This window comes from Quercus lobata, chromosome 11 (genome assembly GCF_001633185.2).
Source record: "Quercus lobata isolate SW786 chromosome 11, ValleyOak3.0 Primary Assembly, whole genome shotgun sequence".
In the NCBI taxonomy this organism is placed as follows: domain Eukaryota; kingdom Viridiplantae; phylum Streptophyta; class Magnoliopsida; order Fagales; family Fagaceae; genus Quercus; species Quercus lobata.
This window is the reverse complement of record NC_044914.1, coordinates 39,776,952-39,921,130: the sequence shown is the minus strand read 5'-3', so window position 1 is coordinate 39,921,130 and position 144,179 is coordinate 39,776,952. Positions and strand designations below refer to the sequence as shown.

Here is a 144,179-nt window from a genome sequence, read left to right as displayed (position 1 = left end):
TTATTTCACTTTTTCCACATCTTGCTTTAATAGCATCTAATAGCATGAGTAGCAAAAAAAAATGATGCAAATGGTGACTACATGCTAAAGCAATTATCTATCACTTACAACTTGTCATTTCAACAAGTTGTGAAAAAAGTTGTATCTAGAACAAAGTTGTTCCACAAATTATAGTGCTCTAAAGAGTCTTCCAAAAGTTAAAAATTTTAATCCAAAAATGCTAGAGACATAAAAAAGTCCAAAACTTTTGACATGTGGCGAGTTGTGAGTAGTGGAAGTATGCACCTACCATTTTACCTATGTCACTCACAATTCACTAAGCATCAAATTGCAGCAAAAGTTTTTTTTTTTTTTTTTTTTTTTTTTTTTTTTTGTGTCCGTAGCATTGCTCATTTTATTTTTGAAATAGAAACATTCCATTCAATTAATTAGAAAAATTAGCATCTTGATACAAAGCTTCCCTAGCTATTGGAGGTAAATCTTCCATCCAATACATATCCTCACTAATATTCCTTGCAAATTGAGCTAAAACATGAGCCAACCTTCCCCCCCCCCCCCCTCCTCCTAGTACATTCAATACTTACCCTTTGCAAATTTCTAATTAAGTGCTGAATATCACCTATCACATTCCCAAGAATGGACTAATCATGATCCTTCAGAGCTGAAATAGCTTTCATTGCAGAGCTATTATCCCCTTCAATGACTAATTCAAAGAAGCTAGCATCCACGGCAAACCCGATGGCCTTTCCACATGCAAGTAATTCGGCCTCCTCATTGCACAACACCTTGGGTCCCTTGGCTACCATAACCTCTCCTTTTTCATTTCATATGACTACTCCAAATCCTGAACTGTTTAGGCCCAAAAACAAAGCTGCATCAAAGTTGAGCTTGAAGACTGACTGTGGAGGAGGCTGCCAAGTATCCCAATTTTTCTGCATCTCAGGTTTAGCTCCCATCTGATCAGTTGCATCCCGATACTCCTCAAGATAATCCCTTGCACGATTGTTCAACCAACCTAGATCATGAAACTTGCCTCCATGCACAACTCAGTATCAATCAGGCTTGGACTAACACTACCTCCAATTCTTGTGACTCAACCCAATCCAACAAGTACTCCATTAAATGAAGCATATTAGTCATACCTAAAACTCCTTTCTGCAGAATCTTCAAGCTTCCAGCCCAAACATCCTAAGCTGCATCACATTCCCAATGAACATGGATAGCAGATTCCGGAAATCTCATACATATTGGACACACCGCATCATCAATTATTCTTCTCTTCGTCAAATTCAGCTTTGTTGGCAAAATATCATTGCAAGCTTGCAACCCAAACACTTTAATTTTATTTGGAATTCGAAGCTTCCAAAGTGCAGTCCAAATCCTCTTCCCAACACAGCCCCTTGAGTGCTCGGCCATATTTCCTCCTCTCATTACTTCCTTTGCCACCTTTTATGCTGACTTAACTGTAAACAGTCCCTTCTTGTGATACAACCAGATCATAAGGTCTTCCACATATCTTCATCTTAGCTGGATTCTGCAAATAACCTTGGCATCCTCTTTCTCAAACATGTCCATGATAAATTCAGACCCCCATGCATGAAATTCTTGATCAATCAATTTAGCAACAATCACCTCTCTAGCTTCATCCTTGACTAGATGCATAGGCACATTTGTTGGATAATTCGGTATCCATTTATCCCCTATAACCCGAATTGAATGTCCACTCCCAACTCTCCAACAACACCTAGACTTCAAAATAGGTAAAGCTACCACAATGCTCTTCCATGTAAAGGAACAATTTGGGGACTCCTTGGCATCAAATAAATGATATCTTGGAAAATATCTTGCTTCAAGGCAATGATATACTAAAGAATTATTGTCACGCAGCAACCTCCACCCTTGTTTACCTAGCATAGCTAAATTAAATGCCCTTAGATCCCTAAAACCCATTCCTCTATCCTTCTTAGAGAGTGTCAACTTTTCCCACCTTTGCCAATGAATTTTCCGTTCATTCCCCCACTTGACCCCACCAAAACTTAGCACACATCACTTCTAGTTCATCACAGAGTTTCATAAGGAGTTGAAATACACTCATGGTGTAAGTAGGAATAGACTGAGCAACCGCTTTAATTAGTATTTCCTTACCAGCCTTAGACAACATCTTCCCTTTCCAATCCTGCAATTTTTTCCATATTCTGTCCTTCAAGTAGGAAAAAGTGTGATATTTAGTTCTCCCTAATCTCCCGTACCTTAGACTTAATTAAAGTTATAAAAAATCATACATAAAATTAGTTACCATTTCTTATCGGCTCTCACCTATCATAATTTTCATGTGTGTTGTTTTATGCATACTATATTACATAAACTCTCAAGTCACAAGATTATTAAAAAAAAAAAAAAAAAAAAAAAAAAAAAAAAAAAAAAAATACATAAACTCTCAATATTCTAAAACTAATTACATAAAATCTCAAGATTCTAAAACTAATTTCTTAGGACCTATCGATCAAACACTGATATCTAATTTTTCAATGATTTAAACCAAGTTTAAACTTACAGAATTATAAAATTCTCAAGAATAAAAAAATCTTCAATCAAACAAGCTCTAAACCTAAGCAGTGATTAGTAATAAGTAGGAAATATGATGCTATATGACTATCAATAATTATAGGGGCACACCAAATTTTAAAACATGCTAATAGTGTCAAGTTTAATTTGTGTATAATAAAAATAATGTCAATGGTGGACTGTATAAAAGTGTTGTTGTTTTAGTCACAACTTGACACCCAAACATGTAAAAATGAGTTACCCCAAAATGTAAAGAATCTCTCTCTCAAAGATTGATAACTTTATTTTTTGGGGTAGAAATATCACCACAAGGAAAAAACTAGGAGAAATCAGTAGAAAATGGACTGCAACATTTAACCTTAACGTCAAAGGAATAGAAAGAAGTCTCTCTCTTTCTCTCTCTCATGTTTTTTGGTAGCAACTAACAAACATGATATGTTTTAAGAGAATATAGTAACCGTAGGTGAATAGTATGAAGAAGGAAAAAAAAAAAAAACCAAGAAAAAGAACTTAGGAATTTATTTTTATTTTTTTGTGAGTAAATGCGCAACTCTTGGGATGTTTTGGCACCATGTTGTTGTGGTGAGTCAAAAAACAGTAAAACCAAGTAGAACAAAATTTAGCTACAAAATTAGTTGTAGCATAAGGCTACAACCTTATTCAATAAAATAAATATGACAACATATTTTGAAAATCTGACCATTAAATTGCATGTTCTATATGCTCTTAATACACATGTCAAATTTTATGTCAATTGGATATTATTTACTATATGATCTATAAGCTTTTCTTTTCCTGTATAAATCACAGATTCGCAAATTAATTCATCTCCCCAACCCAAAGCAACACTCCACAGGCCAACGCAGTGGCAGAGCTAGAATTTCAAGTCAAGAGGGGCAAAATTAAAAAACGAGATTGAAGGTAAAATTAGTCTAAGATATATTAATCGATACTAAATACACACAATTTAAACATGTAATTTGAATCTTTAAAATAAATTGGAAGAATAAAGCAATGTAAAAATATTGAGAATATTGCAATATTCTTATGAAGTTCTATTCAGCTATATGCAACTCAATGCCATGAATGTTTCTAAAAGTTCATGTAGACATTTTTACATTTTTAAGTTGTTAAAATTCAAGAACTCAAGAACTCAAGTTTGATATTAAAAATGTTGATAACTAGAGAAAAAAATTGGAAGTAGGAAACCAACAGGTGAGGTGCTAAAGTAGGTGCATTACACATAAACATAGGTTTTTTCTTTCTTAAAAAAAAAAAAAAAAGTTTTTTTTCTTTCAAGGTCCAATTCAGTATATATATATATATATATATATATATATATTTCAGCCGTAGTTGGCAAAGTAGTGTGCAAAAAAAAAAGAAATGTACTATTTTTGGGATATATATATATATATATATATATATTTCAGCCGTAGTTGGCAAAGTAGTGTGCAAAAAAAAAAGAAATGTACTATTGGTGGGATCCATTATGCAATAAAAGTGTTGCCGTGTGAATGTAAAATGGATCCGGTTAACGTGTGCCCTAGGGCACAATTAAATATTTTATTTTTGGAAACATTTTCTCGGGAATTAAAAAAGCTGTCATTACTTTTTCAATTTTCAAGAAATTTTTTTCTAAACATGAAAATTAATGTGTGTCCTGAGGGCACATATTAATAAAATCCATGTAAAATTGTCTTCTTGTTAACAAGCTAATAAATATAAATAACAATAAAAAGTAGATTGTCCTTTGTGTCAACTGTCACGTGGAAATTTTTACTATGTTAGAATTTTTGAGAAGGTCAGGGAGGGCAATGGCCCCACATCACTCCGCCCCTGGGCAAACGACACTAATCACTCATCAGCAACAAGAACCTTAAAATTGTCAAATAATTTTTTTTTTAATAAAAAAACATTTTCAAGCGCGCCTTAGATTTAAAATCTTTAATTAGTTATAAATATAAATTAAACAAAGACCTGAGTTCTCAACTAATGTGAATTCAAATGTGGGGAAGGTCGACCACCAAAGACGCGTTGACGTCATTGACCATGACTTTTTAAATTTTATTTTATTTTACTTTCATTATAGCCTTGTGCCTAATGAGTTCTTTTTTTTTTTTTTTTGGTGAACATGCCTAATGAGTTCATATATTTGCATTTCAATTTTTCAAATGTGGCGGCTAGGTGTTCATATATGAAGACCTTGACTTGCAAGTTGCAAACTATAATTATTTTTAAATTAATCTATTTTGTCTATCGTAAAATTAAGAAAGAAAAAATTGAACACCAAAATAATAGTATATGTGCGAGTTTTAGATTTTACTGAGTATTTTGAGAAAATCTCTTAACCACAATTGGAGTACATTTAAACATTATTTTTGTTAAATATTCTAAAAATGATGTTTTTGTGTTTGGAAAGAAAGGGAAGAATAAGGATTAAACTGATCAACAAAGACAGAGAATTACATAGAAAACCCCATGAATCAGGGATGAAAAACCATGATAGGAGTAAGGATTTTATACCCTTATCCATATAAGGATGTTGTATTCCTTCTCAAAAATCGACATTACGCTCTATCTATTGTACATCTAGTGTTTTTATTTTCATCTTCTTCCTCCTATCCTTTCTATCTCATTCTTCTGTATTTTTTGATACCTAAGATCATTAGGGTCTGTTTGGATTGAATTTATTGTTGCTGAAATTGAAAACTGAAAACTGAAAACACTGTAGCAAAATAATTTTTAAATGTGTAAATAGTACCGTGGGACCCATTTTTAATATTTTTTAATGAATAAAGTGGTTGTGGGTCCCATAAACAGTACTGCTATAGTACCGCTACAGTGTTGTTTGTCCCCCTTTTCTGCAAAACGCGTGAAATGTAAAAAAAAAAAAAAAAAAAAAAAAAAAAAAAAAAAAGGTGTGAAAACGCAGACGCAGCAAAGTTAAGTGCTATCCAAACGAGCACTTAGTGTACATTGTGCTTTTATAGTACAAGGAATGTTTTCTAGTATACAAAGACATGTGGCAGCTATCTATTAGTGCCTACAAACCCTAAAGACAACTAGCTTACAGTATGTATCTTATTGTTGGATGAGAGAAAAGCTTGCTGCATGAAGGGTGCGTGCTAGATGGACAATGTTGGATGCTACGATGAGGGAGGCAAGATTAAGGTTGTTCACGGGTCGGGCTAGGTCAGTTTTAGACCCAACCCAAACCCAACCCTCCAATGTTAGGTGGAAGGAAGAGGGACCCTAAACCGACCGTTGACATTAATTGGTCGAGTCGGTTTTGGGTTCGGGTGGTGCTCGGGTCTATTCGATTCGTGGAGAACATCGTGGAAGCTTGCAAATGTCATCGAAATTTGCAAAAAAAATCACCGAAATCTACACAACCATCGCTGAAATCTGCAAAAACTCACTAGATCTGCATTGAAATTGCCAAAATCTGCACCAAGATTACTGAAAATCTACTGGGATTTGGCCGAATTTGGCTACATCTAACCAAATATAGTCGAGATCTCATTGGATCTCCTTGGATTTGAGCTTGATCTTGCTGGAGTTGGCCAAATTTGAATATAACATCTGTCGGGTTAGATGGCTCAGGTTTTGGAGAAGAAAATCGGCCACTCGACCTGCTGGCGTAAGGTCTTGGGCACAGAAACCAAACATCGATCGATGGGAACGTCAATTCAGGCTAAAATCGAGTAGGAATCGAGCAGTCTGGTCAGTCTGGCAGGTGTGGGTCGAGTCTAGACACCCCTAGGCAAGATCGTGAGACTTGTCTCTTGCGTCATCCTAGGGGAGCACTACACATGTCCTATTTTGTTGCCCAACGAGGAGGTTGGTGCAACACCAAAATAGGGAAGGACTAGTACCTCTCTTATGGTAGTGCATGGTGACTAGCATAGTGTATTAGGTTGTGTCACTCTTTCCTCCAGTTCCTTGTAGCTATGGAGCTCACGCTTTGGAGATACAAAAGGCGTAACTCCCTTCACCCAGACTTGTTGCTTCTGTAGCTCAATGACACTCACATGTAAGGCCATGATGTAATCTTCATGGACAAACCCTCACACTTATCTTTTTGGGCTCGATGATTGTACAAAGAGTAATGTTAAGGATAATAAAAAATTGCAACAATTTCACAACATTCCTAAATTAACATGCTAACTCACACATGAGCGGATGAGCCAATCACAATCTCCAATTTAAATCGTTTTAATGATGTAGCATACTAATTTAACAATGTTTTGAAATTCTTATGGCCTTTTGTTGTCTCCATATCATTACTCCAAAAAATCCTTAAATGACAAACATTAGGCGATAAAATGGGTGATGAAAGTGTTTTTCGCCTAATGTAATTGTCGACAAAATAATAAAGAGCTATAGCTACAAAACATTTCGTCACCACATATCTTATTTGTTGTAGTGCAAGTTATACACAAAACATGTCCTAGGTTTTATTTTTGCAATATCCGTTGACAATGTAATATGAAAAGGGTTTATAAAATATTGCTCAAGTATTGAAGATCATATTGTGTTGAAGTAGTTCAAAGAAATGCAATGCATGTAACCTCCATTGACATTTTTTCGAGTTTTAGTTAATCGAGATGCGCTGCTCGCTTATGTTCACACACTCATACATATGATATTCACAATTTTATATGGTGATTTACATAGTTTAAATCACAAAAAGCTGATGTACACATTTGAAGATAAGTGAATGTGCACAAAGATATTATGTCTAAAACGTAAAAGGTGGATATGTATGAAAGATGAGAATTAAGTTGAATGAGAGAATCATTACCCTAACTTGTAATATCTTTCTCATTACTATATATCTTTGCTTCTATAAACTATTGATTCACTAGTTTATCCCCCCATTCAAACCCAAAGTTACATTCCTCTTTGTGCATCTTTCTAAATACACAAGTCAAGGTCAAAGAACCTTTGACTAGCCATTTAAAGCCAAGATTAGTTACTTCGATGGAACCTTCCAAGAGTTTGAGGCACCAAATCAAGGCCGGAAACATCCTCTCACAGAACCCATTTGGCTGCATCCTCCATGGCTCAAAATCCATCTATTAATGAACATCAACTCCAATGTGCCCCTCATCCCCCAAAACAAACATCTACAATGCTATTCATAGTCACGTGCTCTAATCCTCTAAGCTATAGGCCTCACCCTAGACAAATTGGCGTAAGTGTTCATGTTCACACACAATGTGGGAGTTGCCCCCACCAGGTAGGCAGCCATAAGTCATAACGCACTCTACACAACAAATCCACATCAAAGTTGACTTATTCGCTCAGCCAATCATCGAAATATGTACGAGATACCATAAGAGCCCAATATCTTAGTACCACCTGTACATTTTTAGACCCCTTAAAACAAAAATTGTTTAACCTAGTTATTTAGCCAAGCGATTACTTAGATAAATTATTTAGATTTAGGTTAACACAAGAAAATTATATCATGTAAATAATGCGGAAATATAAACAACACACGAAATGATAACCTAGGAAAATCAAACCAGTAAAAAAGCTGGGGAGGATTTAACCTAGCTATCCTCAAGGCAAAACAAATCCACTATGAAAAAATTGAAGTTTGTACAATAGAACTTAGATCATTAACATCCTATTGCTATCTCGAGTAGAAAACTTACTACCACGACCATGTGACAGTTCCGAGTCCACAAACTACTTTTTTCTTTGATCCATAGCAACCACAAGTACTCCCACTTGTGACTTTGAGACTCCACTCAAAGGTTTCAGATCTTCTTTAAGTTCTTTATGCAGCAACTGAAATGATCACCAAGTTTTTGACATGAATCTTAATCTTGATAACCCTAAATGTGTATGAAGGTAAACACCTCTAGATCTCACAAGAGATTCAACACACAGCACATCAAAGACTTCTAAAACGTAGCTAGAGTTTTTCCTTTTATACTTGGAGTAAAACATAAAACCCTACATGTCACATGGGCTTGGGCTTTGGAAATTCTAGAGAAAAAACAATCTGCACGAGATTTGATCGATTGAGTCTAATTTTCGATCGATCCAAACTTGCAAATTTAGTCCTATAAATCCTATAATCACTCAATTCCAATCTTACAAATAAACACACTTTGAGCAGCCTAAATCTAGACTCTAATTTTTTTATCAGGGTCTGCCAACACATTAAAAATTGAAGTTCTAATACATTTAGTTCCTAAAGTCTTAGAACCTAACAAACTCCCCCTTTGGAAATCCGTGACAAAACACATCACAAAAATAAAATGCTCAAAGTTACAAATAGCCCATTTAAATTTAAAATGCCTAAATACAATTCAACCTAACTACTATCCATCAATTGCCAGTGTAGACAGCAGCCATGATTGAATTAACCTGTATATTCCTGAAACACTCAATAAACACATAAACGCATGTGTGGAAAATACAAGTAAACCAAAATAAATTCTTAATTTCACAAAATATAAAATAAAAGACATATATCATGAATAACCTCATAATATAAATCAATAACCAATGTAGCATATGTGAAACAAGAAACAATAAAAGAAATAAAACATAAAACATAGTGTCCTTAACAAACACATATACAACCCATAAAGAGAAGAAATACATCAAGAAGCTCCTAAATACAATCTATGCCCCAAAACAAAAATAAACTCCCCTTATCAACATGCATCTATACTCCCCCTTAGTGTGACAAATTGCCAAAGGGCAATCAAGATTCATCATCAAAAGGTGGAGGTGGAGTAGAATGTCTAACACCCGCCAAATCAACTCGTAAAGCCTGAAGCTCAGCAAGCACATCCACCAAAATCTATCCATGCGCCACTTGAACAGTCATGACAATGTCCAGCATACTCCGTAAAGAAGCATCGCTCGATGAAGAAGGTGGAGGATCAACAGCAGTGGTAGGATCGACATACTCCTCAACAGTGGGGTCACCAGATGTAGGAGGCCTAGATGCACCTGTAGAAGACTCGACTCTAAGGCGTTTAGCTAACTTTCATCTCAGCTGCTCTTGGCCTAAGAAAGGTGGCAACTTTGGGAGCTATGATATGTACGTGCTCAGATGCAGGAAAATCCTCTAAACCTAAATGCAACAGAATTCTATGAATAAAAACCGGAAAGAAAAGTCCATGAGATTTTGCACTACTCCTCTAAACCTTAACAAGAGATTGAATGAAAAGAGTAGGAAAACTCATAGGAGCATCGGTAACAAAAGCATACAAAAATGCACATCTCTCAATAGGAATGGCAAGCAAATGAGAGATAAGACAAATAGAATGACAAGAAATCCCAAAAAAAAACAAATAATTGAGCTCAGTAAGCTTATGGGAAGTGATATGAGGATCAGTATCCCAACTAATGGAAGTACCGGTAATGTAAGACATAATGTCATTAAGAGAAGGGATCTCAGTGTATGGGTACACAGGCTGCTGTACCAAAGGTACTCCAAGAGTAGAGGCCACTACAGAAGGAGTAATGACATACTCTTCACCCCTTATCTAATTTTTCACAGACTGAGTGTTGGAATCACCGGAGTGGACAGAGAAGTTCGAATAGAATTCTCTAATCAATGCAGCCGGAGGAGGATGCTCAACCTCTACAAGTGGTAACCAGCCCCTACGCTCAAAGTTCCTACATGTCTCTAAATCTAACTCATCTAAAATGACCTTACACTCAGCCCATACCAACCTAAATATGTTAAGCTTCTCATAGGTTTCTTGGTTTTTCTCGATTTCGAACCTATCACTCTAAAAAACATGGGTAGAGGAGGAGGAGGTTTTCTTAGCTCTAGTCTTCCTAAACAAGATGTTAAGAGTTGGAAAGAAAAGACAGAAACAAAGAAAAAGAAAAGACAGAAACAAAGAAAAAGAAAAACACAAGGGCAGACTGCATTAAAAAGTGTTAGAGCACAAAAATAACAATAAATAACAATCTATATGATGCATGTAATGAATGCACATATGATGCATGCTCTAATACATTGAAATTTGTTCAATTTTACTTTAGAAACCATTAATTGACTTGAAACAGAGTTTTAATTTAAAAACCCCAAATTTTGAAAAACCCAATTCCAAAAATTAAACTAAATTAATCAATAAATCATTATACTAGTTAGGAAACATCATATAATGAGTTAATAAATCAGTTTCACAAGTCAATTTCAATAATTTCAACCCAATTGAACAAAATCCCCAATTTCACAAAGTTTCGAGCCCTAGAATTTCAAAATTTTCCCAAATCATAAAATTGATCTAATTATTGCATGAGGAACATGATTATATCAACTAAAAACAAAAACCTATTTATCAAATGTGAACAAAAACAACCCAAAAATCAAAAACCCCAAAAATCATTAGTTCAAAAATTTCAAAGAAAATGCATGAAAAATGTAATTTTAACGAAAAAGAAAGGGTAAAAAGGACTTACTAGTACTTGAAGACAAAAACCCTTGAAAGATTTTAGGAGAAAACGACAAAAAATTGTTTAGATTGGATTGGTCGAAGAGAAACAACAAGAAAAGTGTTTGAAAAGATATGAAAACTATTAAGAACACGTGAGAAACTTCTTTTTAAAACACTCACTGACTGATTTTTGATCAGTCAAAAATTAGATTTGATTGATGGAAAATTAAATTCGATCAATCAAGCACCAATTGAGCCAAGCAAATTCAAACCAAATTTTTATCACATTTTCGATCAGTTGAGTAATAGATTTGTTTGATCGAAAATCTAGAAAACTCAAATTTTTTAAAAACAGAGCAATTTTATGCAAAAACTCCTCAAATCACATTATATCATGAATGAAATACATGAGTATGAGATTAAAAAATTTTCATAAACACATAAAATTAACCCAGATCTTTCAAAAACAATTTTTTCAATCAATTTGTTTTCAAAAATTAAACATTAAACACATTTTGCATTAAAATCAAGGAACATATAATCTTGGATGACCAAAACAAATTCACACATAATATCATGTACTAAGTTTAGCAAAGAATAACTTGTGTAGTGTGTGCAACTAGTCATAGCTGGAGATATATGTGAGGTGATAAGTAGATAGTAATCAAACACATTTTCTACAAAATTCATCACATAAGTTTGAAAGAGACTATCACCTAAGGAGTTACATCATATAACTCTCACATCTCATAGAAAACAAAATTGTAATCATGTAAGTTTATTTTGATTTTGCCCAATAATGTACACACCAATTTTATTTCATTTGGAAATTATTAGATTAACCAAATAACATATACACCAATTTTATTTTATTGTGTCATCTTTATTATAACCCAATAATGTACACACTAATTTTAGTTTTAATCCGATACTACACCTTATGTTCTTTTTTTAAGTTAGTTAGTTAGTTTTCCTCCTCCTCTGTTTCTATATATGTTAGTGTAGAAGCTTGTACAGAATTCATTCAATACAATTCTTTCTTCTAGAATTTTCTCTGTTTTCCAATACTAATGTCTGAACTTCCAAGTCTTCTAAATTATCAATGGCACGCTCTATGTCCCAAACATTTTCACACTTTTCTTCTACTCCTATGGCTTTTGCAAATCCTACGAGCTCTGAATACTGACGATGGCTATGTCTTAGGCTCTTAGCCTCAGCTGTTTGATACTTGTTACCACCATATTGCGTAATTTAAGCTTTACATCATTTGGAGCTTCTACGTCTAGAGGAAGACATAGAAGATTATGTTCATGCGAAAAAGTAGATTTCCATGTTGTTGGTAATTAGTTGAATAGGCTAGCATGACTGTTAGTATCAGTGTTGCAAGGTTTGCTGCTTGTTTTGTATTGTGTTGATGACGTCCGTACCCTTACGTAATTATTTGTTTGATTAAATAAATTGTTGGTATTCAAAAGAGAGAGTATGTTTCTTTGTACACTTGCATGAGCTTAGAGATTCTCAGAAGGGTGCGACTTTAAGGTTTGATTCTACATGTAAAATTATGTTGTTGATCTATAAGTACTCGTGTATCACTTGTTTACGCTAGTGTATTCCCAATCCATTTGATTTTATTCAGATTGGGCAGTTTAGAATTTGAAAAATGTTAGGACCATGTAAATATACATAACTTTTGTCATAATTCGTTATGTGGTGAGTTGTGAGTAATTGATGTATGGACTCTCATGAACTTCCCACCACAACTTTACTACTCACAACTGATCACTTGACAAATTGTAATGAAAATTACATAAGTTTATGTGGTAATAGCATTGTTCTTAGAATTTATATCATGGCCTGCGGGGTGCGTCTTTTGTGTTGTTCTTGCAAAAAGATAGAAGTCCTTTTTGTTATATGGGCTCAAAAAGTATTTTTTGTAAAACTATAGTCACTTCTGCAACAATATATTAGGCTAAGTGCATGGTTTTAGGAATGAAGATTCAAGCAAGGCAATCTTTGAATTAAATCCTTCTGACCTATCCTTTATTATCAAGTTTGAATTGAATTTGGCCTATGATTCAGATTTACAAGTGAGAAAAAATCTCTATCATAATGTAGACATGTTGCAAGAAAGAGGTTTTATTGTGAGAAATAGATCTCATGAAGTAGAGGTAATTCATGAATTATGCAAATCGGTCCAAGGAGATGCCTCTTTAGTCGTACCATGGTTCAATTTTAGATGACCTTTTTTTTTTTTTTTTTGGGAGTAAATTTTTTTAGATGACTTTGATTTGTTAATAGGGCTAAAATATTATTTTCAGTCTTAAACTTTGCATTAAATTGGTATTCATATCTAAACTTAATTATTTGTTGTCCCTAAAGTTTTACAAATGTTTCAGTTTATGTCCCTTTGGTCACTGCCATTGAGAATAATAGTTGACATGCATATGAATGATAAAAAATAATACTTTTATTAAGAATGAGGCCACATTCCTAAAAATCACAGAGATTTATAACAATAACACGTTACAAAACAACAAGCACATAGCTACCAACGTCAAATCTCAAAAACCTTTTTTTTTTTTTTTTTGGTTATTAATTATGAATGAGTTATTCAACAATCTATTTGAGTTGATCTAAAGTTTCCAATTTTTATCACGGTATGTGGAGTGTTGGGTTTTGTTTTTGTTTTTTGTTCTTTTCCCAGCCAAAAACAAAATTGTCTATTTTAGGTGGGCTCAAAAGAGTGCCATGCAAAAAAAAAACCGTTGTCTTTTGAATTTTCTATATAAAGATATTTTGTTCCAATTTAATTAGTATACTTTAGATTCTCAAACCCAAAAAAAAAAAAAAAAAAAAAAAAAAAACACTTTAGGCTTCTGATTATTACACATCTATTAAAAAAAATTGCGATCATGGGTATTTTCTATAAAACAGGTTTTGTTTCATTTTAAGTATTACACTTTCACATTACTATTTCACATTTCTCATCTCTACTATTTCACATTACTTTTTTCACATCCACTTTTATGTGTTAAAATATAGAAATTTTCACATAATTGAAGATATGTATATAAAATAGTTGATGTAAATTAGTGTGAAAGAATATTACTTAACCTTATAGTTTATATTATTTTCACCAATTACAGTTTGTACACACACAAAATTACAATGTCACACATATTTTATTTTCCTTGTAAAATAATCACTTTGATTTAAAATATATATTAAAAAAAAAAAAAAAACACATGTGATTGATTGATTATAAAATGAAGCATTGAGGCCGGGACAAAGGATTCGGATTTGCCAAAGGAAGGAAAGATGTTTATATGAAAATTGTTAGATTGACAGACTTGTGATCATTTTATGGTAAAGTTTAAAGTTTGACTAGGATTGGAACTTGGACCTAAGTGGGTAGATAATTGAGGGGTTGTGAGGACTGGGCCAAAGATTTGATGTTTTTGGGCCTTGAATATTTTCGCACTTCTAGTCCAAGACGAACGAGTTTCTCCACCATGGCATTTTGTGAATATTTCCAATTGATTAAGCAAACAAAAGAAACCTTAAAATCCAAAACAATTAGGTTGGCCATTGAGATTTGTTTTGTTTTTTCCTTTAGTTATTTCTGCGTGCATGTATGACCTTGGTATCTTTCTGCGTCAAGGTAACATGTCAAACCTACCATGGTCAGGACCATAGTCCAGGACCCAAAAAGGGATCATTGGACCTTAATTCAGCTCTGGGCTTTCAAGCAAAACAAAATTCAACATGCATGAGAAAAAATGATACTTTTTAATTTTATTAAGAATGAGGCCACACTCCTAAAAATCACAGAGATTTATAACAATACTACGTTACAAAAAAAAGAAGCGCATAGCTACCAACATCAAATCTCAAAAACCTTTTTTTTTTTTTTTTTTGGTTTTTAATTATGAATGAGTTATTCAACAATCTATTTGAGTTGACCTAAAATTTCCAATTTTTATCACGATATGTGGAGTGCTGGGTTTTTTTTTTTGCTCTTTTCCCAGCCAAAAACAAAATTGTCTTTTTTAGGTGGGCTCAATAGAGTGCCATGCCAAAAAAAAAAAAAAACTGTTGTCTTTTGAATTTTCTATATAAAGATATTTTGTTCCAATTTAATTATTATACTTTAGATTCTCAACAAAAATAAATAAATAAATAAATTATGACACTTTAGGGTTTTGATTCTTACACATCTATTAAAAAAAACTGCGATCTTGGGTAATTTCTATAAAATAGGTTTTGTTTCATTTTGAGTATTACACTTTCACATTACTATTTCTCATTTCTCATGTCTACTATTTCACATTACTTTTTTCACATCTCCCTTTATGTGTTAAAATGTAGAAATTTTCACATCAATTGAAGATGTGTATATAAAATAGTTGATGTAAATTAGTGCGAAAGAATATTATTTAACCCTACAATTTATATTATTTTCACCAATTACAGTTTGTACACACAAAAAATTACAATGTCACCCATATTTTATTTTTCTTATAAAATAATCACTTTCATTTAAAAAAAAAAAAAAAAAAAAAAAAAAAAAAAATGATTGATTATAAAATGAAGCATAGAGACTGGGACAATTCAGATTTGCCAAAGGAATGAAAGATGTGTATATGGTAATTGTTAGATTGACAGACTTGTAACCATTTTATGGTAAAGCTTGAAGTTTGACTAGAATTGGAACTTGGGCCTAAGTGGGTAGATAATTGAGGGGTTGTGAGGACTGGGCTAAAGATTTGGTGCTTTTGGGCCATGAAAATTTTCACACTTCTAGTTCGAGAGGAACAAGTTTCTCCACCATGGCATTTTGTGAATTTTGCCAATTGATTAAGCAAAGAAACGAAACCTTAGGGCCCATTTGATACGTGTGTTTAAACAACAATTTTTAATTTTTTTGAAAATATGTTTGGATAAAAAAGTATAGAAATACGTGTAATATTGTTTAAAAACTAAAAACATATGTTTGAACTCGCGTACTAAATGGGCCTTAAAATCCAAAACAATTAGGTCGGCCCATTGGGATTTGTTTTGTTTTTTCCTTTAGTTATTTCTGTGTGCATGTGTGACCTTGGTACCTTTCTACGTCAAGGCAACATGCCAAACCTACCATGGTCAGGACCATAGTCCAGGGCCCAAAAAGGGATCATTGGGCCTTAATCCATCTCTGGGCTTTCAAGCATAAAAATATTCAGGGAAAGTCACCTTATGATTGTTATAAAAATTAAAAAGGAGCTTTATTCTTAGAATTCATAATAGGTGACTTCAAATTGCTGCTCATGTACAAAATACTGTGAGACTTGGAATAATTTGACTAAAAGAGTGACTACAAATGAAAGGCTATGAGATTTGTTCGTTTTTGTTGGTGAGCGTGAACCTGAACTTTATTTAGTCCAGTATGCACAAGCCCTAACATAGCTCTCTTTTACGCCCAATCCTAGCCCAAATTGGCTTTACCAATATCACAAAATCCAGCAACTGCCTATTACAATCTTACATAAATCTTCACCCACTCTCTTAGAATATTCTTTTTACCTTACAAAAAATACAGAATCTTTTGCATCCAAAAAGAAAACCCCACAATACGTGATAAAAATTGGCCAATTTACATGAACACAAATGGTTTGTTCATACACATAATCACTGATATAAATGACACATTAATTAAGACTTAAGCCACACACTTTAGAAAATTAAAGAGTTTTACAAGTTAATTAACACATTACAAAACAAGAAGCAGAGCTGCCAATCTCACATCTCAAACATTTTTTCTTTTTTCTTTTTTGGGATGAATGAGACTAAATTTTATTCAACATAACAACGCCACAATACAAACCATACAATACACACACAAGATGAAGCCATAGGGAAACACATGCAGTCTTCAATTCTCAGCTCCAACAGTCACCAATTTATTTTATTAAGAGAGTCCATTGCACTAATCTGAAAATGTTGGAGAAAAAGGGTGAGCTAACAGCTGAATAAGAGACTACATCACATGATATTGTCAAGTGAAAATGCACAATATAATAGACAACGTATTAAATTTTACAAAATATTTATCAATAGTATGAAAGTAATTCAATAGAAACAGTAAAACCTGTTTTGAACGTACACACTTAACAATAAAGTTGTTTTTCACATTCAATTTGTCAATAGCAATAAACAATAAGTAGTACATAAAATATCAGCCATCAAAGACATCCTTAACAGTCTGCAGTGAATCACATTTGAAACAATAACCTCAAGGAGGTAAGATATAGCAATAACGCAAAAGAGCAAACAATAACAATGGTTTTAAAGGGCAAACAATAACAATGCACCACACCACACCACAATAAACAATATTTTATCCAAAGACTAACTCTTAGCCTTGTGTTGGCAAAAATTATAGTCTAGCCAATTATTAAAAAATGTTTTCTTTTTCTTTAACAATATCATAAAATATTTTATATATATATATGTGTGTGTGTGTGTGAGTGATAAAATAGATAACCATGTATAGAAAGAAATTTTACATAAAAGGTTCACTATTTAGCAAAGCTTCTTTCCAATTATACATATATAATATAAAATCTTGAGAGGAATCATTATCTAAAGGCCACTTTACTTCAAATTGACAAACAATTTCTGTGTCAAAAGCCCCAAACAATATCAACTAGAACCTAATACAGGATTAATGACTCAATAAATATAAACATGCCAATAGCTAATTATATCTAAGAGAATACAAGGCAATAAGAACAAGATAATGATTTAACTATTGATACGCACTTGGTTCAAAACTTAAAATTTTGTGCTTAACTTTTTAAACCCATTAAGGCAGCCCTCAAAATTATAACATGGTAGTACCTGAATTTCATACCATGATTATCAAAACTCAACCATATCGATCACCTTGTTGTCCAAATTGAGTATGATCTAGTTTTCCCACAATTAGGTTAATTGATATTCATAATTCCTAAGTGATTTATTTATTTATTGGTAATTAAGCTTGTAAGAACCAAGTATAAGACCTATGGGCCTTGGATTACTTTGGGCTCACAATCTATTTGTCGTGGGTTTGAAGATTTCCTACTATGGGTCGTTCTCGGCAGAGAGACTCAAAGCAACGCCCAGTTGATATTCACTCCTTCACTCTTTTCCCTCAAATTCTCTGAACCCCATCTTCTCCCAACTTTCTTCTATTTATAGCCAAGGTTAGTGGGGAGGTTATGATTACAGCCACCGTTAGTGCTACTGAAGGTCCAATGTTTTCTGATTAAAGTGGATGTTCAGGTGGGAGGGCGGTGCGGCATTTATGATCTTGGAACTTGGTTCCACCTTGCCCGATTATGTTCGGCAATTCAGTTTCCTGTGCAAATCGTACCTTCCCGGGAAAGGTTTATATACATAACCGGGAACCTTTGACCGACCACTACTTGGACCCCAATATCTTACACTTGTTTGTTCATCAAGGAAGCTTTAAGAAGGGAGCAGGAGAACTGGACCTTTTTGATGGGCCTGTGCCTAAGGCCGACATAGGACTGGGCCTAGGGCCTGTATGGGCCTGTGCTCAAGGACGGCATGAGGCCGGGCCCGGGGTCTGTGTGGGCCTGGGATCTAGGTACCGTACAATAGCCCCCCCTTGATTCATACTCGGTCGCCGAGAAGAATCAAGGAGCTATCTGGGCCTTTTGACCTCGGGGATATTCTAGCCTGGGACTTCTGACTGTCTCTTCTCATTAATATTCACCTCAAAAGACGCGCCGTTTCGCGGCGCCAGGCGCAGTCGTCATCATTGCCTGACGGTTCGTGAACCGAGGCGGCGTGCGAATCAGTTACGCTTGGCATTCGCTGGGTTGCTTGTACACTGTGCCCATTTATTGCTTGATTAGGCGTTTCTTCTTCCCCCATCTCTTTCTGGTTCTATAAATAGTCCCCCTCTGAACACTATTTTATTTTTCCTTTGCCTCTGATCTTTAGTGCTTACTCTCTGCCGACCACATTTCTGTGCGCTTGCCTGCTCAAAGTTCTTTTCCTCCTCAGAACCCAAAGTAAGTTTTTCTTCCCTTTCCTGTTCCTTCAGCTTTATTTCTTTGAGTTCACTTTCGTAGTTTTTAGGCGTTAGATATGGGTTACTCTTACCTCCTAGAATCCCCTGCTGCCTTGGCCACCTTCAGGAGTAAATTTAACATTCCCAACGACGTGGATGTGGCCTACTGCCAAGAGAGTGATATTGAACTCCACCGAGGACGGGGTACAGCCTTCTTTCCTTTGATGTCCATTTTAGAAGGTGGGGTCAAGTTCCCCGTAGATCCCCTCCTGATAAACGCACTCACTTACTATGGGCTGTGCCCCGACCAGCTTCCCCCCAACTTTTATCGGGTAGTTAGTTGTGTCAGTAAGCTGAACCATACCTTTAACTTACAGTTAGACCACCACGATATTAACCAAATGTATAGGCTCTGTGGGAGCAAGGCCACCAATTATTACCTAAAGACAAGAGATGCTCGGGTACGGCTGATATCATGCCTACCTGATTCGAACAGGAACTCCGCCGGGGAGTTCGTTAGGGTGCGCGGCAATTGGTTTGCCGGGGATATCCCTTGCCCCCTTACAAAGCGTGAAGTGGGTTCGTACCATCCCCTTCGTACAATTGCTTTCTTCCCCCCGTACAATCTTCATTATAAGAGACTAATATGTCACCTGTTCTTTTGCAGACGGCAAAGTGTTTGTGCAGGATCTCAGACCCGTCCACGCCAAGGATTTAAACTTCGTCCTCCGTTCCGAGATATACGTGCATTGGGACGGGCAACTACGGGCTTCTCACCTGATCCTCGGAGTGGAACCTGTTTATTCCACCTGGCAGCCTTTCAAGCAGGCACTGTTGGTTGACAGCCCCCTGCTATCGTATATAGACGTCCGGTACGTGAACTTTTTGCCGCCGACGCTTACAACCGGGGAAGCGAGAGAATTTGGTCCGCGGTTTACTTGCGCGGACGAGCTAGCCCCTTTGCGAGACGAATCCGCAGAGCGAGCATCCCGGCGCCTCAGGGAGTTAGCCCACGAACCCATACAGCAGGAAGAACAAGCGCAAGAGCAGCCCATTCCCGAGAACCCAGACGCTGTGCCTCAACAACAAGCGATAGAAGCGGCTGCCCTGCTAGCTGAAGCTATTCGGTCTAGCGGAGAGATGGTATCGAGGAAGGTGATGTCAATAGAACGGTTCGTGCCCGGTGCTCGGCAACAAAATCAGCCCCCGTCTTCTCAGGGCCGGGGACAAGCGCTCAGCCCCCACCCTCCACGCAGGCCGGTCGTGCCCGAAAGAAGCAAAAAGTCACCGATCAACCTACCATTGTCTCAGGAGATGCCGCCGTCCAGACCCCTCCCCGACCAACTGGTGGAATCGTTATCCGCGAGCCGCCAACCGAAGCCGGTACGGGAGGTGCGTCCTCCTCCCAAGTGGCTCCAGCATGGGAGCCAAAGCTCCTTCTGGACGGCAAGCCATTGCCCTCAACCGCCTGTATTCGGATGTGGGATAAGGGTGAGGGCGGCCGTATTGCCCAGACTTTGGCTGAAGCTCTCCAACTTCCGGAGGATGTGCATGCGTTTGAGGATGGGTCCGAGGAGTCTGTGGGCCGCCGGTTGGAGTGGCACGCCATTGCGGTAGCTCTTTTGTCTATCTACTTCTTCATATAGAATTCCTTTTGTTTCTTTTCTAACCTTTGTGCTTGCTAGGCCGCTCAAATGGCCCACATTGTGGCTGCCAGAGCACGGGAGCTTGCCGAGGATAACGAGCGCGAGAAGGAGGCGTGGGAGTCGGCGGTTAAATCGGCCAAGGAGAAGCAGAAGGCTGCTGAGTCTGCTGAGAAAAAGGCGGCTGCCGCGGAGAAGAACCGGGCATTGGGCGAGAAAAGGTATGCGGAGCTCCTGAATCAGCAGAACGAGACGGAGGTCAAGCTAGCCAAAGCCATCAGCCTTAATACCTCCAACGCCGAGGAGATTGCGGATCTTCGGGCAGGCCTGGCGGCCGCGGAGCAAAAATGGTATGATGTCGGTTTTGCTGATGCCGAAAATTCCGCTGAGCCGGTGGTGGCTTGGGCTCGGCATATGGGTTTCGAGGCCGGTTGGTTTGCCGCTCTCCAAGCACTAGGAGTTCCCGAGGACTCACAACTGAGAGACCCCGGCCAAATTCCATTCCCGAGCCCTGCTCCTGCTGCCCAAGATGCCCCGGCTGCTATTGATGAAGAGGAGACGGCAAGTATGAGGGAGCTGGTCGAACAAATTGATGCTCACGCCGAGCCCGAGGAAATGGAAGTCACTAGTGTCCCGACTCTGCAGGAGATTCTCGGTGGGGATCCGCCTCTCCAACTGACTGTCCAGCAGGAAGTGACACCGCCAACTCAACCTCCCAGCTAATTTCATTTTTCTTATTATTTTTATTTTGTCAGTTTTATTTGCCTATGTCACCGGGATGTGGTGACCGAACAATTGCCTTATTTTGCTGGTTTTATTTGCCCACGTCACCGAGATGTGGTGACCGAACAATTGTCCTTATTTGCTTAATTAATAGTCCGTTTTCTTTTTCCGCTTCAATTTGTTGAACGAATTTATATCTATTTATGTGTTTTGTTTAAGTCACCCCAGTGCTATGGCCGCTTATTAGAACGGTACCCCCGGAAACCTGTTTGCGCGGTGCTTTGTGTAATTTTGGGAGCACTAATTGATTTAGCATTTGTAAGAAGGTTAGATTTTCATTAGGCATTGGTTTTAACCCAGAATCAAGTTTTCGTCCTTGAAGTATTCGCTTGTTAGGTTTCTACCTGTTCGGAGACTTGAGTTTAACCGAAAATCAGGTTTTTGTCCTTAAGGATTTATTTGTAAGGTTTCCACCTGCTCGGCGATATTGACCGAGCCGAGGGCCAGGTTTCTGTCCTTAGAGATTAGTTGGTAAGGTTTTCACCTGCTCGGCGATATTGATCGAGCCGAGGGCCAGGTTTCTGCCCTTAGAGATTTGTTGGTAAGGTTTTCACCTGCTCGGCGATATTGATCGAACGGAGGGCCAGGTTTCTGCCCTTAGAGGTTTGTTGGTAAGGTTTTCACCTGCTCGGCGATATTGATCGAGCCGAGGGCCAGGTTTCTGCCCTTAGAGATTTGTTGGTAAGGTTTTCACCTGCTCGGCGATATTGATCGAGCCGAGGGCCAGGTTTCTGTCCTTAGAGATTTGTTGGTAAGGTTTTCACCTGCTCGGCGATATTGATCGAGCCGAGGGCCAGGTTTCTGTCCTTAGAGATTTGTTGGTAAGGTTTTCACCTGCTCGGCGATATTGATCGAGCCGAGGGCCAGGTTTCTGTCCTTAGAGATTTGTTAGTAATTTTCTTGGTGGGTGGCTACAGAATCAAAAACAGCATATACAAAAGGATTCATCATGCTTTTAATTTCAATGGAATACAAGTTCTGGCTTACACCGATGATTATGCGTAGAATTTCTTCAGGTTGTTAGCGTTCCATGGTCGGGGGAGCGGCCTCTCGTCAAGGTCTTCCAAGTAATAAGCCCCCGCACCCGCAATGGCTGTGACTCTGTATGGTCCTTCCCAACTCTGAGCGAGCTTCCCTGCAGCCATGTCCCGCATGTTCCCTACTACCCGTCTTAAAACTAGTTCCCCGGCACTAAATTCCCTGCTTTTCACGTTTCGGTTGTACCTTTGGGCCAGCTTCTGCTGATACTCGGCAAGACGTACGGTCGCGGCCTCCCTGCATTCTTCTAGCCAATCCAAGTGTTCCACCATAAGGTCGGCGTTCTGTATGGGGTCAAACCCGGCAACCCGTGCACTGCATAAGCTCACCTCGGTTGGTATTACTGCTTCTGAGCCGTATGTCAGGGAAAATGGGGTTTCACCCGTGGATCTCCTGGGGGTCGTACGATAGGCCCACAATACACTGGGTAGCTCTTCCGCCCATCTTCCCTTCGCTCCGTCCAACCTTCTCTTGAGCCCGTTCAAAATAGTCTTGTTTACCGCTTCAGCTTGGCCGTTGCTTTGTGGGTACGCCGGGGTTGAATACTTGTTCTTGATGCCAAGCTTACTACAAAAGCCCCGGAAAGCATTGCTGTCGAACTGCAACCCATTGTCCGTCACCAGCGAATTTGGCACCCCAAACCGTGTAACTATGTTTTTCCATACAAACTTTTTCACGTCCGAATCCCGGATATTAGCCAAGGCTTCAGCTTCAGCCCACTTTGTGAAGTAGTCTACAGCCACCAATACAAAACGGCGGTTCCCCGTTGCCCGGGGGAATGGCCCGAGGATGTCAAGCCCCCATTGTGCAAATGGCCACGGGCTGCTGACAGGATTTAGCTGTCTTGCAGGCTGATGGATCATTGGGGCGTGCTTTTGACACTGTTCGCAACTTCGAACGTACTCGGCGGCATCCTTCTGCATCTGTGGCCACCAAAACCCCTGTGTCATTGCTCTGTGTGCTAAAGATCGCCCCCCGGCATGCCCGCCACACACTCCCTCATGCAGCTCGGTCAGGAGTTCTTTGACTCTTTCTGGATGTAGGCACAAGAGGTAGGGGCCTGCGAAGGATCTTCGGTACAGTTTTCGGTCTGAAGACAGCCAGTATCTGGGAGCCATTCGTTGAATCTTGTTGGCCTCGGCCTCATTCTCCTGAACTTTATCTTCCGCAAGGAAGTCTATGATCGGCTTCATCCAACTTTGACCAGCCACCGCCACCTGCGCGATCTCTACTCCGGCTTGATCGGGAGCATTCTTCACATGGACGCTTGGCTCCCTTACAAGTTCTACCGTGATGAGCCTCGGCGTATCCTCGGTAGTCGATGAGGCTAACGTGGCAAGAGAGTCAGCGTGCTTATTTTGTGACCGGGCTACCTGGGATATCTTTACCGTCCCAAACTGACCGATAATCTGCTTTGCCGTATTGAGATAAGCTTTCATTCTGGGGTCCCGAGCTTCGAAGTCCCCAGTGATCTGATAAACAACCAGTCGAGAGTCAGAGTAGATCTCTACGTCCTTTGCGCCCAGATGTAATACTGCCCTTAACCCGGCCAGCATGGCTTCGTATTCGGCTTCGTTGTTCGAGGCTTTGAACCCCAACCTGAGGGAGTGTTCCAGTCGTATACCCTCAGGGGTGATTATGACTATACCAGCCCCGGCCCCCATAGCATTCGATGCGCCGTCCACAAATAACCTCCACGGGCGAATCCCCGCACTACAGATTATCTTGCCTTCTTCCTTGGGTGTAAACTCTGCGATGAAGTCAGCCAGAACCTGTCCCTTCACTGAGCTTCTAGGTCGGTATCTTATGTCAAACGATCCCAACCGAGTCCCCCATTTGGCAATCCGCCCTGTGAAGTCTGATCTCTTCAATAGTGACTGCAACGGATACTCGGTGAGGACGAACACTGTGTGTGCCTGGAAATAATGTGGCAACTTTCTCGTGGCGTGCACCAGGGCCAAAACTAACTTCTCGAGAGGCAGGTACCTTGTCTCGGCATCGACCAAGGTTTTGCTCACGTAATACACCGGCATCTGCACTCCTCGGTCTCTTAGCAACACAGCACTTACTGCATGGTCGGTGACAGCGAGATACATAAACAGATCCTCACCGGGCTCCGGGGCCGTCAACCTCGGCGCCTTTGCCAAATACTCCTTTAGCTCTCGAAAGGCTTCATCGCAGCTCTCGTCCCATCGAAACCCCTTCCACTTTTTCAGAAGCTGATAAAAAGGCCGGCAACGGTCGGCAGACTTGGAGATGAATCTGTTCAGGGCCGCTAACATTCCAGTGAGCACTTGCACCTCTTTGGGATTGCTTGGTGGTTTGAGGCGGTTCACGGCTTCTATCTAGTCGGGGTTAGCTTCTATTCCCCGAGTAGAGATCAGATATCCCAGGAACTTACCAGCCCCCACTCCGAAAGTGCACTTCTCGGCATTCAAGCGCAATTTGTGCCGACGTAGTATCTCAAACACTCCCCGGAGATCTTCGGTATGCTGCGACTCAATTCTGCTTTTCACCACCATATCATCGATATAAACTTCAACCGTGCATCCAATTTCCTCTCGGAACATTCTCGTCATCATTCGCTGATACGTAGCCCCGGCGTTCTTTAATCCGAACGGCATGACCTCGTAGTGATAATTTGCATTCGGGGAGATAAATGCTGTCTTTTCTCGGTCTTCGGGCGCCAAGGCAATCTGGTGGTAGCCCTGGAAGGCATCTAGGAAGCTCATTCTCGGGTGCCCGTACGTCGCATCTACTAGCTGGTCAATCTTGGGCATCGGGAATGGGTCCTTGGGACATGCCTTGTTCAAGTCTGTGAAATCCACACAAACTCTCCATTTCCCGTTCTTCTTCTTCACCACGACAGTGTTTGCCAACCACTTCGGGAAGAATATCTCCTTTATGGCTCCGGCATCCTTCAGCCGCTGTACCTCCAGGTTTACTGCATCGGCGTGTTCCCTCGACGCTCTTCTCGGTTTCTGCTTCTTTGGGGGGAATAACGGATCCACGTTGAGTTTGTGGACAATGAACTCGGGATCTACGCCGGGCACTTCATACAGGCTCCATGCGAAAACATCCACGTTCTGCAATAGGAACAGCAACATATCTACCCTTTCCCGGTCGTTCATGCTTGTACCTATCTGGAAATACTTGTCAGCATCTGGGAGAATTCTTACCTTCAGCACCTCCTCGGCAACGTCTGCCCCAGCTTCCCCCTGGGGTTTCTGTAATTGCTATGGATTTTCTTTCTCGTTCTCCTCAGTTTGACCGAGCTGTTCCTTCTCCCACCGGACTGCGGCGACAAGGCACTGCCTCGCCACCTGTTGATTCCCCCTTACCACGGCAACTCCATTCTCAGTAGGAAATTTCACTTTCACATGAAGGGTGGACGGGACAGCGCCCATGGCGTGAATCCACGGCCTTCCCAGGATTGCAGTGTACGGTGCGAATGATCGGACTACTATAAATGTAACTATGACTGCCTTGCCTTCCATGTCCACTGGGAGAGAGATTTGCCCCTCGGGAATTACAACCCTCCCATCAAAAGAGACCAACGGCGTGTCATACTTTGCCAAATCCTGGGTCTTTAACCCTAACCCTTCAAAGAGATCCGGGTACATGACGTCGGCTCCGCTTCCTTGATCAATCATTACCCTCTTCACCAGGAATCCGCCTATCCGGGCATTCACCACCAAAGCATCGTCGTGGGGTTGGACCGTCCCCTCGAAATCGTCTTCTCCGAACGAGATGGTCAGCCGTCCAACTTTCTTTTTCTTCTTGGATGATTCTCCTTCCGCGCAGACCACTGTCAGTATCCTTTTTGCCGCTGCTGCCCTTTTTGGTGCGGCATGGATGACTTCGATTACCCCCAGGGGTGGTGGAAGAGGATTCCTTTTCTGTTGGGCGCCCTGCCCGGTCTCTCGTTCAACGGAATCTGCTACAAACTCTTTCAAGTACCCGGCCCTTGCTAGCTGTCCGAGATGATCTTTTAATACCCGGCACTGTTCGGTTGTATGCCCCTTGTCTCTGTGATAGGTGCAGTATAGGTTTTGGTTCCTCCGAGATGGGTCGCCCCCCATTTTGTTCGGCCACCTGAAGAATGGCTCGTTTTTGATCCGTTCCAGGATCTTGTGCACTGGCTCTTTAAACACTACATTGACCCCGTCGATCTGCATCTCTGGTCCCTGCATTCTGAAGTCTCGTTTCGGTTTTGCCGGCAAAACGCTTTGCCGAGATCTCCCCACTAAAGGAGCTTTCCCCCTGCTTTGCAGCCGATCATCTTCCAAGCGTTTGTACTCCTCTATGCGTCTCATCAGTTGCCTCATATCCTCGGGGGGTCTTCTCGTCAGTGACTCCCGTAATTCAGAATCCTCAGGGAGCCCCATTCTGAAGGTGCTTGCCGCAATTTTCTCGTTTCCTCCACCAATCTCGTTGTAGAGTTCCCAGTATCGGCTGGCATAACTCCGGAGGGTTTCCCCGACCCTCATCTTCATGGAGAGTAGTGCGTCGACCGGCTGTTGCACCCGGCTACATGTCACGAACCTGCTGTCGAATTCTTGAATCAGCTCGGCAAAGCTGTGTATGGAACCCTTCCGCAACCCATTGAACCATCTCAGTGCAGTGGAACCGAGACTAGAGGGGAAAACTTTACACATCAATGCATCGTTGTGCGCATGCAAAGACATCATGTGGATGTAATGGCTAACATGCTCCACGGGGTCTGTCCTTCCCTCATACGAATTGAATGGTGGTCGTGTGAATCTGCTCGGCATCGGGGCCCGTTCAATTTCTTCGGAAAATGGCGACCGGGCAGCCATCCGCAAAGCCCGGCTCATTGCGTCCATGGAGGCATTGTGATGCAGTCGTTCCTCCGGTGATTCTGATCCTTGGCGATCATAACCGTGCGACCGTGAACAGTTCCGCCGATGGCGTGGTTCCCGTGATTGCCGGCGCGACTCTTGGGAGCGCGACCGGTCTCGGGATCGATGCGTACTAGACCGGCTGGAGGCCTCGCCCTGGTTCCTCCTTTGCTGGGAGTTGCGATTCATTTCATCTCGCCGACCCCTTGCTTCCAGCTCTAAGTCCATTACCAGTCTGCGTAACCGTTCCAGCTCTCGGTCCCTTTCGTCATGCTGCCGGTGCGCCGAGACGTCCGGATCCGTCCAATGTGTCTGAGCCGACCCTTCTCCTTGTCCGGACCCTTCCTCCCTTCTTGAGTGCTCCCTATCTTCCCGTCGTTTTTGCCTTCTCTCCCTCCATGTTGACCCCCGAGAAGATCCCATGGAGCCGCTTGGTGCACGCTCTCCTGAACGCTCCTCAGACATCCCTGTCGTTTGAGTCTCAGTCGAACCACAGCTTTGTAGGAGAGCCCCACGGTGGGCGCCAATTGTAAGAACCAAGTATAAGACCTATGGGCCTTGGATTACTTTGGGCTCACAATCTATTTGTAGTGGGTTTGAAGATTTCCTACTATGGGTCGTTCTCGGCAGAGAGACTCAAAGCAACGCCCAGTTGATATTCACTCCTTCACTCTTTTCCCTCAAATTCTCTGAACCCCATCTTCTCCCAACTTTCTTCTATTTATAGCCAAGGTTAGTGGGGAGGTTATGATTACAGCCACCGTTAGTGCTACTGAAGGTCCAATGTTTTTTGATTAAAGTGGATGTTCAGGTGGGAGGGCGGTGCGGCATTTATGATCTTGGAACTTGGTTCCACCTTGCCCGATTATGTTCGGCAATTCAGTTTCCTGTGCAAATCGTACCTTCCCGGGAAAGGTTTATATACATAACCGGGAACCTTTGACCGACCACTACTTGGACCCCAATATCTTACACTTGTTTGTTCATCAAGGAAGCTTTAAGAAGGGAGCAGGAGAACTGGACCTTTTTGATGGGCCTGTGCCTAAGGCCGACATAGGACTGGGCCTAGGGCCTGTGTGGGCCTGGGATCTAGGTACCGTACAAAGCTTATATTTATTCAAACAAAACAAAGAACATAGGGAAAACCCCCAAACCAAAGAAGAGAAGATACCAGCATAGGGAATCTCCCTGCTACATCAACCAAATTACAAATCTAACTACAAAACCAAAAGAAGCCAAAGCCAGTAGCAAAGAAAAATTGCACTAACAACTAAACAACACATCTATACAGATGGACATCAAAATAAAACTTTGACAAAACACAACAGCATAGGGGTTCTGGGATCAAATTAAAATATCATTTCAATCAATCCCCAAATTACAATAGATAGGAGTATTTGAAAAAACTTGGTTTGAAACCCCAGCCTAGTTTTGATATCCTTAATGATCGATGCTTCTCCTGAGCTGCACTTTAGTACAAATTTTATCTTTATGAACCATGGCATTCCTTTGTGGCTAAATGTGGTAAACTGTTGACCACTAAGCAAGTTTGCAGCCTATTACTCTTAGCCCCTTCCCTTTTAACTCTCTAGCCCCCTAGTAATCAAGTTCTCCCGCACAAACTGAGGATTTGAAACTAGACACAATTTCATCATTTCATCCTAAACTCTTCAAGTGAAAGAACATTTAAAGAAGAGAGATGATCTCTACTTTCAAGACAATTTCTACAAAAAAAAATACACATAATCTATCACCCAAATACCCTACCTAACCATTCTATCTTGTGTGGAGAGTTTGTTATTTACAGCTAACCAATCAATAAACTAATGCTTTAGGATAGTTAAATGAAACCAAAAAAATTCCTAAGCTATTTACATCATGACCTTCATAAATTTATTGCCTAAACCATCAAATATTAGTCATGAAAAACATCATAGGTCTCAAAATAAAGTTCTTGCAAATTTGGATTAATTACTCCAAAATCTTTTTAACAATGTTTTCCGTACTTGAAAGTTTTTAAGTCTAAAATCAAACACTAGTGAACCCAATCAATCTGGCCTAACATAATTAATTTACTTACCACTTTGGCTATAAAATTAAAAGTATTAGAAATTTCCAAAAATTATGATTTTCTCTAGGTTGTAAGTTCTACATGTTACCTAAATTCGCTTCGAATTTCAAGTCAAAATTCCATTCCAATCTCAAGTCATGCTAAAATCAACTCAGTATACCCAAATGCCAAATCTATCAGAAACAAGGTTACAGCAACTATTCAAAATTTCGTAAAATTTATTTGAAGTTGTCCAATGTAGAAAATTCACTCCTAACTCCTAATTCCTTAATATTTCATGATTTAAGCTCCCAAATCAATTGCCCAATTATCCAATTAAAATTGGGCGTTTGTTACTTATAATCCCAAATTCTATCACAATTTCAAGATATCCCTTAAGTGATCTACAACAATAGCATATAATAATAAATCCATTAAATTTTTATTTAAAGATCAAAGATCAATTTTTACCCTGAAACTTGGAGAGACTAGAACCTAGGGAGAATTTTCTTTGAATTCCGGAGAGATAATTGGAGGACATCAATTTTAATGAGGTTGAGGAGTTGCTAGGTCCGGCAGCTAAAAGATGAGGAAGATTAAAGCTTAAATAAAATAAAAAATAAAAAACTTTTTGAAACCTTTGGAGGAAAATGAAACTAAAAAGAAGAGAGCGTGCATATCTCTAATTACATAACTCCTTGGGATGAATAAGAATAAATTTTACTCAAAATAACATGACAACCGAAACACAAACCATACAATACAACAAACCAGATGAAGTCACTAGAAATCACATAGCACAACAAAGGTCCAATTTGACAAGATCCGGAATAAAGCCCATTTTTGGGCCCATAGTACTACTAGCACTAAAACACTACTTAAGTCCAGTGTCCACAATCCTAGCCCAAATTTAATTCAGCCTTAATAGGATGACAAAGTTCAGCAGGCAGCAACTACCTTACAATCCTACATAAATCTTCACCCTTAAAAATATTCTTTTGGGTTCCAGTTTACATAAAGAAAAACAAAAATATTTTGCAAGATTAATAATTAAAAGGAAAAACCCATAATCGAGAATTTCAACTTATGATGTCCGCTCCTAATGATAGCTCTTTATCATCAGATCAAAATATTAATAAGTTTTTGGTTTAGGCGGGAATCGAATCCCAAATCTCTTATATAACAATCAGAGATTTTATTAGTTGAGCCAACTAGAACCCACTGACACGCAACAAATATATAATAAAAAGTAAAAACAATACTTTTATTAAGAATTAAGCCACACACTCAAGAAGATCACCGAGTTTTACAACTAAAAACATTATAAAACAAGAGGTGAAGAGGGTGTTTGGTCATTGATTTCAAAACATATTGTTCAGTGTTTAAACACTGAACAATATTGTTCAAAAACAAAAAAAATATGTTTGGTAAACCATTTTGGAACAGGGCTGTTTGAAAAATATTGCTCAAAACATATGTTTAAAACAATAGTTTTTGAAATCACCTTCAGGTTGATTTTGAACAACAAAAACTATTGCTGAGTGGCAGTTTTGTAATTAAGTTGAACAATATTAAGGCCCACCAGTCAGCTTTTTGAAATAATGCTCTCACGCCCACAGACACAACCGGCAGCATTTAAAAAATATTTTATATTTATTTTGTACTTTACTGATTTAAAAAATATTTATTTTGTACTTTGTTCAACTTTTTTTTATCATCTAACACACACATACCAAACACATATTTTATGTTTTTGAACACTAAAACATGTTATTTAAACCATGATACCAAACACATTTTTTTGTTTTATAAATACTAAAAACATGTATTTCAATAACACTTTTTAAACTACAATTTTCACATCTTTTTAAACAATAATTTTTGAACTCTATAACCAAACGGGCCCGAAGTCACCAACCTCACATCTTAATATTCATTTTTCTTTTTTCCTTTTTTGGGGGATGTGGATGAATGAGATTAAATTTTAATCAGCATAAAGACCACAACACAAAACATAAAAATGCACACCCCAAATGAAGCCATAAAGAAACACAGTGCATAAGAGGGCCGGCTGTGAAGATCAGGAACAAAGCCCATTTTTGGGCCCATAGTACTACCTGGATAGTATAATAGGCCCCAAGAGTGGGATTAAGCCTGATACTCTAACATTAGGAAAACTTGGCCCTCATGTGTCAAAAGACTCAAAACTCAAAATACCTCAGAGTCACCATGCTACCTTATTGAACTAACCCTTAAAAAAAGAAAAGGAAAAAAAAAAAAAAGTAGCGTGGAGTTCTAAAGTAATATAGTAAAGAGAGTACTTTTGGCATGAACGCCACTTCCTGCAGATGTAGAAGCTTCAACAGAGGCTATAATAGAGTTTTCATCAGTATTCTGAAGTTCGATACCCATTTGGTTGTTGGTAGTGCCGTCTCGGCCGGTGACGTTGCTGAAAGCCACAGTTTGGCCGCCACTGCTTCTGAAATAACTTATACACTCGCGGAGTTTAGCAATGAGTTTAAGAATGAGGATCAGGAGTTTCACGATGTCCATAACGTCTTTAATGCTTAAATGCAACCTGTTGCAAAAAGAAAGTACATCAATATTATAGAATAAGAACTCTGTACACACTCACACACACACAAATAAATTTAGCTAGATAGTGTTACCCAGCCATAAAATGAGACAAAAAAGACGATTGCCTAGAATTGTCAAGGGTAGGAACTGGGAAGATCGTGAGATGTCTGTGCAAAAAGTGTGTGGAAGGGTTTACAAAAGGGCAATTATACCTGGTATGTATATATATATATATATATATATATATTACTCCTCTCTAGAATATGAGTCTCAACACCCCCTTTTTCCTGTCGGGGTGGGCCTACCGAAAAGCAGAAACTCACAAAAAGACATTCAAATGATGTAATACCAAAGCCGCAAATATTCCGTTGGCCATCGATTACTTCAAAAAGGGTTGCTGATGGAAAATATACTCTGCAGTCTCACAAAAGGGTTGCAGATGGAAAATATACTCGGCAGTCTCACATTTGAATGTCTTTTTGTGAGTTTCTCCTTTTCGGTAGGCCCACCCCCCTGACAGGAGGGAGAAAGATGGGTCGGCGATTTGTGCAAAAACTTCCATTTTTTGTGTGGTGGGCCTATTAAAAAAGAGAAGCTCACGATTTGTGCAAAAAAACTTCAATTTTTTGCACAAATCGTTAATTTTATATTTTATATACTCAATTTTCCAAATATTGATATTTTATACTAAATTTTATTAAAATATTATTTTATTATTATTATTTTTAATTTTTTCTCTTTCTTCACGTATAATCATTATCCACTCTTTTTCTTTATAATACAAAATAAATAATGTCAATGAAAATATACATACTTATTGTAGAAAATTTATAAATTTACATAATTATATATATTAATATATAATCTACACCTTTTTCAATTATACACGGATGCAAGGATGGAGCTACATAAGGACTAGGAGGGGAATGGCCCCCCTACTTTTAAAAAAAAATAATATTAATAGGTACTAATTTTAACAATTTTATTTAATAAAATTAAACTTTTCCCTCCCTTAACAATGTCATAAATTCTTTTAAGAGTAATGTTATCGCACAAATTTTTTTATAACATTTTTACAAACTATTGAGGTAGCAAATTCTTATTAGTTTGTACATTTGCATCACTTTTTTACTTACCAATAACCACTTATCATATTAGCAATTTATAAAAAATTTGTAATTTTAGCATTTTCTACCTTTTAGAGACCATAAAAAATTAATAGATTAAACAATTTGAATGACAGGTACTACACAGCTTTCAACAATGAAATTAATCAGCAAACAATGGAAAATCCTTCAAAGAAAAGCCCCAAGCAAGGTGCTTCCACATGGCAAATTCTCAACCAGGGAGCAGGGCACCACAAGCGAAAAGTGAAAAGAGGTGGCATAGCTTACTTGGCAAAAGATAGGGAGGGAAAGGAAGTATTTAAAGGATGCTATTCAATTGCAGAAACGAAGGGTAAGGGTTGGTTAGAGAGAATGAAAAAGTAGAGTGATGAAAAATGGTGGGAAAATAGGAAAATTTTTAATTTTTTTATGAAAATTGTTTATTTTTTTGTAAGGTTGTTGTACTTGTACCAGCTTTATTTGATTATTAGGACGAACAAAAAGGGGAAAAAAAAAGTTTAAATCTGACAAAATTGATTTATATAGAGGGGGGGGGGGGGGGGCACTTTACTGTAGCTTGTAGGTGAACGTTATACATATTTACATATGACAGGTACAAAATAAAAAATCACTAAAACCAATTTTCCCACATGCTTTCACGACTTTCTCAATGGTCCAGATTTCTATCAATAATTCCACTCCCAATAAGCCTATTAGCTCAAGTCAACAACTCTCAATTACTGCCACCGCGCCTTCATTTTTTTAATCTCAGGTCTCTCCCTCTCTTTTATCTTTTTGTCCGTGTTACTCACACTCTTCCTTCTTAGACTTCTAGTCAATACGGTTCTGCCATTTGGTTCCTCTTACTAGTCTCCATCATTACCTCACTTTTTTCCTTTTCAAATATCACCTCCTCTTCGGTTTGCACTCATTGAAATTTTCTATATTTGTTAACCAAACTAGCTGAGAAACGCACACACGCTTTCAACTAGAGAGAAAGAGAGAGACTAGCTAGCTAGAGATGGCAAGGGAGATGCAGAAAAACGGCATTGGAGGTATAAAAATTTTCAGTTGCTATTTTAGCAACCAAGACATAAAAATATTGATATTTTTTCTACTCTGATACTTTAAAAGGAAGAAATATAATTTTTTATATTATTATTATTATTTTTTTTTTTTTTGGAGAAAGAAGATAGCTAATATTATTAGCCAGAATCAGCGAAAAGAACAGAATAAAGGTGGGGAGGGGCATCCTCCATCCATACAGACAAACCTCTGACATGTCTAGCTAGGTTATGAGTAACCTTATTACCACTCCTAAAAGTATGAGAAAAAGAAATTCATTCGTTTGTGGTTAAGGTGGATTTAGCCAAAGAGATAATGTGACCGAATGAAGAGAGAGAATCTTCTGTAGCCATAAAGGTTTTGATCACCACATCCGAATCTCCTTCAAGGATGAAAGGTCTGATGCCAAGCTCCTGAGCAAATGAGATTTCCCTAGCAGCAGCCATGGCTTCGACGATATCGGGAGAGATAGGAAGTGGGGCTTGTTCTGAGAGGGAAGCCATGACATTCCCTTGCCAGTTTCGGATTACTACACCCAGTCCTGCCTTGCCCAGCTCAAGAAATATTGCCCCATCAAAATTAACTTTGAAACAGTCCATGGGAGGTGGAGACCACTGAGCTTGAGCCCGTACATGTCCAACGACACCTTGCAGCGATGGGAGTGAGATATTGTGTAGTTTGAAGTCCGACAAGGTTTGTGAAGCTTGTGGGACCACCTGAGAAGTGGGGAAGTCCAGATGCCTTGTTTTGATCTGATTTCTACGATACCACAGTGTCCACACCACCATGACCATCAGCTCCATGTTTTTATCCTCCGAAAAACTAAACTCCATCAGTTCCCGGAATGAAGTGAAGCTACACACTTGCCGAAACTCGCAACCCGGAATGGCTTCCCAAACTTCAGAGATTTTTGGGCACTCCCATAAAGCATGATAAGTTGTCTCAGGGGCTGAAAGACAGTGCTCGCAAACATCATCCGTAAGAATTTTCCGCTTCTGTAAGTTCCTTTTGATTGGTATCGCATCGCAACATGCACACCAAAGGAAGTTTCAGACTTTATTAGGGACAGGTAGACTCCAAATTCTCTTCCAAATATCCTCATGTTGATGCTGGTTGTCCTGCAAAGATGGGGGAGTGGCTTCCATAGCGAGAAACCTTGAGCCCGATTTCACCGAGTAAGCACCTGTGGAGTTAAAAGGCCATATAACCTTGTCCTATACAGGAATTGGACTTAAAGGTATACGAAGTATAAGGTCAACCTCAGTATGGTGAAATAAGCCACGTAGGAGGTTTGTATCGCATCTTCTTGTAACCGGGTTGATAAGCTCCGAAACCTTGGCTTCTTCAAAACCGGGTACAACATGTGATTTAATTCTAGGGCAGTCTAGAGATGGCAGCCAGGCATCATTCCAAACGCTAATTGATTCTCCACATCCAACCCTCCATCTAGCCCCTCTCAAGAGTACATCCCTACCTTGAAGTATACTCCTCCATGCATGCGAGCCGGACATAGAATCTGTGGCTTCCATTATAGTGCAATCCAAAAAGAACTTTGGTTTGAAAACTTTATAAAACAAAGAATTTTTATTGTGCAACAGCCTCCAGGCTTGTTTGGCCAATAATGCATCATTAAAATTTGCTAGATCCTTAAAGCCCATACCACCTTCATTCTTGGGTTGGCAGAGAGTATCCCATTTGACCCAATGAATCTTCCTCCACTCTCCATTCTGACCCCACCAAAATCTTCGGATAAGACTTTCAATTTCTAAGCACATACCCAATGGGAGTTTTAAACAACTCATTGTGTTTTTTATATTATTTGACGGTGTAGTTTATATTATTTTAATAAGTTGTGTGTAAAAATAAAAATTAGAATATTGGGTGAGTTGTAAAATAAGATGGTAAAATAGATAAAATATGTTTTGAAGTTGTATATATTTCTTAACAATCCCGGATGCTAATGCTTATGTGGGTCGGGGTGGAAAAAATTAAAATCTTAAACTATTTAGGGTTTGTTTGAATACTGCTAATTTGCTGAAAATTGAAAACTTATTACTAAAAACACTGTACATACCCAATGGGAGTTTTAAACAACTCATTGTGTTTTTTATATTATTTGACGGTGTAGTTTATATTATTTTAATAAGTTGTGTGTAAAAATAAAAATTAGAATATTGGGTGAGTTGTAAAATAAGATGGTAAAATAGATAAAATATGTTTTGAAGTTGTATATATTTCTTAACAATCCCGGATGCTAATGCTTATGTGGGTCGGGGTGGAAAAAATTAAAATCTTAAACTATTTAGGGTTTGTTTGAATACTGCTAATTTGCTGAAAATTGAAAACTTATTACTAAAAACACTATAGCAAAATAATTTTTAAAGGTGTGAATAGTGCTGTAGGACCCAGAAATGCATGGGTAAGCGCATTTTTCAACTCTTGATGGTCCATGAACAGTACCCATGAGACCCCACTAAAAAAACGTAAAACGCACGGATTGGGCAAAACGCCCAATCCAAACGCATACTTAGGGAAATTAATTATCATTAATGAATTAGCAAATTTACAACAACTTTTTATTATTATTGCAATTTAGGGTTTAAATTGGGTGAGATTTCTCTTGTTGGAGATGATAAAAGAAAATTATTAAAATTATTTTGAATTTTATTATAAATATTTACAAAATAATGTGTTAATAAATGCGATTAGTTAGCATCAAAAACCTTCTTCTTCTTTTTTTCTTTTGTTATTGGTGATTCACCATTTTTTTTTTTTTTTTTAAAGAAGGTGATTGCCCATTTGTAAGTTTTATATATTCAATTTTTTTTTTTTTTCTGATACTAATTTTTTGTTTTTTCTACTTTTGGGATTTTGGCTTTAGGTGTTCTTAGATGAGAGGAGGAACATTGTGCTGTAATGAGAGAGAGGAGGAAGACGTTGATATGTAGAATACTTTAGTTCAATACTGGGTGGTAGGTGGATCTGGGCGATGGAAAGCCGCTATGATCTGTGCTATGATTCTCCACCCAAATTCTCTCTATGGTTCCACTCGGGTCTCTCGGGTTTGAGACTTTTAAGGGGACATTTGGTTCGCTGTAATGTGCCCTTAATGTGATGCACATTACGATGATATGACACTAAGGTTTTTGGTTAATTTGAATTTTTCTAACATTATCATAATTTAAAAATTACAAAATATATCACATCATCTTAATCTCATCACCTTCTTAAATAATGTAATGCTGTATTATTGTATTGAGATTATATTAATGTAATAGTACAATAACGTAATATTATGACGTAATATAACATCATGGCGAGCCAAACACCCCATAAGTGGTGGAGAAGATGAAGAGTTGGATGGAGAAGATGAATTTGGGTGGAGAATATGAGTTGATGTTTAAACAATGATCAGCAAAAAACTAAAAGAGGTTTTTTTTTTTTTTTTTTTTTTTTTTTTTTTTTTTTTAAATTTAATTTCTTCAAATATGAGTGAGAGAATTTACATAATCTGTTGGAGAGGTTCGTAGGCCTTGGGCTGACAAATATATTATAACTTTGGCTAAAGTTACCGGACAATAGAATTGGAGACAAAAAAGAGGATCGCCAAGAATTGTGAGCATTTGTGATTCAATTGGATGAGCAGTTAAATTATAAAAGGAACTCAACTGATTGGCACAACTCAAGCATTTCCAACCCGCAATTATCGAATTAATAAAAAACTATATAAAACATAAAACAAAAACTCAAAAATAGTTGGCAGTGCACTGTGCACGTCCAATAGTTCTAAAAATCCATTCCACAACTTCTAATTATTAAAAAATATGAAAAAAGACACGGGACTGTATGCAAAACTGTGAATAGTGTGATGAATCAGTTTTGGCTACTAGAACGAAAGATATATGGTAGACTGGTAGTTGTTGGATTGAGAGTCTTGTGACCATTTTATGGTTTAAAGCTTGAAGTTTGATTAGGCTTGGAACTTGGGCCTAAATGGGTAGATAATTGAGGGATTGTGAGAACTGAGCTAAAGATCCAATGCTTTCCGCCTTGAAATTTTTGACATTTTGTGAAAATTGCCGATTGATTAAAGCAAAGAAATGAAACCTTAAAATCCAAAACAATTAGGTTGTCCCATTGGGGTTAGAATTGGTGGTGGTGGTGGTGGTGGTGGTGGTGGTGGTGGTGTTTTTAGTTATTTCTGCGTGCATGTGTGGCCTTGGTACCTCTCTGTGTCAAGGCAGTGCACTGTGCACGTCTAATGGTTCTAAAAATCCATTCCACAACTTCTAATTATTAAAAAATATGAAAAAAGACATGGGACTGTATGCAAAACTGTGAATAGTGTGATGAATCAGTTTTGGCTACAAGAACGAAAGATATATGGTAGACTGGTAGTTGTTGGATTGAGAGCCTTGTGACCATTTTATGGTTTAAAGCTTGAAGTTTGATTAGGCTTGGAACTTGGGCCTAAATGGGTAGATAATTGAGGGATTGTGAGAACTGAGCTAAAGATCCAATGCTTTCTGCCTTGAAAATTTTGACATTTTGTGAAAATTGCTGATTGATTAAAGCAAAGAAATGAAACCTTAAAATCCAAAACAATTAGGTTGTCCCATTGGGGTTGGAATTGGTGGTGGTGGTGGTGGTGGTGGTGTTGTTGTTGTTGTTTTTAGTTATTTCTGCATGCATGTGTGGCCTTGGTACCTCTCTGTGTCAAGGCAACATGCCAAACCTACCATGGTCAGGACCACAATCCAGGACCCAAAAATGGATCATTATGCCTTAATTTAGCTCTGGGCTTTCAAGCATAACAAAATTGGGAAAGTCACCTTGTGATTGTTATAAAAACTAAAAAAAGAGCTTTATTTCAAGAGCTTTATTCTTAGAATTCGTAATAGGTGACTTCGAATTGCGGCTCATGTATGTACAAAATACTATAGAAGACTTTGAATAATTTGACTAAAAGAGTGACTTCAAATGCAAGGCTATGAGATTTGTTCATTAACGATGACGAGCGTGAACCTAAGCTTTATTTAGTCCAGTGTGCACAAGCCCTAGCATAGCCCCCTTTTAGGCCCAATCCTAGCCCAAGTTGGCTTAACAAGATCACAAAATCCAGCAACTATCTATATTACAATCTTACATAAATCTTCACCCACCCCCTCAAAATATTCTTTTGGGCCCACCTTACAAAAATTCTTGGAAGAAACTTTGACACAAAATCCAAATTTTTTTCAGCCTTCTTTCCGGTTAAATGAGGTGAGATAGTAGGTAATTATGAAAAAACTTAGTCTAGCATGTCCTAAATAGTTATCCCTGAGCTTTACTGTAAAAAGATTTTCTTGGGGGCTGCGTTCAGCATGATTAGTATCCTGCTAAGAGCCTGAGCATGCTGATTGAGAATGCTGTAAGCATAATAATTAGCATATTGTGTATATACTGTTGTAGTAAATTTGTATTAGCTATTGCTATTGTTATAGACACATGACAGAATGCATTTGATAGATATTTCCATTCAAATATTCTTTTTGAAGAGTCATTATGCCATGGCTCATGATTGCTAATATATTCCTTAAACGTTTTTGTGCTGAACCAACAATACTTTAAATACGCCTTTTGGGTAAAGATTTATTGGTGACATGCCCTATATTGATAGTGCTTCTGCTGTCAAATGTCGATCATGCTTGGCAGGGGAATCAGTTTTTATGAGTTTAATCTAAAATTCTCTCTGCATCTCTTTCCCCTTGGCAATTTATTGATGAAATGTTAGGAATACCCTTTTTGTATCTTGCTATATGGAATTTTCTATTAATCACTTCTATAATCTTTTTTGCTTGAAGGTGCAAAGCTGGATCAAAAGTGGCTTAAGAGATTTTTTTCCGTTTCCCGAGCATCAGTGTATTGGGGCATCCCAGTTCCTAATGACAATAAGCAAACCATATATGTGTGGCTTGATGCATTACGAGGGTAAAGTTCTTTTCTTTTGTAATTCGAAATTTGCTAAGCTTCTGAGTTCCTAATTTGTATTACAAATATTTATTTGTACTTATCTATTTATTTATTTTATTACCACAAAACATGTAGTAGACATCAGTCAATTTCCAACTTATGAAACAACTGTTTGTATATATGTGTGTGTGTGTAAGATTTATGAAAGCTTCTGCTTTATATAACATTAGCAATCTTTATCTATTGACTTTTTATTTCATTTTTCTGCTGAACAGATATGTATCGGCACTATCAGAGTACACAGGGCAAGCTAATCTACAAATTGCTGTTTCTTCAGGTTGGCCTGCCTCACTACACTAGATTAAAATATGTATAAGCATCTTCTATGCTTATTGGAAATTAAGTTCGTGCAACTGGCCACTTAATAGCTGTACTAAATCTATTATCTTTATTCTAATTATTAAACCTAACATAAGCTGTAAGACCCCTGATTCATTAATTTTGCAAATAATTATCTCTCTCCAGGTAGGTGCTGTATTTAAGCATCAAACTTTGGATCGTGCATGCTGTGAAATATGACCTCATGTTTTTTGCTCAAATAATATTAAATATTAATAATGCTAGATTTTAGTTTCTTTTGAATGAAAAGTAACACTTAGTCACTTACATATGAAAATTCCTTAATTGGTTTTGCTGCTGACTGCTGCTGTATGAGACCAGCAAATATGGAATGACATAAACATTGGTGAGAGTGAAGCAGACGGTTGGAATTGGAGAGGCAATGCTTTGAAGTCTACAGACCAAAGGTTGAGGAGGCTGCCAATGCCAAGGCACGCCTCCATTGTCTGTTGCAGCCGAAGAAGCTGAACTTGCCACTCTCATGGCTGAACGCCTCCATCTGGATTTTGGATTATTGTCGACTTAGTGAAATGTGGTATTGTGTAATTTTGCATGGATGTTTTGGTCTATCATGTTAGGATTTTGGAACTATTGCGGACTTGGTAATATATATTAATTTGTGGTCTTTTGATGTATGTGCGGTCGTGGAACACATTGAAAGAGCATTTTATATAATATTGAGTTTTGAGATAATTTAGACTTTGTAATGTGGTTCTTTAGAGTATGTGTATGGTTGTGGTATGTATTGAAATGATTAGGTGCAAGGTATCTAATATTGTGTTTTGGAATATAATTTCCAGTAGGTTACGTAATATGGTGTTTCAAGCAAGTTATGTAACTCGTTTCAAGGGTCATAAGCCACACTCCTGAAAGTTGCAGAGATTTACAACAATAACACATTATAAAATAAGCAAAGCTGCTAACGTCAAATCTCAAATACATTGTTTTTGGTTTTTAATTATGATTTGAGTTATTCAACATTAATACATTATAACCACAATACAAACCATGTAATACAAACTAAATAAAGCTATACGGAAACACATTGCATAACGAAAAGCCCGATTGGTTTATCCAAAAAGAAAAAAAAGCCCGATTGAGAAAGTCACAAACAAAGCCGATTACTAGGCCCATATTCATACAAGGATAGAACAATGGGTCCAAGAATGGGCTTGGGCCTGAGACTTTAATCGTAGGCAACCTTTCCCTCACACCTGTGGAACACCTCAGACTCAGACTATGCTACCTTATTTTAACTTACACTAAATACGCATCCTAGAATGAATTTAAATTAAGCTATAATTCTTTAAATATGCATGATCTCCCTTTGAGGGACAATTCTGATCTTCATTGTTGTACTCATTGTTAAGGTAGGCGATTGTGGAATTAATTCAAGCTGTCGAATCGGCATTAGTGACGGTGACGGTGGTAACCAACATACTGTGTAAGGCTCCATATCATTTAGAGGTTCAAGAAGAACATTATGCTGCTTGTTCTGTGTATTATGTCCCTGTGTTACATTTGCTGCTTGTGGTGTTTTGTGTCCTAGAGGGCAGAGTGTGACAGTCTTATTATTAAAGGTGGAGACGGAGAATAACATGACCTGAATATATCTCAATTCTCCTATATATATATACACGTTGTTTAATTAGTTTCCTTTTTATGGAGTTTCAAAAAAAATGATGCCCTTTAAGAGTTCTAAAACTTCACTGCACAATGTCTTTGCATGGAAAGTAACTTATCTTTTTTAAAGGAAAATTATTGTGTATTCCAGAAGTATACTCTCTCCCTCTCACAAAGAGATGGGTCATACCGTATACTTACATAATTATATATTTAATTGAAAAAATTATCTTTAAAAAATTCTTATTATTTAAAAGAGAGAAAAAATAGTATACTTGGAACCAGTAAACGTTAATTACATGCGTCCTTAAGGTTTAGGTTTAAATATAACTATACTATATATTCCAGGCCAAAATGGGAAATTAACCCTGATTTTCAAACATTATAATTAGTAGGCCACGTTTTCAAATTATATTTTTTACTAGCATCTTGAGTCTAAGAGGCTCGATTTAGGGCCAATAAATCGAGTTTCAAAGACTCGATTTTCATGGGTTGATCAGGTCTGATGTGGCATTTTTTCCACGTGGTGACCACCTGGAAATAATGTTTTCTCTTTCTCTGTTTTCTAATTCATTCCAAAATTCTCAAGTCCAACAAACAAACACATTCTCGCTCAACGCTGCTCGTGGTCTGAGCTCGTCGACCCAGGCCGCGTGGCCAAGGTTGCGTGGCTAGGTCACGCTGGCCTGGGTCAGTTTGATTTTCAGAGTGTATTTTTTGATTTTTGGGTTTGGGTTTCCGATTCGATCAGTTTTTATTTTGGATTTTGTTCTTGAGTTTTTTGGGACTTTGGAAGTTTAAGAAAGTAGTTTTGGGACTTTGGAAGTTTGAGAAAGGAGAGTGGGAGAAGGACACTGGAAAATATATGTACTGTAAATGTTGCAGATCGAGTCTTAGAGACTCGATTTATAGGTGGACGCCACGTGGAAAAAGTGCCAACTCAAACCCGATCAGAACATGAAAACCGACCCTTAAAAACTCGATTTATAGTCCAAAATTGAGCCTCTTAGCCTCGAGATGCTAGTAAAAAATATAGTTTGAAAACGTGGTCTACTAATTATAATGTTTGAAAATCAAGGTTAATTTCCCATTTTAGTCTATATTTCATACACTCAAAAAAAAAAAAAAAAATCATTATCCTTTTCACAACTTGCTAAAGTTGTAAATTGAAATTTGAGTAACGTCATGTTTACCATGCCCTTGAAAATATTTGATTATAAATAAATCACAACAAAATATGTTGTGGATTTGGGTGTGTGAGTGTGTCCCTAATATTATTCAATCATGTTAATTGCTGAAAAAAAAATATCAATATAGAATTAGATGCTGATGTTCTTGTACATTTACTTACTAACCCTTCCTTTATTAATCTCATATTAGATCCCCTTTTGAATGATTGCAGGAACTTGATTAGAGCCCTCCCTAACTGCACAATGACTCATATTTTTAGGGAAGCTAACAGATATATTGATAGGCATACTAAGATGGGCGCGGTTCAGCTAACTGACTTCCTTATTTTGTATGAATCACCACTTGTGGTGGATAATCTGCTAGCTTTTGACAAAGCAAAGCTCTTTTGTAATAGATTGGTTGTTGCATAGTGGTATATATTCAGTGTGTTTAACCAAAAAAGAAAAAAAGAAAAATGGTGAGAAAATGTTTTTGTGTCACTGATAAATCTTATCGTTTTGTGGAGAAGGTTAAGAAAAAGTAGTCATTTTCAGTTTTTCATTTATGTGGGCCAATAGAATATTCTGTCAACTGTAACTTGCCCTCACGCGCAAGTTCTATTTTTGTTTGAGAATTGCTTAGAGGTCATTGAATTAAAGACTTGTGACCTATATATCCTCGACTTTATAGTTTAGCTTAAATTAAATTTGGGCTAGGATTGGACCTACGAGGGAAGGTAATTTAGTAATTGTGGAAAATGGGCCTAGAAGGTGCATCTTTGCTTTGTTTCAAAGTTTTATTTTTATTTTTTAGCCCAAAGTGATAGATTGTATTTATAATGAATCAGAGTTTACTATAGGAAGGAGAAAAGAAGGTATGTCCTAGAGCCAAACCGAAGGTTTCTTTGTCTTCTTAGCATACAGAACTAATTCTTGAGTCACCTTATTACAATATCTAGGAATGGAAGTATAATAAAAAAATGCATCTATTGAAATATTCAAAATGATATCTCCAGAGAGCAATTATCTTTAAAAGAATTTGATTTGTTGACATTGAATAAAAAGACTATAAAACTAGTGAACATTTCATATATAGAGTTCGAATTTGTTAAGGATGGGACATAAAACTTATGTTTTACATCATCTAATAAGAGATTGTCAAATTAGTATTTTACTTAAAATTCAATACATTCTACAACACCTAATAACATCTCAATAAACTCCTAATTTGATTGGATTTATTTATGGGTATTAGAATTGATTGGATGTGATTATGTTTATTCTTAAATATTAATAAGATGATGTGACATGTTGAAATTGAAGAGATAAAATATGGGTTTTACACCACATTCTTATAGAATTTAATCCCTCATATTAATTTATTACATATCCATCTATTTTACATAAGAAAAATATAACTTGACTAAATTAGTACAAATTGCACTTTATAAAAACATTAGAAAAAAAAAAAGGGAGAAATAGTAAATTTGTCTTCTTTTCGTTAGGGAAGTAGGGGAAAAAAATTGAGTCCAGGAGGAAAATACTAAAAAACCCTATTTCTTTTGGAGATGAGTTTCTTCTTTACCAAACTAAGAAAATTGTACTCATCCCACCATTTCCTCTCCTCATTTTTTTTTCATTGTTTTCCTTTTCATCCTAACCAAACAAACCTAAATATATATACATTTTTTAAAAAATAAAAGAACGTGGAAGTCTATCACCTTACTACCGCGAAACTTCACTGAAGTGGAATTTTCTTCCCATTTGTCGTACAAGATTAGCTTAGTAAAAATATTATTCAATGACCTCGCGTTATCTCTATGTCATCCTTCTTTGTTGCACCGTTGCAGTGACACCTCCTTATTGCATTGCCAGTAATTTTTAAATTTCTGATGGAAGAAAAACAACTTTAGATTGCAACTCTTAGGGGGAAAAACACACAAAAAAACAACAACTTCAAATTGCATAAAGTGGAATTTTCTTCCCATTTGTCGCACAAGAGTAGCTTAACAATATTATTATTCAATGATCTTACGTCATCTCTATGTTGTCCTTCTTGGTTGCACCGTTGCTGTGACACCTCTTCATTGCTTTGCTTGTAATTTTTAAATTTCGGACGGAAGAAAAACAACTTTAGATTGCAACTCTTAGGGGGAAAAAACAAAAACAAACAACTTCAAATTGCTAAAAGTGGGGGTATTTGGTTGCATACTCTAGTTGAAATGTTTATGATTTTGCTTTTCAAAATATCTCACATCATATTATTTATTTTATACTATACTTTATAAAAAACTATTTATGTGATTTGAGAGATGCAATGGAGAGAGAAGAGATTAAGAGGAAGAGAGAGAGATCTGAAGTAAGAAAAAAAATGTTAAATTACTGATTATTCCAAAAATTTAAGTTATTAGAATATAGTAAATTTAATCATTTAACCACATATTCTAACACTCCCCTTACGTGTGGACCAAAACTACATTTTCAATAGGTGAGGAGACACAACATGTGGGATTTTAAATCGAAGGTAGAGGAGATAAGGATCAAACTTAAGAACTCTTTGTTCTAATACTATGTCAAATTTCCGATTATCTCAAAAGTTTAAGCTATTAAAATATGATAAATTTAATCATTTAATCACATATTCTAACAAATATATATATATATATATATATATGTATATAAAATACAAATAAACACTAACCTTTAAATATAGTAATAATGATGACATTTTATCTTTTAAATTGAAACTTTGACCTTCAAATCAATATCTACTATATATATATATATATATATATATATATATATAAAGAACTCTGACCTTTAATTCACAACTCAGAAAGTCCTCCAAATCCTTTGTGAGATCCTTTCATTTAAGCCTTGCAGATACATATCCAAATCTAATCAAAATCAGGTACCATGGCCAAACCATTTCTGCCTCCTCCCCCGCTTTGCGCATTTGTAAACCTTCCGCCTCTTCCTACACTTCACACTCCTATTCAATCGTCGACCTTCATGTCTCCTTCTCTGAATGGGTGTCAATATAGCTTCTTTGACCATCGTTATGTCTCCTTCTCGGTTAATATATAGCTTAAGTCATTGACAACTAATAATTTTTTTCCCTGATATGGTATTAATACAACCTCTTTTTTTAACTAAGAGGGCAAAAAAATGGCTTTTGGGCTTGTGGACCTGTGGCTTGTAGCGGTAATGGTTATCCTTCTTACACTTTTTTTGAGATTCTTCTTTAAACTACGCCAATGTACCAACAGTGGCAGCCACAATAACGTTACCTGTATCCAACTTCCATTTGTGAACACTGACGACAGCTTTCAATCAGCCTTTGTCTAATCTGATCCTCACCAATACGTACACAGTGTAAGTCTTCTTTTCTTTGGAGCTTTTCTGTGTGGACTAAAATTTCGTTCATGCACGAAGTATAATTTTTTATTATTTAGAATTTCATGCTGTTTTTTTGTGAGTTAGGACATGTTTGGCAATATTGTTCTAATAATGTTGTTTAAGTATGTGGATGAAAAAATATTGTAAAAATAAGTATTGTGTTATTTAAACAACAAAAACTGTTATTTAAACAATACAATCAAACACCCCCTTAATTAGTTATATATATATATATATATATATCATCAACTGTCTGAGACTCTTGAGGTTTTTGACAGGTGTGAGAGGGAAGTTGGCAACAAACTGCATATGAAAATTTTGTTTGTTATTATTATTAATTACTATTATTGGTATTTTCCACTCTTGTTTTGACTTCATTTTTGTTGTTTTGGTTTCTTTGTTTTAAAGTAAAAACATGGGTTTTCAGTGTGGACTCATCAACCCACACAATATGACAACGATGACATTTATCTTGATTACTTGATTTGGTGTATGTATTGTGTATTTGTATGCAACTTGCTGCTAGTTTGTATTGTGGGCTGTTATATCTCTGAGATTTGCAGCTTGTCTTGTTTTGTGTTTATTTCTTGTTGTTCTCTATAATTGTGTGAAGTGTGTACGTAATAAATTATTATTTTTATTAGTGTATGCGCACTTGTACGTATATCATTTGACTAAACTAGTGCATCCAATATCTATATTTGAGTTAACCTAAAGTCGCCAATTCTTATCATGGACTTTGGGATGTTGAATTTTGTTTTTTGGTTTTTGTTTTGTTCTTTTTTCCAGCCTAAGAATAAAAATTGTCTTTTTTAGGAGGCTCAAAAAAAGTGTCATGTAAATTAACAAAAAAGAACCTTTTGTCTTGTGGATTTTCTTTATAAGGATCTTTTGTTCCACTTTAATTATTACACTTCAGGGGTTTCATTATTTGATTTTCTCAAATCTACTAAAAAAAATTGTGGTAATGGAGATTTTATATAGAAACATTTTCATTCCACTTTGAGTATCTCGCATCTACTATTTTGTATTAGTTTTTTTTACATCAACTTTTATGTGGACATTTCCACATCAACTATGGATATCTATGTAAAATATTGGATGTAAATTAGTAGGAAAGTATATGCATAACTTTATAGTTTATATTTCACCAATTACAATTTGTCAATGTCAAAAAAAAAAAAAAAATTACAATTTGTCACTTTTTTATTATAAATTTTTCTGGTTAAAAAAAAAAATCAAATACTCAATATATTTTAATTGATTGATTGATTGATCATAAAATGAAGCATATGTATAAAATATTCCGATTTGCCAAAAGAACGAAAGATGTGTATATGGTAGACTGGTAGTTGTTGGATTGAGAGCCTTTTGACCATTTTATGGTTTAAAGCTTAAAGTTTGGCTAAGATAGTAGGATTGGAACTTGGGCCTAAATGGTAGATAATTGAGGGATTGTGAGACTTGGGCTAAGAATCCAGTGCATTTCGGCCTTGAAAATTTTGACACTTCAAGTTCAAGACGAACGAGTTTCTCCATGGCATTTTGTGAATATTGCTAATGGATTAAGCACAGAAACGAAACCTTAAAATCCAAAGTAATAGGTTGGCCCATTGGGGTTGGAATTGGTTTTGTTTTGTTTTGATTTTTTTTTTTTTAATTTTTTTTTGACCTTTGATTAATGGAAGGTAGAGTAGAGGAAATAAGGATCGAACTCATGATTTTTTGCTTTGATATCATGTTAAATTAACAATTGTCCCAAAAGTTTAAGTTATTAGAATATGGTAAATTTAATCTTTTAACCGCATACTTCTAACACTGAACTTTCAAGCATAATAAAATCCAGGAAAAGTCACCTTATGATTGTTATAATTTATAAAAACTAAATATCAGCTCTATTTCATGAGCTTTATTCTTAGAATTCATAATAGGTGTTTCTCAACCAAAAAAAGAAAGAAGAAGAAGAAGAATTCGTAATAGGTGACTTCGAATTGCAGCTCATGTACAAAATATTGTAGAAGTCTTGGAATAACTTGACTAAAAGAGTGATTAAAATATTTGTTCGTTAATGATGGCGAGTGTCAACCTGGGCTTCATTTAGTCCAATGTGCACAAGCCTAGCATAGCTCCCTTTTAGGCCCAATCCTAGCCCAAATTGGCTTAACAATATCACAAAATCTAGCAACTGCCTATTACAATCTTACATAAATCTTCACCCACCCCTCAGAATATTCTTTTGGGCCCACCTTACAAAAAAGACATAATCTTTTGCACACATACACCAAAAAAAAAAAAAAAAAAAAACCCACAATCCATGATAAAAATTGGCCAATTTAGATGAACACAAATGGTTTGGTCATACACATAATCAATGATAAAAATGACACTTTTATTAAGACTTAAACCACACACTCTAGAAAATTATAGAGTTTCACAAGCTAACACATTACAAAACAAGAAGCAGAGCCACAAATCTCACTTCTCAAACTTTTTTTTTTTTTTGGATGAATGAGACTAGATTTTATTCAACATAACAACACCACAATACAAACCATACAATACACACAAGAGGAAGCCATAGTGAAACATATGCAGTCTTCAGTTCACAACTCCAACAATCACCAATTTATTCCATTAAGATAGTCCATTGCACAAATTTGAAAATGGTGGAGAAAGGGAGTGAGCAAACAACTGAACAAGAAACTACATCACATGATACTATTAAGTGAAAATGCACATTATAATAGACAATGTATTAAATTTTACAAAATATTTATCAATAGTATGAAAGTAATTCAGTAGAAACAGTAAACTTGTTTTGAATGTGAACATTTAAGTGTATAGTGAAAAACATATAACTTGTTAAATAAACAACTGCCCTCTTATAAAATTTACCCTATTTCAATAAGCCATAGTTTAGTTACAAGAACATTACTTCATCATTGGGTAAACTACTTATAATAACATATAGTAATACACTTAACAGTAAAGTTGTTTTTCACTTTCAATTTGTCAATAACAATAAACAATAAGTAGTGTATAAAATATTAGCCATCGAAGACATTCTTAACAGTTGGCAGGTGAATCCCATGAGAAACAATAACCCCAAAGAGGTAAGATATAACAATAACTTAGAAGAGCAAATAATAACAATACACCGCACTGCACCACATCACACTACAATAAACAATATTTTATCCAAAAACCAACTCTTAGCCTTGTGTTAGCAAAGATTATAGTCTATCTAATTATTAGAAATTGTTTTCTTTTTCTTTAATAATATCATAAAATATTTCTTTATATATATAAAGAATATTTTATGATATTCTTTATGATTTTTTTTTCTTTTTGAGAAGACTTCTTTATGATAAAATAGATAGCAATGTAAAAAAAGAAATTTTACATAAAAGGTTCACTATTTAGCAAAGCTTCTTTCTAGTTTTACATATATAATATAATATCTTGAGATGAATCATTATCTAAAGCCCACTTTACTTCAAATCGACAAACAATTTACGTGTCAAAAGCCTTAAACAATATCAACCAGAACCTAATATAGGATTAGATGATTCGATGAATATAAACATGCCAATATCTATTTATATCTAAGAGAATACAAGGCAGTAAGAACAAGATAAGGATTTAACTATTGATACATACTTGATTCAACACTTAAAATTTTGTGCTTAACTTTTTAAACCCATTAAGGTAGCTCTCAAAATTATAACATGGTAGTACCTAAATTTCATATCATTACTATCAAAACTCAATCATATCGATCACCTTGTAGTCCAAATGGAGAATAACCCAGTTTTCCTAAAATTAGGTTAACAGATATTCATAATTCCTAGGTGATTTTTTTTGGTAATTAAGCTTATATTTATTGAAACAAAATGGAGAATATAGAGAAAACCCTCAAACCAAAGCAGAGAAAACCCTATACTTCATAAACAATGGCTACAACTCTACTCAATATCTTTTTAGTAAATGTGAATTTTGACAAATCAACCATTAGATAACATTTTCTTCATATATTCTCTATACTTGCAAAATTTCTAGAAAATCAAAGATTAATAGCTATGTTATCAATCATATATTTAAATTTCAAGTTTTTGTAATCTAAAATTATTTATAAAATATAAGTTCATAGATCGAATACTAAATAACATTTTATTGGCACCGAATTTGACATACATGTTAAAAATATAAAGAATATGTAATCCAATTATTAGATTTTCAAATTATGTAACTATATTAATATTTTTAGTAAGAGTTATAGCCATTAGTTACAATCAAGTTTATAATCAAACTTTGTTCAAATACCTCCCTTTTTAGGCCCAATCCTAGCTCAAATTGAAAACATTTAAATACCAAATCTCTCAACAATTCATCAAACTATAATATGAGAAAATAAATACTCCAAATACAACATCAAGTAGTCTCATGGTTACCAAATTTACAATCATAAAAAAGCACAACAAAGCAAATTTTGTTACATAGTTCTCTAATCTCTACTACATGCTCTTCAGGTAATACATCACATGATATTGTTAAGTGAAAATGCACATCATAATAGACAATGCATTAAATTTTACAAAACATGTACCAATAGTATGAAAATAATTCAGTAGAAATAGTAAAACCTGTTTTGGAAATGAACATTTAATAGTATAGTGAAAACTGAAAAACGTATAACTTGTTAAACAAACAATTGTTCTCTTAAAAGATTTACCCAATTTCAATTAGAACATCACTTCATTATTGGGTAAACTACTTATAATAATAGATAATAATACACTTAACAGCAAAACTTTTTTTTTTTCACTTTCAATTTGTCAATAACAATAAACAATAATTAGTATATACAATATCAACCAAACTAAGACATTCTTTAACAATCGGCAGGTGAATCCCATGAGAAACAATAACCTCAAAGTAGTAAGATATAGCAATGGCTCCAAAGACCAAATAAAAATAATGGTTTCAAAGAGCAAACAATAACAATGCATCACACCATAATAAGTAATATTTCATCTGAAGATCAACTCTCAGCCTTTTGTTGGCAAAGATTATAAATAGTCTAGCCGATTATTTGGAAATGTTTTATTTTTCTTTAACAATATCATAAAATATTATTCTTCATATTTATATATATATATATATATATATATATCTTGAGAGGAATCAATATCTACTACTTACTTCAAATCGATGACCAATTTTTGTGTCAAAATCTCCAAATATCAACTAGAGCCTAATACAAGATTAGCTGACTCGGTGAAAATAAACATGCCAATATTTATTTATATCTAAGTGAGTACGAGGCAATAAGAACAAGATAAGGATTCAACTATTGATATGTACTTGGCTTGACGCTTAAATTTTTTTTCGTAACTTTTCAAATCCATTAAGGCAGCTCTCAAAAGTATAACATGGCAGTACTTAAACTTCATATCAATTCTATCAAAACTCAACCATATTGATCACCTTGTTGTTCCAAAACAAAGTAAATAGGAGAAACTCACAATACTAGAGAAGGAAAGAAACCAACATAGGGAACCTCCTTGCTACTACAACCAAATTACAAATCTAACTACAAAACTAAAACAAGCCAAAGCAAGTAGCAAAGCAAAAATGCACTAACAACTAAAGAACATATCTATACAACATCCGAACCAGCACTTTAATGCAACAACACATGGACAACACAATAACACTTTGGCAAAACACAACAACATAGGAGATCTAGGATCCAATTAAAAAACCATTTGGATCAATCCCCTAATTACAACAGATGGTAGCATTTAAAACTAACTTCTTGAACTTAGTTTGAAACCCCAACCTAGTTTTGACATCCTTAATGATGCTTCTCTTGAGTTGCTCTTCAGTCCAAATTTTATCTTCATGAACTATGGCATTTCTTTGCAACTAAATGTCGTAGGCCATTGGCTACCAAGAAAGTTTGTAGGCTATTACTCTTAACCACTTCCCTTTTAATTCTCTAGCCCCCAAGCAATCTAGTCCTCCCACACAAACTAAGCATTAGAAACTAGACACAATTTCATCATGTCATCCGAAACTCTTCTAGTGAATGAACATTCAAGGATGAGAGATGATCAATATTTTCACAACAATTTCTACAAAAAAACACATAAGCTATTACCCAAATACCTCACTTGGCCATTGTATCTCGTGTGGAAAGTTTGTTGTTTATAGCTAACCAACCAATAAACGAATGTTTTGAGATAATTAAATGGAACCAAAGCAAATTTCAAAAAGATTTACATCATGACATTCACAAATTTACAGCCCAAACCATCAAATATTAGTAACGAAACACGTCATGAGTCTCTAAATAAAGTTCTTGTAGATTTTGATTAATTACTCCAATATCTTTTTAACGATGTAGCTTGTACTTGAAAGTTTTTAAGCCTAAAACCAAACACTAAGGGAACCAATAATTTTCTCACCACTTTGGCTTTAAAATTAAAATAACTAGAAATTTCCAAAAATTATGAGTTAACTCAATTTAACCAAATTTCGTGACAAAATTTCATGTTGATCTCAAGTCATGCTAAAATCAAGTCAGTATACCCAAATTTGTTAGAAACGGGGTTACAAAAACTTTTCAATTTTTTGTAAAATTTCTTTGAAATTGTCCAACATAGTAAATTCACAAGAAACCCAGCCCTTAATTCATGATTTTTTCACGATTTAACCCCCCAAATCAGTTGCCCAATAATCCAATTAAAATCTCCAATTCAATTGGGTATTTGTTACTTATCAAATCCTAAGTACCCGATTGTTTCTAATCCCAAATTCTCTCAAAATTTCAAGATAAATCCCTTAAATGATCTACACAATAGCAAATAATAATAAATCCATAAAAATGGTATTTATTCCTTACTTGGAATTTTCACAATTTCTTTCATTCCTTGTAATAATATTTTTTTTCATGGTGCGGGGATGGATGTGATGCTTTTGTTCCGTTGTTTTTGATGAAGGAATTGATTTTGATAAATAGTTTCTTCCTAAGGTATTCAATCTATCCCTTTGTCATTTTCTTAGTTTTAGTCTTTCGTTGAGTTATTATGGAAAATTGTGATATTTTGTTTTTGGATTTTGCCTCTGTTTTGTTCTGTATTCTGAGCTCTGTTTCATTTGGCTTATGTATCATATTAGGCTCAGCCAAAATCATTTCAAAGTTCACTTTTTTAATGTACAAAACAATCCCATTTTTATAAAGAAATAATTAAAAAAAAAAAAATGAAAAATAAGCTGTACCAAACGGGCATTGAGTGAGACAGCTTTCATTCATTTGGGTTCAAAATAATATGTTATCTAAATTCAAATTTACACATTTATTTTCTTTCTACAAATTCTCAACAATCAATAGGATAAAAATTTACTTGCTGGTTTTCCTTGACACAGTTATAAGAGGTGTATATTGATAAATATGACAGATTTTGTTTGTTGTTTGGGAACTTAAACCAATTCTTTCTTATCTTTTTCTTATGGATTCAATCGAAGTACTGTGTATGAAACTGAAAAGTACTGTGATATATTCTAATTGCAATCTATAACATGAACTTTTGCTCAATGTGTGGGGCAGGAGATATGTTCTGTTTTGGACTCATGAACAATGCTAATTTAATCACTGATATATTGGACACTCAGGATAGCTACAATGTGATCAACTGTGTTGCTATAGTGACAAATCTTATAATAATTACTACAACTACAACATAGATTTTGAGAAATTGGTGTTTGGTGATGTTAAGATCTTATCAGTTAGACATGTAAAGGGAAAAATGGTGGTGACAATGTGAAGAGTAATATTGGTAGTATGAGAATGTTTATTTGTTGAATTTGCTTAATGATACATCTCAAATGAAATTTGAACTTGGGGTTTGGATGCATAAAAATTCCAAGTTCAAAGTTTCTGACAAATTTTGAAATATAACGTTTACCCAAAAAAGGGATATTGGCAGGTTAAAATTTTAATTATCAAGTCCAAAGTAAAATCTCACTTCAAAATCTGGAATTAAAAGTTTCAGACGCAGACCAATTATTCTAAATCTTGTTGACAAACCGAGGAGGTTACATAAACCATAGTATATCATGAGTTCAATGTGAACTTCAAGTTGAAGCTAGCTAAATCAAATATGTTTATGGTGAAGCACTTAATGGCTATGGCTAAGTAACCTTTCATGGAAAAAAACTTCTGATCTGCATACATGATCCCCAATCAGGCTGTCCTTGCATACGCATGATAGCCTTTGCAAGAGAATATGGCTGTGTGTGTTGATTTTTGTGGTGTATTTTTTAATATACTAGAAGCATATATAGTTATATACTCATTTTGGTTTGTATTTGATAAGTACACTCAAAATTGGATGTGGCCCTGTTGACATCCATTATCATTCGCTTTAGTTCTTTTACTCCTCATTCCACACCCCCCCCCCCCCCCCTTCCTCTCCTCCTTCTCTAATTATATTAGAATTGATTTCAAATACAGGCCACAGTTTCTTTTCAGTGCAATGCTTTTGAGTGCAAAAGCATTGGGTAGAATCTGGGATGATCTCATTTATTCCAAGGCGATAAAAAGAACAAGTCATATCAAATTTTAACCATTGATATGCATTATCACATATTATGACATAAACCTTGTAATTATGATTAATTAACTTTGATTTGTCTTGTGTCTAGTTTTCTATAAAATTTGAATTTTGGCATCTTCATCAACTTTAAGCATATAAACTTTTGGTTTCCTGTGAGTCGGCTGGTAATGCAGGTAGTTCAGAGTTGGCTCCTCAAAAACAATTCTGGAACGGTATTTGGCACCTGCAAGTTCCTAATATGATCAAGCATTTTGTTTGGCAAGCTTGTAACAATGTTCTGCCAACAATGAGTAATCTCTTCCATCGACAGATCACTCCTTCGGCCAATCGTGCTCTCCGCCAGTCTCTCCCTGAAGATCCTCTTCACGCATTCTGGTTATGCAAGGAGGTGGAATGTGTGTGGCATCCCTGCACCTGGGCTTCCCAATCAGTCTCTTCTCCTCCAGAGAATTTTTGTGATTTACTCAATTGTTTCTTACGATTCCATGATGATTTTCAAAAGGAAATTTTTGTTATTGCAGCTTGGTTTTTGTGGAATAGGAGGAATGCTCTTCATTTCAGTCGGACAGCCCAACCTCTAGCCAACATTCTCTCTATGGCTGGACATGTACTCCAGGAATTTCTTGCAGCCCAGGATCCCAAACCACCGGTGTCTCGGCCTCATCCCTTGATTCAATGGCGTCCCCCTGATCAGAATGTTTACAAATCGAACTTTGATGCAGCTGTTTTTAAGACCGGCAACTCAGCAGGTATAGGGGTCATAGCTTGAGACTGGAGAGGTGAAGCTATCGGTGCTCTTTCCTTGTCCATTCCCCTAGCGCAGACGGTTGCAGAAATGGAGGCTCTCGCATGCCGTAGGGCGGTGCATTTCGCTGGAGAAATCAGTCTTCACAGAGTTATTTTTGAAGGTGATGCGGCTGTGGTTATCAACGCCATCTCTCAAGGGAACGATGCATTGTCTGCTTATGGTAATATCATTAACGATATTCGCTGCCTTGTTGCAGTTTTTCAGGTTTTTCAGTTTTGTCATGTCCATTGTAATTGAAACGTTGTTGCAATGCAGTCGCTAGAAAAGCAAAAAACCAGTTGGGGTTCCAGGTTTGGATGGAAGAAATGCCTGAGGATATTGCCCCCTTAATTTTGTTTGATGCTCATTAGTTTGATTGTTCAATAAATCCTTCTATAAAAAAAAGTTAGTTTAAACGTGCATGAGAATATAAACAAGTTCAAAAACTTTTGCGGAGATGAAAAGGGGGGAAATTTGACCCTCTAATCCATGAGAGAAATTAATGTTATCTATATATATAGAATAATAAGTGAAGCAGAGAGAGTGTGAAATTGAATTCCAAATTAGAACTCTAATTTTGTGCCATGTGTCTAGAATCTGAAATTGAAGTTGAATTTTGCATTATGTGGCTAAATGTATGTAGGCTCATTCTCATTAAAACCACTTCTATGTATCGGGTCAAGTGAGTTACTGTGCTAATTAAGTTTTTTCTTGATTTTGTAGTCAAACGTGAAAACCAAAGAGATTAATATCGGTGATAAGAACTTGGTTTGGGTACATTGCATAATTTCCAAAAAGATAGCAAAACCAGAATTTGCATCTTTGTTATAAATTGCTTACAAAGTTTGCATCTTTACATTTACACTGAGTTTCGGATTAAAGTGCTTTCTTCTTGGTTCTGACACTGAGTTTTGTTTACTATTCACTTACAAAGTTTGCATCTTTACATTTGTTATAAATTGCTAATATGTAATTAGATGCACATTATGCCTAAAATTCACTATCCTTATATTTGGCTTTTTGTTCAGGTTTGGCACCTATAACAATGAAGAAAGCACTGCTGTGGACCGATGGATGATACTTTTTGCAGGCTGCAAAGGAAATTAGTGATCAATGGAATCTCACGCGAATTGGAGAGGACCCGGCTGTAGATGTTTGGATGGCAGATGTGAGTCACTATGTTTTTAAAATGTTCAGTGAAGGTAAAGGCTATGAACAATGTAAATTTTCCGAAGAGAGATTTATTATTCTATTATTATGCAAGTTTGGTCACCTTCTTGGAGTGGATCACTCCACCCTGTCTTTCTACTGGAATTTTTTATTCAGATTGTTACAATTTAATTCAAAATTTTATTTGAATTTTTCTATTGTTGTTACTATCATAATTTTCATTCCAATTATTCAATTAGAATCTGAAATTGGAGTCCAATTTTACTATACACGTGTACAATTTAATTATTTTTAATTTTGCTGTCATGTGCAAAAGCCAATGAGATGAAATTAATAACACATTAAACACTCATGCTTTGGGAATCAGTAGTACCAATCTAAATCTATTGGACCTGCTTCGTGATAATACAACTATGAAGGATGTATAAAAACAAGCACAAACCCCTCTCTCTATAAAAAGAGATTGGAGAGAATTTCTTTTATCAGCCACGGAACTTCAGAGGTTTTTTCTTCACAGAAATGTCCATCATGTTACAAAATGACTCATCGTAAAACTACAAAATGAGTACAACTCTGAGGGTTTTTTTTTTTTTTTAATTAAAAATTTTTTAAGTTGCGAAAATTTCAATCACCAATAGAGATTGAAGATTCAAAAGCGTGAATGGATCTTTTGGATAAACATTGTCACCAAGGTTCATCTTTCTGTGTAAAATATATATACTGCTAAGTTTTGTTAATGAAATTTTCTGATTAATAATATGAATTTAGACTTAACTGAGCCTTTTAAATATTAATAAACTCATGATTAATAATATATCAATTCCCGTGCGGTAGCACGAGGCTACATACTAGTTTTAATAATGAGAGTTTTAAAAATAAATATAGAATATGAAAAGTGATTACAAATGAAGTTTTAAAATTGTTAGAAAATGATGGGTTTTAGTTAATTCAATTGGTAAAATTTCTGATAGTTAAATAAGAAATCTAGGGTTCAATCTCTGTCTATATCAAAAATTGATTAGTGTTTTGGTCTGATGATAATGAGTTATCATTAGAAATGGACGTTATAAGTTGAAATGCTCTTAAAAAAAAAAAAAAAAAAAAAAAGTTAGAAACAATCTCCCAATTTCCAAAAACATTTCAATATCAAAAATCAATTATGCCCATTCTTGCCTGAGATTCAGTTGAGCGAATGTCAAAAACACTAAAACCATCGGACAGTAACTTTTTGTTAAACACTCGCTCAACCAGATGTCTAACGAATAATGTTTAAGGAGTGGCTAACAAAAATACAGCAAATGCGTTATATTCTCTACTTGCTTTTCTATTGTTTCTTTGACTCTATCTCTTCTCAAGAGATAATACACTTCCAACTTCCAAAGTGGGATTAAACTTTTATTATAGCCGACTTGGATATAAAAATATCCAACTTATTAAATGAGTTAATCTGAAACACAATAATGTGTTTGTGAACAAACTTATGAGTATTACGCATAATTTAAGTATAGTATAGCATGTTTATATGTATACATGTATCGAAATATACTTATATAGACTTGATATTAGATTGTGTAAGTTTGTAAATAAGTCTATAAGATATCAAATTATTATTTATAATTTATTACTAATATAATCTATTTTGTAGGAAAATTTGCATATAATTTTTAACAATATAAGGTTGGTGAATTTAACTTTTATAAGTTCATAAATAGAATTATTCAATATAATTAACTCAAACAATATAATTTCAAGTATAATTTGGTTATTATTTACTAGCATATATTGGTGATGGAATAAAAAATTTTAGTCATGAGATTTACTATATATGAAAAAAGAAAAAATTAATTAAGTAGTTTGTTAAGACAAGAAAATGAATAAAACTTGAGTATGTCTAGTTTGATGAAAATTTTTAGCTCTACTTATGTGTAAAATAAAATAAAATAAATAATTTATAAATCTGTAACATTCAGCTCGACTTAACTCGTTCAAGAATGCCATTGAGACCACCCATATATAGGATAACAAAGTAAGTATTTTATGAATGTTCATGAAGACCAACAATGTATAGGTCATGCTGAGAATTTTTATTTTATTTTTAATCTTTCTTTCTTTTGAGTAAACATGTTGAGAAATTTCAAGAATAGCAGTTAGCAAAAATTTCAAGAATGCCATTTAAACCACCAATTAATATTGTAATGATGTCAGGTTGGCAAAGCAGATCATGGACGCTTTATCTTTAGCTCGAGCTGCGTGGAGTTTTTGTGTCAAAATATGATGTAAAAGGCAAAATTAACCCAAGATAGAAATGCACTATTAGTTTTCTTTAGCCTGACTTGTTGAATGTTCCAATTGTTGTGCACATTTTCCCCTTTTTTTTAATGATCTCCTTTGTTTTGTTATTTTCATTCTGCCTGCAGTTAGACATGTCTTATGATTGTTAGAAGTTAAACTTGTTTTTAATTAATCTTTCATAAATAAGTGAGTTTCATAAGTTAATGTAGTGAGACGTTTATTGAAGTTATGCGTGGGATTTATGAATGTAAGAGTTAGAAAAATAAATGTAGTGGGAGTTAAAGGTTGGATGGTGTAATATATAAATCCATTCATCCATCAAGTTCTAAGTAAGAGTTGAAGAGAAATACAAAACTTTAAAGAGTTCTAACTCTTCCCTCTCCATTCTCTCTCCCTTTATTTAATTTGTGAGTGTGAATCTCTTCTATATACTAAGTAGTGTGTGAGCGTTTATGAGAGTAAGTGAGGAAAGGCCCATCAGTTTTTTGTTTTATTTCCAACAAAGTAGCATCAAAGCCAATCAGTTCGTGGTGAGAATGGCTATTGCTAATGGTGTCATTCCAATTTCCTCGACTTACCAAACAAAACTTTGAAAATTGGAGTATCTGAATGAAGGCATTGCTCGGATCCCAAGATGCGTGGGAGATTGTGGAGAAAGGTTATGTGGAGTTACAAGCTGAAGAATCTTTGACCCCAAACCAAAAGGAAGCCTTGCAAAAAGCTCAAAAGAAAGATCAACAAGCTCTTATGTTGATCTATCAAGGTTTGGATGAAACTATGTTCGAGAAAGTTGCAAATGCAACTTCATCCAAACAAGCATGGGAGATTCTTAAAAACTCTCTAATAGGAGTTCATAAAGTGAAGAAAGTTCGCCTTCAAACATTAAGAGTCGAATTTGAAGGTTTGCACATGAAAGAATCTGAATATATTTCAGATTATTTTTCAAGGGTATTGGCAATTGTAAATCAATTAAAGAGATATGGTGAGAACTTGGATGATGTGTGTGTGGTAGAAAAAATCCTACGGTCTTTAACTTCTAAGTTTGACTATATCATTGTGGCGATTGAGGAATCAAAAAACTTGGAGTCAATGACCATTGACTAGGTCATGGGATCATTACAAGCCCATGAAGAAAGGCTCAATAAGAAGAAGTAACAGCCTTTGGAGCAAGTCCTACAAGCAAAGCTCACCTTGAATGAGAAAGGTTGGAGTGAAAGTAGCCAAAGAGGCCGAGGACATGAACGTGGTAGAGGGAGAGGATCTGGAGGAAGGAATGGTCAAACTCTCCCAATTATGAAGAGAGGGGTCAAAGTTCACAATCCACAAGAGATCGTGGAAAAGGAAGTTTCTCAAGACCATATAGAAAAATGTATGATAAGTCTAATATCAAATGTGGGCAAAATTATAATTTCTTAAACCACTTTAGAATTACACTCCATTTAGACAGTTCAATGAACATGAATTTCATTCAAAAATACAATTGAGCTCAAAACAATTAAAACAACGTGCAAAATGCATCAATCAGATCATCTGATTAAAAAAAAAAAAAAATCAAGCCACATTAAATTTTCACTGTTGATATGCATTCTCACATATTATGGCATAAAACCATGTAACGATGTGTCTACTTGTTCGTGAAATTTGAATTTCGGCATCATTCATCTACTTAAAGCTCGGTTAAACTTGCATAGAATAGAAACATGTCCATAAACTCCTAGAGAGATGAAAAGGGGGGAAATTTAGTCGTTTAAGCTTAATTCTTTAAATACCATTTCTCATGTCTGAATTCCCCTCTAATACAGGCTAAATGAAGAGTAGGAGATGGCTGTAATATTTCTGTTAACCATAAAGTCTGGTTCCCTACTAAAATAAGCCCCTCACTCCTTCAACAATTAAGTGTCCATAAACTTTTTCAGACCTCATTAAATCATGAAACAAAAACCTGGAATTCTCAGCTCTTAAACCAAATCTATGAATTTGAGGATGCTAAAGCTACTAGTTTTATCCCCATATCTAAAACCGATAGGGATGATATGTTCATTTGGTCTCAATATAATAGGGGAGTCTATAAAGTTAAAAGCGAATATCAGCTTCTAGCAGAAGGCACTCAACACAATACTCATAAATAGGGAATAGATTTGGAAGAACTTATGGAGGTTGAAAATTCCATTCAGACTTATTATTCTTCTGTGGGAAATTCTGAATAACGCTCTTCCAATTATATTGTGTTTCGAGAGAAGGAATATTGTCACAGATAAGGTGTGTGTCTTGTTTCACTTAGAAGAATAGGATTTAGATCATCTCTTCCTTCCTTGCTCCTTTGCCAAAGCACTATGGATGGGGTTGGCCATTATTAAGATCAGACCTGTTACAACCAAACTCATTCATTCACTGGTTAAAGCAATGGTTGCAAGACATTAAAAATTGCGGGGTCCTAAGACCTCTTTTTGAAATTAATATGTTGAATATTTTCCATGTTTCAACTAAACATCAGCTAGCAGATATTTTCACAAAACCTATTGGGCATGTACAGTTTTTCAAGCTCCTCTCCAAGATGGGCATACTCAACATCTATGCTCCATATTGAGGGGGAGAGCTAAAATCCATGGAGCTTGAGGGTATAAAGGTTGGAGCTGCTGGTATATGAAGTTAGTTTTATAAGGAGATGAAGACAGCTTAAACTGCAGTCGTTTAGTATTAGTTGTATAAAACTACTTGTAGTTTTAGTCATATTTAATTGGAAGTTAGTTAGTGATAATTGACAGGTGTCGAGTTCGGATTAGTTCCTTACAAGGTGGGAAAAGTATTTTTATGAGTTAGTTATTTGCCTGGTTCTCCCGCTCTGGAATTGTGTATATAAAAAATTCATTTGTAATCAATTTATATACGAGAAGCATTATCACAAATATCTCAAATATTTCTCTCTTTCTCTTTGTTCATATTCTCTGTCCTCGGCCTTCATGGTCAAAGCTCCAAGCTTCCCTAGTTTTTACAAATGTTTTTAAGTTTTGGCCATTTTATCAAACTCCCAAGTTTACTGCACCACTTAATGACTGGTGGAAGATTGGAAGGGTTGTATGGAAACCTGCTATGAAATTATAGCTATAGCGAAAGCACTTGATGCATTTTGCCATTCTATTTTTATCCTAAATCTACTAACGAACATCTTTCTATCGATTATCCATACTTGCAAATTGGGCTTAAAAAATGCTGCAATTAAATATGACAAAATAATGAGGAAGATACTAAAAATTTCAATTCCATAGAAGTTGATCATGTGGCTATTTTTTTAAAAAATAATTCAATATGGAGGGAAAATTTGAAAATTCGATGTTATAAACACTTCAAGAGGTGTCAATTAATTAAGTTATAAGGTTTCTTATTTGATACTATTACATTTGTTTGAAGAGTATTGTTTTTTATTAACAAATTGAGTCATTAATATATTTATTTTTTATATAAGTAAAAGTCAACAAAAATACAAACTTTATTAATTGAATTAATTGAACCCACAAAATCAATTTAAAATATGTAGGTGTAATTTATTCATAGGTGACTGTAGTTCGAGTCCAATGTTACATAGTGATAGCTAAGTGGACGTCATGGTGTCTAATTTTGGTTCATATTGGCAATTCAGCCACTTGCCTCAGTCCAAAAAAAATTGAGAGACAATGGAGAATTTTGAGATTGCTAATGGAGCATCGTGTCTGAAATCAAGAATGCTGTTGTGGCCAAATTTCAAGTTCAGCCAGTCTCATTCTGCCTGAAAATATTAAATATTTCGAGGCTGCATGTAATGGGAATTTTCTGTGAAGAATTTCAATACTACGTTGGCAATCCATTCCTACCAAATTTCAAGTGCCTCTCCAAGTGCAACATGCATGAATCCAAAATAAAAAAGTTGGAACATGAATGCCCAGTTCCAGACTTCCTTCCCAGCTAAGCAAAAATTTGCAGGCGAGAATTACAAAGACTCAGAGATTACCAGTCTTATTAATCATCGCATCTGACCTCCAAAAATTAAATTTGGGGTTGGTGAGGCTTGTGACTTGTTGGTTTTATAGTTGACCTGTTTAGCTAAAATTAAATTTGGACTAGGGTTGGGCCAACCAGGGAAGGTAATTCGGGAATTGTGGGAGCTGAGGCACACACTATACAATTCACACACAAGATGAAGCCATCAAATAGCGCAGGGCACAATTTCAAAAAGTCCGCGTATACCCCCACAAAATACGCACCCCCAATTATGTAATCGCCATGCCAACATCAATGCTACTCACTATCTTACGTCACCCTTTTTGTCTATATTAACGTCACGTCACTGCTCTTCATTTATGGGTCCCACCACAGAAAATGTACCCAACAAAAAACAAAATGTTTAAACCATCCCAATTGCCAAGGGACCACTCCTAAACTGATCCAAAGGTCAATCCAGATCCCACTCATCGATTTTCCACGTGACACCCTCAAACCCATGTGTGATCTGTGTGTCTGCTGCCTACAATTCACATACAATCTTACATAAATCCTCACTCTCAAAAAATATTGTTGGGGCCCACTTTACAAAAAGAAAAACCAAAATCTTTTGCAAAATAAAAATTAATAATAAAAGAAAAAGAACCCACAATCCCATATAGGAATTTTGCAAATTTAAGGTGAGATTGGTTCAGTTTTTCGTAAAAGTATATAATGAAAAAATAGAGTTTTCAAAAAGTGCATAATTGAAAAAGTATATTATCAAAAAGCTGAGTGTTTGGTAAAAATTATTAAAAAGTACTTTTTGAAAAAACTGAATGTTTGGCTAGCACTTATGAAAGTAGGAGTTTGAGGGATAAATTACCAAAAAAGACAATGTATATATAAGAGCATCTCCAGCAGGTTAGACAAATTTTTGTGCTGTTTGGACAATCAACAGTGACATTTATCTTTTGCCTATCCATTTTTTTAATTTTTTATTTTGTAATCAAATTTATTCTTTTCTAATATTTATTTATTCTTTTTCTATTCATTCTCAACAATTATATTTTTCAACAAAAAGTGTTACATCTACAATATTTTTTGCAATACTTTCACAAGAATCATAACAAAATCTTATATGAAAAGTTGTTACTAGTTCTAATTTGAACCCATTATTGAAATTATATTTTTACTCATCAATATTAGCTAATTACTTAAAATTTATTGTGAAAATATTATGATAATATTTTTAAATTGTGATTTCTAATTCTTTGCCTTTCTTTCCTTCATACGTTTCTTTTTCCTTTTTTTTTTTTTCCCTCTTATATTTTGTCCACCACACACGTATACATTGTCCAAAACCTCTCCTTCTTCTTTTTCTTTACTTCCATAGCTCCACTTTCCAGAAGCTCCTCATCCTTTCATTCTTTTCTCTTTTATTTTTCCTTTTCTTCCGCTTGATGATTCCAGAAGCTCTCCGACTCTGTCAATTTCTTGTCTCTCTCTCTCTCTCTTTTTTTTTTTTTTTTTTTTTTTCCACTTGATTCCAGAAAGCTCTCCAGCTCTCTCAATTACTTGAATCAACTAAAGAACATAGAAATCAAAACAACCCATACCCATGAGAAAACTCGTGGAATTGAGAGAGCCGGTGAGCTTGAGAATACTCATGGTAAGTCTCTCTACTCTGTCTTTCTTCGTCTTCCTCTTCTTCTTCTTTCTTTCTGTCTTTCTACGTGTTTATGGTTGTTTGGCCGTTTGTTTGGGTATCGCTATTTTTGTTTTTAGTGTTCTATCTCTTTTGGTCTCATAAATCTTTGGTTTGTGGTTTAGTGTTCTATCCAAAATTTTAGTATTCTATCTCTTTTAGTTTTCTCAAAATAGCGATACCCAAACCCAAAATTATTTGTGCTGTTTGATTTCTGTAGTTGTGGATTGTGGTTTGTGTTTTGGGTAATGATTTTTTTGTGTATTCTTTGGGTTGATTTCTCATGGGTATGGGTTGGTTATGATTTCTTTGTTCTTTGGGTTGATTTCTCACAGAGAGGGCAAAGCAGAGAGAAGAGATGGGAGGCGTCAGGTTAGACGTTGAGAGAACTGATTAATTTCATGGGTATTTCCGTAATTCCATCATCAGCAACGGTAACACACCAAACACACAGTGCGCGTTTTCATTTATGGACCCTCAGAGGTCCATAAATTTTTCGCGTTTTGTCCGCGTTTTTGGCCTGTGCCCAAAACGCAACTTTTATCAAAAAGTTGCGTTTTGGGCTTAACCAAACGCAATTTTAGTCCTGGCTTTTTTCAAAAAGCCCTTTTTGGGCTCAAAACGTGGAAACAAACGGGCACTTAGATCAACTCAAACGGATTGGGCATACACTAGTAGTCTATCTTGGAAAATGTAGCTCTATAAACAAATTTTGGATCAACAATATAAATTTTAAAAAATTAGCAAGAACAGAAAATTAAAAAGAGAGTTTAGAAATATCTCACAAAAATATAGAATCATGCAATGATGTTGTCCTTAAAAGTTTATTTGTGTCACCTGAAGTAGAATAGTGCAAATGACTCTTTTAGCCAATTAACTTTTAGGATTAGACTATAGTAATTACCTTCGAGATGAGCACATTCTCAATCACGAAGAACTAAGAACTTTTTATTTTACCTTTCATTAAACTCAAAAAAAGAAATTTAAAATTTCAGTGGGAGAAGAAAAGAATAGAGGAGCACAATAACATCATGTACATTTACTTGTCGTGTATTTCATCTTCTGTTAACAATATGCAGATCAGCAAGCTTAAAAAGCCATAGTAGGAGCACCATAACATCATGCATATATATAACAAAAAGTCTAGAATTACATATTAACATCATGCATATATAAAACATATACAAGAACCCATAAACTAGAATTACATATTAACAGAGAGAAAGAGTCAATTTTTGAAAGAGACTTACCTTGAAACAAAATCAAAAGACAATACAATCTGAAGGTTTATTAATTGAGAGAGAGAGAGAGAGAGAGAGAGAGAGAGAGAGAGAATGAAAGAAAATCTATTTAGGTTAGACTTAGAGTGGGAATTGAACAAACTATGGTTTCAAATTTTGAAATTTCCTTAAGGAAAACTCCTTCACAAGCCACCTCTTAATAATAGTAATTAAGATATGTGTTGGCAATTGATAAATGAAAGAAAAGGAAGAAAGATCATTAAAATTAGGACTTGAAAACCCAAATTCTTGAAGAGAGAGAAACGAAGAGTAACTGAGGGAGACAGAGTTAAGAGACTGAGAGGGTTAGAGGGCTGGGCTGAAATTTGGGTTTATTATTTTTGGCTTAATTGGGTTTTTAATCAAGGCCCAATTATTATTTAAACTCACTTGGTCTAATTAGGTCAATGCCCATTTGACCCAATTATTAATTGGGTCGGTTTGGGTTCTATTAGAGATGGTGGGTTTGGATGCTCTTACCCTAGAGGAAATGTTACATTACCCTTATCTTAGAGGAACATGATTTTTTTTTTTTTCCTTTTTCTTTTGAGAGGGAGGAACAAGATATAAAATCTTTGCTTGGGGACTAGTTATGGCCGTGCACATGCAAGGCATGTGCTCGCGGTGGAAAAATAGCAATGATTAAGGTAAATTTTAGATTTTATTTGTATCACAAAATAAAGATATAAATCATTTAATTTTTAAAGTACATAGAGATTTACCTTAATCAAAAGATACATTAATTTTAGAATTTTGATAATTATGTTGTATAAAGTTAATCTCATTCGTATAAGAATTTTGATCAACCACAAAGTTAGAGTAGCTATTTACTATAATATTTCTTAGTACCTATTTGCTAAAATCAATATATCTACTCACTAAAAACTTCTAAAAATGATAATTTGAATATCATCATCTTTCAACAATAAACAATTGAGTTTTGCTAAGAAAAAAAAATTAAAAAAAAAAAAAGATAACAAAAGACATGTGTCATAGAATCTTCCATTAGACAAGTTATAAGTTTCAAAAATTTAAACCTAGAAAATCAATGTTCTTTAGATAAAAATAAAGCACATTATATTATCATCATAAGCTTTTATTAGGGTTTAACTGAGAGAATAACAATATAACATATTTGCTATTTAAAAAAAATTAAGGGAAAAATTGCTTGAATTTAAAGTTTAAGGAGGAATTGTGAACTACCCCAAACATAAAAGGGAAAAGTCTTTTTATCCTAAGATTTTGTTTTTGTTTTTGTATGTAAAACTATGTGGTTTTTCTTAAAATTGTGCGCAAATAAAAAAAATACAAAAAGTCAACCTAAGAAAATTGTATGTAAAATAGTGAATTTTAGCTCAATAAAACTAATTAAACTAACAAAAAATTTCTAAAAACAAAACAAAATGACACAACATTTTCATAACACAATTATAATTTTTTTTAATTTTTTTTTAACTTATAAAGTATTGACAACTCAAAGTTTTGAAAATATTGTGATGACAACAAGATGACTTAACATTTTCATACAAAAAAATGTTATGTCCACGACATTTCACAACACATCATAAGTAGTAGGTTGTTACAAGTTGTTATTGGTGGGTAACAAAGTAGTTTCATTGGTAAGTTTAAATTAGAACCAAAAATCATTTATCAACTATGACTTGTTATGAAAGTATTGTGAAAAATATTGTGGATGTAGTACTTCCTTTTTCACTATACTTTTATTTTTAGTTATGGTTGGTTCTAGTATGATATTTTATTATTTTATTTCAACCTCTAAGGAATTAACACCTTAATAATTGTGAAAATATTGCGCTGATTTGTTGTGTAAATATCTTATTATAATGTGAAATAGTGCAAATTGAACAAACCAAAAATAATGTAGTAAATCTATTGCAACTTTAGGCATTCACCAAAAGAAAAAAAAAAAAGAAAAAAAGCAAAAAAAAAAAAAAGGGCCAGCAAAGCAATGAAATTTGAACAAGCCAAAACTATAGTAGTGAAGCTATAGAGCTTTTCCAACTTACTCTTTTTATATATAGACACTAAATTTGACTAAACCAAAAAACAAAAAAGTTTATGAATACAAAAAAATATTACAACATTTTCACAAAGTAAACATATAAAAATCCTTAAAACAAAAAAAAAAAAAAAAAACCAAAAAAGAAAAAGAAAAAACAAAGCTCAAACCAAATGCGTGCTTGAAGGGGGGAAAAAAGTACAACTCTACAATTGAATAAACCAAAATACCATACATGTGCCTTTTGTTTCTTTTTACATAGTTAATAGAAATAGAAATAGAAATGGTCTCTCCCGCTAGAAACTTTCTAATTTCTATATACCCAAAAATGTCCTTTATTGAGTCTTTTAAACAGTACATAACAAAACTCTCATTCTCAGAAAATTTCTAATTTTTTTCTTTTTTTGTTTTTGATTTTGATTGGGAAAATTTCTAATTTAAAATGCCCTTTCTAGCGTCTTTATAGAGGTAACAAAAAGTGACACAGATTTTTGAGTGGTACCTTCTCAGAAACTCCCCAACACACTATTAGAAAGTAGAAACTTTGTTACCAAAAGGACAATTTGGTTAAGCTGACATACATGGCGAGTTCCGATTGAAAGTGAGAACACCCCTCTGCCTCGGTTTGAAAGTGAGACACCCCTTTACTGTACCTTCTTGTTTCTACTCGCGAGTTGAGCTACGCGCCTCTTTAAAGACTGACTACATAAAAATGCAGCTCACTCCTTCAATTACAACTCACAAATCACAATAGATCACAAAGCCTTCCAAACACTTTGTGAGGCTCTTTACTTGAAGCCTTACAGATACATATATATCCGAATCCAAAAAATGTCAGTTACCATGGCCAAACCAATTCCCCCTCCTTCCCCCACTTGCGCCTTTGTAAACCCTAGCACAGAAGAAAGGTGGCTATTGGCCTTCAAGGTCGCTGCGGCAGTACTTGTCCTGCTCATCCTCTCTGTTTCACTCATCGCTAAACTACGCCAATGTAATTCCAGCAGTGTCGGTGGCCACTTTAACGGCGTTAATGGCAGGACCAGCTCCGAAACCTGTATTCAACTTCCAGATATGAATACCGACGACGGCTCCGTCTCAGTCTCTGTGTGATCATCACCAACACACCGTGTAAGTCTTCTCTTTTTTTTTTTTTGTGTGGAGCTTTTACGTGCGGATTAATATTATGTTCATGCATATGAAGTTATATAAAGTTCTTATTTTAATAGTTGAATAAGGAGCATCAACTGTCTGATGTGTTTGACAGGTGTACGTGAGAGGAAAGGTTAATTGGCTTCATACTTCATAGTGTACAAATTAAGTATTCGATTCTCCTGGGCTGCTTATGGAAGATATATATGTCTATATAGGCGTGGAAGATGTCCATGCCGTTTGCTGTTTGTTTTGTACTGTACGTGTTGTTGTTCTATTTGAATTTGTTTATGTGATTGTGATAAGTGTGTAATGATAATAAATTATGTTGTTGCTCACGTGTACGTATCTAAACAATTATTTAAAGGGATTTTTCTTGTTTAGATCCTCTTTTTTTTTTTCTTTTTTTTTTCAAAAATGTCTTTATACTCCTGTATTTAAGTAAATACAAAACTAAATCACAATTAGGTAAAATTTCAACTTTAACTCTCATTAAAATATTACCTAAAAAAGAGAGTCATTCTCCTTTTGATTTTTAAATGTCTTTATCCATTTATAAATTAAATTTTCAAAATAAAAATTATATATAAAATAAAAACACATGTTTTATTTTTGGGCTACAAAATAAGACCACTAAACCCAATATTTTCACTTTTTTATACGTAATATTAATGAGAAAACATGTGTTGAGGACCAATTTTTCATGCCACATGGCTTCATTTCATTGGCGACCCACACCACATCAACATTATTATAGATTTTGGGAAAACCTCTTTTAAAGCCCAAAAGAGCCCATATTTACACAAAAATGTGTCAAAACCCATGGTTCAAACTCATAGCACATTATCTCATTTTTTATTCATGATCCAAGCTCATGAGTCTCATCGGGGGAATTTTGGGAGTCGTGTTTTGGAGGGCTTAGAAGTATGTTTACTAAAACTCCAGTAGTTCAAAGTTGAGAAAGGAAAGTATGTTGCTTGGCATGTCTTCCCCAATTCCCTAAACTTTAACTGGTCAGTGTGCAATAGGTAACATTTGGTTAAGCCTCTCATATCACATAACACTTAAAATGATAAAACTCCACATGCTCTTTACGTAAAAATTAATGTTTATCATATGATATAAGTATTTCATATCAATTATATTATTATCATCTAAATCAATTCCAAGTACATCGCTAAATATATATTATCTCATATCTAACATTAAAATGCTCTCTTTACTCTCCAAGATTTGGTTAAAATGCAAAAAAGACCATGATTATATTTCTAAAACTTCATCAAATATATTTTTCAAAAGAGAAAATTTAGCCGAAAATACCAAAAGCGGCTCCAACGGAAGCTGCAATAGTTTCTGCAGAAGCTGAAATAGTTTCTACGGAAGCTGCAAACAGCTTCTGTAGAAGCTGTAACAGCCCTAGCTAAGCTGCAGACAGCTTTAACAGAAGCAGAAATACCTTCTGCAGAAGCTAAAACAGTTCCAACACATTCTACAGTAGCTCCAGCTATGGTACCAAAAAAAATCTCATAAAGCTTATTTCACCATCTTTAGTCAAACCATGAATTTAATTCCAAGTATTGTCCTCTAAGCAAAGGATGTCATCCATATGACATCATCTAGCTGTGTCACCAACATTAAGTCTTAAACTTTCTTCTTTTGGTTAAAAAACAAAAAACCATTTACTTTGTCAAAGACTTTTCCTCATTTGTTATTTTTTCCTTCAACTAAATTCTGATCTAATGACAAAGCTTGGCTCTATATAAAGAGGGTCAAGCTACACACTTAAAGGAGGATGGATCCCTCTCTTATCTCCCATAATCTGAAACTCCCTTCATTTTGCTGCCATATCTCTAAAGATCTTCATATCTTTCTTCATCTCTCTTACAAAGTCCCTCTTCATAAATAATAACACAACACACATATTATAACATACCATTATCCATTACTCATCTTTCCCACACTCCATTATTCTGAAATATCATCATCTTGCTGCTCATAAACACATCCCCATCTTTTTCTCCATTTTCTCTTGCAATACCTCACTTCTTAGAAAGTAACATAACCAATGTCATAATACAAAAAACAATCCTAGCAGCAGCCTTTACTACATTTAACCCTTATTTATCTATCTCATACTTCCACTTATTTTACAAAACACATTCCTCACAAAACACCCATACATACTTCTCATATATCTCTAAACTCCATGTTTCACAAATTATACATATACAAGATTCATGTCCAACAAAGTATCTATATATAATTCTCATACATATTACAAACACCATATCTCACAATATATACATATTCCTTACCATCTCCACATGTCTTAAAATATATCAAACACTCTTCCAAAAAATTATTACTAAAAGCTCTTTCTTATAAAAGACAAAAACTTATAAAATCAAAAACCCTTCTTATGTAAAGCAATATCACTCATATTTGACTAAAAACTAAAAGAGTATTACATGAGGAAAATCATTTAAGTGCACGATAAAGAGGATGAACTTAACCAACCTATGCACGCGGCTGGATATATTATCTCTCCCTCAGTTGCACCCATTTTTCCCCTTTAAACATGTAGCCACCATGAAAGGACTCATTCTATCACGCTGCTGAAATGTCTAAGTCCACTATTGTCCTATGGCTGGAGCTCCAAACTATGAAGATAAGTCATTATATTTTACCTTCAAACTTATATTATCAAGTATATTTTGTTCATTATCATTATACTACTCAACTCATGTCATTATACTGCTGGAATCTTATTAGCTCATTAACACTATAAGTCTAGAGCCACAAACTATGAAACTCACCAACATTATACGGCTGGAGCCACAAATCCCATGAAGAACAAAGTGATGCTACACGGCTGGAGTTAAAAACATAAAAGATAAGTCAATGTTTTCTCTATCTTTGAAATTACATTATTGAGTATATGTTAACTCATTATCATTCTACTATTATCTCACCATTTAATAAACATAGTCTCACTAATAATAAACATACATATTAATAAATTGATATACCGCCAGTGGACATATATTACTTGGACATAAACCATTGTTAGACTTGTATTGTTTGGACATATACCACTAATGGACATATATTACTTGGACATAAACCATTGTCGGATATACCTTATCATGTTAAACATGAACCATGAACCGCAACTAAACATGGACTATTGGACTCATCCCATTGTTGGACATTGGACATCTACTTAAACACTTTCTAATATTAAACATAACTTAATAAACATAATAATAATATATCAACTCACCATTTAATCAAAGCTATCATACTAAACATATTATTTATTTATTTCAACCATTATCATGATTCTAAAACTTTGGGTTTTATCTATTTTGTAGGCTTAAAAATATACCGGTAGCCATTGGTCCATGCGGCCCAATGTCGAGTTCCGAGTTGACATCTCCAAAACAAATCCGAACCTAGCAAATCCACACCTCCAAAGGCATGTGGCTACACGCAAAAAACCGCCTCCGACAACGTGTAAACCTCAAATTGGAATAAAATTGAAATTGAAATTGACGCAAAAAAGCCTCTTTTCACGCATAAAGCATGTGTGATACGACTAGTAATTGATTATGTCTTTCAAGTCCAACCCATTGCAGGTATCTCTCATCAATGGAAAATGCTGGGACCATTGAAAATGGCACAACCTTGTGCCATAACTCGCCATGTGGCGAGTTGTGATTAGTGAAGGTGTCCCTACATAATCCATAGACATTCTCTCACCAGTCACAACTCACCACATGACGAGTTGTAGTACAAAGTTGTGTCATTTTTGGTGTTCCTACCACAACTCCTCATCAATCTATGTATGAAGTCATAAACAAAATAAGAATAAAAAATAGATGGTATCTATGTGTTTTGTGTGGTAGGGATCTAGGACTAGGATGATACCAAAAAAAAAACATGGTAGCCCTCCTTGTGTTCCAAATTCCGCAGTGTCATTTCAGTGGCAACTTGGGAAGCCTGGTCAGATAGGTGGGGCCAAGCTAAACTTGGCTCTATCATTGGTTTAAATACTCATATTATTTAAGCTGCTGTATCCAGTATCCACGATCCATTTGAGTCTAACTAAACCGGCCAATTTTTATCAGTTTGTACTCTCTGGGTTGCTGGGTTTTTTGAACTTTTATTTTTTATTTTTTTATTTTTACATTATTGTTAAATAGTTGGTAAAAAAAAGTAAAATATTATTTTAATTCTTAAAATTTACCAAATATTTTTTTCATCATTAAACTTTAAAATGTATTTTTTTTTTTTTTCATCTTTAAACTTTGTAAAAAATCTTTTTAATAGTTTAGAGATAAAAACAAGAATAAAAAAGACTTTTTAAAACTTTATGGACAAAAAAAATATATTATTAATAGTTTTGAAAAATAAAATTTTCAATAATTTAAGAATAAAAACAAAAATTTTAAAGTTTTTGGTAGAAAAAAAAAAAACTTTTAGTAAATTTACTTACTTTTTAAAGTGGGCTTAAAAAAAGTGTCATGTAACTATGGCCTCGTGGAAGTTCTACTTTCACAGCATAAGCTTAAATGGGGCAAAGATTTGTAGATGGTAGCGTTGGATTAAGAACCTTGTGGCCTTTGTAATCAAGCTAAAAATTATGCTAGGATTGGTTTTGGGCCGAAATGAGGAGATAATTGAGAAATAATGCGAACTGGGCTAACGAGCTGCATTTCGGCCTTGGTTCAATATTCAAATTGGGCAAACAAGACAGATTCGATAGTTCTAACCCTTTAAGGTGTTCCTCCGCTATGGGTCATGGCATTATGTTAATATTGCAAATAGAATAAGAGAAACGAAACCTTAAAATCTTAAATTAAAAAAAAAAAAAAAAAAAAAGCAAAAAAAGCACAAATAATAGGTTGGCCCATTGGCATTGGAGTGCCTGTGTGGGGCAGGATAGAGTAGCTTTCCAACTTTCCTCTCAAATCCGATCATGCAACCAAATGGAGCAAGAGTTATTACGAATAATTTGATTGAAAAACTCTAGATTCAAACTAAACCACAATTTTTGTCATAGCTATTCACATGTAGGCCTGTTCAAGAATTCACCGGCGCCGACAAAACCGCCCGAAACCGCGCCGATCCGACCGCCGAAAGCTCCACCGAAGGTTCTCAACGCGATGATCGGTAGGATTTTTCCGTTACCGACGTCGGCCGGTGCGGTGGTCGGCAGCAAGATCTGCAAACCGAAGAGAAACCGAACCGAACCGATATATATATATATATATATATATTTTTTTTTTTAACTTATACATATATAATATATAATCATTCATCAATTTTAAAATAAAACAAATTGAGAGCGAGAGAGAGAGAGAGAGGATCAGTTTGGCGTGAAACTGAGAGGCGTGAAACTGAAAGAGGCAAAGGAAGAAGAAGGAAAAATAGGGTGTAGGTTTATTTAGTTAGAAACGACGCCGTTTCATTTAATTTTTTTTTTTTTTTTAAATCTGATTCAAAACGACGCCGTTTTGAAACGATTTAAAAATTTTACTATCAGGTTCAAAACGGCGTCGTTTTAGTGTTAGAATTTAAAAAAAAAAAAAAAAAGGAACGCCAGGAACGACGTCGTTTTTTTTATAGGTTAGGTTAAATTTGAAAAATCCTTCGTTAGACGCAGACCTCTCCTCACTCTCTCTCATCCGCCTTTTCTCTCTCTCTGTCTATCTCTCTCTCAACAGCTCCGCCTCTCTCCCACCTACCTGCGCCGCTCGCCACCACTCACCAACAGCGTCTTCTACAGATTGATGGCAGTGTTTTCCAAGCTTTCCTCTCTCTTCTCTCCTCTGTCATGGCTGTTATATAGAAATTTCTAGAGTATGTTTTGATGCTCAATAACAGGTATGTGAATTTGTATAATGCTCAATACCTAGGCTACCTCTCCTTGGCTCCTTGCTATGCTTATATAAATTTTGGGAATTTGTTTGAAAATTTTGTGTGGAAATTAGATATATATATATATATAGAACATGTTTGTTTGTTTGTTTTTTTTTTTTTTTTTTGAATATTTGGGTTGTTTGATAATTCCGTGTGGCTTGTTTGAGGATTGATTTGTTTTATTTTTTATTTTTAATTTATATGTTTGTTTTAACTTTGCACCGAACTAACCGCACCGCACCGTTAGGGTGAACCGAAACTGGAGTAGACCGGTTACTGCCCCTTTACATGCGAGGTGCGGTCAGGCATGAGGGAAACCGCACCCTATAGGTGCGGTGCAAAAATTCCCCCCATAACCGACCGCACCGCACCGTGAACAGCCCTATTCACATGTTTGACCATGAGTGGAGAAAAAATTATGATTTGGGTTGTGGTATTAAAATTTTAGTTTTTAATTTTGTTTGTGAGTAAGGGCTGATGAGACCAACCGCACCATGTAGAAAAGCCAATCCCAATGCAGCTCGGTTTCACCTTTACACCCAGAGGCAGCGCCACGTTCAGCGCAGGGTGGTCACAGGACCACCCTAAGCTAGGATTTTTTTTTTAAAAAATATATATATAATAATTTAAAATTTTTATATTTACCCACCCTTTAAAAAAGAGCTGTGACCACCTTGAAATTTTTTTAAGCCCAAAAAAAATTTAAATGTTGGTCCATAATTTGGTCCCATAAGGTTTTGGCCTTTCAAACAAAAATGAAAAGCCCATAAGGTTGGCTGCAAAAGGTATTCAAACGTCTTGCATCTGCCCAATTTGTGATGAGGAGCCTGAAAGCCTTTCCCATGCCTTAATCTCTTGTGACTTAGCTCTCTCGGTTTGGTCACTCTGGCAAGATTGTCCAATTGAGAAGTTGCTGAATGTGAAAGATTTCAATGATCTTGTGCTCCACTTCTGCTCTCCATTGCTAGACAAGCACCTGGATTTTTTCTTTGCCATTGCCTGGTCGATTTGGCACAACAGGAACAAGATCATCCATAATGAAAGTCGTCTGCCCCCTGGTCTGAACTGGGATTTTGCTAAGAACATCATCGAGGAGTTTGAAAAAGCTTCCACATGGGATTATACACCTTTGCAGCCTCCTCTTCACAGCTGGGCTGCTCCTTCATTGGGCTTTGCTAAAGTTAATGTTGATGGTGCTTGTTCCATTGATGGCAGTGGCATCTCAGGTGTTGGAGTGATCATCCGGGATGAATCTGGTGGGGTTATTACTGCTCTTAGTAAGGCTCTGCCTTCGCATTTCCCAGCTGAGTGGACCGAATTTATTGCTTTGGAACAGGGAATTCTTTTGGCTCAAGAGCTGAACCTTACTCATGTTATATTTAAATCGGATGCTTCCTCAGTCATCTCAGCTATCTCTCAAGGGAAGACTGGTGGCTCAATGGGTCACTTTGTTCATAGCATCCGAGCTGCAAATTCTTATTTTTTCTACTGCTTATTCCAACACGTGAAAAGGGATTACAACAGGGCTGCTTATGAGCTAGCCCAAGTTGCCAAGTGTAATCAAGTTTCCAATCTTTGGAAGTGTGTTATCCCTCCTTTTTAGTTGATCTGTTTCAGTCAGGCCTTAGATAATTTTTGTTAGCTGATGGCCTCTGTTGTTCTCCTTTTCTTTGTGAATGAAATTCCAGTTTCCTCTCAAAAAAAAAAAAAAAAAAAGACCCACGGTCTCTGTCCTACTGTCCCAGCCTAATCAAAAGTTTTTTATAGAACTAAAATCTGAAAATAAAAATTAAATTGCTATAAACCAAATACCCAATAAAAAAAAATTCCCAATCAAATTTTGAATAAAAAAATTGTAACCTAAAGGGGAAATAACTTCAACCTCTCAGCAGTCCACTCTAGCCCCTTTCATTGCCAGACGGCAGAGCCACTGTCTCCGCCTCACTGTCCCAGCCACCGCTAATCCTAGACCCACTGACCTAGCCTTTATTGCTTCAACCTCAAGAATGGCCTAAATCAACCCATCTAGTTGCATCCCCGGTCACCTGAAGGAACGCAGCCCATCACAAGTGTCACCTCCTCCTCCTCTTCCTTCTCCTTCTCCTTCTTCTTCTTCTTCTTCTTCTACTCCTTCGTTCTACGCTTCCTTTGCAATTCTTTTCAGTTTTTCTAATTCTTGAGTTGTCCGCCCACTTCAACTTAATTTATTGCCTAGTTTTGTGTAATATTATTTTTAGTTTTGTTAGCCTTCACGTGACAAGTGCGTGACTATACAAGTAGTATTTGAAAAGAAAGCTAAAATTCAGCTTTTTATATTGACTTTTAGCCTCCTGCCTCCACGTCATCAATTTTTATTTTTTTTAAATTCTGCTTGTGTGTGTTTTTTTTTTTTTTTTTTTTTTTTTTTTTTTCATTATTAAATACATTTTAATCTTATTATATTTTAAAAAATTGGCTGTTAATTTGTTTTTTTGGCTTAAAGATTGACATACTAATTGAAATATGACTTATAATTTTAAGACCCTTAATAATTTATATGAGTTTTAATAAATGGTGACTCTAAGAATTTTGTTCAGAGGGGTCATTAAGAAATTTAACCAAACAAAATTTAATAATAAAAAAATGAATATATTGAGTTAAAAAAAACACAAATATATGAAGTTTTATAATTATCTTTATTTTAAAATCATTACAAGATAATTTATTATCAATTGTCATTATTTATTGTCAATGTTGGTAAGTATGACCATTTTATTTTAATTTTTATGAAGTTGTCATTATTTATTTGTCATTTTTTTTATAAAAAATATTTTAAATTAAATGACAAAACTCAACTCATTGTCACTGTATTAAATTGGCCCATACAGTTACACTTAACTATACATAAATAATACACTAAGTGTCTACATAACTAATAAAATGCTTAAATAATTACTAATTTTACTATTTTTGGTTCTTGAATAACTAACTTTATAACAAAAAGTTATTATAACATAATAATAATACACACACATGTAACAAACTCTCATCCTTCTAAAAAAAAAAAAAGTTGTAACAAACCCTCTGTATTTTCTAATTATTAAATTATATAAAGTTAATTATATTTGTAGTACACAACACACATTCTCATATATCACAATTCACACAAATAATATAATAAAAAATAACACACACAATCAGTATTAGACACACACTCACCCACATATAATATAAATTTATAATAAAGAGAGAAACCTACTAACTTACAAACATTCTCTTTTTACTCTTAGAGAGACTTGTGATTTATGTTGTTATTTGATTTTAGGCTGGGCTAATATGTGGTTAGGGTGTGCAAGATTTAAGACAGAGTATACAAACATATCTTCAAGGGTAAATTATACTAATAAAAAAAAATTATAAATTTTTTTATAAAAAAAATTTCAAGTTAGAGGGTTCAATTGAACCCCTAAGCATAAAGTAGTGCTGCCCATGGTTTTAATCAATATTATACATACATATTTATAACAATGGTAACTTCGTAATAGTACACTGAAATATACTGGTACCAAAATATTTTGTTCTAATGGACAAATTGAAACAGGAGCCTTGGGTATGCTTTGGGCAATTGGGATAATGGACTAGCTGACTAGTGGTAGTAAAGTAAGTCAACAAATAATTATAAAGTAAAAAAAAAATTAAACTATGCAATTGTAAGGCAGTGGGGGTAAGGCATTGTATTTACTAGTTTAGACTTTACATTGTGGTAATGGGGTGTGTGCTAGACTGTTTGTGGTCAATAAAGAAAAATAAAGAAACAACTAAACAACAAAAATTTATGTTGGGTTAAATTGTTAATAGAGTCATACTATGGACATAATAATAATTAATATTTTTATTATATCAAGAAATAATATTTCAATTGAACTTATAGTTTATTGGTTATTTTTTTGCTAGTATTATGAACAAATATTTGATAAGAAAATCATATATCCAAGATTCATCTCTTACCCAAAATATTATAAACAAATATTTTTTTGTTATCAATATATAAAGTTCTTTTTTTATTAAATTGTTTAATTTAAGTTTCTAAAGGATCACCCTGGAAAAATTTACTGGAACCACTACTATTAAAAACATTTTTCCAATAATCAAATTCATCATCTGATAAACATTACTATTTCCGAATGCCATTTTTGTACGCGAGGATTAAACACTAGTGAATGTCGATCTTTAAGGAAGCAAGAATAATGAGTGTCTAATTATCTTCTCCTTTTCATATTCTAACTTGGAGCTTAATTTGGGTGATGAAGAGAAACATTTTCTAACGGGTCAAAGTGATTCTCAGCTTGTTCTAAGTTAAGCGGTGACTCATTTTTCTTTTCCTAAACCATGAGGCTTGTGACGTATCCTATACGATAGACTCACATTGAGCTACTCATGCCTCTCTCAAGGGCCTCAACCACTCATATTAATTGTAATAACCAAAAATACAAAAGCTTAATTAATAGTCCATAAATGTAAGCGTTCCAAGGTGTGGCTTGTGAATGCCACCATGTCTACCAATTGCATGACTCTTTTGGATGCTACCCAGTGTAAATTCATCCTACACTCGGGTCTAAAAATATGCCACTAACTCATCGGGTCTAAAAATATGCCACTAACTCAAGATTAAGGCAAAGAAGGGAGTCACTAGTTACTTAGTTACTTAGTTTAGATTTAAGAGTCGTTCTTTTGAGTTTTGACCCCTAAGCAGAGGTCAAATTGTAACTAGATCTTAGGTCTAGAGTAAGGGTGTGAGCACCCAGGTCTACCTGAGAAAATGGATTAGTCTCCACTTCGTAATTCATATATATCTCATATCCAATTTCCAACAAGGAAGCCAGTAAGTTTATTTGATAAACTTAATCAAGCATGCACATACATAATCAACAGATTGTATAGCACATGGGCTCAAAGATCAATTGACGGGTGTGAAGTGTCCCAAATTCCCAATTCTTGGGTTTTATTCAAAAGGTCCTAATAAGATGTTTCTAAATTGATCAAGCATTTTGAGTACTTTAGGAGACTAAAACATTGATCATTTGGAATCAAAAGAGGGTCCTAATATGCCTTCGACCAAAGCGTCATGTTAATAACATTTATTGAAAGAAAAGCAAAGAAAGCAGGAAATTCGGGCTTTCAAGGTTTCTATGAGGTAGGTGCACATGCATACCTACCCATAAGGAATAGACCTGAATAGACCTAATTCTACATTTCTACCACTTAACAAAGTTGTTATTACATTGTCGATGGATGTTTCTAATCGGTAAAAAATCTAGCACATTCTGTGTATATGCAACTTGTAATTGCAACCAAACGTATGCATCAATTCGCCAAAAACTCAAAAATATTGGTCCAGAATAGTCGAATAGATATCTAATTCTAAATATCTATGGACAACCAAAATATAATTTATATTATGGGTAACATTAGATATAGTTCTTTAAGTGTTAAATATTAGATTTTTCAATTAAATTTAAACACGTGTTTTCATCAATCAATAAAGCACAAATATTGTTATTTTTCCAAATGACGATTAATTAAATTAAGCATGAGAGAGAGAGGCTTCTATATCTCACTCTCAGTTTTTACTTGCTCACATATAATTATTTTAATCTGCTCCTTGTTATGTATTGTGTTCATTTGTTGTTGTTCTATGTGAATATGTACATGTGATTGAGAGATGTATTTAATAAATTATTTATATATTATTTAATGTACTGCATCCACAATCCATTTGGGTTTATCTAAATTGGCCAATTTTTATCAGTCTCTGGGTGCTGGGTTTTTATTTTTTATTTTTACATTATTGCTAAGGAATGGTTGGTTTTTCAGCCGGGGAGGAGGGGGGGGTGGGGTACTGGTGGTGTTGAACTTTTTTAGGTGGGCTTTAAAAAGTGTCATGTAACTGTGGCTTCGCGGAAGTTCTATTTTCTCCCCATAAGCTAAATGGGGAGAAGATTTCTACGTATAGTTGTTGGATTGAGATCCTTGTTACCTTTATGGCCAAGCCGAAAATCCTGCTAGGATTGGGTTTGGGCCTAAATGAGGAGATAATTGAGGGATTGTGCGAACTAGGCTAAGGAGCTGCATTTCGGCCTGCCTCTAATTTTCAAACTGGGCGAAAAAAGATAGATTTGATATTTTTACACTTCAAGGCATAGTTGTATAATTGTGTCAAGGTAGGCTAGCCGCACCGTGGAGCACGTGCAATGAAGTTTTATTTATTTATTTTAGTTTAATGTAATTTTTAAATTTAAATTTATCTATTGTTAGTAAGGTTATAAAGGAAAAAATTGTTAATAAGCTAAAATTTAGGATTTTTTATGAATAAAATTTCGAATTTTGAAAATAAATAAACTGTTGGGTTTAGTATACACTAGTTTTTAGGAAAAATGTATCAAACATGTATGAGATATATTTAAATAGAGACTGGATGTAATTTTTAGGAAAAAAAATTTCTCTAGTAATTTTTTTGTTTTTAAATTTTGTTGAATTACAATTTTAACCCTATTTTTTATTTTTTAGAAATAAGAATTATCTATTAAATTAAGGGAATTCTAAACATTTTATTAAGTTATAACTAATTTTTTGAATTCTTTTAATCTATAGAAATAAAGCATAGAATGCTATTTCAACAAAATTTTCAGAAATGCTATTTTATTTACTTTAATACAATTTCACAACTATGGCTTTAAAGTGTTAAAATATTAGATCTGTCTTTTTCGCCCAATTTGAAAATAAGGCTGCCTTTGTTTTGGCTTCAAACCATTTCCGGAAATGCTTTTCCGTACACGTGTGTGTTTGGTAGCTCCAGAAAATTGGGTCAAACGGAATTCATTTTTTGCGTTGACCGTAAAATACCCTGCCTCACCCGGAATTCATTTTCAAGTTTTATTTTACCTTCAAATGATTTCCACCCTAGGAAAATAGAAGAGAGAGAGAGAGAGAGAAAAACAGCAAGGAGATTGCACTAGAAGCGTGTCTCGTTGCATCCAGCACTGGCCCCAACCCCAGATCGCACCGTCTAAGAGAGAGAGACCGACCACCTGAACATGATCTCGACGGCACCGCTGTCTGGGTCGTGCCTCCCTTATCACCGATCGCTAGCCATCATCGATCCACCCCTCCCTCATCACTGATCCACAAAAACCCAAGACCCACCTCGCCGATCTTAAAGGCAACGTTTTGATTACTTGGGTTTGTTGCTGTGGGTCATGGCTTTTGCTCGCTGGAGTTCACTTGTCGTGGGTTGTGGCTTTTGCTTGCTTGCCGTCGGTTGTGGCTTTTGATTGCCGGAATTTGCTGCTGTGGGTTGAATTGGAGTTTCAGTGGTGTGTGGTGTTGTTTCGGTGGTGGGTGTAAATTTCGGTGGTTGTGGGTTGTTGTTGGTAGTTGCAAGTGATGGGTATTTGGCTGTGATTTTTTCTCTGGATTGGGATTTGGCTGGGTTTGGATTTGGGATTTAGCTGTCACTTTGTCTCTCTTCGATCTCACTCTTTCTTCCTCTTGATCAATGTTTTTATTTTGATTTTTGGTTGTGTTAAGTGTATATTTTGAAATTTTCTATAATAAAATTTGTTTGGATGCTAAGAAAATGGCTGAGAAAATGTGAAAAATTTGTAGGAAAATAGCATTTTCAGAATGTTACCAAACACATAAAAATGTTTTCTAGAACAATTTTCATAATGCAACCAAACACTTGAAAATATTTTCCTTTCCCAAAAATAACATTTTTTTATTTTTCTAAAAATATTTTACATTCAACCAAACACAACTTAAGACTAATTCCGAAGGCCCAGAATTTTGCGAATGCTCCTTTCAACAACCAGTAATTGGCAAACACTTGGAGCAAAATATTTCGAGAATGCCATTACTCCGCCAAAAAATTTCAAGATTGCCATTGACTATGACTCCCAGGACAAGATGAATGCTAGGCTGCTAGCGTAACCAAAAGCCACTTGATTTTATCAAAAATGAAAAGCCACATGGAAAACCCAAAAACCGTTGTCAAATCTCTCTGTTAACAGACAAGGCAACCTAGAATTTCCCTAATATGTAAATATTTTGAGCGCAAAGGACCAATGGTAAATCATAAATGATAACCATAGTTAACCAAAACCTACCCACGGTTATTCCCTAGTTCATCTACCCCTCTTGAAAAGCCTATAACAAATAACGGGAGATTATTAGGTACTCCTAGAGTATTATAAATGCGTATTTTTCTTTCTTACATAAATAGTGAGTCCCACTAATTAAATGGTGGGACCCACCATTCATGTGAAAGTAATGAATACGCATTTATGATATTTCAGAAATACACAATAATTTTCCCTATATAACACCTCGTCTCCAAGCTGCAGAATCTCAAGCCTTCCATATTTATCAATGGGGCACGTTCCATGTCCAAACCATTTTTCACACTTCTTCTACTCATTGGGCTTTGCAAATCCGCCAACTCCTCTCTCGGCTTACACTTTTGCAGACCCTCCTCCCCCGCTGAACGGGTAACACTATCTATACTCTATAGTTAGTTATTTGTTATTATTATTTTTATACAAGTGTTTGTGTGTTTTATTGGCAATTTATAATGATGCACAAAAACCTTTGGCTTTGTAACAGAGACGAAAAGCTGCTTTTGGACATCAAAATCGCTGCGGCAATATATAGTTGGTTTCATGATCTTCATTGTCATACTCATTCGTTAACTACGCGAGTGTAATTCCGGCAGTGGCGGCGTTATCAACAGTCAAGTCGGTATCCAACTTCCAGCTATGAATACTGACGACGGCTCTGTCACAGCCTCAGCTGTCTGGTACTTGTTACCAACATAGTGCTTAAATTTAAGCTTTACATCATTTGGAGCTTCTACGTGCAGATCAGGAAGATTACGCTCTTGCAAAAAGTAGATTTCCATGGTTTATTTTGTTGGTTGTTATGGTTGAGAATAGACTAGCTTGACCGTCTGTTAGTAGTGTGAGATTTGTTGTTTGTTCTGTCTTGTGCTGATGACCTCCGGTATTTGTTTGATTGAATAAGTTGCTATTCAAAAGAAAGAGAATATCTTTCTTTGTACACTTGTATGAGACTTTAAGATTTGATTCTTAATGATCAATAATTATATTGTCTATACTGCGCGTGTAATATTAGTATTTTTTATTTATTTTTTATACAAGATAGAATTATACTCTAACCTAATCTAAGTGTATATGTATGTAAAACTTCTTTCTAGAGATTTGATCCCTGGTCCTTGTCCAATCCTTTTGATACATTGCCTATTGCCTAATCCATTTGAGTTTATTCGAATTGGGAAATTTAAAATTTATATCAATGACTCTGAGGACTGAGGACTGGTCTTTTTGTGTTTTCTTGCAAAAAGAGGGTTAAGTTTCTTTTTTTCTTTTTCTTTTTTTTCTTTTTGTGTGTGTGTACAAAAAAAATAACAATCTTTAAGACCATATAATTAGCCCATTTGTTGTAAAAGCCTGTATTGAATTTGGCCTACTATTCAGCTTACAACTTACAAGTGAGAAAAGATCAATCTCATAGTATATGCAGATTCACACGTGAGAAAGATGGGTCTCATGAAGTGGAGGTAATTATTGCCTTCATTCAAGAATTGTGCAAACTACTAAGCGCATTTGGAGCAGTGGAACTAAATAGTTATATAGTTATTTTAGCTCTACCAAAACACAAAAATCAACTTACAGCGGTGGAGTTAAAGGTTTTTTTTTTTTTTTTTTACCTTCATTGCTATGGCTGTGCACTGTAGCTGAGAGCTAAAAAAAAATTATTTTGCGTTCACATTACCTTTTTATTTTTTATTTTGCATTTCATTTTCCTGTGTCTCTCTCCTCACTGTCTCTCCATCTCTTCTTTCTTCCTCCACAGACCCTTCTTTCTTCCTCCATAGACCCATCGTCGATCTGCATAAGCCCAGCCACCACAGACCCCTCTCTCCCCACTTTTCCTCTCTCACTTCTCAACCCGCTTCAAATCAGAGTATTCTGTTTCACTTTGCACTCATTCCGTTTCGATCGAGAAGGACCAAGCCATGCCGTTGGTAGCGAAATCGGGCAGTTAGTAGCAATTAGGGCTTGATTTGTCGGTGAAGACCGTGAAACCGTGCCCTACGATGCAGGTCTTGTCGGCCAGTACTGAATCGGACAGAGTATTGGGCATGGGTTTCGGTTTGGCTGTGTTGATTTCTCTGGGTTTTTGTTTTGTTCTTATTCACTGGTTTTGATGGGCACGACGGGGTTGTGGTTGTGTAATAATTTTTATGGGTTTGACGGTGGTTGAGGCTGTGTGTTGATGGTTAAATGAAATATTATTTTATTGTAATGTTTATATTATTTTATTGTATTAAAAGCTAAAATAGTTTCACTGTTCCAGGATGTGAGAAGGTAAAATAGATAAAGTAATTTTTTAAGTAGCTAAAAAACTAAAAATTTAACTCAATTGCTATGAATGCTCTAAAAAAGTGCCTTTTACCTTAGTTCAATTTAGTAGTCTTTGATTTGTTAATATTACTAAAATATTATTTTTGTTCTTTTCTTTTTTTCTTTTTTTGATGGAATTATTTTTGTTCTTAAACTTTGCATTAAATTAGTTTTTCTTTTATTTTTTAGTCTCTAAAAGTTTTACCACTACCCAAAAAAAAAAAAACCGACTTATTTTGATTCACTTTTTTCCGGGTTCCCTTGAAACTTGAAAGGGTCAAAATAAACAAAGTAAAAATAGGTTTTCGCTTTAAAAATTTAATGAAATTTTCCTTTCACCAAAAAAAAAAAAAAAAACTAAACAGAACAAACTCATTCATCAGTCAAACTCTCTCTTTCTCTCTCTGAAAACGCAAAGAGCGGGAAAACTCAAATACAGATCTCCGACAACGAGCTGAGGCACGGTGGTCAGCGATCTCATCTCCGCCACTTCTTCGTCCGATTACAGGTATATGCTTAACTCTGTTTGTTTCCCGAGAAAAAAAATTGAATTTGTCTATCCCGGAATTTACCTAGCAGATCGGTCCAAACAATAATTGGTATTCTCTCCAAACAATAATTGGTATTCTCTCTCATTCTCTTCATTAGTAGAGAGACTACGAAGTATGGCTCAGAGAGAAAGCAGTAGTTTAATTTGGGGCTATGGGTTTGAATACTTTTGGAATTGGAATTGCGTAGCTATCCTTTGGAATCTGAAGTATGAGTTGGATCTATGAGGTTTAGCCTAGATGTGTTATTTGTGTTTTGTTTACAGGTGTGAACACATTTCAAGAATATGACAAGAACCATAAGCCCATAAATGAAAAAAAGTTTTCTTTCGCTCTTCTGTACAGCTTCTATTAACTAGAAATACCCTTTTTGTATGCTTGATTGGTCAAATATGGCCCTCAATTGGTTTATATGTTTTTCATGTATAGTGAGAAGATGTAAAAACAAAGTAAAAGCTCGGCTCTTTTACTAATGAAGAGTAAATTCAAATAGCTTTCGGGGTTTTATTTGAAAACTCTGTGTGTGTATATATATTTTTAACAGCATGTTGCATAGGTAACATATTTCCACAAGCAAATCAGGGAAAACGTGCATTGTTGTAATTTTATGTTATTGAACAATTTCAGTGTTGCAAACTTGCAATATGATGTAAAAAGGCAAACATTTTATGGTTCATATCTTTGTGGCAAAGGCTATTCGGAAAGAAAGTTGTATTCCTTACCAGCACAGATGAGCATGGGGAAAAAATTGCTGCGGCAGTCCGGGGTTCCGACTCAAGTGATTGTGATGTCATTTAACATGCATATAAGACACTCTGGAAAGATGTAATATTAACCCAAGATACTAATGCACTCTCAATTTACTTTAGCCTGACTTTTTGAATCATGAATGTTCCAATTGTTGTGCATATTTTCCATTTTTTATAATCTCCTTTGTTTTGTTGTGTACGTTCTGCCTGCAGTTAGACATATCTTATGATGAGTTCATTCGGACAACCAATGAGTCTGAACCCAAGCATGAAGCAATTGTGAAGGAATTTTACTAAGGGTTGTTGCCAATGGTGATATATATCTATGAAGGACATTATTGTGTCAACTTTGAGGAGTATAAGGTAATATTTGCATTTTGAACTTGTAAATGTGGATGTAGCAACATTGTCTAAATTTAATTTCCCTTATCTGCGTATTGTTTTTTTATTCACATACTTTTGGATTAGTGAAGGGGTTATAGCATTATATGTATCTATAGTTGAGTATTTGATAAAAAGCGGTTTTTTTTTTTTTTTTTTTTTTTTTTTTTTTTTGGGAGGGTGCTAGTATTTGTGTAGAAAATCTTCTTTGATATTTACAAGAACTTGTTGAGGTTACTCGTTATGTGGAATTCCTTTTATTTTATTTTATATAGGTTCTTGCTAATTTCCAGTTTCATATATGCACTATCTTGTTTGAACAAATTGATTATGTATTTATTGTGGTCTTTTTGTTTGAGAGAGGTTTTGTATTTATGTACCACAATAGTGTAATGTCTTTAGCTTTGTGAATGTGCTGGATGAGAAAGAATTGCTTAATAACTGTTGCCCTATGCACCTGAAGCTGTGTGTTCCTTGGAAAGAGGATAATTACTTCGTTGCACTATCAAAATATAAAAAATTATTGGAAGAAACTTTGATACAATCCAAAATTTTTGCAACCTTGGTTTTGGTTAAATGAAGTGAGATAGTGGGTAATTTTGTAAAAACTTAGTCTAGTACGTCCTAAATTGTGATCCCTGTTAAATTACCGATTGTTCCAAAAGTTTAAGCTATTGGAATATAAAAATTTGATTATTTAACTAAATACTTCTAACACCTCCCCACATGTAGACAGTGATCGAACTTAGAACCTCCTGCTTTGATACTTTGTTAAATTACTAATTGTCCTAAAAGTTTAAGCTACTGAAATATGGTAAATTTAATCATTTAATCACATACTTCTAACAGTCCCTGAGCTTTACTGTAAAAAGAATTTTCTTGGGGGGTTCTTTTAGCATGATTAATTTCCTAATAAGAGCCTGAGCATGCTGATTAAGAATGTTGTTAGTTTAATAGTTGGCATATTGTGTATATATTGTTGTAGTAAATCTATATTAGTTATAGTTATTGGTACTTGGTAGAATGCGTTTGATAGTACTTACCATTCAAGATATTCTTTTTGAAGAGTAATTATGCCATGATTGCTAATATATTCCTTAAAAAGTTGTTGCGCTGAACCAATAGTACTTTGAATAAGCCTTTTGGGTAAAGCTATATTGGTGACATGCCCGGTATTGATAGTGCTTTTGCTGCCGTATATCAATCATACTAGGCAGGGGAATCATTTTTTTTTTCTTATGAATTTAATCTAAAATTCTCTTTGCATCTCTTTCCTATTGGAAATTTATTAATGAAATGTTAGGAATACCCTTTTAGTATCTTGCTATATGGAATTTTCTACTAATCACTTTCATAATCATTTGGCTTCAAGGTGCAAAGCTGGATCAAAAGTGGCCTAAGAGATTTTTTCCATTTCCTGAGCATTAGTGGATTGGGGCATCCTAGTTCCTAATGACAATAAGCAAACCGTATATGTGTGTTTTGATGTATTACGAGGGTAAAGTTCTTTTCTTTTGTAATTTGGAATTCGCTAAGCTTCTAAGTTCCTAATTTGTATTACAAATGTTTATTTATTTATCTTTTTTTGTTTTTTTTTGTTTTTGTTATTACTACAAACATGTAGACATCAGTCAGCTTCCAACTTATGAAAACAGCTATTTGTATATTTATGTGTATGTGTGTTTGTACCTATCAAAAAGTGTGTGTGTGTGTGTTTATAAAGAAAGTAAAATAATATGTAATAAGTTGGAATTGGCGAAGTATAACATGAGACACAAAGTGGGATAGATGATTTCTATTGCTAGTAGTTGAGGAAAAATAAGAAGTTGCCATGAGAGAGTCTAATACCATGCCAAATTTAATGAAAGACAAAATTTAACTACAAAATTGGTTGTAGTTTTAGGCTACAATCTTACTCAATATCTTTTTAGTGGAGGTGAATTTTGATATATTCACCATTAGATTACATCTTTTTCTTATATCTTCCATGCTTGCAAAATTTCAAGAATATTAAAAATCAATAACCATGTCATCAATAAATTTTTTAAATTGCAAGTTCTAATCATTTAAAATAATGCATAAAATATAAGTTTATAGATCATATAGTAAATAATATCCGATTGACACAAAATTTGACATGTGTATTAAGAGTGTAAATAACATACAATTTAACAGTTAGATTTTTAAAATATGTAGTAATATTTATTTTATTGAGTGAGTTAGTAGTTTTAAGTTACAACCAATTTTGTAGTTAAACTTTATCTTTTAATTTATAACAAAGAGCAATTTGAGAGTAGCAAAATGATTTCAATCTTAGAATTGAGAAAATGCTACTTAATCTAATATATATGCCCCTGTTATTATGTACTCAAAACATGGATTGGTGCCTAATGTAACCAACAGATTTTCTAACTGACCAATGCACAGCTGACACGTCACTTAACACTGTTAACAGTAACTTATCAAACATAATAATGTGGAGAGGAAAAAATGGTGGAAGAAAATTTCTTTCTCCTTAGTGCAAAAAGTATTAAAATCAACACAACGAAGTTCTCTTCACATCGACCCAAGAAAAAAAAAGAAAAAAAGAAAGAGAGGAGGAAGTTGTTTCTGTGGGAACCGTTTGATCAATAGGCCCATAAAGTTCAGGATTGTTGGGCCTGTGGCCCATCCGAGGATGCATATCCGTCGGAGGAGGCCAAATCAGGTCATAAAGTAGTTACTGAAGGGGATGGTAGTCAATATCACAAGGGTAGAGTTCGGTATCTATTCGAGGACACCATACTCCTCGGCAGTATGCATCCGAGGACGATCAGGACGTGGTCTTATTGCAACCAGACCTCAGAATTAGGTCACCACAAAGGATAGAATAACCGACCAAGGATGAAAGAGATAAAGCAAACAAATATCTATAACTACAGCTGCCTCCACATTAATGACCTCTCAACCAACTCTCTGGCCGCATTAATGTGGAGGTGATACCTGAACAGTAAGGAAGCAGCCTTACACCTGCCCATAGGAAGTTCCAGGAGGTGCTAGATGGGACAGAAAGAAATCCTTCGGACCCAACCTACACGTGTGCGGTGAGGATGGAACACAAAGGGGGGTATATAAACTAAAAGAAGAGCATGCAGAAGGGGATCGAAACAGAAAAAGAAAAAAGAGGGAAAAGCACAGACAAAAGAAGAAGAGCAAAAAGAGAGAAAAGGAACTGTATTGATCATCAAAGAGAACGATCGTTGCACCAACTTTAGACCTTCGATATACGTGAGAGTGAATCTTTTTAATATCCCACAGTTAACCTAGTTCTTTATACCCACGCTCTACAAATTATATTGTTTGGGCCTTTTTACGTACGAAACCAATACTGTTACGGGTTGTTACGAATTGTGTCCTTACAATTGGCGCCGTCTGTGGGAAGAGCTTGTGTTAGCCTAGAGGAATTCTGGTGCAACGTTTCTGATGGAGGAAGCGGGTCCACATCACCTCGCAGCGGGACCGCATCAGGAGAATGTCAACCTGCACCAAGCAGAGTCTAGGGGCTCTCAGCATGGTGGTTCTCGAAGGAGTCTTGAATGGAGGGAAGGCCATGAAGGGAGTGTACATACAACTCATATAACCAGGAGCCACTCTCGGGGGAAGAGTCATGTCTCCCACGCGAAGCATGATGGGAATATGCAACGTGAGATTGCAGATTTGAAAAGAGAACTGCGCCATGCACGGCCGGAGCATTCCCCACCATGCTTTGAGCCATCATCTGAGGAGTCGGATGGAACTAGTTATAGGCAGAGATCGAGAACTCCGCCAAGCGAGACTTTCTCCTATGAAGAGGAGCACCGCCGTCGACGTAAGCGTAGAAGTCCAACTAGCAAGGGCTTGGGAAAAAATGCCATGAACAAAGCCTTGAGTCAAATTTCCAAGTCGTCCTTTACGAGGAATATAGATGATGCTACCCCTCCTCGGCGGTTCCATCAGCCTACGTTTTCTCTATATGATGGCCACTCGGATCCGGTGGAACATGTAAGTTATTACAGCCAGAAGATGGCTATTTACTCCAGGGATGAGGCTTTGATGTGCAAGATTTTTCTGTCGAGTTTGGTTCCGACGGCGATGAGATGGTTCAATGGCTTAAGGGCCAATTCTGTTGGATCTTTCAAAACACTGACTCGAGCTTTTGGCGCTCACTTTATTACATGCAGCAGGACTCCTCGGCCTTTGGGATCCTTGCTGACTTTGTCTATGCGAGAGGGCGAGACTCTTAAGAGTTTCTCGGATAGGTACTGGGAAATGTTTAACGAAATAGAGGGAAAGAACGATCCCGTGGCTATAACTACTTTCAAAGCAGGTCTCCCAGCTGATCACGATTTGAGTAAGTCCCTGACGGGTAAACCTATCACTAGTGTGCGCCAACTGATGGATAGAATAAATAAGTACAGAAGGGTAGAGGAAGATCAACTTCAGGGGAAAGGAAAGGCCAAGGTGATCTCTCAGGAGAGGAGGGATTTCAGGTCGGACCGATATAATAACAGCCGACCACGGAGGGATTTTGGTGGGCAGTCGGCTTCGGCGGACGCTCAGGTTGTTAATGCAGTATTCCGGGAGCCGGTGCAGCAGGTGTTGGAAAAAATAAATAACGAGCCATTCTTCAAATGGCCGAACAAGATGGCGGGAAAGCCTAGGAAACGCAACCCGAGTTTGTACTGTCATTATCATCAGGATCATGGGCACACAACGGATAACTGCAGGAATCTGTGGGACCACTTAGAATAGTTGGTCCGTAAAGGGAAATTAAAGCAACTCTTACATCACTCCAGCGGAAGGGCGAGCCAAGCAGGTTCCGAGGTGCGTGGGGACGCTTCATCAAGGCTCCCCTTGGGTATGATTAACGTTATCTTTGCGGCCCCGGGAAGGACTGGATCTTACCCCTCCAGAGTGTTGTCGGTGTCCCGATCCCCGGCCGAGGATCATTCTCAAGCATTGAAGAGAGCCAAGAGGCGTGTCCCCTTAATTTTGGATTTTTCAGATGAGGATATGGTTGGGACCATACAGCCCCATGAGGATGCTCTGGTGGTAACATTGAGGATTAGCGGGTATGATGTCAGGAGAGTGATGGTTGATCAGGGAAGCGCTGTGGATGTGATGTATCCAGACTTGTACAAAGGGCTAGGTTTGAAGCCAGAGGACTTAACAGCCTATAATTCTCCTCTAGTAAGTTTTGAGGGAAGGTTGGTCACTCCTATGGGGCTGATCAGGCTGCCCGTGCAGTCAGGTACGGATGTGGTGGAGGTGGACTTTATTGTTGTAGATGTTTTTTCTCCGTACACGGCTATTGTGGGCAGACCCTGGCTTCACACCCTTAAAGCGGTTTCGTCCACTCTACATCAAAAGGTGAAGTACCCATCAGGAGACCAAGTGCTGGAAATAGTAGGGAGTCAGGCGGCTGCTCGGCAGTGCCTAGTAGCGGCTATATAGCACCGGCCAGAAGCAGAAACCTCGGCTACGGCCAACAATGAGTTATAGCAATTAAAGTCCCCAGTATTAGGTTTAGACGTGCCAACTAGTGTGTTAAAGTGTGAAGATTTGGAGAAGATAGTTGTTGCTGATGATCCATAAAAATTCTTCCAGGTTGGGGTCAAATTGCCTTTGCAAGAGAAAGCGAGTTTGCTGGAGTTCCTCCAAGCCAATGTGGAGGTTTTTGCATGGGACCTGTATGAGGCCCCAGGGGTAGACCCGAATTTCATTTGTCATCGACTCAATGTGAACCCTGCCGTTATGCCCAGGAGACAATCTCCTTGGCGACCATCGAAGGAGCATGCCGAGGCGGTTAGAAGCGAAGTTGCCAAGCTCAAACAGGCTGGGGCTATCAAAAAAGTTTTTTACCCTCAATGGTTGGCCAATACGGTGGTGGTAAAAAAGAAGACAGAAAAATGGCGGGTGTGCGTGGACTTCACGGATCTTAATAAGGCATGCCCCAAGGATCCCTTTCCTATGCCGAAGATCGACCAGTTGGTGGATGCGACCGTGGGTCACTCCAGGATGAGCTTTCTGGATGCCTTCCAAGGATATCACCAAATACCGTTGGCCGCCGACGATCAAGAAAAGACTGCATTTGTGACCCCGATTGGGAATTACCATTACAAGGTGATGCCCTTCGGCTTGAAAAACGCCGGATCTACCTACCAACGCATGATGACGAAAATATTTGAACCGCAGCTGGGTAGGAGTATTGAAGTTTATATCGATGATATGGTCGTGAAAAGTAAAGTGGTGTCTGAATACGTGGAAGACCTCGCGAGTATCTTCGGGATACTGAGGAAACACAAGTTGCGCTTGAATGCTTCGAAGTGCTCCTTTGGTGTAGGTTCCGGAAAATTCTTGGGGTACATGGTGACCCATAGGGGAATTGAGGTGAATCCAGACCAGATTAGGGCCATTAACGATTTGCAAGCACCTCGGAATCCAAAAGAAGTGCAGAAACTGACTGGGATGACTACTGCGTTGAATCGGTTCATCTCCAGGTCGGCTGAGAGGTGTCGTCCTTTTTTCCGCTTATTACATAAGTGGCAAGGATTCGAATGGACCGCGGAGTGTGCTGAAACTTTCCAGCAGTTGAAAGATTACTTGTCCAAGCTGCCTATCATGTCTAGCCCTGAGGTGGATGAGGTGTTGTATGCCTATTTGGCGGTAGCCCCTCACGCAGTTAGTTTCGTCTTGATAAGAGAAGACAACGGCGTCCAAAGGCCAGTTTATTATGTAAATAAATCCCTCTATGAAGCCGATGTGAGAAATCTGCCATTAGAAAAGGTCATACTGGCAGTAGTCCATGCAACCTGCAAACTTCCGCACTATTTTCAAGCTCACACTGTGGTTATTTTGACCCAACTGCCTCTCAAGTCCATACTCCGAAGTGCTAACTACATCGAAAGAATTGCCAAGTGGGGCACGATTCTGGGTGCTTTTGATATCAAATACATGCCTTGCACCTCTGTAAAAGGTCAAGTCCTTGCCGATCTGGTGGCTGAGTTCACCGAGTGTCTAGAGGAAGTTAATATAAGTCAAGATCACATGGATGAAAAATCGGTTGGCTCAATATCCGCACAAGGAGAGTCTTTTTGGAAAGTGTACGTGGATGGGGCCGCAAATCAACGGGGAGCAGGATTGGGATTGGTGTTAATATCCCCCGAAGAGGTCATCATCGAGAAATCATTAAGATTAGGGTTCTCGGCTACAAACAACGAATCGGAATACGAAGCTCTGATTACGGAGATGAGTATGGTTCATAAAATGGGTGGAAAGGCAGTGAAATTATTCTCGGACTCGAGGTTGGTAGTCGGCCAGGTGACCGGAGAGTTGGAGGCCTGAGACCCAAGGATGCAAGGGTATCTGGACCGGGTTAGGCGTATGCGAATGAGGTTCGAGTCTTTCGACGTATTACATATTTCTCGAGGTGAAAATACCCACGCTGATTCCTTGGCAACCCTTGCCACCTCCTCAATACGAAATTTTCCTCGGGTGATCATCGTTGAAGACCTGTGTACCCCTTCCTCACCGAAAAAGGAAGTTTGCCAAGTCAATCAAACCAATCCGTCGACAAGCGGGATGGATCCCATACTAAACTTCCTTAAAAGTGACGTATTGCCTGACGATAAGGTGGAGGCTGAGAAAATACGAAGGAAGGCTCCTCAGTACTGGTTATCCGAGGATAAAAAGTTATACAAATGGTCCTTCTCTGGGCCATACCTGCTCTGTGTGCCTCTTGAAACAGAGTCGATACTGGAGGAATTGCATGAGGGCATTTGTGGAAGCCATACAGGAGAAAGGTCTCTAGCGTGTCGAGCCCTCACACAAGGATATTGGTGGCCAAATATGCGAAATGAAGCGTAGGAATACGTTAAGAAGTGCGATCAGTGTCAAAGATATGCTCCAAATATCCATCAACCGGGAGGAGCTCTTAACCCTCTCTCTAGCCCTTGACCTTTTGCCCAGTGGGGGCTGGACATTGTCGGCCCTTTTCCTAAAGCCATAGGAAATAAGAAGTACCTTTTGGTCGGTATAGACTACTTCACTAAATGGGTCGAAGCTGAGCCCTTGGTGAACATTAGAGATGTAGATGTGAAGAAGTTTGTTTGGAGGAACATTGTTACGCGATTTGGAATTCCCCGAACTCTTGTCTCAGATAATGGACTCCAATTCTATAGCAATGCCTTTAGGGAATATTGTTCAGAACTGGGAATAAGAAATAGATATTCCACTCCGGCTTATCCACAAGGCAATGGGTAGGCTGAAGCTGTTAACAAAGTAATAGTCAACGGGCTTAAGAAGAGATTGGATAACGCGAAAGGAAAATGGGTGGAAGAATAGTCACATGTGCTTTGGACGTATTGGACAACACCCCGACGTTCGACGGGGGAAACTCCCTTTTCCATGACCTACGGGGCCGAGGCCGTCATTCCCCTGGAAACTAGATTCCCAACGCTAAGGACCAGTACATTCTCTTAGGGTAGCAATGATGCGATGTTGGAGAAAAGTTTGGACCTGGTTGAAGAACGAAGGGAGAGCGCAATGGTTCGACTAGTTTACTACCAACATAAGCTCAAGCGGGGCTATGATAGCAATGTGAGGATGAGGCCGTTAGCCATAGGAGATCTGGTGCTGAGGAAAGTCCTGGGGGCCACTAAGAATCCAAATTGGGGAAAACTGGAACCCAATTGGGAAGGGCCATTTCGGATCACTTCTGTAGCAGGAATAGGAGCCTACTATCTAGAGGACCTAGATGAAAAACCTGTACTCCATCCTTGGAATGTAAATAATCTCAAGAGGTATTATTATTAATAAAAGTATTTCAATTCAAATATTTTCTTTTAACTTATGTCAACCATACATCCTGTACTCCTGTATCCTATATTGTATATTGAAATCTTAAACAGAAACTAAGTTATGCTAGGTCCTCGGATCGCAAATTTTGTGGAAATTAACATCCTATATTGTGTATTGAAATGTTAAACAGAAACTAAGCTATGCTAGGTCCTCGGATTGCAAACTTAGTGGAAATTAACGTCCTGTGACTTATATTGAAATGTTAAACAGAAACTAAGTTATGCCAAGTCCTCGGATCGCAAATTTTGTGGAAATTAACATCCTATATTGTATATTGAAATGTTAAACAGAAACTAAGCTATGCCAGGTCCTCGGATCGCAAACTTAGTAGAAATTAACGTCCTATGACTTGTATTGAAATGTTAAACAGAAACTAAGTTATGCCAGGTCCTCAGATCGCAAACTTTGTGGAAATTAACATCCTATATTGTATATCGAAATGTTAAACAGAAACTAAGCTATGCCAGGTCCTTGGACCGCAAACTTAGTGGAAATTAACGTCCTATGATTTATATTGAAGTGTTAAATAGAAACTAAGTTATGCCAGTTCCTCGTACCGCAAACTTGGTAAGAATTAATCTCCTATGTTGTATATTTTATTATTAGACAATAATAAAGTTGTGATAGATCTTCTAATCATAAATTTGACGGGAAATAATGCCCTGTAACATTCATTAAGGAGTCAGAGGGAGATCTTTGAACGGAGGTGGGCATACAACCAAGAAGGTGGTTGAAATGAACCCATCCAGAATTACAATGACAAAGTGAATGAGTGCAAAAATAACATAGAGTCGCAAGAGCGATAAGAAAATAAGTAAGGAAATCCTCTATTAAGTGTCTAATTAAGTTACAAAACAGGTTCTACTTTTTTACTTTCAACTGGATCTGTGGGTTCTGGCTGGCAGGTAGGTCTGCCTCCGAAGTTGTGATTCCATCTTTGGATTTGGCAGTGCCCCCAGTTGGCAGAACTGTGGAGTCCAATTCCCGTTGAAAACCCTGGGAGGCCGTCTTTGCCTCCGAAGCGGTGGTGGTCTTGTCTGGGGAAGCTCCTGGAGGGGCAAGTCCCTCTTTAGCTGGTTCCGGTTAGCCGCGAGGAGGAGAATTACGAGGCAAAACCTCTTCGGTTAGGTTAATAACTGGAGAAGGAGCATCAGCCTGCTGGGGTTGAAGAACTGAGGGGCGTATCGCCTCGGGATAGAATATGCTCTCCGGCCTACGTAACTCGGATGAGGCTCCAACCCCAGCACGGTTAAGAGCCTCGCTCCAAGTTCTTGCGCAATAGATACGGCACACCTCTGGAACCTCGGCTCTCAAAGCCTTCTCAGTTTCAGCTATACCAACTTCGTAGCCTCTCTGCTCAGCTTCGTTCATTGCCTGTTCGGCGTTGATTTTCGCTCTCTCGGCTAGCTCCTTGAGCTTTTCAGCTCGCTCCCTTAGCTTCTGAGTTTCCTCCAGGTGCTTCTTAAGAGCAAGAGCTTGCTCCTGAGTCTTCTTAGCTCGGCATTCGCCTCGCGCAGAAGCCTTGCTTGGTCCTCGGCCTGCTTCTGGTAGCCTTTTGATGCCGACTCGGCGCTCTTGCGAGCTTGTTCTTCGACCAGTAGTTTTTTCCTTGCGTCGGCCAAGTCCTGTTCAGATTTGGACAAGGTTTGTACAGCCGTTGCCCGTCTTTTCCTTTCGCCATCTAGCTGATCGGAACAGGCATTGAGCATCTCATCTAGCTGGAAAGTATTTTGGATGATCTGTAAAAAAAAAAAAAAGGGTTAACACTATAGCCAATGAAAAGTGCATATTAGTGAGTAACAGTCATAGAATGAAAAAGGATAAAAGATATCTTCTTACCATGCCCAAATATCGTTTGTTGTCGAGGACGAGTTCATTCTTCCTCATATTCTTTATTTCGGCCATGTCTTTCGGGAGCAATAAGGCTTCCTCTATGGCCGAGGTTACGTGACACCCTATGCCACCGTTAAAGTCCCTTATAGAGGCATCATCTCGCAGGGGCTCCCCACCATGCATAGGTGCTGGCAACCATGCTTGTGGCTCAGGATGTGGGGAATCAGATTTCTCTTGACCCCGCGTGGCTTGGTGCTTAGTTTTCTGCTGCTTTGCAGCTCGGTGGTCATCCTCCTCTCGAGTAGGACGAGACTTGCTCGTATCCGCCACCTCCTTGCCCTTCTGTTCTCTGCGCCTTTTCTGCTCAGCAGCGCTGGGAAGTGCTGGTTGTGGAGATGAACGAGGAGGGTGGCGAGGAGCAGGAGAAGGAGACCTAGCTGGAAGAGATGAATCCTGGGATGGTATTGTTTTTGCAAGTGCAGACTTTCCAAGCTGACCTTCCATCAGCTCCAGCAAGCTTTTCTGGGGTTTCCTTTGTATCCCCATCTCGTCAGGGTCTTCCTCAGGGCTTGTGGGTTGATCAAAAATCTCAAAATCGTCCGAGGACTCAGATACTGTTACAACGGTTTCCTCACCTTTTTCCTTTTTCCTTCCCCTTTTTGTTCTCTTTTTCCTGAGGGAAGGTAAGGGTGAAGAAGTTCCCGCCGAGATGCTGCCTACGAAAAGAGGCTCTATGCGAGGTGTGTACTGGGGAAGCGGAATACCCTCTGGAACAATAAACCCTTCGTAGGCAACACTGATACGGTGAAACCGAGGATTGCGTGCTCTAATCACGCACTTCGGCGCCTGAAAGGCAAAAGAAAGGGGGGTATAGCCGAGAATTAAATGTGATGCCCGGAGCTGACCGTCAGCCTCGTTCACGTATATTTCAGCCTTCAATAACCTATCTAGGCTCGCCTTATTGACTAACCTGAGATTGGGCTTCGTGTAGTGCCTATCTGCAAAACCGTTGATTCTAAAGTTAAAGTTGTAGGATACAAAAATAATAAAAGTAAACGAAATGTGTTCACGAATTAAATAGTATAGATCTATAACTACGCGCCCACCTGGTGTTCCCTCTACTGTCGGATAAGGCAAACCATCGTGCCATTCCCCAGAGAAAATAAAGAAATCATCCTTTAGGTTCTTATTTAAAGTGGGGAGACACTAAATTAGCCTTACTTCAAGATATCTCGGCTTGAGATAATATCCCTGGTCAGTTAGGCGATGAAGGTTGTACACCCAATTCACGTCATGATGGGTTAGCTTTAGATCCATTCTCTTATTCAGAGCGTCTATGCTTCCCAAGACCTTAAACATATTTGGAGCACACTGGATGGGGGATAGCCTAAAGAAGTTGAGGTAACTCCTAGTGATACTACCCATGGGGATAGTCATCCCGCCCTCAATAAAGGCGATCATGGGGATAACTACTTCCCCAATTTGCCTGACATCAACCCACTCCCCTTGGGTTGCGTACCTCATCCCTACCGTTGGGGGGATCTTACACTTAGAGCGAAAGTTTCTAATACCCTCCTCGGACTCAACGAGACATCGAAATGGATTCTTTTGTTTCCCCATTTTTATAAAAAAATTTAGTAGAAAGGACTATTGGGCTTGAAACGAAAATGGTAAAAACTTCAAGAGGACTTACAGGTTCAAAGGAAGGACCTCGGACAACGTACGATTATTTGTAGTCGCTAGGAGAATAACGAAGACTGGAAAAAGGCAGGTTCAATGTATGAGCTCTGGAACCATGTAATCATCGAAGGTAAAGTACATGTTTAATTAGGGAGCGCCTTTATAGTCATGTGAGGATTGTGAGCGGTGAAATTCCTGCTCACAAAACAAGGAAAGCCTTCTGCCGTTTGATTTAGATCTTACTATCGAACGTGGGAGATAAGGGTGTTGTCAAAATTTAATGCTGCCAAAATCGGGATGCTGAAGCGTCAGGGGCATGCCCCAAAACACGCACAGGTACAGGCTTATGACGTCAAAATCCACCTTCTCTCCCGAGGAGTCGAAAAGTAGGATTTTGAAGGGTTATTGTGGGAATCGTTCGATCAATAGGCCCATAAAGTTTAGGACTGTTAGGCCTGTGGCCCATCCGAGGATGCATATCCGTCCGAGGAGGCCAAGTCAGGTCATAAGGTAGTTACTAAAGGGGATGGTAGTCAATATCACAAGGGTAGAGTTCTGTATCCGTCCGAGGACACCATATTCCTCGGCAATATGCGTCCGAGGACGATCAGGACGTGGTCTTATTGCAACCAGACCTCAGAATTAGGTCACCACAAAGGATAGAATAACCGACCAAGGATGAAAGAGATAAGGCAAACAAATATCTATAACTATAGCTGCCTCCGCATTAATGACCTCTCAACCAACTCTCTGGCCGCATTAATGTGGAGGTGATACCTGAACAGTAAGGAAGCAGCCTTACAGTTGCCCATAGGAAGTTCCAAGAGGTGCTAGATGGGACAGAAAGAAATCCTCCGGACCTAACCTACACGTGTGCGGTGAGGATGGAACACAAAGGGGGGTATATAAACTAAAAAAAAGAGCATGCAGAAGGGGATCGAAATAGAAAAAGAAAAAAGAGGGAAAAGCACAGACAAAAGAAGAAGAGCAAAAAGAGAGAAAAGGAACTGTATTGATCACCAAAGAGAACGATCGTTGCACCAACTTTAGACCTTCGATATACGTAAGAGTGAATCTTTTTAATATCCCACAGTTAACCTAGTTTTTTATACCCACGCTCTACAAATCATATTGTTTGGGCTTTTTTACGTATGAACCCAACACTGTTACGGGTTGTTACGAATCGTGTCCTTACAGTTTCCACTCACTTGAAAAAGTGAACCAAAAGTAAAAACACACCACTTTAGTCTAGTGTGCATAGGCCCTAAATTACTTCCCCTTTTAGGCCAAATTCATGCCTAAATTGGCTAAACAAGATCACAAAATCCAACTTCAGATGTTTTTTGTTTAAATTTTTTATTCATTTTAAATGATGACATGGAATTATTCAAAATTACTTTCAATTTCTTATTATTATTTTAATAGGCATGTCAGTTTCAAATATACCAATTGTGTACACTATGTACCACGAAGACACTTTCTATTAGTGAGATAATGATAGTGACTTTTCAGTTTTGAGTAAAAAAAAAGTTTTGGAGACAAAAAAAATTCCATCTTATATACACCTTCACAGCTTCACCCTCAGTATATTCTTTTGGCCCCACCTTACAAAAAAAATACATATTCTTTTGCAACATCAATAATAATAATAATAATAATAATAATAATAATAATAATAATAATAATAATAATAATAATCACCCAATTCATGATTAAAATTTCTACTATTGCTTATTAAAAAATTTTATTAAGCCACACTCTCCATAAAATCTCATAATTAACAAAAAGTGAAATAAATGAGTTGGGCATAAAATATTTTATGCCTAAAAGTAGTTCTATCAATCTCATTATCATGATCCATATCCAAATGAGAGATTTAGATAAATGAGTTGTGATAAGGCACTAAGCTTAGCTTAAAACAAATATGACAACAATTTGAAACTTTTAAGTTTTAAGGCACTAACCTATAAGATTGGAATAGAGCATAACTATATATCCAAATATAATAAACCAAACCTTCAACACAACATTTAAATATCAAATCTCTCAACAATTCATCAAACTAGAATATGAGAAAATAAAGACTCCAAATACATTCTTAAATAGTCTCATGATTACCAAGTTTACAACCCTAAAAAAGCACAATAGAGCAAATTTTCATAAAATAGTTCACTGCTACACATAGTCTTCAGTTCTTAGCTCCAACAATCACCAACTAGTTGGATTAAGAGAGTCCATTGAACTAATCTGAAAATGGTGGAGAAAGGGGGTGAGCTAACAATTGAAAAAGAGACTACATCACATGATATTGTCAAGTGAAAATGCACATTATAGTAGAGTAAGTATTAAATTTGACAAAACATTTTATTAACAGTATGAAAGTAATTAATTCAATATAAAGATTAAAACTTGCTTTAGAAGTGAACATTTAATTATACAGTAAAAAACATATACCTTCTTAAATAAACAAATAATACTCTCTTAAAATATTTGCCCAATTTCAATAAGCCATAGTTCTGTTACAAGAACATCACTTTCATCATTGGGTAAACTACTTATAATAACATATAATAATACATGTAACATTAAAGTTTTTATTTTTTTTATTTTTTTTTCATGATTAATTTGTCGATAACAATAAATAATAATTAGTATATAAAATATTAGCCAAACTAAGACAATCTTAACAATCAGCAGGTGCATCCCATGAGAGACAATAACCCAAAGAAGTAAAATATAACAATGGTTCCAAAGAGCAAATGATAGCAATGGTTTCGAAGAGTAAACAATAACAATGTACCACACCACAATAAACAATATTTCATCCAAAGACCAACTCTTAGCTTTGTGTTGGCAAAGATTACAGATAGTGTAATTGATTTTATGAAAACATTTTCTTTTTCTTTAATATTATTATAAAATATTCTTCATATAGATAGCTGTGGGGGGATGAGGTATCCACCTGGTTTAATTAGTTGTTAATTTTTGCCCGCCACAATAGCTATGTATCCCATTTAAATGAATAAATAAATAACTATATATAGAAAGAACTTTTAGAAAAAAAGGTTCACAATTTAGCCAAGGTTTTTTTTTTTTTTTTTTCAATTATACCCATATATATTTTTTGATGAACTTTTCAATTATACATATATAATATAATATCTTGAGAATAATCATTATCTAATATCCACTTACTTCAAATTGACAAACAATTTTTGTGTCACCCAAACAGCATCAAGTAGAACCTAATAAAGGATTAGATGACTTAGTAAAAATAAACGTGTCAATATCTATATATATCTAAGCAAATAAAAGGCAGTAATAACAAGATGAGGGTTTAACTATTGATATGTACTTGGCTCAGCAATTAAAATTTTGTGCTTAACTTTTTAAACCCATTAAGGCAGCCCTCCCCTCAAAAGTATGACATGGCAGTACCTAAATTTCATAGTAATCTATCAAAACTCAACCATCTCCATCACCTTGTTGTCCTAAATGGAGTATGACCCAATTTTCCCAAAACTAGAGGTTAACCGGTATTCATTATTCCTAAGCCATTTACATCATGACCTTCATAAACTTACAGCCTAATGCCTAAACCATCAAATCAGTAATGAAACACATCATGGGTCTCAAAATAAAGTTCTTGTAGATTTGGATTAATTTCTTCAAAATCTTTTTAATGATGTTTCCCGTGCTTGAAAGTTTTTAAGCCTAAAACCAAACACAAAAAGGGACCCAATAAATTTGGCCTAACATAATTAGTTTCCTCACCACTTTGGCTTTAAATTTAAAATAACTAGAAATTTCAAAAAAATTATGATTTTCTCTAGGTTATAATAGGGGTGTCAATGTTCGACCTAATCCGCAAACACGACATGAACCCAACACGGGTTTTTGCAGGTTAGGGTTGGGCCTTAATGGGTTTAGGTCATAAACGGGTCGACCCAAAAGTGTCACGATAAAAAACATATCGTAAGCAGGTCAACTCACATAACTCACAATAGAAATGTTTGACACGCCAATTTATTTGTGTCAACCCAAAATGACTTACTTAACACAACTCGTTTAACTAGTATAACAAATAAATATTCATTTTATTTTATATTTATCAAATACCTTTTATATCCAACGTATATTTCAAATTTAAAAAGAAAAGTGAGTAATTTCAAAAATTTATAAGGGATATAATTGAAAATTGAAACTTTACAAATCCTAGATCTCTAAACCCTTCAAACCCTAAATCTCTAAACCTTCTTATAAATATCTAATTTACTTTTTATTTTATTTTATTTCAGCAGTAGTACTTACTCTACTATCTTATAGACTCACACCTAGTTCTCAAACTCAAAGTCTTAAACCGGTTATTGCTCTTTCTCTCTCTCTCTAATGTGTTTAGTGAGTTTTAGAATTAAAGAAAACCATTTTCTTGGTGTTTCAAAAATTTTTAGTAATTTTTTCTGCATAATGTTTTTGTTCTATAAACTTCAAACGCATGTGCCATTATTAATATATGAGATATATTAATTGTTGATTAAGGCCACGGTTGTAGCTTTTGTCTTGTGCTGTGTGTTTTTTTTGGTATTTGTATTAGTGTTAGACACCGTTAACATATCTTGCAAGTGGGTTTATTGAGATAATTTATAAACTAAATTTGATGGGTATTGCTTTTAAAACTGTTGAAGCATGATCATATTTTGTAACTACTAATACTTATATATATATATATATATATATATATATATAGGCATAGAACTTGCACAAATGAAATTGGATGAGCTTGTGGAAGATTTTATGAATTTGGACATCAACAAAGAATCTATGGATGATAATCATAGTCATAGTCAGGATTAGTCTACTGTTTGCTTCAATTATTTCAATATTGATACTTAGCATTTGGCGAGTTCCAAGGATATTATATTTTTGTTGAATTATGTTATTTCATATTTGTTAAATTATGTTATTTTGAATTTGGGTAGAAGTGTATGCACTTCTTTTAGAGTGTAAAGAACTTAATCCTAGCTGAATGTTATATTTTTGTTGAACTATATTATTTTGAATGTGGGTTGAAGACTTGAAGTGTTTGCTATGTAAAAAAAAAAATTCTAGATGAATATTATATTTAATATTATGTAAGTTGAAATGGGTTGTGTTATATTCGTGTCAACCCAACACGACTCGTTTATTAAGCGTATTAAATGGGTTGGGTCAGATCAACCCGCCTTATTAATAGGTTAGGTTAGGGTTGAAGGGTCATGACACGATTATTAAATGGGTTGGGTTGGGGTTGAGTCATTTAGTCGAATACCCCTACCTTGACACGATATGAACCCGACATGCTACCCGAATTGACCCCCCTAGATTATAAGTTCTACATGTTAACTCAATTCACCCCAAATTTCATGCCAATCTCAAGTTATGCTAAAATCAAGTCAGTATATCCAAATCTGAAATGAAGACAACGTAAATATCTCAAATTATATAACTCTTTGAGATGAATGAGTATAAATTTTATTCCTACATAACAAGACAACCACAATACAAACCACACAATACAGACACTAGATGAAACTATCAGGAAGCACACAGCACCAGTTTCTTGCTAATTTTACTTATTGGCCCCCAGGATTTTGAAGAAGAAAAAAAAAAAAAACTGGTTTTAGTTCCTCTTTTGTAGACTTACTCTTCTTTTTAAATCCATATGGGCCTCCCTCAATTTTTAAAATTAGTTTAAAAAAACCCTTTTAAGAAAATGAGAATGATACAAGGAACCCAAAGAAAAATAAAATCCAGCCCATTCATTGCCCATAGCACGTCCAAATTTACACAAACAACACAAATAATTTCAACAAATCCCAAATCAACAATATTATCCACCAAAAATAAAATTTTTTTGTAAATCAAGTCTCTTATAAATTCAAATATCCGTCGTTTACTAAAAAATCCCCAAATCTATTTAGAAAAGAATTAAAAAAAAATTATCCTCTACGCCACTGCCATCATTTCTAACCTGCAATTGGCTGGTTGCCTCCACAACTAGCCAATTTGCCACTCCTGATCACCACTTGAGCCGAAGCTTGACTCAACTTTAGGCTTCTAAAGTTGCAACCTTACTGTGCGGGTGGGGTATCTCTTTCTTTGTTATTTTAATTTATATTTAGTTTTGATAGTAATTTCTCAAACTAAGTTATTATTATTGTTAAGTTCAAAAATAGAAGAAGTTATAATTGTTGTTTATGATATACTATATTTGATGTATACATACTTATTTATTGTAGCATTTACATTATATATAATTTTAGTAATATGAAAGAAGGTAGAGTATAACTTTTTTTTTTTTAATTTTAAATATATACGAAAGTGGTGTCATAACTTTTGATTCAACTACTCCCTCAAAATTTTTTTTTATTAAACTATTTCATTTTTTCCCTAAAAAAAAAAAAAAAAAATCATTTCTTACCTATGAAATACTCTAAAATTCTATGGACCAATAGTGTAATAATTACCAAACTAGGACCTCTAAATTTTTTTAGTCATCAGATTTAGTTTTACATAAATCTTAACCCTCAAAATATTCTTTTGGGGTCCACTTTACATAATAAAATACCAAAATCTTTTGCAAAAATAAATATTAATAATTTAGAAGAAAAAAAAAAACCCACAATCGATTGATGATAGATCTTTACCAATTTAGATCAATTCAAATGGATTGGGCATATACTAGCAAAATAATCCAATAATATATGTTGGTGCACATATATGATAAAAGTGTTACTTTATTTTTCATCAGAAAAAAAAAAAAAAAGTGATACTAAAAAATTAAGCCACAAATTCATGAAGATTACCGAGTTTTACAACTAAAAACATTACAAAACAAGAATTTTTTTTTTTTTTTTTGAGAAATTTACAAAACAAGAAGTAGATCCACCAATCTCACACCTCAATTTTCTTTTATTTTTTATTTTTTTGGATTGGGATGAATGAAATAGAATTTTAATCAACATAACAACCACAACACAAACCATAACACACACCCTAGAAGAAGCCTATTAAGGAAACACAGTGCATAAAAGAAAGGGCGGGCTGAGAAGATTAGGAAGAAAGTCCAATCATCTTGGGCCCATAGTACTACATCTACAAGAATAGTATAACGGCCCCAAGAAAAACTTGTCTCTGTCAAAAAAAAAAACCTCACCAGTCACCATGCTTCCGTATTGAACTAAGCCTTAGAAGAAGAAAAAAAAAAGCATGGAATTCTAAGTAATAGTGTGAAAGAGTACTGTGTCTGTATGCATGATGAACACCATTTCCTGCATATGTAGAAGCTTTAACAGGGGCTACAATAGAGTTGTCAGATTCAATACCCATTTTGTTGTTGGTAGTGCCGTCACCGCCGTCTTGCTGCCAACCACCTCTTCTGAAATATCTTATACACTCGCGGAATTTAGCAACGAGTTTAAGAATGAGAATCAAAAGGGTCACGATTTCAGTAATGTCTTTAACGCTAAAATGAAAGCTGTATCAAAAAGAAATTGTATGAATATTACAGGAAAAGAATAAGAACTCTATCTCCACACTCACACTCACAAATAACTTTAGATAGCTAGTGCTAGTGTGTTACCCGGCCATGGGAGGAGATAAAAAGACGATTGCCCAGAATGTTCAAGGGTTGGAACTAAGAAGAATGATGCATATACTACGCAGTTGCCAAGACTCAAAACACACCAGTTACTCATCAAATGACACTCACTGTATATCTTTCTTCTGGTCAGGGTGGAGGCTTATTGTAAAAGTGACAAAAAGTTCAAAAAAGCAAACGCCACAAAAGCAAAAGGTAGCTTTGTAGTTTTGTAGAGCAACTTTTGCCATTCTTACACCTGACCACGAGCAACAGTAGGCCCGACCAACCTAAGGTGGTGCAGACTCCGGAGAGAGGTCTTCAATGTCTAACAGACATTCACATCCAATTCTATTCTTTATTCCCAAAAAAAAAAAAAAAAAAAAAAAATTCTACAAATAAATAAAAACAAAGCAAAACTCACGATTGTACCTTCTATGGAGGCAATTATTGCCCTCGTTCAAGAATTGTGCAAGCTGCAAACTGCTCTAAAGGAAGTGCATTTTAGTCGTCTCTGATTTGTTAATATTACTAAAATATTATTTTTGTTCTTTTTTTATGGAATTATTTTTGTTCTTAAACTTTGCATTAAATTAGTTTTTCTTTTATTTTTTAGTCTCTAAAAGTTTTACCACTACGAAAAAAAAATACCTGACTTATTTTGATTCAATTTTTTCCGGGTTCACTTGAAACTTGAAAGGGTCAAAATAAACAAAGTAAAAATAGGTTTTTGCTTTAAAAATTTAATGAAATTTGCCTTTCACCAAAAAAAAATAATAATAAAATAAAATAACTCATTCATCAGTCAAACTCTCTGTGAAAACGCAAAGAGCGAGAAAACTCAAATACAGATCTCCGACGACGAGCTGAGGCACGGTGGTCAGCGCTCATCTCCGCCGCTTCTTCGTCTGATTACAGGTATATGCTTGACTCTCTGTTTGTTTCCCGAGAAAAAAAATGAATTTGTCTATCCCGGAAATTACCTAGCAGATCTGTCCAAACAATTATTGGTATTCTCTCTCATTCTCTTCATTGGTAGAGAGAGACTACGAAGTATGGTTCAGAGAGAAAGCAGTAGTTTAACTTGGGGGCTAAGGTTTGAATACTTTTGGAATTGGAATTGCGTAGCTATCCTCTGGAATCTGAAGTATGGGTTGGGTCTATGAGGTTTAGCCTAGATGTGTTGTTTGTGTGATGGTTAAAGGTGTGAACACATTCCAAGAACATAACAAACACCATAAGCCCAGAAATGAAAAAGCTTTCTTGCTCTCTTCTCTATCATTTTTATTTTATTTCCTGTACAGCTTCCATTAACTAGAAATAGCCTTTTTGTATGTTTGATTTATCAGATATGGCCCTCAATTGGTATATATATTTTTCATGTATTGAGAAGATGTAAAAACAGAGTAAAAGCTAGGGTCTTTTACTAGTGAAGAGTAAATTGATAAACTCAAATTCCTTTCGGGGTTTTATTTGAAAACTGTGTGTACGTATTTTTAATAGCATATAGCCTATATAGGTAACATATTTTTACAAGCAAAGCAGGGAAAACGTGCATTGTTGTAATTTCAAGTTGTCAAACAATTTTAGTGTTGCGATATGATGTGAAAGGCAAAATTTTTATGGTTCATACCTTGTGGCAGAGGCTGTTAAGGAAGAATGTTGTATTTATTAGCAGGTGCTTCCAGCATGATTAGTTTCCTGCTAAGAGCCTGAGCTTGCTGATTTTGAATGTTGTAAGCTTAATAATTGGCATATTGTGTATATACTATTTTAGAAAATCTGTATTAGCTATTGCTATAGTTATAGATACATGACAGAATGCATTTGATAGTATTAACCATTCAAGTATTCTTTTTTAAGAGTAATTATGCCATGATTGCTAATATATTCCTTAAAAAGTTGTTGTGCTGAACCAACAATACTTTAAATATGGCTTTTGGGTAAAGCTTTGTTGGTGACATGCCCTGTATTGTTAATGCTTCTGCTATTATATGTTGATCATGCTTGGCAGGGGAATCATTTTTTATGACTTTTAATCTAAAACTATCCCTGCATCTCTTTCCCCATAGCAATTTACTAATAAAATGTTAGGAATACCCTTTCTGTATCTTGCTATTCTATTAATCACTTCCATAGTTTTTATGCTTCAAGGTGCAAAGCTGGATCAAAGGTGGCCTAAGAGATTTTTTCCATTTCCCGAGCATCAATGGATTGGTGCATCCCAGTTACTATGACAATAAGCAAACTATATATGTGGTTTGATGCATTACTAGGGTAAAGTTCTTTCTTTTGTAATTCGGAATTTGCTAAGCTTCTAAGTTCCTAATTTGTATTCCAAGTTTTTATTTATTTATCTTTTTATTTTTATTTTTTAGTATTATTATTATTTTATTTTTTATATTACCACAAAACATGTAGACATCAATCAACTCCCAACTTATGAAACAGCTGTTTGTAAATATATACGTGTGTTAGATTTATGAAAGCTTCTGCTTAATATATCATTAGCAATCTTTGTCTATTAACTTCTATTGACTTTTTATTTTATTTTTCTGTTGAACAGATATGTATCAGCACTATCAGAGGAAGCAGGGCAAGCTAATCTACAAAGTGCTGTTTCTTCAGGTTGGCCTGCCTCACTACACTTGATTGGAAAGGTATAAGCATCTTCTATGCATTTATGATTTTTTTTTCTCAGAAGTATATTACACTTTTTTGAATGTTTCTTCAATTTAATTGGCACGCTATTTGCAATTGACACCAAAATGTGATGTCATTTTCCATGTTATTAATCCCAATTGATCCCTGAACAGGTTCCACCTCTGTATATGGAATGTGGTTTATTGTGTCACGTACTCTCTAAAGATGCTAATTGGAAAGTTTGTGTAATTGACCACTTAATAGCTGTACTAAATCTATTATCTTTATTCTAATTATTAAAACCTAATATAAGCTGTAAGATCCCTGACTCATTCATTAATTTTGCACATAATTATCTCTCCAGTTTGTTTGCTGTATTTAAGCATTTGACTTTGATCATGCATGCTGTGAAATCTGACCTCATATTGTTGGCACAAATTCTATTAAACATTATAAATGCTAGATTTTAGTTTCTTTTAAAGAGAAGTAACACCGCTTACATATCAAAATTCCTTAATTGGTTTTGCTGCTGACTGCTGTTGTATGAGACCAGCAAATATGGAATGACATAAACTTTGGTGAGAGTGAAGCAGACAAAGATCACACGCTGTTGGAATTGGAGAGGGAATGCTTAGAAGTATACAGGCCAAAGGTTGAGGAGACTGCCAATGCCAAGGCACGCTTCCATAGTCTGTTGCAGCCAAAGAAGCTGAACTTGCCACTCTCATGGCTGAACACCTCCATCAGGATTTTGGGACTATTGTGGACTAGGTAATATACTAATTTGTGGTCTTTTGATGTATGTGAGGTTGTGGAACACATTGAAAGATATTTGGAGCATTTTATATAATATTGTGTTTTGAGATAGTTTAGAGTTTGTAATGTGGTTCTTTAGAGTGTGTGTGGTTGTGGTATGTATTGAAATGATTAGGAACAAGTCATATAATATTGTGTTTTGGAATATAATTTCAAGTAGGTTATGTAATGTCGTGTTTCAAGCAAATTATATAACGCTTGTTTCAATCAAGGGTCATAAAGGCCATCGAAAAAATGACACTTTCTTTAAGAATTAAGCCACACTACTGAAAATTGCAGAGATTTACAACAATAACACATTAAAAAAAATAAGAAGCAAAGCAGCCAACATCAAATCTCAAATACATTGTTTTTGGTTTTTAATTATGACTTTGAGTTATTTAACAAAACAACCACAATATATTCTTTAAAAACGCATGATCTCCCTTGAGGGACAATTCTGATCTTCATTGTTGTACTCATTGTTAGACTAGGCAATTGTAATTTAATTCCAGCTATGGAATTGGCATTAGTGACAGTGATGGTGGTAACCAACATACTGTGTTAAGGCTCCACATCATTTGGAGCTTCAAGAGGAAGATTGTGCTGCTTGTTTTGTGTATTATGTCCCTGTGTTACGTTTGCTGCTTGTGGTGTTTTGTGTCCCAGAGGTCAGAGTGTGACAGTCTTATTATTAAGGGTGGAGATGGGGAATAGCATGGCCTGAATAAATCTCAAGTCTCCTATATATATTCATATATACATGCATTTAATTAGTTTCCTTTTTATGGAGTTTCAAAAATGATGCCCTTACTAAAACTTCACTGCACAATGTCTCTGTGTCTTTGTATGTGAAGTAACTTGTCCTTTTTAAGGAAAAATTATTGCATATTCTGAAAATATATTTCCTCCCTCTTATAGAGGGGTGGATCCTATCGTACACTTACATAATTATATATCTAATTTAATAAATTATTGTCGAAAAAATATTGTTATTTAAAAGAGAGAAAAATAGTATACTTGTAACTGGTAGACGATAATTGCATCTGTCCTCGAGGTTTAAATCTAACTGTATTATTATTATTTATTTTGTAGGATCTCATTTTATATTGTCTAAATGGCATTTTTTTTTTTTTTTTTTTAGAAAGTTTTAACTTATGGCATCCGCTTCTGATGATAACTTTTTATCATCAGACCAAGACACCAATCAGTTTTTAATGTAGGCAGGGATTGAACCCCAGATCTGTTATACAATAATCAGAGACTTTATTAGTTGAGCTAAATGGCATGTATGTGTATCAAAATTTTCATGATTAAAGTTAGTATATTAAAACAAAATATTTTAGTATCATTTAATGTTGACTTACCATTTCATAGTTACTTCTAATAACACGAAATAATTCATCAAAAAGTTGTATATCATATCAAATTATCTATCCCAAACCAAATCATTATCAGTTTTAATATTACCATATAAAATAAGGACATTAATTTTAGAATGAATTAATAATTTAGCCTAATACACCAAATGAAGAAAAAATTTGCGATGAATCAAATAAATAACCTAAATTGGTCCAATTTCTCTTGACAGTAATATTAAATTAAAGAATCAAATTCAAATTACATATGCTAAGAAGGAAACTAAAAAAATGAGCCAAGAAATAAGCTTAATGTTTTGCTCACATACGGCCAAAATTTAACGAAACAAATTGGAATAAACTAGAATTTAGGCCGAGATGAAACATATGGGTGATTCACACCAATTAATAAACCATAACAAAATATTTTGGTTAGAACAAAATTGATAACATTGATGTGTATTAGACTATTAGTATTTGATTACACTATTGAATGCTCGATCCATTTGAATTGATTGTGATATAAAAATTTTCATTATCCTTTTCAAAACTTGCTAAAGTCGTAAATTGAAATTTGAGTAACATCATGTTTACCATGCACCTAAAAATATCTTATTGTACATAAATCACTACAAAAACATGTTGTGAATTTGGGTGTGTAGTTGAGTGTATCCCTAACATTATTCAATCATGTTGATTGGTGAGAAAATGTTTTTGTGTCACTGATAAATCTTATTGTTTTGTGGACTGAGTTAAAAAAAAAAAGTTGGTCATTTTCTGTTTTTTGTTTATGTGGGCCGATAGAATATTCTGTTGACTGTAACTTGCCCTCACGCGCAAGTTCTATTTTCGGCTGAGGGTTGCAAGGAAGTCATTGGATTAAAGGCTTGTGACCCATCGTTGGCTTTTATTGTCAAGTTTGAATTAAATTTGGGCTAGGATTGGTCCTACGAGGGAAGGTAATTCAATAATTGTGGAAATTGGACCTAAGAAGTGCATCTTTGCCTTGTTTCAAAGTTTTATTTCTATTTTTTAGCCCAAAAATGATAGATTGTATTTATAATGAACTAGAGTGTACTATGGGAAGGAGAAAAGAAGGTATGTCCTTGAGCCGAACCAAGGGTTTCTTTGTCTCCTTAGCATACAAAGCTAATTCTTGGAATGGAAGCATAATAAGAAACGCATCTATTGGAATATTCAAAATGATATCTCCAGAGGGCAATTATCCTTAGTACTCAATGTCAACTTTATATACTCTTAAATGAGAGAGAGTGTCATTGGCAGTTGGCATGGTGTGTGTATTTTAATGTAACTTGTAGCTAGTTTGTATTGTGGTTGTTATATCTTGCTGACATGTTTTTTTTTTTTGGCAAAAATACCATTTTAATCCCTATATTTTGAGGCTACAGTCGATTTGGTCATTGTTATTTTCAACTTGTAGTCAATTTGGTCTTTGCCACTAACTCATCAACGAGAAATGCCTACGTGACACTTGATGCTTATGATATCATGGTTTAATAACAAAGAGGAATTTGAGAGTAGCAAAATGATTTCAGTCTTAGAGTTAAAAAAAATGCTATTTTTTTTTTTTTTTGGGTCTAAATAAGAAAATGCTACATTTTTTTTTTTTTAATATATAAGAGATACTAAACTTTCATTAAAAAGACTGAAAAGAAATTACATCATTTGAGAGAGCATGTTTTATAAAACAAGGGCTCTCTTCAATCCAAGAAACATATTGCTCAATACCTTGAGCATATTTTGCTAACAAGTGAGCTAGATGATTACCATTCCTTCTTACATGTAAGACCTTAAAACTAAGAAAATTATTAAAAAAAAAAATGAAGAAATACCATAAACTTTCGGAGCTATAGAGGATGAAGAAGGTGATTTTCCAGCCACTGCTCTTGTTATTATGTACTCAAAACGCAGATTGGTGCCTAATCTAATCAACATATTTTCTAACTAACAAATACATAGCTAACACATGTCAAATTACTTAACAGTAACTTAACAAACATAATATCATAGAGGAAAAAACAAAATATGGTTGAAGAAAGTTGCCCTCTCTTTCACAAGGTTGTCAGGATTGAGATCCTACACGGGATTGGTGAGAAGGTTCGGGAATTAGATTATAGGATCGGCACGAGAATCAAAAGATTCTACTTTCCGATTGAAAAATATACTAAAAAAATACTCATAATTATAATTTATAATATATATTAAAGAAAAATTGAAAAAAAAGAGTCTTTTTTGACACAAATTAGTGAAATCTATATATATATATATATATTAATAGTTAAAACTTAGAGAAAATCCAATTGCATTTTAATTAAATTCTTAATTTTGTGCCACGTGTCCCATTTAATTTTTAATTTTGTGTCAAGTGAATTATTGAATGTAAAAATTGAAGAGTACAAATCCAATTAGATTCAAAATTGGATTTCAATTGGAGTCCAATTTTCCTCCATGTGTCCAAATAAGTTTTTAATTTTTGTGACAAGTGAATTATTGGGCGTAAAAATAGAATAGTCTAAAACCAATTAATTCTAAATCATATATATATAATATAATATAATATAATATAATATGAGAAACCATTACATATTTTAAAAATGCATAGTTTAAAAAAAAAAAAAGCTAATATCATATATAATTTGAATATCTTCTAAAAAAAAGGTATAATTTGAACCGTATGATTATGATTATTTTTAATTGTACTCATGTATTTGTATGAGACTACACACTAGTTACTAATAAATAGAAAAGTAACAAATTACAAATACATAAATAAAGTTCAAAATTCAAAAGATACAACTCACAAATACCAAGTTCTAAGTTACAAAACTCAAAGCATACATAATGTCGCAAAAAATAAAACAAAGCAAATAACAATATTTCAAACAACTCCATAAACACACTCAATCATCAAGCCCAAAGTTTTGGTTATCTTGGATGAGTTCTTCAAAATAAGGTAGATCATTATAAACAACATTTATCATCATTTTTAGCAGCCATATGACCCGTATCATCCATTAAATAATCATCAAAATCTCTTAATGTTGCATTTGGAGATTCATTCATTTCATTTTCTTTGGCATCACCAAACTTAGACTCATCACTAATAGTATGAAGTATGAACTTCTTTATCATTGTCACCTAGCCACAAAATAATAATAATAATAATAATAATAATAATAATAATAATAATGAAGTTTATATTTAAAGTTTTATCAATTTAGGCTAGGGCCAAGGGGCTGATCTGTTTATTACTTTTTTTTTAATTATTTTTTATTTCTTTTATATATCAATTTGGGGCATTTGGAAACCCAAAAAAGGAGTTTTTTTTTTTTTTTTTTTTTTTTTTTAATTTTCCTTTATATCACAGGATCTTTAGTATCACTATGGGATCGGGATCCTATACGATTCTAAGATCTAGATTAGGATCCTACACGAATTTGACTTTAGTAGAGATTCTAGTGAGATCTAGAACAGTTTAAGAATGTTGGATCTTAGGATTGTAAGATCCTAAGATTCATATTGGGATACAAATAACCGTGCTCTTTTGTACGAAAAGTATTAAAATCAACACAACAAATTTCTCTTCACCTTTCTTCTTCTAAAAAAAAAAAAATTCTCGTCACCTCGACACACAAACCAAAAAAAAAAAAAAAAAAAAAAAAGACAGAGAGGAAGAAGTTGTTAATGAAAAATTGAACCAAGGTAAAAATGCACAAGCCCTAAATTACCTTCCGTTTTAGGCCAAATCCATGCCTAAATTGGCTTAACGAGATCACAAAATCCTGCAACCATCTTACAATCTTACATAAATTCTTCACCCTCAAAATATTCTTTTGGGCCCACCTTACAAAAAAGACATATTCTTTTGCAAGTTTGCAACATAATAATAATAATAATAACAATAACCCGAAACCCATGATAAAAATTTCTACTGTTGCTTAATAATGAAAATATATTAAGCCACATTCTCCAGAAAATCTCATAGTTTTACCACAAGTCAACATATTACAAGAAGGAAAAAAGTTTATCTCCAAGCTGGTTTGGACTAAATTTCCAGTAATCCATAATGTGGCAATTGATAAAACAATTCACATGTACATTTAATCACGTTAGCTATGTAACAAGTCTTTCGATTTGTTTAAATAATATAAGTAGATGTTTTATCAATTGGAACGTAATGGGAATAAAAGTAGAACTGCCAATCTCATTATGAAGACCCAATTCCAAATAAGAGATTTAGATAAATGACTTGTCATAAGGCACTAAACTTAGCTCAAACAAATATGACAAAAAATTCAAACTTGTAAAATTTGAGGCAACTACATATTCAAATATAATAAACCAAACCATCAACACAACATTTAAATATCAAGTCTCTCAATAATACATCAAACTAAAATATGAGAAGATAAAGATTACAAATACATCCTCAAATAGTCTCACGATTACCAAGTTTACAACCCTAAAAAGCACAACAAAGTAAATTTTTATAACATAGTTCTTTATTACACATAGCTTTTAGTTCAGAGCTCCAATGGTCACTAGCTAGTTGCATTAAAAGAGTTCACTGCACTAATTTGAAAAGGGTGGATAACGTGGGGTTAGTTAACAACTGAATAAGAGACTACATCACATGATATTGTTAATTAAAAATGTGCATTATAATAGACAACATATTTAATTTTACAAAACATTTATCAAAAGTAGGAAAGTAATTTAGTAGAAATTAAAGTGTACAATAAAATACATATAAATTATTATATAAACAAATACTCTCTTAAAATATTTGCCAGATTTCAATAAGCCAAAGTTCAATTACAAAAGAACATAACTTTATAATTGGGTAAACTACATATAAGTTATAACAATAGTAATAATAATGCACTTAGCATTAAAGTTGTTTTTCACATTCAATTTGCCAAACTAAGACATGTGCCGCTTTATAATTGGTAGGTGAATCCCATGGGGGAACAATAACCCCAAAGAGATAAATGATAACAATGGTTTCGAAGAGCAAACAATAAAAATGCACCACTGTACAATAAACAATATTTCGGCCGAAAACCAACTCTTAGCCTGTGTTGGCAAGGATTATAGATAGTCTAGCTGACTATTTAAAAACATTTTCTTTTTCTTTAACAATATCATAAAATATTCTTATAGAACGTATCTTCTTTTATAGAAAGAATTTTTACATAAAAAGGTTCATTATTTAGAAAAGCTCCTTTCCAATTATACATATATAATATAGTATTTAGAGAGGAATCATTTTCTGAAGTCCACTTACTTGAAATCAACATATAATTTCCATCTTGAAGGCCCTAAATAGTATAAACTAGAACCTAATAATGGATTAGATGTATGGCTCAATGAAAATTAAACATCAATATCTATGTGTGTGTGTGTATATATATATATATATATATATATATATTGGGTTGAATAAGAATAAATTACCTTCCCTTTTAGCCCCAATCCTAGCCCAAATTTAACTCAAGCTTAATAAGATGGCAAAATCTAGCAACTACCGTACAATATACTAGTTGCTAACCCATGCGATGCATGGGAAAACTATTGTGTATAAAGATGTAAACGATTCTTTTTCTCTTCCTCTTTGATTGTACATTAAGATTCTAGTCTTATAGTTCCTATCCTTGATATGAAATATTAATCTTGATATGAAACATTAATTTACATAATGAAAAATAGAAATCAATCTCAAGTTTAAAATAAAATGAAGAATTAAATCTTTAGCATCCTCAATTATCCATAAAACGTATAAAACACACATTTAAAGAACTACTTAATCAATATTTCAAATAAATTGAAAAATTGAAAGAAAACTTTAAAGTGTTTTTTGCTACAACTAAACTTACAAAGAATCAATTATTTTAAATTTCATATATTGCATTAGGTTTCAATAAGTATAAGGTTATTCTCAAAAAATTAAGTAAAAGGCTGAAAGAGTGAAATTTGTGAATTAAATTAATTGGCGGCATGTCAAGTTTCTTTTGTGAGTGCTACTACTCTTCCTACAATTTGGCACTTTATGAATTTATTTTCTCAATTTTTCCTAACTATTATTGAATCCAAATTTTTTTAGTGTTTTAACATAGCCAACTGAGACCCCACATATGAATCTAGACTCATAAGCAAATGAATTAAGAATCCTAAGCAAATCTAAATATCACCCAAAAGAATGTATTAATTCCCAAAAAGATGCCAACACTAGCAAAAAAAGGACAGAAACTTCAATTCGAAAAGGAACTTTAATTGGAAGAAATTTGTAATGAGATGGGAGGAAAATATGGAAAAATAAATAAAAGCCATATGCTAACCTCCATGACCATCATAAACAACAAAGAAAGAGGTGAAACTGTCCAAATTTGGATAAGCTGCATCCTACAAAAGAAAAGAAAACACGACAAGATAGTATAATCTATAGAAAATCATTGAAATTATGAGTCCACTCAATAGACCCACTAAAAAGGCGACCCAAAGAAGTCATCAAAAAATACAAAAAAAATTTTGGCAGGCAATGTTTACTATTAAATAAATGTATTATTAATATTAACAACATGATGTGTTATACCATGTTGTATATGCTAGAGTGAATGCGGAAGAAGAAGGACAGAATAGGAACATTGAGAACACGAGGGTTACGTGGTTCAGCCTTGATAGCCTACATCCATAGAGGAATCCTTAAGGGCTACATCTTTATTGTATAAGAGTGTAGTACAAAACTTGTGTTACAATGAACCCTAACATAAGTATATATACGCAACTAAACTCTAGACTACTAGTACAAGTAGGACTGGACTTGGGCCTATTACATTGGGCTAATATATGAATAATATATATCTCTAACACCCTCCCTCAAACTCAAGGTGGAAGCTCGATGAAAGCTTGAGGTTGGATAAGCACGAGAAGATCACTTGAAAATGCCATGAATAATGCCTTTTGAAGAAACCACAATGAAGAATATGCCAATTGACCAATTTTGGAGTTTCAAGTGAAGAAACAAAGGTTGAAATTGGAATCTACGCGAAAAACTGAGCAAGATAGACCTTGTCGAAAATTTTGACTTTTGGTCAAAGGTCAACGTAAAAAGTCGAAGTCAACGGATCCTGGTCAAGTCAATAGTCAGTGCTCACAGGTCAGATCCGAGTGGTTCGAGTCGGGTCGGCCGGGTCAACGGTCAACTAGGTGACGTGGTGCTGACGAGGCGACATTGTTGACGTGGCTAGATGACATGGACTAGGGCGTGCGTGGCACGCTGACGCAGAGTGGTGATGTCACCTGATGATGTCAGATGACATCAGTAGCAGTTCTTCGGCGCGTGGAGGGCGCGTGCTAAGTCCACCGGTGCGTGATGTATATGCCAAAAATCCTGGAAGCGCGTGAGAACGCTTGTAAGCTCGGATGAGGGCCGGAATCTCAGGTTCTATAGATCAGTGGACGAGAAGGCCGTCATGGCGACGTGTGTGCCAAGAACACGATCTGGAAGTCAGGAATTTGAGGTGATGCATGTGCCAAGAACACGATCTGGAAATCAGGAATCTGAGGCGACGCGTGTGAGAATGTGTCAAAAATCCTGATACCATGTTAAATAAATGTATTATTAATATTAGCAACGCGATGTGTTATACCATGTTGTATATGCTAGAGTGAATGCGGAAGAGGAAGCATAGAATAGGAACACCGAGAACATGAGGGTTACGTGGTTCAGTCTTGACGGCCTACATCCACGGAGGAATCCTTTAAGAACTACATCTTTATTGTGTAAGAGTGTAGTACAAAACCTGTGTTACAATGAACCCTAACATGAATATATATAAGCGACTAAACCCTAGACTACTAGTACAAGCAGGACTGGGCTTGGGCCTATTACATTAGGCTAATATATGAATAATATATATCTCTAACATTTACAAAACAAAAGCAGAACAAACAAAATATAAAAATTTTCAAACTCAAGCACTAAACAATTGATCACATTTATTTAGAACACCCAAAGTCCTTTTCACATAATCATAGAAATCAGTATCTTTGTGAAGAAAGGCCAACCCCATCACCATGAATCTAAAAAACATTGATTGAAAAAAGAAAATTATAGAGACATTGAAACCTAGTGATTAAAAAAAGAAAATTACATGGAGAAAAAGCAAACCTTTTCTTTTGTTGTTTTCCGATCGAATTCATAGATGTGTCACTCACTTTCACTTGTCTTTCTTAAGGTAGTCATTCCCTATTAAACCACAGATTGGTTAGTGGTGCTTATTATAGTGTGGTTTAATCTACTGATATCCTTGTGTTTTGGTGGCTGGTCAAATGACCAAATTAGGTGTTCCGATCATGGAGTATTTCAAAGATGGTTAATTTATTCTTATTTATTGTGGTTAATTGGGCATTATAGACACATTGTTGCTTTCTCCATTGTCTTACTCCTTAGGTTCAGGTTTAGGTTTAGGTTTTAAGAGATTTATATATTACTATTTAGTAGCTAAATTTCCTTTGGGCCTACGTAATGTCAAAAAACTAATAAATTATATAAAATCATAAATTTATTTATTTATTTAAATAATGCTGATGTGGAAAATTGTGGAGAAGTCAGAGGCTTCGGTTATATATATATATATATATATATATATATATTACAAAAATATTCACCCTCAAAATATTATTTTGGGCCCCACTTTACCAAAAAAAAAAAACATAAATTATTTTGCAAAATTAAAAAAATAAAATAAAAACCCACAATTCGTGATAAAACCTTGCCAATATAGATCAACCCAAACGGATTGAGCATACACAAGATAGCATAATCAACAATACATGTTGACTCGCACATACATGACAAAATCAAAACTTTTATTAAGAATTAAGCCACACATGCTCTGGAGGATCACAACAAGTAAACACATTACAAAACAAGAAGCAGAGATACCAATCTCACATCTCAAACAATTTTCTTTGGGGTGGGGCAGTGAATAAGATTCAATTTTATTCAACACATTGAAAAAAAAAAAAGAAAAAAAAAAAGAGACTCATGTAACCAAAAAAAAAAAAAAAAGGTTAGGATTAAATAAAAAGAGAGAGAAGGACTCCTGTTAAATCTTAGCAATTACCACCTTAAAATCCTAAACTTAACTTCACTTTAGCATTAAAAAAAAAAAAAAAAAAAATACAGAGACAAATGTAAAAATAAATAAATAAAAATGCAAGTAATCTGATTCAACTTTCTTCTTTGATTAATGAATTTTATGTCAAATTTGTTTATATTGTTATTATTAATAAAATTCAATTCAACATATGTGAATATTTGCTTATATTGTTATTAACGAATTTTATCTTTTATGTCGAATTTTTTATTTGCTTTCATATGTGCCTGAGATTTTCTTTCTATCTTATTCTTTTGTTATGTTTAGAATTGATTTTCTTTTGAGTATTTGGGTTAATCTCCATATTTATATCGACATTGTTATGTTTGGTTTTTAGGTTGAAATTTCTACTAATTATTTTTTTATATTGTACATGGCAAATATAGCACCTCTATTTTTTTGGAGAAAATCAAAGCTGTAACCTATGTCTTCTAGCCTAAGAAACGATAAATTTTTATTTGATATGTTATATATAAATTTGTTGAATTTGGTTTGGTTTTGAAGTTGAATTTGGAGATTCTATAAATTTTGAAATTTTAAGCCGTGGGGTTTTTAGTATTTGCATCTTAGTAGGTTGATTTTAATTCTTCACCTTAAATGCTTTTTATTTAAGTTCATGTGATTTTTTTGTTTTCTTATTAAAAGCTATGATTTTTGGTTGATTAATTATTTGTTGGGATAATTTCAATTAATTATTTTTTTGGATTCAACATAAAAGATAATGGAATTAGGTATTATAATTTTGATGTTGTTCCATGTTTTGAATTGTCTATATTGTTCTTACTACGAGAAAGTCATATTGCTACTCAAATTTGAAATTTGGTGTGTCTTCTTCATATCATGGTCTTTGTTTATATATTTGCAGTTTATATTAGTTTGGGTGTGTGTGTATATATAATTATTGAGAGTTTTACTTTATTAATTTAAGAATTGTAAATTACTTTGTAGGTTTCGGTAATTATGCACTTGCAACTCAATAACGCTCAATGTTAGATAACACTTCTAAACTATGAGAAAGTATAGAAATTAATTATTCCTTCATTTTTTTTTTTTTTTTCAGAATCAATTGTTTTTCTGTATATTGCACAAGTTAGCAACTAGTTTATAAATTATAATCGAGGAAGAGATATATCTACGTTATGTAATTTTTTTTTCCCCAAAAACTATTGCATTAGTCGTTGCAATTGTCTTTTATGAGTCATTGCGGAAAGTAGTTTGACATATGATTGTGGTAGGAATTTTTTTTTTTTTTTTAATTCACTTTTCCATGTAGTGATGACTTATTTCATTAGGAATTTTTGGGTGTTGTAATTGACTATTTTGGAAGTGTTAGTGTGCATAATTATTCATATTGAAAAAGTGAATTTTTATTTTTCATTGATAATAGATTTGTTTTAATGTTTTTGTTCTATTTGTTTGTTAGAAAAACTTCTTCTTTTTTTTAGGGGAGTTAGAAAAACTTCTTGAATATGTTTTTAAACAAATTTCAAAGGTAAGAATTGAAATTACCTGTAGGTTCTGCTAGTTAAAAGCGAGTTCAAAAGGCTATCATTTTGAAAAGTTCACTATATTAAAAAAAAATTAAGATTGTTTTTGGCAATGCACAAAAACAACACACACACACCCATATATATAATTGATGAGTGATCGAACATAATTGGAACATGACTCCATACAAAAGTACAAATTTTCAGCAACTAAGCATTAGATAGGAAAATAAGTAATTTGCAATTGATGGCAATTATATTATGTCCGCATTCCTCATTTTTGCCTTCTCAATTGTTACTCTTCATTTTTTTTTTTTATATAAGATAAAAATTCTACTTTAACCCAATTTAAGTTTATATGTGTTTGAAGCTCTCTCCTAGAGTCTAGAACCCCGACCCTTACCCCTTACACTCCACAAGCACTTATACTTGTGGAGTGACCACCGCACTAAAGGTGAGTGATGGTTTTACTCTCCATTTTTAAATGGTCATCTCTTCTTCAAATGCAATTAATGAGCCATTATAGCTAAGCAAAAATAAAATAAATTTTCCTATTATTATTATTATTATTATTATTATTATTATTATTATTTATTTATTTATTTTTTAAGGTCTTGCTAGAAGTTTCTCAATCTTAAAAAGTGTGAGTAATACCCCAAACAAAAGTTCGGTAATTGGGAAAGTTAACTTTAATAATTATATATATATATATATATATATATATAAAAGGTATTGTTTTTATCTCAATAGGTCATAGGTATAACTAGATATATATAGATATATATATATTTTTTTTTTTAAATCTCAAAGAGACAGACCAACCTTTGGTGAGATATAGTTTTTCTTAATTAAATTCATGAAAACTGGGGACAAAATTGGCTTCTGCCATTTTCGGGCAAAATAAATAGAATTCTACCCCCTTTTTCAAACTAATTAGGGAAATGCCTTTCTTTTGAAAATCGACTTTCTTAAAATCGAGTTAAGTCCTACAGTGACGTTTTTAAGGACCTATAGTGACGTTTTTAAGGACTTGTAGTGGCATTTTTTAACTCAAGTTCCATGAAATCGAGTTATAGGTAAATAAATTGCATGTAACTCGACTTCCTGGAAATTGAGTTACAAAACACCATTATAGGTCATTAAAACGTCACTATATGCTCCTTAAAATGCCACAGTAGAGCTTCAGAATTTTTTTTTTTAAAACTAAATTTTGAAAAAGTCAATTTTCAAAAGAAGGACATTTCCTTAATTAGTTTGAGAAAGGGGGTAGAATGCTATTTATTTTACCCGAAAAGGGTAGAGGCCAATTTTGACCTGAAAATCGGTGTTTGTCTTGTTTTTATACGTGTAAGATATTTTTCATCAACTTTTTGTTTATAAAGTTCAACTATTACAGAACTTTCTAAAATTGAATTAATAGAGAGATTGGAGAATGAATTAAAGTTAATGCAAACATATGACCGAAAAGTTAATTTACGTTAAACTTACTATATTTAATAAAAGAGAGGAATGTAAGCCTCATTAAAAGATTATCAAATAAACCTCAAGGGGTTGGCTAAATAGTTCCTATGGTCTTAAGATATCTATGAGATCTTGGGTTTGAAATCTTTGCCTAGTATTTTGGGGTCACCATCAAGGGTTTCTATCCTGTAATAATTCAGTGTATGTGGGATGAGGACTTGCACATGCCGAGGGGAATAGTCAAATACTTGAAAAGGTTTGGATACTATTGTTTATCAAACTATCTTTTGTTAATTGCAGAATAAATACTTTCACAACAAATCTTAAGTGACAGGCTGTTAGGGTTGTTATTGGTGGACAAAAAAGTAATTTTAGTGGTAGGTTCAAATTAAAACCAATAACAACCTAACACTTATGATTTGTTATAAAAGTATTTTGAAAATATTGTGGACATAACACTTTCCTAATGTAAAATATGTATTCTCTTGTATGATCAATTTCCTTTGCACTTATTGTTGTGTGTATATATTGCACTTTTTTATATGAATTTTTTATTAAATTTTAGGCAAAGATCTTTTTATATGGTTCAAATTTAAGAATTGTGTGTCATTTCTTATTTTGGTGAGTCTCTATTAAAATTTTTTTTTATATATTGAGGATTTTACATTGAGAGCATTTCCAAGCATGTAGATATTTATAAAAATATTATATATTTAATGTAGTCAATAATTTTTTTTTAACTCCATTGCTTCTAGATGAATTACATGAAGTTAATTAATAATTTCTTTTTTAATTGTATTTTGTACATAATTATATATGATGATAAAATGTATTTTAAGTCAGAGGTGATGCCACCTTTAGTTCAGGAGGTTCAAATGAACCCCCTAAGTTGGCCACATTATTTCTTTTATATATAATATTTTTTTATTTTTTATTTTTTGAATGACTTTTGACTTCCTAAAATAAAATTTTGAACACCCTAACTCTAAATTTTTTTAGGCTCAACTGATATAAGCTTGAGGATGACCCTATTAACAATTTATTCTTGCAAATAATGTTATAATTAATTTGAGAAATTCTATGTTCACAAATGTGCGCGCCTGAAATGAGACTGTTGGGCTCAACCTCACTTGGGCTCAAAATTTATTTATAAAGTGGGCTTTAGGATTTCCTATTTTGGGTCGTTCTCGGTATAGAGACTCAAAGTAATATTCCTCCTCTCTTCCTAAATGAATGTTTTTTCTCTCTTTTTTCTGAACCCCTTCTTCTTCCCCAACTTCTTCTATTTATAGCTTTAAATTAGTGGGGAGATCATGATTACTGCCATTGTTAGTGCAATTGAAGGTCCAATATTATCTGTTATAAGTGGATGTTTAGGTGAGAGTGGAATGTAACGATTATGGCCTTTGAACTTGGTTCTAACTCAGATGAATTTGCTCGGTGGTGATGTTCCCCGAGCATCCTATGGTACGCCCGGACAAGGTTTCACTGATTGTTCAGGAAGTTTTATGCCGAGCATAGTTCAGGAACCGAGGCCTAAAACTCGTATTTTTTTAAGGCAGTTTCAAGAAGAGCATAGGGCGATGGGCCATTGGGCCTGAGCCCAAGGCCCATCTGGGTCTTGGGACCTTGGTGCCGTACAACAACATTTTCATTGCACATTTACAAAATATTTTAAGTTGCAAGTTGTTACTAACTATTACTATTGGGTAAAAAAGTAATTTCAGTGGTGGTTTCAAATTAGAATTGGTAACAACTTAACACCTAGAATTTATTGTGAAAATGTTGTGGACATAATAATTCTCAGATAATTTATACTTTTGACCAAACAAGTGACTAGAGTGGTTGAATTTGAATGTACTTTTAATTTGTTAATTCTTGAGTGGGGACTAGGGGCGTGGGTCAATTAGTTAGTAGGTAACAAATTTTAACACTAAAAGAGAACCAAACAATTAGATAGATGGTGATTCTTAAAAAAAAAAAAAAAAAATTAGACCAGGGGTGTGGGATAGAAGATTGATTGGGTAAAGATAAAAGCATATGTTAACACAACAAAAATTTTCTTAATACAATTACAAAAACCAATTGCTATCAAAGTGAAGTTGAATTGTTAAGTAAAATAATTGTAAGAGTATAGACATAAACTAATAAATAAAAACATTCTAATTAAGCTTTAATAGTTAAAATTCACTTAACAATAATACTTAACATGTTTATTGTATTTAGAAACAATAAATGATTTCCAATATTTAATCCTAGAAGCAATAATTAGTATGTTCATTGTATTAAGAAACAATATGCCTAAAGAACTTATAGTTTATCTTTTATTCTCTTACTAGTACTATGTACAAATTTGAATAAAGAAATCACGTAGACCGCGAGATATATCTTCTACCTAAGATACATCTTCTTACCCCTCTAGAAAATTTTTTTGGAGCCGCCACTGTTTTAAGTGGCATTGTAAGATGAAGTTTGTACTTTTGACCAAATTTATTATTATTATTATTATTATGTTGAATTAGATTACTTATTTTCATTCATTTCAAATTGCTGTCTCTTCATGCAAAGTAAATATGTAATTTTTATTAAATTGTTTCATACATCGTAACGGTTAGTGCCTGTTTATACATAATAACTCTTGCTCTATATGGTTTCATGATTGGAGTTGGGAGGAAATTTGGAAAGCTACTTTGACCTCCTACACGGGCACTCACAAATAATTAGAGAAGGAAAAGTAATAATACTATACCACCATTCCAATCCCAATGGACTAACCTAGTATTTGTGTTTTTTTTTTTTTTTTTTTTCCCTCATTTTTGATTGGGTTATTATTTTGGATTTTAAGGTTTCGTTTATTTGCTAAACTATTGACATTGTTCACATAATGACATGGCCCATTGTGGAGGAACGTCTTGAATTGTTAAAACTATCGAACCTGTCTTCTTCACCTAATTTGAAAATTGAACCAAGGCCGTAATGCAGCTACTTAGCCCAGTTCACACTGTCCCTCAGTCATCTCCCCATTTAAGCCCAAACTCAATCATGGCCGAATTTATCATATATATAGTAAAACTTGTATTACTTTTATTATTTTCTATTTTACACCTTGCATAATAAAGGGCCGGCTGAGAAGATCAGGAACAAAGCCTATTTTTGGGCCCACAGTGCTACCTCTATAGTATAATAGGCCCCAAAAATGGGGTGAAGCCCATTTTTGGGCCCATTCCATCTTCTTGAACTTGAAAAAAAGAGTATGCTTCTTGAACTTAAAACTAGATAGGCTAATCTCAATATGACAACCCAATCCCAAATGAAAAAATTTAGATAAATGACTTGTCATAAGGAACTAAACTATATTTAAAACCAATATGACAACAAATTTTTAAACTTGTAAATTTTGAGGCACTAACCTCTAAAAATGGAACAAACCAAACCATCAAAGCAACATTTAAATATCAAGTCTCAACAATACATCAAACTAAAATATGCGAAAATAAAGACTCCAAATACATGTTCAAATAATCTCATGATTAACAAGTTTACAACCCAAAAAAAGCGCAACATCGCAAATTTTTTATAACATAATTCTCTTCCACACAATCTTCAGTTCATAGCTCTAACGGTTACCAACTAGTTGCATTAAGAGCATCCACTGCACTAATCTGAAAAGAGTAGAGAAACGAGGTCAGTTAACAGTTGAAAAAGAAACTACATCACATGATATTGTCAAATAAAAATACACATTATAATAGACAACATACTAAATTTTAAAAAACATTTATCTGAAAGTAATTTGGTAGAAACAATTAAACCTATTTTGGAAGTTAACATTAAAGTATACAATGAAAATATATAAATTGTTATACATACAAATGCTCTCTTAAAAGATTTGTCAGGCTTCAATAAGCCATAGTTCATCTATAAGAACATTACTTTATAATTGGGTAAACTACTTATAAGTTATAATAGTAGTAATAATAATACACTTAGCATTAAAGTTGTTTTTCACATTCAATTTGTCAATAATAGTAAACAATAAATTACTATATAAAATATTCGTCAAATTAAGACGTGATGCTTTATAATCTGTAGTTGAATCTCATTGGGGAACAATAACCCCAAAGAGGTAAATGATAACAATAGGTCCGAAGAGCAAATAATAAAAATGCACTACACCACAATAAACAATATTTAAGCCAAAAACCAACTCTTAGCCTGTGTTGACAAAGCTTATAGATAGTCTAGCTGACTATTTAAAAAACATAACAATATCATAAAATATTCTTATAGAACATATGTTCTTAGAATTTTTACATAAAAATGTTCATTATTTAGAAAAGCTTTTTTCACTACCGTGCATTCTTAACGGAATAGTCACTCCACAAATATAAAGTTATTGTGGGTTAAGGGGTAAAGACCAGGGTTCAACTCTCCAAGAGAGAGCTTTACACACATATACAAATAAATTAGGATAGAGTGGTATAATAATAATAATAATAATAATAAAAAGAGGTTCTTTCCAATTATACATACATACATACATACATACATACATACATACATATATATATATATATATATATATATATATATAAAACATAATATCTAGAGAGGAATCATTTTCTGAAACCCACTTATTTGAAATCAACATATAATTTCCATCTCGAAAGCCCCAAATAGTATCAACTAGCTAGAACCTAATGCAAGATTAGATGCTTGGCTAAGTGAAAATAAACACACCAATATATAGGTATATCTAAGTGAATATGAGGCAATAAGAACAAGATAAGGACTTAACTATTGATATCTAGTTGGCTCAACACTTAAAATTTTGTGCTTAAACTTTTTAAACCTATTAAGGCAGTCCTCAAAAGTATAACATGACAACACCTAAATTTCATATTATATATGTCTATCAAAACATCTCAATCACCTTGTTGTCCCTAATGAAGTATGACCCAAAACTAAGTTATTAACCGATATTGTACTAATTTTTTTATTATTTAATTTTTATAGATATATTTTTTTAAAAAAATTGGGTTGAATGAGGATAAATTACCTTCCATTTTGCCCCAATCCTAGCTCAAATTTAACTCAAGCTTAATAAGATAGCAAAATCCAGCAACTACCTTACAATATATTACATAAATCTTCGCCCTCAAAATATTATTTTGGGCTCCACTTTACCAAAAGAAAAAACATAAAATATTTTGCAAAATTAAAAAAAGAAAAAAAGAAAAAAGAAAAAGAAAAAAAAGAAGAAGATACCCAAACGGATTGGGCATACACAAGATAGCACAATCAGATAATATATGTTGACTCGCACATACACGACAAAAACAATTTTTTTATAAATAATTAAGTCACACACTCTAGGGGATCACAACAAGCAAACACATTATCCCAAAAAAAAAAAAAAGAACAAGCAAACACATTACAAAACAAGAAGCAGAGATACCAATCTCACATCTCAAACAATTTTCTTTGGGGTGGGGCGATGAATAAGATTCAATTTTATTCAACATAACGACCACAGTACAGACCATACAATACACGCCCAGATGAAGCCAGTAGGAAACACATTGCATAATAAAGGACTGGCTGAGAACATAGGACAAAGCCCATATTTGGGCCCATGACACCATCTTGAAAAAAAAATTATATATATATAAATAAAATATTATTTTAATATATAAATCTTACTAAAAATTTGTTTTTCATGTCTAAATTTTAACAAGTTTACTCTTAGTCTCTAAACTATAAAGAAAGTTTATTTTTCATTCTTAAACTATTGAAAATGTTTGACTTTTATCTTTAAATTTTAAAAAATATATATTTTCATCCTTAAAATATTGAAAAAAATTATTTATTCATTTATATATTTTTACCATACACTGTTAGAAAAAAACTTTTTACAAAGTTTAAGGTGAAATTATTTTTTCAAAATTTAGAGAGAAAATAATTTTTTTTATAAAATTTAGAGATCAAAATATTATATTACTTAAAAAAAAAAAAAAAAAAAAGGATTACAGTACTACAGTATACGAAGAAAAAAAGAGTACAATAGTATTAAGAAATATTACTCTCTTTATGCATGAACGGCATTTCCTGCAGACATAGAAGCTTCAATAGAGGCTGAGATAGAGTTGTCAACAGGTATCTGAAGTTCGAGGTCCATTCTGTTGCCGCCAGTATCTCCATCACCATCAGTGCCGGTGCTGGTGCCAGTACCGGCTCCGTCAGCCACCATTTTCCGGCCGCCAAGTCTGAGAGTTATTATACACTCTTGGAGTTTAGTAATGAGTGTAAGAACGAGGATCAGAAGGCCAGCTATTTCCGCAACTTATTTAACACCAAAACTGTTAAAAAAGAAAAAGAAAAAAAGAAGAAGAAATGTTATCAATACAGGAAAATTAAAGAGTAAGAACATTTCTCTCTCGCTCTCTCCACCCCCACACACACAAATAACTTGAGCTTCTGTCACCTGACCAGGCCATATATAGGAACTAGGAAGGGCGTGGGACGGTATGTGCAGAGGCACAGGCAATGAAGAGGTCCTTTCAGTAATCCCAGATTTTGTTCCTGAAATTGGTCCTAGGTACTGGACAGAAGAATTGGCCAGGATACATATATAAGGCCGACAAGAGGCCTTCCCTGTAATAAAATGGTCAATTGGCCAAATGACCATTTACTTCTATAATTATCTCATTTGGTCATTTGGTCATTTCAGAATGGCAAGAAAACGAATATTAGAAGTAGATGGTCAAATGATCGAATGTAATTATACAAGGCCGACGAGGGGCATTCCCGTCATTTTATAGCAGGATAAGATAAAGACCAAATGACCATTTACTTCTATAATTATCCTGCTATTCATTTGGTCATTTGGTCACAGCAAGAAAACGAATGTAATTATACAAGGCCGACAAGGGGCATTCCCGTCATTTTATAGCAGGATAATTATAGTGATCTACCCATTTTATAGAGGTAAGTGGTCAATTGGGCTTAATTCTTAATTCTTAATAAAAGTTTTGCTTTTGCTGTGTACGTGCGAGTCAATATATTTTATTTGATTGTGCTATCTTGTATATGTACAATCCGTTTGGGTTGATCTATATTAGCAAGGTTTTATCACGAATTGTGGGTCTTTATTTTTTATTTTTTTATTTTGCAAAATATTTTATGTTTTTTCTTTTGGTAAAGTGGGGCCCAAAATAATATTTTGAGGGCAAAGATTTTTGTAATATATTGTACGGTAGTTGCTGGATTTTGCCATCTTATTAATTCTGAGTTAAATTTGAGCTAGAATTGAGACAATATGGAAGGTAATTTATCCTCATTCAACCCAATTTTTTTTTTTTTTATAAAATATATCTATAAAAATTAAATAATAGAAAAAGGAGTACAGTATCGGTTAACCTAGTTTTGGGTCATACTTCATTAGGGACAACAAGATGATTGAGATGGTTGAGTTTTGATAGACATAATATGAAATTTAGGTGTTGTCATGTTATACTTTTGAGGACTGCCTTAATAGGTTTGAAAAGTTTAAGCACAAAATTTTAAGTGTTGAGCCAACTACTTATTAATAGTTAAGTCCTTGTCTTGTTTTTACTGCCTCATATTCACTTAGATATACCTAGATATTGGTGTGTTTATTTTCACTGAGTCATGCATCTAATCCTGCATTAGGTTCTAGTTGATACTATTTGGGGCTTTCGAGACAGAAATTATATGTTGATTTCAAATAAGTGGATTTCAGAAAATGATTCCTCTCTAGATATTATGTTATATATATATATATATATATATATATATATACACACATATATGTATGTATGTATGTATGTATGTATATGTATATGTATATGTATGTATAATTGGAAAGAACCTCTTTTTTATTATCATTTATTATTATACCACTCTAGCGTAATTTATGTGTATATGTATGTAAAGCTTTCTCTTAGAGAGTTAAACCTTGGTCTTTACCTCCCAACCGACAAGAACTTTATACTTGTTGAGTGACCATCACGCTAAAGGTGTACAGTAGTGAAAAAAGCCTTTCTAAATAATGAACATTTTTATGTAAAAAATCTTTCAATAAATAGATATATGTTTTATAATATATATCTATAAGAACATATTTCCTATAAGAATATGTTATGATATTGTTAAGGAAAAACAAAATGTTTTTTAAATAGTCATTAGACTATCTATAATCTTTGCCAACATGGGGTACGAGTTGGTTTTTGGCCAAAATATTGTTTATTGTGGTGTGGTGCATTTTGATTATTTGCTCTTTGGACCTATTGTTATCATTTACCTCTTTGGGGTTATTGTTCCCTAATGGGATTCACCTGCTGATTATAAAGCTACACGTCTTAGTTTGACTAATATTTTATATACTAATTTATTGTTTATTATTGTTGACAAATTGAATGTGAAAAACAACTGTAATGCTAAGTGTATTATTATTACTAATGTTATAACTTATAAGTAGTTTACCCAATTATAAAGTGATGTTCTTATAACTGAACTATAGCTTATTGAAGCCTGGCAAATCTTTTAAGAGAGCATTTGTTTATATAACAATTTATATGTTTTCATTGTACACTTCAATGTTAACTTCCAAAATAGGTTTTATTGTTACTACCAAATTACTTTTCATACTATTGATAGATGTTTTTTAAAATTTAGTGTGTTGTCTATTATAATGCACATTTTCGCTTGACAATGTCATGTGATATAGTTTCTTTTACAACTGTTAACTCACCCCGTTTCTCTACTCCTTTCAGATTAGTGCGGTGGACACTCTTAATGCAACTAGTTGGTAATTGTTGCAGATCACTAAGGGACAGTGTGAACTGGGCTAAGTAGCTACATTATGGCCTTGGTTCAAATTTCAAATTGGGTGAAGAAGACATATTCGATAGTTTTAACAATTCAAGATGTTCCTCCACCATGGGCCATGGCATTATGTGAATATTGCCAATAGTTTAGCAAAGAAACAAAACCTTAAAATCCAAAATAATAACCTTCTCAAAAAATAGGAAGAAAAAAAAAACAATTACTAGGTTGGCCCATTGGGGTTGGAGTGGTGGTATATTATTATTATTTTTCCTTCTCTAATTATTTGTGAGTGCTTGTGTGGGAGGTCAAAGTAGCTTTCCAAATTTCCTCCAAACTCCGATCGTGAAACCATATAGAGCAAGAGTTATTATGTATAACCAAGCACTAACACTTATGGTGTATGAAATAATAATTTAATAAAAATTACATATTTACTTTGCATGAAGAGACGGTAATTTGAAATGAATGAAAATAAGTTATCTAGTTCAACATAATAATGGAAAGCGATTTCAAAGAGTTTCTCGCGTCGCTTAGGTTTGCTCTGCTAGGGTTTCTTGCTTGGTAGGGTTTTTCCTAAAGGTGTGTAGAATTTTCGTCCCTGCCTTAGTGTAGGTCTTCGTTCCCTTCAATGTTTTGGCTCTGATAGGACGGTGCATGGGTCATTGTATCCTTCCTCTATTGCAGTGTACTATTGTCTTCTTCTTCGTTCACTCCCATGGCTGCCATAGAAGATCTCTGGGCAAGGTTTTCTCTTACAGAAGAAGAAGAATAGGGTGTTGATGTGCCTGGGCAAGGTGAGCCACTGGTGTTCAAACTAGCAGCATGTTTTTTCACTAAACGAGTTGTGAACGCTGAAGCGGTGGCTCGCACCTTCAAACCATTATGGAAACCGATTGGTGAATTCAAAATAAGGGACATTGGTGGGAACATCCTTCTTTTCGAATTTGATGATGTCTTAGATTTAGAAAGAGTGCTGGAATTTGAGCCTTGGTCTTATGATAAGAGCTTGGTAGTTTTCCAACGTGCCGTCGATGCGGAATCTATCCCTCTCTTGGATTTTGCTGCTGCTACTTTTTGGGTGCAACTTCATAATATCCCGGAAAAATGTTTTAACCAGGAGACGGGCGAGGCAGTGGGTAAGTCAATAGGCAAGGTAGTGCAGGTTGCAGACTCGAAAGATGATGGTTTGGGGTGTGAATTCCTCAGGATAAGGGTAACCATTGATATCACTAAATCCCTACCCCGGTGTTGCAAGCTCTAGTCTGAAGGTAAACACATTGGTTGGGCTCTCCTCAATTTTTGTTACTGGTGTGGTCGAGTGAACCACAATGAGAGGGACTGTGAAGTTTGGCTACAAGGAAGAGGTAAACTTAAAAAGGAGAATCAGTAGTCTGGCAAATGGCTCTGGGCTGAACCTTTAAGGCAAACTCGTAAATCGGTCCTGGTGGTTACTGGGAGTTCAAAGGGGGCAATCGGATGGAAGAAAGGGCCAGCTATGCCGAAACCAGCTAGCCAAAACCCAAGCTCTATCCTGTCCAATGGCCCTGGTGACTCTGCTAGTTTGTTTGGTGATGAGGATCATCTCATGGCAGATCTTAACAGACCGGCCCATACTGCTTCTGGTAAGGTCTCTCAACATTACTTAAATCCTCCTCAAACGCTATCTGCTAGGCTGGGTTCTGTGTAGGAGACAGAGCATGAGATCATTAATGTGAAGCGGGGATTGATTGAAAAAACCAATATTGAGCCACCAACTGAGAACAGGATTGCCACTGTGAATACTAGTTGCCCTTTCTCCTTTAATGCTTTGAAACCTCAAATGAATGATATCACAAACAGTGATGATCTTACGGGTGGAGTTAGGAAGTGGAAAAGACTAGCACGTGAGGAAGGTAATAATAATTACAACACAGTTGTAATGGCTGACCAGGTTTGCAGAAGACCCATCCTTGACATGACAGATGCTGGTGTAAAAAAGAAGGTGTGTGTGAAATCAGGTTGTTTCGACAATAACAAAAATTTTCAGGTGGTTGCTGGGGTCCAGCACCACCAAATCCAATGAGTTGCCTTAGCTGGAACTATCGTGAGCTTGGAAACCCACAGACAGAAGAAGAACTTATTACTTTAATTAACAAAAAAGATCCCAAACTGGTGTTTTTGATGAAAACTAAAGTGGATACAAATGTTATTGAGAGAATTTGCCGCAAAAGTTAGATGAGGAATTCTTTTGTAGTGCCCCGTTTAAATAGGGGGGGTGGTTTAGCCTTGCTCTAGAGAGAAAATTTAAAATTGGATGTTCTCACATCCTTGGAACGCCATATTGACACTATTATAGACTTTGGAATGGATGACGCCTGGCATTTCACGGGTTTCTACGGTGACCCTAAAACAGCCAACCGGGAACATTCTTGGTCTTTATTAAAAGATCTAGGTCATCGCCTATCACTCCCTTGGGTATGCATAGGAGATTTTAATGAAATTTTGAAGATAGAAGAGAAGCAAGGTTGGTTGGATCGACCGGAAAGACAAATGCAAGGGTTCAGGGATGCATTAGATTTTTGTGATTTGAAAGACATTGGTTTTAATGGCTTTCCATTCACTTGGTGCAATAGGAGGCCGGGGGACCATAATGTGTGGATTTGCCTAGATTGTGGGATAGCAACAGTTGACTGGATTCTCCGCTTCCCCACAACCCGCATTCACAACCTAGATGCATTTCATTCAGACCATAAACCCATCCTTCTTATTTCCGACTCGGAGCAAAAACATTTTTACCGTAAAGGTAGACCGTTTCGCTTTGATGCAATGTGGCTGAAAAATGATTCTTGTGAAGTAGTTGTCCGACACTCATGGCATGATGTTTTTGAATCTTCACCAGCAAGGGTGTTGGCCACAAAACTATTAAATTGCCAGGAGAGTTTAAGGATTTGGAACCATGAAACTTTTGGTCAAGTTCGCTTCACTCTTGCAAAGAAGATGAAGGAATTATGTGGGGCTAAAGAAGCAGGTTTGTACAGCACTGAACCAAGCAGAATCTATAAACTTCGTGAAGAAATAGTGCTACTAAAAGCCAAGGAAGAAACCATGTGGAAGCAAAGATCCCATGCAGATTGGTTGAAGGATGGAGACCGCAACACTCGGTATTTCCATTGCCGTGCAAACCAGCGCAATAAGACTAACTTTGTCCACGGATTAGAGGATGAAGCAGGTCTTTGGATCGAAGATGAGGACCGTATGGGTAAGATGGTGGAAGCTTACTTCACTAACATTTTTTCTTCGTCGAACCCCACTGGTTTTGATGAAGTTCTAGCTGGTATGTTGCCCATGATGACTTCTGAGATGAACATGAGACTAGATCGACAATTCACAGGTGATGAAGTCTTCAAAGCACTCAACCAAATGGCCCCACTCACTGCCCCTGGACCTGATGGTATGTCCCCTATTTTTTACAAAACTTTTTGGCATATAATTGGTCCTGATGTAACGAATGTCGTTTTAACAACTTTAAACACTGGTCATGTACCTAAGGACCTTAACACGACTTTCATAGCCCTTATCCCAAAAATAAAGGAACCAAAAAAAGTTTCAGACTTTAGACCCATTAGTCTCTGTAATGTGGTTTATAAACTTATTGCTAAAGTTTTGGTGAATAGGCTTAAACTAGCCTTGCCTTATGTTGTATCAGATTCTCAAAGTGCCTTTCTATCAGGACGGCTCATTCCTGATAATGTCTTGGTAGCTTTTGAGACACTGCATTACCTCAAAAGGAAAACTCAGTGGAAGTTGGGGTTCATGGCTTTAAAGCTTGATATGAGTAAGGCCTATGACAGAGTGGAGTGGGAATTTCTAGAAAGGGCAATGATACATTTGGGCTTCTTTGGGAGATTTGTGAATCTCATCATGTCTTGCATCAAGACGGTGTCTTTCTCTGCATTGTTAAATAGGGTACCAGGGGGTCAATTTAAACCTTACCGAGGGTTGAGGCAAGGCGATCCACTATCCCCTTATTTGTTCCTAATTTGTGCGATGGGTCTTCAGGGTTTTCTCCACAAGGCTGAATCAGATGGTCTCCTCCGGGGGGTCTCTATTTGTAGAAATGGTCCCCATGTGTCTCACCTCTTCTTTGCAGATGATAGTGTCCTCTTTTGCCGAGCTAAAGAATCTGAATGTCAGGTAATCCTTGATATCCTATCTGTTTATGAGAAAGGATCGGGGCAAAAAATTAACCGTGATAAAACTAATGTATTTTTTAGCTCTAATACCCCCTATGAGTTGTAGGAGAGTATTCAATTGTTATTGGGAGTCCCAGTGATTTGCCAATATGAAAAATATCTAAGTCTTCTAGCTTTCGTGGGTAGAGCTAAAAAACAAAGTTTTGTCTACATCAAGGAAAGGATATGGAAAAAATTACAAGGGTGGAAGGAAAAGCTTCTCTCTCAAGCTGGAAGGGAGATTCTTATTAAATCTGTCATTCAAGCTATTCCTACCTATTCTATGAGTTTTTCAAACTCCCCAAAAGCTTAATCAAAGAGATAGAGGTCATGATTCGAAAATTTTGGTGGGGTTATAGTGGTGATACAAAGAAGATCCATTGGGTTAAATGGGAGCGGCTTTGTGAAGTAAAGGAAGTAGGAGGGATGGGATTCAAGGAAATTGAGAAGTTCAATCAGGCTTTGTTGGCTAAGCAAGTGTGGAGAATGATAAATAATCTGTATTCACTTTGTCACAAAGTTTTTAAAGCTAGATTTTTCCCGGAGTGTTCAATCCTTGAAGCCAATGATACGAGGGTTGGGTCATATGCATGGAAGAGCATTCTTAGTGCTCGAGATGTGGTTAAAAGAGGGCTGGTGTGGCGGATTGGGGATGGTGCTTCGGTTAGTATCAAGGAGGATAAATGGATCCCTGACCAATGCTATAGAACAGTGGCCTCACATCTCCCTAACATTCCACCTGATGCCAAGGTGAGCAGCCTCATTGATCCGGTCTCTTGTGAGTGGAGAACAGATGTGATCCGCCAAATGTTCTTACCACATGAATCTAGGATCATTTTGCGAATTCCTTTGAGCCTAAATCTCCCATGTGACCGTTTGATTTGGTCTAAAACACCTTTTGGGTTGTTCACTACCCGAAGCGCCTACAAGTTATTGGCCGGTGATGCTATGGCCAATAATCCCAGTAGCTCAAATCCAAGCCCCCAGAAAGCTTTTTGGAAAGGTCTTTGGATGCTACGAATAACTTCTAAGGAGAAGCATTTTGTGTGGCGAGCTTGTAATGATGCCCTTCCTACGATGGTCAACCTCCTTCGTCGTCACATTGTTGCATCTGTTGTTTGTGAAGTCTGTAATTCACTGCCTAAAGACACCCTTCATGCTGTATGGGGCTGCAAGGAGCTAGAAGGGGTGTGGAGACAACTGAGTTGGGCTTGCCCAACAATGAATCCCCCACCAGGGGGTTTCTCTAACCTTTTATCTGGTTTTTTGCAGGTGTCCGACGATTATAGAGCAGAGATCTTCACCATTATAACTTGGCTGCTGTGGACTAGACGCAATAATTTGCGCCTTGGCCTCTCTACCAAGCCTCTGTCACAGATCACTCCGACAGCAGGAGGCATGCTGCAAGATTTCCTCAACGTCCAAGAAAAGAAAAGTGAAGCTGTTCAGATGCCAAGCCCAATGCAGTGGTGCCCGCCAGCCTCACACTAGTATAAAGCCAATTTTGATGGAGCTGTATTCCGAAGCAACAATGCGGCTGGGTTGGGTGTGGTGATCCGGGATTGGCGAGGAATGGTCAAAGGAGCTCTTTCGATGCGTGTTCCCCTTCCTCAAACTGTTGCTGATGTTGAAGCCCTTGCCTGCCGACGTGCAGTTATGTTTGCAGTTGAAATTGGTCTTCGCGAGGTCATTTTTGAGGGTGATGCAGCTGTGGTGATTCAAGCCATTAACTGTGGATCTGCAGAATTTTCGTCCTATGGTCATATTATAGATGACATCACGCATCATTCATCTGCTTTGATTTCTAGTGAGTTTTGTTTCGTTAATAGGTCTTGTAATAAAGTTGCCGATGTTTTGGCAAAGAAAGCCAAGTCTAGTTTAGAACTTCAGGTCTGGCGAGATGACATGCCTGGGGATATAGCCTCTTTCAATAAAGTCCCTGCCTGGTCCTCCAGGTTGGCTTCTCAAAAAAAAAAAATAGTTCAACATAATAATAATAATAATAATTTGATCAAAAGTACAAACTTCATCTTACAGTGCCATTTAGGGGTGTTTAATATTGTTATTTAAACAACAGTTTTCAGTGTTTAAACACTGAAACATGTATTTTTACAACACTTTTTAACTTTTACGTATTTCCATGACACTTAAATAACAATATTAGAAATCTCTTACCAAACAAGCTCTTAAAAATACATTTTATCATTATATATAATTATGTAATAAATACAATTAGAAAAAAATTATTAATTATATTAGCTTCATGTAATTCATCTAAAAGCAATGGAGTTAAAACAAATTATTGATTACATTAAATATATAACATTTTTATAAATATCTACATGCTTGTAACGTAAAATTCTCAATATGCAAAATTTTCTTAATATAGGCTCACCAAAATTAGAAATGACACACGATTCTTGAATTTGAACCATATAAAAAGATCTTTGCCAAAAAATTAATAAAAATTTCATATAAAAAATGCAATATATACCCAAAACAATAAGTGCAAAGGAAATTGAGAATACAAGAGAATACATAATTTACATAGAGAAGTGTTATGTCTATAATATTTTCAAATCACTTTTACAACAATCATAAGTGGTACGTTGTTACTGGTTCTAATTTAAACCTACCACTAAAATTATTTTTTTGTTCACCAATAACAACCCTAACAACCTGTCACTTAAGATTTGTTGTTAAAGTGTTTATTTTGAAATTAACAAAAGTTAGTTTGATAAACAATAATATTCAAATCTCTTCAAGTATCTAACTATTCTCTTCAACATGTACAAGCCCTCGTCTCATACACATTGGATTATTACAGGAAATAATCTCTTGAGTGTGGCCTCAAAAATGCTGGCAAAAGATTTCAAACTCAAGATCTCATAAATACAAAGAGACCTTAGAAATCATTTAGCCAACAGTACTTTGAATAAGCCTTTTGGGTAAAGCTATATTGGTGACATGTCTTGTATTGATAGTGCTTTTGCTACCATATATCAATCATAGTAGGCAGGGGAATCATTTTTTTTTCCTTATGAATTTAATCTAAAATTCTCTCTGCATCTCTTTCCCCTTGGAAATTTATTAATGAAATGTTAGGAATACCCTTTTTGTATCTTGCTATATGGAATTTTCTACTAATCACTTTCATAATCATTTGGCTTCAAGGTACAAAGCTGGATCAAAAGTGGCCTAAGAGATTTTTTCCATTTCCTGAGCATCAGTGGATTGGGGCATCCTAGTTCCTAATGACAATAAACAAACCGTATATGTGTGTTTTGATGTATTAGTTCTTTTCTTTTGTAATTTGGAATTCGCTAAGCTTCTAAGTTCCTAATTTGTATTACAAATGTTTATTTATTTATCTTTCTTTTTTTTTCTTTTTTTTTTTGTTATTACCACAAACATGTAGACATCAGTCAGCTTCCAACTTATGAAAACAGCTGTTTGTATATTTATGTGTATGTGTGTTTGTACCTATCAAAAAGTGTGTGTGTTTATAAAAAAAGTAAAATAATATGTAATAAGTTGGAATTGGCAAAGTATAACATGAGACACAAAGTGGGATAGAGGATTTCTATTGCTAGTAGTTGAGGAAAAATAAGAAGTTGCCATGAGAGAGTCTGATACCATGCCAAATTTAATTAAGGACAAAGTTTAGTTACAAAATTGGCTGTAGCTTTAGGCTACAATTTTCCTCAATATCTTTTTAGTGGAGGTGAATTTTGATATATCCACCATTAGAATACATCTTTTTCTTATATCTTCCATGCTTGCAAAATTTCAAGAATATTAAAAATCAATAACTATGTCATCAACAAATTTTTTAAATTGCAAGTTCTTATAATTTAAAATTATGCATAAAATATAAGGTTATAGATCATATAGTAAATAATATCCGATTGATACAAAATTTGACATGTGTATTAAGAGTGTAAATAACATGCAATTTAACAATTAGATTTTTAAAATATGTAGTAATAATTATTTTATGGAATGAGTTTGTAGTTTTAAGTTACAACCAATTTTGTAGTTAAACTTTGTCCTTTAATTTATAACAAAGAGGAATTTGAGAGTAGCAAAATGATTTCAATCTTAGAATTGAGAAAATGCTACTTAATCTAATATATATGCCCCTGTTATTATGTACTGAAAACATGGATTGGTGCCTAATGTAACCAACAGATTTTCTAACTGACCAATGCACAGCTGACATGTCACTTAACACTGTTAATAGTAACTTATCAAACATAATAATGTGGAGAGGAAAAAATGGTGGAAGAAAATTTCTTTCTCCTTAGTGCAAAAAGTATTAAAATCAACACAACGATGTTCTCTTCACATCGACCCAAAAAAAGAAAAAATGACAAAAAAAAGAAAAAAAAAAAAAAAAACAGAGAGGAGGAAGTTGTTTCAACTCACTTGAAAAAGTGAACCAAAAGTAAAAACACACCACTTAGTCTAGTGTGCATAGACGCTAAATTACTTCCGCCTTTAGGCCAAATTCATGCCTAAATTGGCTTAACAAGATCACAAAATCCAACTTCAGATGTTTTTTGTTAAAATTTTTTATTCATTTTAAATGATGACATGGAATTATTTAAAATTACTTTCAATTTCTTATTATTATTTTAATAGGCATGTCAGTTTCAAATATACCAACTGTGTACACTATGTACCATGAAGACACTTTCAGTTAGTGAGATAACGATAGTGACTTTTCAGTTTTGAGTAAAAAAAAAAAAAGCTTTGGAGACAAAAAATTCAATCTTATATACACCTTCACGGCTTCACCCTTAGTATATTCTTTTGGCCCCACCTTACAAAAAAAAAAAAATACATATTCTTTTGCAACATCAATAATAATAATAATAATAATAATAATAATCACCCAATTCATGATTAAAATTTCTACTGTTGCTTATTAAAAAAATTTATTAAGCCACGCTCTCCATAAAATCTCATAATTTACAAAAAGTGAAATATTTTATGCCTAAACCAGTTTGGAATTAAATTCCTCTAACTCACAATGCGGTAATTGATAAAACTATTCACGTTACCTTTTTAATGAGTCTTACAACTTGTTTAAATAATAAAAGTATACGTTTTATCAATTGCCACGTAATGGGACTAAAAGTAGACCTATCAATCTCATTATCATGATCCATATCCAAATGAGAGATTTAGATAAATGAGTTGTGATAAGGCACTAAGCTTAGCTTAAAACAAATATGACAACAATTTGAAACTTTTAAGTTTTAAGGCACTAACCTATAAGATTGGAATAGAGCATAACTATATATCCAAATATAATAAACCAAACCTTCAACACAACATTTAAATATCAAATCTCTCAACAATTCATCAAACTAGAATATGAGAAAATAAAGACTCCAAATACATTCTTAAATAGTCTCATGATTACCAAGTTTACAACCCTAAAAAAGCACAATAGAGCAAATTTTCATAAAATAGTTCACTGCTACACATAGTCTTCAGTTCTTAGCTCCAACAATCACCAACTAGTTGGATTAAGAGAGTCCATTGAACTAATCTGAAAATGGTGGAGAAAGGGGGTGAGCTAACAATTGAAAAAGAGACTACATTAAATGATATTGTCAGGTGAAAATGCACATTATAGTAGAGTACGTATTAAATTTGACAAAACATTTTATTAACAGTATGAAAGTAATTCAATATAAAGATTAAAACTTGCTTTAGAAGTGAACATTTAACTATACAGTGAAAAACATATACCTTCTTAAATAAACAAATAATACTCTCTTAAAATATTTGCCTAATTTCAATAAGCCATAGTTTTGTTACAAGAACATCACTTCATCATTGGGTAAACTACTTATAATAACATATAATAATACATGTAACATTAAAGTTTTTTTTTTTTTTTTCAAGATTAATTTTTCAATAACAATAAACAATAATTAGTATATAAAATATTAGCCAAACTAAGATAATCTTAACAATCAGCAGGTGCATCCCATGAGAAACAATAACCCAAAGAAGTAAAATATAACAATGCTTCCAAAGAGCAAATGATAGCAATGGTTTCGAAGAGTAAACAATAACAATGTACCACACCACAATAAACAATATTTCATCCAAGGACCAACTCTTAGCTTTGTGTTGGCAAAGATTACAAATAGTGTAATTGATTTTATGAAAACATTTTCTTTTTCTTTAATAATATTATAAAATATTCTTCATATAGATAGTTGTGGGGGGATGAGGCATCCACCTGGTTTAATCAACTTTTACAAAAAAAAAGGTTCACAATTTAGCCAAGATTTTTTTTTTTTCAATTATACCCATATATATTTTTTGATGAACTTTTCAATTGTACATATATAATATAATATCTTGAGAATAATCATTATCTAATATCCACTTACTTCAAATTGAC

At 35.1% G+C, this 144,179-nt stretch overlaps 2 protein-coding genes and 1 long non-coding RNA gene across 4 annotated transcripts; 2 read left to right on the top strand and 1 right to left on the bottom strand.

The window, feature by feature from the left end:
• Positions 1-34,446: 34,446 nt before the first annotated feature.
• Positions 34,447-34,974, bottom strand: LOC115966848. The gene has a single exon (XM_031085994.1). It carries the CDS (start codon positions 34,972-34,974, stop codon positions 34,447-34,449), a length of 528 nt encoding a protein of 175 aa, XP_030941854.1.
• Positions 34,975-39,371: 4,397 nt separating this feature from the next.
• Positions 39,372-111,275, top strand: LOC115967419 (65-kDa microtubule-associated protein 3-like). Its single transcript, XM_031086508.1, has 4 exons — positions 39,372-39,433; positions 40,015-40,141; positions 110,332-110,393; positions 110,962-111,275. Exons 2-4 carry the CDS (start codon positions 40,096-40,098, stop codon positions 111,181-111,183), a joined length of 330 nt encoding a protein of 109 aa, XP_030942368.1. The 5' UTR covers positions 39,372-39,433; positions 40,015-40,095; the 3' UTR covers positions 111,184-111,275.
• LOC115967420 lies at positions 86,453-89,288 on the top strand. Of its 2 annotated transcripts, none has more exons than XR_004086450.1 (3): positions 86,453-86,587; positions 87,590-87,739; positions 89,130-89,288. It is a non-coding gene; the product is annotated as an uncharacterized LOC115967420 (long non-coding RNA). The 2 variants fall into 2 exon arrangements; XR_004086451.1 differs by lacking the exon at positions 86,453-86,587 and adding an exon at positions 87,414-87,452.
• Positions 111,276-144,179: the final 32,904 nt, after the last annotated feature.

What these genes read in the sequence shown, in the direction of transcription:
- LOC115966848 (XM_031085994.1), bottom strand. Translation starts at nt 34,974, where the DNA reads ATGGAGCTGATGGTCATGGTGGTGTGGACACTGTGGTATCGTAGAAAT.
- LOC115967419 (XM_031086508.1), top strand. Translation starts at nt 40,096, where the DNA reads ATGACAATAAGCAAACCATATATGTGTGGCTTGATGCATTACGAGG. An exon ending in TGGCTTGATGCATTACGAGG is followed by an intron (nt 40,142 to 110,331) that starts GTAAAGTTCTTT and finishes TCTGTTGAACAG; the next exon opens with ATATGTATCAGCACTATCAG. An exon ending in ACAAAGTGCTGTTTCTTCAG is followed by an intron (nt 110,394 to 110,961) that starts GTTGGCCTGCCT and finishes GTATGAGACCAG; the next exon opens with CAAATATGGAATGACATAAA.